Source organism: Telopea speciosissima, chromosome 10 (genome assembly GCF_018873765.1).
Source record: "Telopea speciosissima isolate NSW1024214 ecotype Mountain lineage chromosome 10, Tspe_v1, whole genome shotgun sequence".
In the NCBI taxonomy this organism is placed as follows: domain Eukaryota; kingdom Viridiplantae; phylum Streptophyta; class Magnoliopsida; order Proteales; family Proteaceae; genus Telopea; species Telopea speciosissima.
The window spans coordinates 4,179,018-4,314,574 of NC_057925.1; the positions used below are offsets into that span (position 1 = coordinate 4,179,018).

Consider the following 135,557-nt stretch of genomic DNA (forward strand, 5'->3'; position numbering starts at 1 on the left):
TATAAAAACCATTGGGGGCTCTACGGTCTTACAACCTTTAAATAGAAACTAAAAGTGTACTTACGGTAGGAAAGAAAATTAGAGTAAGCATTGGAAACACTCTTTCACTAAAGCTGGGATTAGTATCCCACAAAAATAAAACTCTATCTTAGCTAACAAGATATATAGGTGTCTCACATGATGAAAACTCTATCCAAAATCAGGAATAGGAGTTCTATTCATACACGACTCTATCCAATCCTTAACAACTAAAGAAATAACTATTACTTGGTAATGTAAAAACTCAAACTAAACTAATAAATTAAATCTCATATGCATACCTACTACCCATAATTTAGGCCCATTAAGGTGGCCCATTATAATGCAAACCCATTGGTCCAAAGGCCCAATGTGTACAGAACCCAATCCAAGACTTATTTCCACAAAAATAAGCCCACTTTTGATTTATCTGCATCAACGTGGGGAGGCATCACTTAGTAATGGTATTCACAGAAGATCCTTTTATATTTTTTTATTCAGGACTCGTAAACCACGAGAGAGCTCATTTATAAATAGTATCTAATTGTGGCTTTTAGAAGGTTGAGCAGTTCTGGGTTTCTAAATTCCATTTGCGACTCATAGTAGAAGTCGATGTCTGTCTGGGATCTATCGTGCAGAACTTTGTAACCTATATGAAGGCAAGGGAATGGTTAAGCTATGTAGATGAATTGTTATTTATTAAATCGAATTTGAGTTATTGCTCTTCCTCGATGCTCTTGTGGATCATACCTGAGTGGCTGAGTGGCTGAGTTCCAGAGCTAGTTGATGCTTTCACTAAAGGCTAGGTAAGTTGTCAGCTACTTATCCCTCTTCCCTTCTTGTTTCTTTCCCTTTATTCTAACCGTACCCTATCCATTCCCATCTCTCATCCCCCCCCCCTCCCCAATGCACTTATTTTTCCACATATCACAGAACCCATCAGCCCTGTAGATCAACTTCTACTTTCACAAAACCCTCGACACCTTCATAAAATCCCAAGACCATTTCGCCGTAAACCCAAAATTTCCCTTTACCTTTTATCATTTTCTAAACATAAAACAATGCAATTTCTCTTCCTCCCTAACCACAACAGATTGCAAACATAGGGTTCTCTTCTACGTTATGCGGACACTTCAAATATGTGCCATGTCTGACACTTTGTGTAAGGCAATGAAAATGCAGGATATGGAATGTTTTCCACACCCAAGTTGAATCTTTGGCATGTGAGGGTAATAGCTCTTTTTTTTTTTTTTTTTTTGAGAGGTTAAAAATCTGCTCAATTTTCTTATTATGGGCTTAACTAGTTATGGCAACTCCATTCCCATATCTAATGGAATGGATAAATCTTAAAAATCCATCAGAGGTTTTCATGTCTTGGCCATGGATTCTTTGCGGTGCCAACGGATTGTTCTTGTGGAGTGTGGTTCCATCTTTTTGGTGTTGTTACAAGAACCTGTTATAGCAATTTTACTAGCCAGATTAAGTGCTGATTAAGGTAGTTTATAGTCCCACTTGATTTAGCAAGAAACTCAGCAATCTTATTTGGTACACATTTGAAAATAAGTTAGTTGGAGTAGTCAACTAAACTGCTGATATGCTTTCATAATTTTCTGCAGCTTGGCAAAATAATCCACCTTCCATTGTGAAGGTTCCCATATTCTTTAGCAATGGAAGTCCCATCCTTAGCTACTATTACGTATGTCTGCTGTGCCAAACCCACATGAATGAATTGTTGGTGCAGTTAAGATTGTCCAATTGGGGCTCAAAAGACTTTATTTTGGCTCATGGTTGGCTTTTATGGACCTTGGGATTCTTATTTTTGGGTTTATTGATGTAATGGGCCTAATTTATAAGTTTGTAAAGTGGGGATAATGTTAGTACACAGGATTAGTAGTAAAATTGAGTGTTTGAGTTAGATTAGGATACTTAATAGCTAGATAGAATTCTATTTTGAGTTTATTTACTTCATTGAGTGTATTAGAATGATTAGGAGTCCTTTCATGAATTTTAGACGGTCTATATAATACATCTCCCATCAATTAGAGATGATTTGAGTAAAGAATATGGGTTTTTTCTAAGAGTTTTGGTGCTGTTGAGCAATGCATACGGGATTGGTATCCCAAACCTGATTTCTTCTCTTCTCTTTTGTCCTCTTCTTCGTCTCTCTTCTTCCTCCCAAGAAGATTGATCTCATCTCTCTTCCCTCCCCTTCCATCAATCTGATTCATAGTTGTCAAGGCGTCCAGGCGGTTTTGTTGGGGCCTAGGCAACCTCCGCCTTATTGCAAGGCTCCTTGCACTGATTTTTTTGGTATCGAACCCGGTATTGGCCCTTATTTATGCCAAATATCATTTACTTAAGATATTATTCATAAATAAGCAAATACCCCCTATTTGAATCCAATAAAAATAGTTAAAAAATCAAATTTCAAAAGGATAAAAAGTCAACCCTCCAGTTCAAGAACAAAAACTGAATTTTCAACGATAGGTAAAATTTTCAACTTTTGTAATGCTAAGGTTTTTCTAAAATCTAAAAATTCTATAAATCTAAATATGGTAAAACATTGCTAAAAACCAGAAAGTGCGGTAAAATATTCATTTGTTTTATTATCTAAAAATATTTTCATTCAGAGCGATTTTGACAGCATTTGCGCATACCAAATAAGGTTTGACCGGAACATAATTTCTTCAATGTAAATCATATTTAAGCAATTTTGGATTTGTTGGAAAGCTGGTTTTGTGCTCTACCTAATACTAAAAGTCTCATTTAAAAATAAGATCATCTGACTAGTCAAACTTCTTAGAGAACAAGAACATTTCTCTAAATCAAGAACAATTTAATTACTTATAGATAAGATCATACTTTCTAAGAACAGTATAAACCAAATGTGAGACCAGTATAAACCAAATGTATGTTTGATTGTTTCAAACTTCCAATAGCTTGCTTCTTCAGTTTTGTTGCCTTCTAGTTCTATGTTGATTTTTGATGACTTGATGTGGCTTAATATTGATTTTTGATGACTTGATGTGACTTAATCTAGCTTAATGTTGAATTTTTATGTCTTGAGGAGGCTTAATGTTGATTTTTGATGATATAAGGTATTTGTTGTAGCATACAAAAATATTGTAGCATACTAAATAATGTTAGAAAAGGGGGAAATAAAAAATAACACTTGGGGGCGCATTGTCGCCTAAGTGCTTAGACACCCCTCCAGCGCCTTGGGTCGCTTTGCCACCTTGACAAATATGATCTGATTTCTTCCTTAACAATGCAGTTGCTTCCTTTATGTCAGATCTGATCACAGATTTGATTATTGGACCTGCTTGTATCTGAGATCCCTACTCTGGATTTTCAGATTGCATCAATTGTCCTCCTGCCATATAAAGTATAAACATCACTATGAGATCCAAATATATGACTTGTAGATTCATTTGAATCAGGTATACAAATTGCATCATCATGAATCTTAATGTGAACTTCAGCATTTCATTAATACCTAATTGGGGAACTGGGAAGATTGCATTATGTGATTTGCCTAAATAATCTGTGCAGGTTGCAGCTCTCGGTGCTATTAGCAACATTGTGGTTGATTTTACAAGCCGTAAGTCAATTTTCATACAGTGTGGAGGTGTGAAAGAGCTTGTTAGGCTATCCAGATCAATGGATTTTGCCCTGAGGTTAAATTCTGTCTGGGCTTTGAGGAACTTGATGTTTCTCGCGGATAAAACTCGCAGAGAAGACATTCTTCTGGAGCTGACATCATCCACATTGGCGAGCCTTGTCTGCGGTAATATGATGCTCCTTTTTAGCCAATTCAAGATCCAATTACAATTTGATATTGATGTATTTCTGAACATATGCAACTGTCTGATTGCATTTATATTGCAGATCCAGAGCCTCTTATCCAGGAGCAATCTCTTGCACTTGTACGCAATCTTGCTGATGGGTGTATCAACTGCATTGAGCATGTGTTAGCAGACAATGGTATCATTATAAATGCTGTTGGTAGGCAGTTGTGGTGTTCTTTGAAATCAGAAGTTTGCATACAGGTGAAGACTTGGTATTTTCTTTTTAAATTGGGGGGGGAGAGGGGGGCGGTTTGGAGATGGTTACTATCAAGTTAATTAAAGTTATTCATATTTAAGTTTCCAAACACCTAATCAGATGAAAAGAGGGGACACCACTTTCATCCATAGGGGTCAGTTTTTGTTTCAGAGTTCTGACAGATTCTTCCATCTTTCTCATTAGGGGATGTACATGCTTGGCAACGTTGCAACTGGTAACGAGTTCCATAAAGAAACGGTTATGCATCAGCTCCTTCCACCTGAAGCCAGTGAATGCTCCCAATCTTTTGTAATGAAGTTTTTGCAGAATAATGACAGTAGGCTACGCACTGCTGCTGTTTGGTGTGTTGTAAATCTTACTTATCCGGATAGTCCTGGTGCATCTGATCGTATCGAGAGACTACAAAATGCAGGCATAATTTCTCAAATAAAGAAAATGGTTAATGATCCCTGCCTGGATGCAAAGGTCTCCATCATATTTTTTGTGTTAAAACACGTTCACTTTTCTATTTGGTTTCTCCAATGCTCTAATCATTGTGATATATGCTTATTATTTGTGTCCGCAGTTTCGAGTAAGAACAGTTCTTGAACAGTGTGTGAATTCTCAGAGCAGCTCAGCTTAATCTCTGTATAATCATTGTTCCCAAAAGGTTAAGAAGTGAGATCAGCTTTGGTAGGTACTGGGGGCTGTTGGCCTGATTTGTATCAGTGTATTGAGTCCACCAAGCCTTTTGGAGGCTTACAGAGAAAAAGGTATGTTTAACCTTAACAGATACAAGTTTATGATGTTCCTGAAGGATTCAATCCCCGCATTCATGCTTGCAGGACTTGGATGTTTTTCAGTTTCTAGTTTAAGCAATGGAGGAACTTGCTTGTCTGTCTCACGGGTTCTTGCCATTTAGGTTATCCGATTAAGATCTATGTATCTTTGATCTCACTAAATTGGATATTTTTGTTGCTACCTGTTGTTGTACTGAGTAACACTGTTGTAAATGTATAATATGATCTTTCATTTCAAAAGCAATCTTTCCTCTGGTAAGAAAAGGAGGATCACTAAGAAAGGCAAAGGGAGTCTTCGGAGCTTCTCAAAGAGGGGAACACCGTCAATCCTTCTATAGATGGTGATTAGACTTGTTAAGATCTCTTCTATGCTGAGAATAATCTGTTAATCCCTGCATTGATGTGTTCTATTGTAATCAATGTTTATATAGCATGAACATCAGATCAAATCCAACCATAAAAGTTTAAGTTGATGGTCACAGTTGATCTTCCTCATTGTTAGGCTCTCAGATTAGTCCTTCCATGATGCTTACTTTTTCCTGTATTAGGAGATTTTGTTCTTAACCTTACACTTGGTTAGGTTAATTGCAAATTATACAAACCGAATTGAACCTTACACATGATTGGTTTGGTTCCGAATTGTGGATTCATGAACTAAACAACCAATGGCCCTGAATCCCCAATTTCATTCATCCCAGAAGATGGATTGGATGTGTATCTCACAGCTTCTTCTAGATACAATGGTTGTAGTTCAACAACAATCACAGCAGTCAATAGGTGTTTTTGGTTTTTCGTTTGTGCATGGAAAGCAGTTGAAATGTACTTGACTGCCGCCAATTAGTAGCCTGTGCATTTGCAGTTTAGATCCTCTATGGCCGGGCAGCCGAGCAGCCATTGTGCGGCCTCACAACATAAAAGCTACCAGAACAATCCTGGAACCCCCCCCCCCCCCTCTCAAAAGAAACAAAAGCCAAAAACAAAAGATAGGCTTTAATGCTAGCAGTTATGGTTCATAAATGTTTTCATAATTTTACATATACATTCTAAGATCAATATCATCTAAGTGTGACCTTTTAAGAGAGACGTTTTTTGGGGATGTCTTAATGGCACCTCTATAGGTGTATTTAGAACTTAACACCTTCATTTAATTGCTACTGTCTTATTTCTAAAAGCATTTAATGTAGTTTTATCAATAAGGGTAACTATGTCATTTCATATAGGAATTGCATTAAAATGACTTTCAACTTTTTATAAATCCCTTTTTACCCCTACATTAAATAACTTTTGAAAATAAAATAAGGGGCAAAAAAGTAAGATTATAGATATAATAAGAGGACACCCAATCACCTTGATGAGGGTAACCAGTTGCCATTTCACTAATGAACATGTTTGAAGGAAACAAAATCAAAGCAGGTCTGGATAGTATGGATATCCTTCACTACAATGATATCTCAAGAGGTGGTAGACATGATGTGTCATTAAGGCAACTAATAAGTACTTGGCAGTCAGAGACTCAGAGTGCATAACAGCCCGACAAAATCCTGCATGAAGAGCTGTAAGAATGCTCATCCGCAATCGCCAAAGCCTAACCAACCATTGCTGAAGATGGAAACAGGTGATAGTGGCAATCAAGGGAGCAGCTTTTGCATATCATCAAGGATGAGGCACCTCAGTCCCATGGACTTAGGCCGAGAAGACAATGCAGCATCAGTGACAAATTCAGAAATGCACAAAGTTGAAACTAATTTGCAAACACATTTGAAATAAATTAGTATATATTTATTGACTCTTTTATTATTGATTAGAAAAAATCATAAAAATTTGGAGGACAAGACCCAATTAGCTCTCATGCAGAACACTTCAACAACCTAAGGATTCGTGATCTATCTACATAACTAAACATAAAAATTGCAAGTATAGATCAGGTTAAAGAGTAAGGATAAAACCAACCTCAGGACCACCATATTTCCTAGAAAACTAAGATAAAAATCCACTTCATGAAATATAAAAAGAAGCATAAATTACACATCACCTCCTGCTTTTTAAACAAAACTCAGATCACCCCTTGGTTTTTGAAAAAACTCACATCATCCCCTGGTTTAGACCCCAATATGAAAAATTAGTCTCTACCGCTAGTTTTATGCTGTTAAGTGATGATGTCAGCCAGTTAAATAAATTTAAATCCCTAAACTACCCTTGCCTAGTGTAGAGTTACTTTTTTGCCTTGATCTAAAAACCCCAAAACGATGTGAAGTCTTACTTTTTTTTTTTTAAAATTAAAACAAAGAATCAGAGAGGGAATATTCCCTCCCTCTCCTTCCCCAAATTGCTAAACAGAATGGAGTTAGGGTTTCAATTTGTGTATTGGTTACTTTCAGATCGTCTTTGATGAAAAGTGCTGCTCCACTCATTACTCCAATATCTGAGAAAACAAATTAAGAAAGAATATTAAGTACAAATTAACAAGAAACAATTAGCAACTTGCCTAATAGAACTGAAAACTTACCATAACCCAATAGGACTGAAGTCATGGAAGCTAAGGTAGCACAACTGAGAGCATATTTGTTTCTAGGGATTTTTTCCAGCGATTGAAACACCTCCGGTGGTCCATAAGCTACATTATTAGAAGCTTTGGGCTCTATCATTTTTTCTTCTCAGAGAAAGACAGAGAAGGAGAGAAGTTGTCAAAGAGCTACTCGCGAAGGTGTCGTCAATGGTGTTTGTGAAATTGGAAGAAGAATTGGAGGGTGAGGAGATGTAACCGAATTGGTGGAGGTATCGCTTGAGGAAGAATTGGAGAGTGAGGAGATGTAACCTTGGCGGTAATGGTGGTGGTGGTGGTGGTGGTGATTTAGGGTATAATTGGAAATATCAAAATTGATATCCTAAATGTAATTTACAAGCTTTGGATATCTAAAGTGCATTTTCTATAAACATTGGGTACCTCAATTGTCATTATTTATCTTATTTTAGTTGAGGTTAAAATTATCTTTTCACTTTTTGGTTTGACTTGAGATAACATTGTTACTGTAAAAGGGGACGGATGAGTTTTTAAAAAAATCAGGGGGTGATCTTAGTTTCGTTTGAAAACCAGGATATAAACATCAGAAAAATTACAAACAAAAATGAAGTCGGTTGATCATTGTAATATAGAGCTAGTTGTTTTCTTTCGAACTTTCAACATTTTTTTTTATGGGTGTGTCCGTTTGTAATCAAGAAGATTACAAACAGAATTTTTTATTGGACCTTTTTATCCATGGTAAAATGAACACGCCTTCCCTTGAGGCTGGAGACGAGTTAAATTCCATTAAGATGAAGTGTCTATTGATGTCATTTCACAGTCTGGTGAAACCGATATCGATAGATATTTGATAGGGATGTGTGGTTAACAATTTGTCACAGACGATATTGATTTTTAAAACCCTGACTGTCAATTGACACAGAATTTTGCCCCTCTCTTCCTGGAGTTGTTGTTTATTGGACTGAATTTTTAATTTTTATAGACTAAAATCGATGATATTTTGGGGCATTAACCTATTTTGATTTCCACAATCTAATTTGGTAATCATAGTCAAATAAGATACATGTTCCTTAGTCCTTTAATTTAACGCATTTCTCCTCCCTAATCACCTCTTGTGTATCCACCACAGCATATTGGACATCGAGTTAAACCACTGTTTTCCCCCCCATAATTTCCTGTTCTTTTGCTGCTGCTGCTGTTGTCTGTTGTAGATAAACAACTGTCTTCACCTCTACTGTGTATCCACCAAAGCAAATTAGACAGAGAGTAACCATCATCAAACCGTTTCAAGCTTCTTATCGTCTCTAAAGCTCCATACTTGTCATACATCCCTTCCAATGCATACACACAACCCTTCCACTTTTCTGTAACCAAGGCAGGCAAAGTCCAGTTTACTGGCTCTTTCACAAACCCAACATCAGAAAACAAAACCTCAGTGATGGGCAGTAATGGTTACACATGAATTCCAAACCTACACTCCCTCCAATTAGGTGGAGCAAACCAGAGTTTACTGTCCCTCTTGTTAGCCCTCAACACACCCACGACTCTGTTCTTCCTACTGAACTCAGCTTCCTACATGTTTTCCCCTTCCCTTACATGCCACCACGTCTGTGCAGATTGAATCTCCGTTGCTACAAGTGTTGAGCCAATGCCCACCAGTTGAGTGTTTCCATAACTCAATCCCATCAATGCCGCTGAATAGTAAGCATTAACTGCCTCGCTTGTGCTCATCTGATTCCTTCCGTCTGCAAATTCAGTTAGTCCTCCAACCCAAGAATGCAGCTTCCAGAGATCGAATTTCCTCAAACGCGTGAATCGGGAGTTTGGCAGCTTGCCCAGGGTCATAAAATCAGCCATTAGTGAATAAGCCTGAGGTCTATACTTCCTACCCCAAGCAGGGTCAATCTTTGCAAGCACAGCAATGGCGTAAAGAAAGTAGCCCAGAAGATAATGGTGATTATTGTATACACCAAACCCATACTCTGCTGCAGAATCCAATGATCCTTGTTTAGTTATAATTCCTCGCCATTTGGGATCATACACAAACCCATTGCCAATAAAATTCCCACCTAACTATGGCTCAATTGAGTTAATTAAAAACTTGCGTATCATTGGAATCACAAGGGGAAAGGATACCTCTGCAATCAATGCCAATCTAGCTGCTCTTGCAATTGCCCTTCCATGGTAGTAAGACGAATTAGACGTTATGGGAGACAATCTCAGACCATCAACATCTTTGCAGAGGGCAGAAATAATTTCTAGAAAGGACTCCTCATTGATCCCATTAACTGAATGCCAAGTTACTGAAACTGGGTGAGTTTTCAAGACCCACGAGTCTCCCACAACACCAACAAGCTCACCATCCATGCTTTTGTACTTGAATTCCTCCAAAACAGAAACATGCCCATCATCAACAGACAAGAGCTTTAGATGGAGAGGATGGGCAAGCATGAGCAAGTCTCCACATCCCTTCTTGCTCCATTTGTACTCCAAACAGAAGGGCTCAGTGAACACAGCATCTCCTGATGTCGGATAAGAACCACTGAACCTATCAAGGATCATTTCATTTTGTTTATTAAAATTAGGGAGGATGGCAAACCTGATTATTCCCCAGAATTTATCAGAAGTGAGGAGGGATGTGCTGCTGTGAGTCAAATTGATAGGCGACGAAGTGTAGCAGAGCCATGTTGATTGTTGTTGAGATGAATGGTGTGCTTTGTGAGGGAACTGTTGGGTGTTAGGGAGAGAACAACATGGATAGTTGAGATAAAAAGAGGGGTTGCGTCGTTGATGCTGCAAATCAGAAATGGGCTTCCACGGACAAGGAAGAATCGAAGGTCATCAAGGTCTAAGGTGACACTAAGATCACTAAAAGAGGAGACGATGTGTTTGTTATGAGCATGGCCGGCGGTGTTCTGTGCTGCTGATATGATGAGATCTTGATTGAAAACTTGATATGTGAAATCCGAACCGACGAAGCGAGATGGGTAGCAGAGGGAGAGGGCAGAGGAAGAAGATTTGATGAGATAAGGGTATATATATTCAGACTGATCGCCATTGTTGAGAACGAAGTTCTGGAAGAATGAATTGGTGGGAAGAGGGGATGAAAGGAGGTTTGGAGAGAAGACAGGAGATGGGTCAGGAAGAACAGTCGATTCGGTCCGAGGGAAGAGGAAAGGAAAAGAGAACTTCTGGGGAGATGGTGTCATTGTTGATGTTGTGGGTTCAGGGGAAGAGAAAGAATGGAATTTTAAAGTGCCTTCCACGTTTTCAAGTGGTTTGATGACTGTTCGTTTCTTCTTCCGATGATAGTACCTTTTCCAAAACGAATGGTTTGAATTCAAAGTATTACGAATAAAATCCATGTTATGAGTCCTACGATCACTCCACCTCTTTATAAATACAAATAAATGTAGTGGATTCACAACCAAATCTCTATTCTCTCACAAAGGTTTTGAAAAACAGAATCGAGAAATGGCATCGGAAAGAGAGACATCCATGCCTGAATCCTGATCAACTCATTCTGACCGTTACGGCGGAGGAGTGGCCTAAGATTAAACACATTCAATACATCAGAGGTTAGTCATCTACTCTATGCCTCTATGTTGCTCTCTCTTTCTTCAAAATTAAGTTTCATTTTCAATAATTTAAGTTTGTTATTCCTTTGATTTTTTTCTTCTTAAAAACTCCAATTAATATTTAACCGAGCTAAACACCTAAACAAACCAAACGGTACAATAGAAATTTTTAAAATCATACTCAAAATGCCTTAGAAGCCTCTATTTAATTATACCCAAAACTTTGCGTTACCTTGGGACTGTGCTTCAAATACTCCAATCTTCCATTCAATCCACGGATTCCAAACTTCCATGCGAGGAATCAGTCTTATTAGGTATTTCCTTGTTTAGGCCACAAACTGCCTAAATTTAAAAAACACTGTTTGACATTGTCTGGCGATGGCACTGATATATATAATGAAAATGTGCATAAACATCACCCAAATCTCATATGAGAACAGACAATGGATTAATTGGTACCCTTCAATTTGAAGATATTTAGTAGTCTGAATTCTTTTCCTAGCTGCCACCTAGGGAAAAAAATATGTATGATTACTTTAAAACATAGACCATAAGATTATTCTAAAACTCATTTATTTTCGGATTTTCATCCTCTCAAGTGCATTGCTCAGTGCACCACACTTAAGAATTCAATTGTAAAAACATGGGTAATGACGTCTTTTTATCTTCTTAAGTGTTGGGTGGATAATTGGATTCTTAAGTGTGATGCACTAATTTCCTTAACCTTAGGGATCATTTTACTTTGAGGTCATGAAATTTTAGCCAAAACCCATATCAACCCAAAAACTTGAAAGCCGAAACTCCAAGGAAAATTGTTCTAGTTTTTCAAAACATTCTTAAATTGCTTTGCAATCTCTTTCTTCTTTTCAAATAAAACATGTTGATTTGCTAGCTGAGAATCTGTGTCAAATGGAAAGGGTTTCTCCATCTCCACAAGCAAGGAATGGCTTCAACTCTGGCAATGTTCGGCAAGATTCTTGCCCCCATTGTACTCTAAAGCAATACAAAATAAGTCACTACTATTCTCTTGTTTGAGATATGCTTTTCTTTCTTTTTTTGGCATACCGGACCCATTGAGAGAATGGCTCGTAAAGAAGACTCTTAGGTTCATTAACTTCAATCGGATTTAAATCCTCTCCAACTCCCCAATGGTACAATGTATTGCAGATCAAGGTAGAGAGGTCAACACCTGGCAGACATGACATCTGTTGCCCAATTTTTTTTCCTTTCTTTTTGAACCTCGTCACCATTAGATGTCGCTTGTCAAATGTCTACCGCTTTATCCCGAACTGCACCGCACTGCACTTTTAGGGAATTGGAGAGGATTTAAATCCGGGTGGAGTTAACATGTAATGAATTTTTATTTTATTTTTTGGTACTCCATGAAAAATGTCCTTCATGTTAGTTTCAAAAAAAGAGAAATTAAAACGGAGCAAGATGCTTTCTTCGATTCTTTCCTTCCTGCAAAGGAAATCATTGATTTTGCTTTTGTAGATTGGAGTAGGGCCAATATTAGTCTGAGAATGCTTTTCTTGCATTCACATGGATCTACATGCATACACGGGAAGTAAAGTAAAGTAGCAGAACCACATTGATTAAGTTGAGCGTTGGGTCCCAAATCCCACTGTTTGGTTTCTAAACCTCATCTCTTCTGAGTCCCATTCTCATGCTAGAGTGGAAACATCCTTCTTGCTAGAGTTGAAACATCCTTCCCAAAACAGAGAGAGCGAAAAATGGCCGAAGCAAAAATAGTTGAAGCGATTGTTGTGAATGGTGTGGGTGAGATACTGAAGAAGCTGATCCCCATGGCAACCGAGGAGATTGGCCTTTTATGGAATGTCAAGGAAGAGCTGAAAAAGCTGGTACGCACTGTCACTGCTATCCAAGCATTACTAATTGATGCTGAAAAACAACAAGAAAAAAAGGAGACCGTGAGACTATTCCTGACAAGGCTTAGAGATGTTGCTTATGCTGCTGAAGACGTTTTGGATGAATTCGGTTATCAAACCACAAGGCTCCGGGTGAGCAACAAGGTGAGCAAATGCTTCTTCCACTCCTCAATTTCAGTTGTTTTTAAATTAAAGATGGCTCATAAGATCAAGAATATCAACAACGAGTTTGATGAAATTAAAAGACACATGGATTCATTCAATTTTGTGAGCTTCTCTATACCCACAAATCCTCAAAATAGAAAGACCACTCCCATAGAGACATTCTCTTATGTGGACGAGTCCGAAGTTGTTGGAAGGGATGTTGACAAGTCAGAGATAGTAAACATGTTAACTGGCTCTGTAGACAATCAAGCTATTCTTTCAGTCCTTCCCATAGTTGGAATGGGAGGACTTGGAAAAACCACACTTGCAAAATATGTCTACAATGATGGTCTTGTAGCCAAGTATTTTGATAAACGAATATGGGTCCATGTCTCTAAAGATTTTGATGCCAAGAAAATTTTGACACAGATCACAGAATCTGTTACCAATAGAGCATGTCCCTTTTCGTCTATTGATGTGATACTGCGGAATCTTAAAGATGAGTTGCTTGAGAAACGGCTTTTACTTGTATTGGATGATGTATGGAATGAAGATAGTGAGCAATGGGATATGCTTCTGTCTTCATTAAAAATTGGTGCAAGAGGTAGCAAAATCATTGTTACTACTCGGGTTGTTGAAGTTGCATCAATGATAGGCACACTTGCTACATACCGCCTTAAAAACTTATCAGAAGATAATTGTTGGTCCATTCTCATGAATAAAGCTTTTGGAAATGGAGGGGCTGGAGCGACTCCAACTATGGTGGCAATAGGAAAGGAAATTGTGAAAAAGTGTGGAGGTGTGCCATTAGCCGCAAAAACACTAGGAGGCTTGATGCATATCAAGAAAGATGAACAAGAGTGGTTATCAATAAAGAATAGTGAGATTTGGGCTTTACCTATGGATAACGATGGGATCCTTGCTGCACTAAAACTGAGCTATGATCACTTGCCATCACCTTTGAAACAATGTTTCGTATATTGTTCAATATTTCCAAAGGGTGCTTATATCTTCAAGGATGATTTAATCCGACAATGGATGGCATTGGGATTTCTTCAACTGTCCATAGGAGATAGGCCAATGGAAGATATTGGAAATGATAACGTCAACTATTTGTTGTGGAATTCATTCTTCCAAGACGCTGAGAAAAATCGTTTTGGTGAGATAGTGAAGTTCAAGATGCATGATCTTGTTTTTGATCTGGCACATTCTCTTTCAAGGTTTGACAATATAATTGCTGGGGTTGAAGAGTTAAAATACAACTCTGATGTTCTTTATTTGAGATTGAATATGGATGGTGACATAAAAATGATTCAAGAAGGCTTATGTACAGTGAGAAAGTTGCGGTCGTTGCATTTGAAATGCATGGGAACCGGAACTTCCATTAGCAGCAATGTCCTTGATATTCTGTTCAAAAAATCCAGGCATTTACGTGTTCTTGATTTATCTAATTGTGGAATTAAAGAGTTACCATCCTCCATTAAGAAGTTGAAACACTTAAGGTATCTTAACCTTGGGGGCAATCCAATTGAAGCATTACCAGCATCTATCACCAGTCTTTACCACTTGCAGACATTGGACCTTGTCTATTGTCCTCTAAAAGAGCTTCCCGAAGATATGAGGAAACTAGCAAACTTAAGGCAACTTATTGTTTATCAAAAAGATGGATGTTTGAGTCAAATGCCAATTAAAATGGGGAGATTAATTTGCCTTAATAATTTAGAGACATTTGTTGTGGGCCACAAAAGGGGGCAGCATATCAAAGAGTTGCAACACCTGGACCTTCAAGGAGTTTTAAATATCTACAATCTTGAGAACGTGAGAAGCAGAGGGGAAGCAGAGGAGGCCAATTTAATGGGAAAAGGAAAGCTTGTTGTGTTGCATATGTATTGGGGAAGTCGTGTTTGGGGTGGTGATAGTAATTCTTCTATGTTGGAAAATGACAATAGAAAACCTGTTGTTGACGAAGATGATGTACTAGAAGGTCTTCGACCTCATTCGAATCTGAAACAACTTTCAATCGGAAACTTTGGAGGTGAAAATTTACCTCAATGGCTGATGAGTGGGTGTGAGTCATTTCTCCCTAATTTGGTGAGACTCTTTCTAAAAAACTGCGAGAGATTGAAACATGTCCCTCCACTTGGACAGCTACCGTCTCTTAAGGTTCTTCATCTGAAGGGAGTGAAAAGGATGAAGAGTCTTGGAAGTGAGTTCTATCATGGGGATGTTAGCAATAATAGTCAAGCTTCCCTAACTACAACAGCGTTCGCTTCATTGGAAGTGCTTACCTTCGAACAGTTGCCCAGCCTAGAAGAATGGAGGGAACCAGCACAAAGCTCATTATTAGATTGCCCTTCCTTCCCCCGCCTTGAGCAGATATTTTTACAAGATTGCCCCAAGTTGGTGACCATGCCCAGTCAGTTTCCTTCTCTTAAACTACTCCAAATCAGAAGAAGTAATGGCATCTTGCTAAGTTTAGTTGTGGAGGTTCCCTCTCTTAGGGAACTAGAAATAATTGAAGTGCCAAAGCTTAAGTTTTTGCCCAACGGATTACTGCACAACAACATCGAAGTATTGCATATTGAGAAATGCCCCAACCTTGAAGCAATTATTACGCCAAGTGAGGATGAGGGTGTGCAATACCTCCCACCATCTCTTGAAAAATTGGTGGTAAGTGGTTGCCCTTCTCTAACATCTTTGCCAGATCTACGAGGTCTGCACTCTGTTCAGAAATTGTATTTTCTATACAATGAAAAGTTCGCTCGATTACCAGAGGGTCTACACACCCTCAGCACCCTTGAATTGTTGAGTATTGGTGGGTTTTCATCAGAGCTGGAGTCTTTTCCTGACTTGGAGCCTCTCCAACACTTGCAATCCCTTCGACACTTACGTATAACTGGCTGGTCTAAGCTTACGTCTCTTCCTGAGCAACTTCAAAGTCTCACCCAATTAGAAACGTTGGGAATACATGTGTTTCATAGTCTACCAGCTCTGCCGGAGTGGCTAGGGAACCTTTCTTCGCTTCGATCGTTGCTTCTTAAAAAGTGCAATAATCTGATGTATCTTCCAAAAGAGGAAGGATTACGATGCTTCACCTCACTAGAGTGGTTGATTATTTCAAGTTGCCCCTTTCTCAAAGAAAGATGCACCAAGGGAAGAGGCGAGGAGTGGCCTAAGATTAAACACATTCAATACATCGAAATCGATGGCCAATATGTGTAACTAGTGCTCAGTCTTTCTTCAAAAGTCAGGTTAGTCATCTACTGTATGTTTCTTATCTATCTCTGAAGCATATATTATTTATTTTTAACTCTTCTCTTTTATTGTTAGGTAAAGTGTTCAAAGATGGTGGTCAAGCTTCGGAATACTTATGAGGATTTAGTTTCACTTGTTCAATCAAGGTTCAATTCTGGTATCTCTCTCATTTATTTCTTGAATTATTTTTTCGTCATTTTATTCCTTCAATGATCATTAGGGGGATTGTTTAGTTTAGGTTTATTTCAATGACTTGGTCGGATTTTCAACAATTTATCATGCTAGTTGACTTGTCTCTTCTCACCTCAAAATTAAAGCACAGATAGTAGACAAAACATAGTCAAAATGTGTCCAAAACTCTCTAGCTCTGATATATTTCTGAGAATCTTCACATTGTCTTGGGAGTGCACTTAAAATACTCCAATCTTCCATTCAATGCACAGAGTCCAATATTCCACTGGAGGAATCAGTCTTATTAGGTATTTCCTTGTTTAGGCCACAAACTGCCCAGATTTAAAGAACACTTTTGTCATTGTCTGGTGATGGCCCTGATATATAGTGAAAACGTGCATAAACATCAACCAAATCTCATATGAGAACAAACAGTGGATTAATAGGTGTCCAGAAGTGTTACTGTGGCAAAGGCACAGATGGCATCTACTAGCGAGGAAGTACCTTCGATTTGAAGATGCTTAGCAGTCTGAATTCTTTTCCCAGCTGCCACCTAGGGGAAAATATATCTATGATTACTTCATGGCAACCACTCTATGGAAAAATGCTATATATTTCTTTTAAATTCTGTATACGTAATGCATTAGATAACACAAGTGGAAGCAATTTCTGCCTAAGCATGGATGGGAGAACCATCAAATAATGGTCTGTACTCCCACTTACTTGGTGGCATCCATCATATGGGGCACTCTTTATTTTCCTCTGTTCTTCTCCCTTTCCCCAATTCTTCCCCAGTATAGGAAATGAAGCACTCTTGATGGTATCATTATATTTTACTTATTCTCTGATAGAAGTTTTAAGGAGATGAAAGGGATGACCGTAGGGGCTTATGAATATGATATTTTGGATGCTACAGAACTGAAGAAAATGGGCAATACTGAGTAGCTTTTTTTTTTTTTTTGGGTGGTATGTGAAAGCTTTTGTGAATGACATTTTGCTGTTTATAGTGATGATATCGACTGGAATATTAGATCTTTGAGATCAGATTTCGTATGAGATCTTTTTCGCTTTTTAGCATTCATTTCATCTAGATATATGAGCTTGATGTGTCCTCTGGTTGTGAAGTTTGCTTTCAATGGTTGTAATGATTTTGTGTGGTTGAATACCTATTGGATATGGGAGAAGGTCAATCTCTGTACATTGTTTGTCTTTCAATGGTTGGTATATGGTCTTTGCATGTCTTGATCAATAAGAACTGTTTCAAATGCCTTTGCTTCAAGTATTTCAAATTTCCAAAAGAGGAGATTCTGATTTTCAACAAGAACTCTAATCTTACTTAAAAGATACTTTTGAAAGAAGCTCAATCATCTAGCAATTTATTTAAAATGAGTAAATTATTTTCAGGTGCCGGTACGTCCTCCAACTGCCCTAAGTAATAAAAAATCTCTAACAGACAGGAAGCAAGTATGCATTCAGACCCACATCTAGGGAATTTCTTCATGAATTAGAACACATCAAACAGTTAATCTCCTATGTTGGATGCTTTTGTTTCTCTTGTAACCACGAAAACCCTGACACACCAATAAAGTGCCTGCATGAAAGATAAACGGTTTGACAAGAACTGACTTCTTTGCATGTATTGTTATACCGCACCCGGATCATAATTAATTTTTATTTTCCCGTGGCGTGTGGTTATCAGCGCCACGTCTTTGAGTGAGCTGTTCTCCTTGGTGGTCAAACCGATTACAAATTATTGACCATGTCACGGGCTTACCATTGACACCCCATGGCAAAGGAAATAGTAAGTTCTAGCCCTTAATTTTATTTATTTACCCTTTTCCTTGATGCCCTCGAAGTGCGGGTCAAGATTTAGACCGCCCGGGCTATTTTAGTTGAGTTGGGAATATTCTATTTGTGGGTCCCCCTTATTTAAGGGAGCGTGTGATGGGCTTATAATCCCATGGTGGATGGACCCATCCCCCAGTGGGTTCTTTTCTATTTGAAACCTATGGCGAGGAGGCCCATTTAGTTAAGAGGCCCGATCGACTTGAGGGCCCATTTGACTCTATTTGACCCAAAGATGGGTTAACCCATTCTGTACCCTAAATAAGACCATGGGTCAACCCATTAAGCCCTCTTGACCCATTTAACTTAAACTACCCATTTGGCCTAATGACCCATTTATCTTGGATCCACCCATTTAACTATTTGACCCATTTAACTTAAAGGACCCGAAGCCCATTTTCTATAAATAAGGCAAAGGGGGAGAAGGATTCATTTTCATTTCTTCTCCCATCTAGCCTAAATCGTGGAAGAAGAGAGAAAGAGGAGAGAAAGGAGAAAGAAGAAAGAAGAAAGAAGAGGAAAGAAGAAAGAAAGAAGGAGAAAAGGAGGAAGAAGGGTGGAGAATCTTGGTTGGAGGTTTGAAGATCGCTTCTTGGAGCCTCAACATGGAGCCTTCTACCTTGGGGTGGGTAAGCCATTCAATCCCATCTCTTTTCTTCTATTTTGGGTTTTGGGGTTTGGGAAATGGGAGAAATTCGACCTAGGGTTCTCTTGGAACTAAGGAATCGATGGAACCTCTAAACCTAGATTATGGTGGAGTTATTTCACTCCATTACAAGCCCTAAGCCTAAGTAATCTCTTTCCATTTAAGAAATTTAAGGTTTCTACCATATTATGTCCTAATTTAGGTTCTCTTTGTTTTCTCTTAAATCCATGGGATTACATGGACCTAATGAGGTCTTAGAACCCTAATGGACCAGGAGGAAGCTTTCTTGAAGCCTCCCTACCTTTAAACCCCTTGGAAAATGAATCCAGTGAGAAACCCTTCAATTTTCGGTTCTGCGGTATGTGGTTTTACGCTCGGATTGATTTTAAAACCACACGCAACCGACCTTGACTAAAACTATCCTAAGCCCCTGGTTAGCTAGGATTTACATGTGGTTTTGACACTGCAAGAAACCACCACGAAATTACCTCCCTGAAAAGGCCCCTGTGAAGCTCGGATTTACACTCAGATTGATTTTAAAACCACATCCGCATCCGACCTTGACTAAAACCTGTCCCTGGCCCCTGGTTTCTAGGATTTACGCTCGGATTCAGTTTTCGAAACCACACCGCATCCGACCTTAACTAAAACCGTCCCGGGCCCGGGTCTCTAGGATTTACATCCGGTTGCAGAATTTGGGCGTGAAACCACACCCGCAACCACTTCACTGAAACCTTATACTTAAATGATTAATGGGAGACCTTTTGGGGATCCGTCCCTTTACTTAATTAACCCTATTTTCACTCTTTATTTAGGTTTAAAGTTTTCATCTTGTGACGTGTTACTTGATTTCGGCGACAACTCATAACATCGGGCATAACACATATTGTGAGTGGGTTTGGTTGTTTGGGCTTGATATTATTATTGCATTGTATATTATGTCATCATTATAAATTATTAAGCATCTTGCGCATATTGCATACTTTTATATATGAATGTTATGATGTTAATTAGAGATGCTTTACTTTGATGGGTCTCGTGCGGTGGGTGCGGTGCAAGCTCCGGATAATATATATATTTATGAAGAAATTATGTTGAATGTCATGTTGCAATTGTATGCGCGTGCCGTCTTGTGCGTAAGGCACTAAACCGAGATGAAAAGTTGATGCGCCCGGATTACCTCTCGGGACGATAGGACTGTGGTAGCGTGGCTAGGATTTTACACCCTTATGCTCGACCCTTACCAACAGGGGTTTAGGTGTTGGGTAATCGATGCGCCGGATTACGTGGAGGTGGGAGAGGCAGGTCGTGGTAGTATTGGTTATCGGGTCCGCGGTGAGTGGTCTTGGAGGCTTCGATCGGCGTAGGTCCCAGGGTGAAATTGAGGTTTCATTGTGGCGATAAGTTAAGTGACCCACAGTGTCTCCCGAGTTATCGCGATGGCATATGCCATTGACTTAGTTGTGATGTTAGGTGAAAAATTTACTTAACATGTCATGCATCATTGGACTATGTGAATTGTGTGTTTGTGCATCCCCATCCCCTCATTGGCTCGGTGGAGGCTAACCCCCTCGTGTGCAATTTTTAGATTATGATGCGGAGTACGGAGGGCGGAAGGCGTGTTAGAGGAACATAGCGGGTGTCCTTGTGACAATTGTGCCTACGGGCCGTGAGAATTCAGGGACTTGTTCCCCTTTTGTTTATTTTAGGGCGTAGGCCCGTGTATAAACATTCTAGTTATACCCTTGTTGATCATTATTAGATGGTAATGAAAAATGGATTAACTACGGTATTTATCATCTAGGCTTTGATCATCTTGTAACTATTAATTTTATACGCTTCCTGAAAACTAGTGATCATTTGGAATGTAATATTTCCTTTCGCGCTCACGATATTATATTGTTTTAATATTAGTTATGGTGTGCGTTGGGACCTTGTGTCGATGATCTGGCAGTTTAGTAGGATGTGACGTCGCCCTAGTACCCCTATAATGTATTTTATCCCCTTGTTGGGATGGGGCGTGACAGTGGTATCGAGCCGTGATGCTCTGCTGAGCCACGATCTCGCGGACTCTTGATTTACTCTCCACATTAGGTTCTAAACTAAAAATCTTGAGAACATAAATGATTGTGTGCGGACATAGGAGAAGGCGATTGTGGTGAAACAAGAACTTAGAAGATAATAGGTAACATGGAACTTAGGACTTGAACCATAGGCGTAAAGTTCTAACTATATAATTGCTTGGTTGAGCCTTAAGTAGGTCATAAATGGGTAACTATATGTTATAATTCATAAACAATAATGAATCAATCATAACCAAGCACAATTATCAACAATGATTTAAATAAGAGAGAATTAAGCAAATACATAGAGATACATATAAGATTAATTACAAATATTCAATTATTCCAAATCTTCTTGGGAGGATCATATCCTTCCCATTTCAACATTCAGTGATTTCATCTATTCCAACAAAGACATGATTCTATCCGCTCAATCAAAAGATACTTATCTAAACACCATGATTGTTCAGATTCTCTGCTTGGCGAATCTGTGTCTTTCTCAACTCGAAATGCAAGATCTCATCTGTTCCGACTCAAAACATTTGATTCTGTTCATCTCGATTAAATATACAAGTCTACCATTTCTAAAAGTTCCCGAGTTGTTCATCCTAAGAAAGAACTATAAGAAGCGATCCGGGATAACTTTAATTGTTGAGAGAAAATTGATTAGACATTGCACCGCCGCCACCATCGCGACGAAAGCAGCCGATGTCATCTACCCCTCTCTCGATACCTCTACAGGCGCCAAGTCGATTGGAGAGTGCTTCGTGACCTCATCGAAGCCATCCACCGCTCGCGAGTTCAGCCTTTGATGGCCATCGAGAATGTCGATACCTCCACTGCAGTTAAGGTATAGGGATTCCTTAAGTGAACAATAGGTCCTTGCTCCTCGATGGACACGTTGATAACGCCCGGCCAAGCTTTGCAATGAAGGCTATAGGAACCCCCTTGACACATGAAACAACCCGATAATTACGTATGCCGGGTTCTCGGTGTCGATTTGTATAGAATGGTAAATGAGTTGTAGGTAGTATGGTTCGGGAAGGTTGAGAATGTTGGTCCACCCTGATGCCTCGAATCTCGCCCCACCATGGAAGCTTTGAGATCATCCAACACTACATCCCGCCCTTCCACTATATTTTTTAAAGCGGAAGTAGTCGGGTAAAGCTCGGGTCCTCTATCTTTTGAAACCATAGTGGATCTAGGACGGTTGGTGCAACTTGTTCAACGCATTACGCTTTGTGTTCTTGGAGCCATTGATTGTTTTAACTGCAGCTAAAAGCAAGATTGATAGCAAATTTGTACCTTGAATGCTAAGGCCTAAGTAGATGATCAATGTAAGGTTGTGAAGTTCAAAACCTAGTCCTTGATTTTCCTTCCAAAGCAAATTAAATTTCAGCAGGATTCTTAGGCTAGAAATTTTTGATTTTATCCAATTGTGATCTAAGAAGTTAGGGAAAAGGAAAGGCATGGCCATTATGTGAATGACATGATAAATAATGAAGATTCATGAAGATTCATGGTCATATTATACTGGGACATGATATTTTATACAAAGTAGTAAGTTCAAACAAGAAGTAGACTTGTTCGATCATGGAGCTGCCTTGAGCTTGAAAAAAATTTCAGATTTTGTGATTGGAAGTTTGAATCTTGAGAAATAAGTAAAGTTGGCTTGTGACAACTCAAAGGATGTAAACTAAGCCCTATCTAGTAAGACCGATTCATACGTGCAAAAGAGAAGAGGAAAATTCGAGTAGGTTTTGGTTTTTCCAAAATCAACCTAAATCCTTGAGTTAGATGCCAAGATTGTATGCAAGCCCTTGTATAGGTTGCTTATGATGAGAAAATGGTTAAGATTAGGTTGTGAGTAACCTACCAAGCAAAAGGAAACAAAACCCCAAGTTTTATAAACCTGAAATCGATTTTGGGGTTTCTCCTTGAGAGAAATCAATGGGAGAGAGAGAGATCTTACCCGAATGCGATTGGATGTTGTTGAGGAGTAATTTGGAGCACTAAAATCCACCGAGGAGGAAGTGAGAGCAAGAACGATCGCGGCTTTTGGTTCTTCAAATGTATTAGAGTTGTGTTTTGAAGGAGGGAAATAAACCTCTAAGTCGTGGGTTTTAAAATTTTAATTTTTGGGCGTGCGGTTTCATCCGTGGATTGATTTTGTGAAACCGGCGAGAATCCGTGAATTTCTAATAACAAAATTGGTTACGTGAAGCTCGGATTTTGTGGTTGCAACTTCATGAAACCACACCTAAAACCGCCCGTACCGAAAGGATTTTCTTGCCTATCTTGATGAACCAACCTATGTTAGGCTTTTATTACCTCTATTTGATGTTTCCTCGCCCCTCTTGTGGCATATCTTACCCCGGTAACTTAAGCTTTATGCTTGACAAATAAAAGTATAGAAGTGAAATGTATACAAGATGTGGAAATGGTATTGTGACAAGAGCATATAAGGGAAATGAGACATGATAACCATAGGAAGATGTTTGGAGTGAAGAGAAATGAATAAGATCAATGCACATGTGAAATCCGTGTGAAATCCCTAGTGCGTGGACGTGAATAATGAGATCAATGTGAACAACATATACTTTTGGCTACTTTACATCCCAACGAATATGAAACAAGCAAGTTATTGGATGAAAATACCTCAACAAGAGACAAGAATTATTTATTTGAAGAAAAGAGGAAAGATTCTAAGGATTTTTATTAACGATCATGTATACAAGAGAATATGCTTGAAGATAAGACAATGTGATAATTTTCTATGAGATTTTATGGCATGTAAAAGAATTAGATTTGAACTTGGAGAGTTTTCCCAAAATATTGTGAATTGATGATTTACTATAACCAAAACCGGCATAATCCAAGTAAAATTCAACTAGACATGACAGCATAGTGATAATCTCTAAAATGCTTTAAAGACTTGAAAGTTTATAAAAGATGCATAATCAAACAAGGATCCAACAACTTAGTGCCATCGATCAAATAGGACTTGATTTACACCCAAAAACCCTAGTTCAATCGGTTTGGCATGGATTTGGTGTACATGGTCATGGTATTACAAGCAAAGTCAAGACATGATCACTGACTTGAAATGATTCATCCCAAATCCAAGAAAAGAAAGTAGGAATGGGAAGAAAGCCATATCTTGAACAAGTGAGAGTTAAACCTTGAGGCTTAAGATTACAAGAAAACCGAGGAAGCTTGAACGGAAGTCCCTGAGAGCTTTTTCTCCCTGCGGTTATATTCCTTTCTTTGGAGCCAAAAGTGAGTTTTAAAACTCGCGGCTCGTTATGTTAAATTTTGCAATGAGCGAGCGAGCGAATCCACTTATCGTGAATCCGCTCTGCATAAAACTTGAAATTATCATTATAAATGCATGCGGATCAACGAGCGGATCCACACTCACGCATCCGTCCGTAAATCCGTTTGACTTAAACCCTCTCGACCATTGAGACTTTTGAGATTGGACAAACGAATGGATTCGCATTCCACATCCGCCGTTAGTCCGCTCTCCTATTTTCGCGGAGGGGCCATGAATGCGCCCCGAGTGCGGCGTCGCTCGTGAGTCCACCCGATTTCTTTTAGGATTTTTAGCTTGTTTTGGAGACCTTTGACTACACTTATATGTGATGATTATGTGCCTATACCCTAGATCGGACACCCCGTTGTGTGACCCATTTGTGGGAACCACCTAAGTCTAGTCAATACCTTGAATTGAAAGAGGTTAGGACTTGTACCCGATTGGGCCACTAATAAAAAGTAGCGAGGCATTGGTAACGCTGTGACTCCTCTCTTACATAAAGGAAGAAGAGTTACCTTTGAGGATAAAGACCTTCGATCCTATGAATTTAAAGACCGAACCTTATGGATAGAGAAACCTAAACCTATACGGGTAGAGACCCTCGATGGGGTGCGTAGGAAAGGAAAGTAATAGACTGGTTTATTTCGAGTAAGCCTAGAAGGTCACGTGTATTTGGAAGTCATTCATAACACCTCAAGCTAGTGACGACTCTATTTGAACTTTGCTTGGTCCATCAAACCTTGTTTAGACTCGTAGAAAGTCCTACACGTGATTTGACTTTCCAAAAAAAAAAAAGACTTAGTGAACCGTGCACAGAACTACATTGCAGTGGATTGATTAGATGACAAATATGTCCATAGGGATTGAATGTAATTATTGAATCTATGCCTACATATTGGTGTGATAAATATATATAGATATCCCTTGAACCTTGGACTTGTGTGACTAGAGTGATTCTCCGGTACTACAAGTATGACCTTACATCGACCTTATTTGTGTAACTAGTTGGTGCCACGACCTTGGTTGACCAAACCTTAGGGTAATGAATGATGAATTTAATGACCGGATAGGTTAAATTATGGAGACTGCTTGAAGAGTTGACTTGGACAAAAGCTAGTAAAGGTTGTTGGTTCTCTAAAGAGGACCGATGTGGACTCTTTCTGTGGGATAAGCGTGTTATAGGTTTAAAGGTTGTGAAAGTTAAAGCGAAGGATGTAGCAAGACCTTCTCCAGCACGAGATATGAATGGGGTAATGGATCGCAAATCGTCCCCTCGTCTTTGGGAGTGAACAATAGGAGATTCCATGATATTCCGAATCATTCTAAAGTTGGGTTAGGTAATGAACGACCAGATGTGAAAGCCTTTAGAATGTGAACCCTATGTTGGGACATGGACGAGGTTAAATCCTGTAACCCAGTGACCGAGTAGTGAAGGCTAGAATGGTATCTTGATCCGGAAGATTTAGGGAACTCGTTCCTTGAGACTTAACTTAGTAGTTGGAACCCTGTTTTTAGGGTTATTGTGAACACCTTGTGTAGTAATGCGACCAAGGAAAAGAGAATTGTGGAACGACTTTGTGCCGCGTAAGCGCTGCCTCATCTTGACCCGACCTTTGACTTAGTTGATGTGGGTGACTTGGGATGTTGTTATCCAGCACCCTTCTCACTGAGACCCTAGCGCCTCAAATTTCGGGGACGAAATTTCTTGTAAGTGGGGAGGATGTTATACCCGCACCCCGGATCATAATTAATTTTTATTTTTCCCCGTGACGTGTGGTTATCACGCCCGCGTCTTGGTGAAGCTGTTCTCGGCTGGTGGTCAAACCCGATTAAATTATTGACCATGATACGGGCTTACCATTGCCCCTTGTGCAAAGGAAATAGTAAGTTCTAGCCCTTAATTTTATTTATTTACCCTTTTCCTCGATGCCCTCGAAGTGCGGGTAATTTAGACCTTAGGGCTATTTTAGTTGAGTTGGGAATATTCTATTTGTGGGTCCCCCTTATTTGGGAGCGTGTGATGGGCTTATAATCCCGTGGTGGATGGACCCATCCCAGTGGGTTCTTTTCTATTTGAAACCTATGGGCGGGCCCATTTAGTTAAGAGGCCCATTCAACTCGAGGGCCCATTTGACTCTATTTGACCCAAAGATGGGTTAACCCATTCCTGTACCCTAAATAAGACCATGGGTCAACCCATTAAGCCCTCTTGACCCATTTAACTTAAACTACCCATTCGCCTAATGACCCATTTATCTTGGATCCACCCATTTAACTATTTGACCCATTTAACTTAAAGGACCCAGCCCATTTTCTATAAATAAGACAAAGGGGGGAGAAGGATTCATTTTCATTTCTTCTCCCATCTAACCTAAATCGTGGAAGAGAGAAAGAGGAGAGAAAGGAGAAAGAAGAAAGAAGAAAGAAGGAAAGAAGAAAGAAGGAAGGAGAAAAGGAGGAAGAAGGGTGGAGAATCTTGGTTGGAGGTTTGAAGATCACTTGGAGCCTCAACATGGAGCCTTCTACCTTGGGGTGGGTAAGCCATTCAATCCCATCTCTTTTCTTCTATTTTGGGTTTTGGGGTTTGGGAAATGGGAGAAATTCGACAGGGTTCTCTTGGAACCTAAGGAATCGATGGAACCTCTAAACCTAGATTATGGTGGAGTTATTTCACTCCATTACAAGCCCTAAGCCTAAGTAATCTCTTTCCATTTAAGAAATTTAAGGTTTCTACCATATTATGTCCTAATTTAGGTTCTCTTTGTTTTCTCTTAAATCCGTGGGATTACATGGACCTAATGAGGTCTTAACCCTAATGGACTGGGAGGAAGCTTTCTGAAGCCTCCTACCTTTAAACCCCTTGGAAAATGAATCCTAGTGAGAAACCCTTGATTTTGGTCTGCGGTATGTGGTTTACGCTCCGGATTGATTTTCAAACCACACCGCAACCGACCTTGACTAAAACTATCCTAAGCCCCCTGGTTAGCTAGGATTTACATGTGGTTTCGGCACGCAAGAAACCACCCTGAAATTACCTCCCTGAAAAGGCCCCTGTGAAGCTCGGTTTACACTCAGTTCGATTTTACGAAACCACATCCGCATCCGACCTTGACTAAAACTTCTGGGCCCCTGGTTTCCTAGGATTTACACTCGGATTCAGTTTTAGAAACCACATCCGCATCCGACCTTGACTAAAAGCGTCCGGGCCCCGGGTCTCCTAGGATTTACATCTCGGTTGCGAAATTTGGGCATGAAACCACACCCGCAACCACTTCACTCGAAACCTTATACTTAAATGATTAATGGGAGACCTTTTGGGGATCCGTCCCTTTACTTAATTAACCCTATTTTCACTCTTTATTTAGGTTTAAAGTTTTCATCTTGTGACGTGTTACTTGATTTCAGCGACAACTCATAACATCGGGGCATAACACATATTGTGAGTGGGTTTGGTTGTTTGGGCTTGATATTATTATTGCATTGTATATTATGTCATCATTATAAATTATTAAGCATGCTTGCGCATATTGCATACTTTTATATATGAATGTTATGATGTTAATTAGAGATGCTTTACTTTGATGGGTCTCGGTGCGGTGGGTGCCGGTGCAAGCCCCGGATAATATATATATTTATGAAGAAATTATGTTGAATGTCATGTTGAATCATGCGCGCCGTGCCGTCTTGTAACCGGCGCTAAACCCGGATGAAAAGTTGATGCGCCGGATTACCTCTCGGGACGATAGGACTTGCATGTAGTCGTGGCTAGGATTTTACACCCTTATGCTACGACCCTTACCAACGGGGTTTAGGTGTTGGGTAATCGCGATACACGGATTCGTGGAGGTGGGAGAGGCCGATCATGGTAGTATTGGTTATCGAGTGCACGCACTGAGTGGTCTTGGAGGCTTCGATCGGCGTAGGTCCCGGTGACAATTGAGGTTTCATTGTGGCGATAAGTTAAGTGACCCCAGTGTCTCGAGTTGTCACGATAGCATATGCCATTGACTTAGTTGTGATGTTAGGTGAAAAATTTACTTAACATATGCATGCATCGTTGGACTATGTGAATTGTGTGTTTGTGCATCCCCATCCCCTCATTGGCTCGGTGGAGAGCTAACCCCTCGTGTACACAATTTTTAGATTATGATGCAGTGCGGAGGAGCGGAAGGCGTGTTAGAGGAACATGGCAGCGGGTGTCCTTGTGACAATTGTGCCTACGGGCCGTGAGAATTCTAGGGACTTGTTCCCCTTTTGTTTATTTTAGGGCGTAGGCCCATGTATAAACATTTCTTGTTATACCCTTGTTGATCATTATTAGATGGTAATGAAAAATGGATTAACTACAGTATTTATCATCTAGGCTTTGATCATCTTGTAACTATTAATTTTATACGCTTCCGCAAAACTAGTGATCATTTGGAATGTAATATTTCCCTTTCCGCACTCTGATATTATATTGTTTTAATATTAGTTATGACTGTGCGTTGGGACACTGTGTCAGTGATCCTGGCAGTTTAGTAGGATGACAAGCGTCGTCCTAGTCACCCCTTATAATGTATTTTATCCCTTGTTGGGATGGGGGCGTGACATGTATTGTCTATAAAGCACTTCTACAGTGAAAATCATTTGAGGCAGACTACACAAGCATATTTGATTGGATAATTCATGTAATCCAGTCATCTATCAAGGTACTACTTTTTTCCTCTGTTACGAGCCTATCGAATATGTTATTGATATTCTACATTAAGTGATCCAGTAAATGTATCTATTTTGACTGATGAACTGGGTTTGACATGTGGGAGTGCTTTCCTGTATAATTCCCTACATAATCAAGAAAACATCAATGACCTTGCCTATTGGCTCTCAATAACTTTCTTGTACAAAATACGCTCAAGGCAAGCAGCACACCAAGAAAAGCTTCATATCATGCTCTGACCTCACCCACCATCCTGTTTTGTAGAATGACACAAGTAAAAGCTCTCTTGTACTATCTTTACAAATTCATTTATTCAGTACCAAAAACTAATGAATATCAAAATTAAGATGCTCTAAATGTTTTTTCTTAGGGCCTCTATTCATCCCCCTCATGCATGAGGATTTCAAGTGGGTACAGTGGAATGGTAGGCAAAACAGATTTCCAATCAAGAGTTGAAGCTAAAAACCCTTCCCTCCTGTTTGAGCAACATCTAACTACATGTGTTGAGAAAATATATGGAATGATCTGTGACAGTTTGAAGAAAGAGATCAGTACACTCTTGTACCTATGCATATAGGTAAGCATTTGTATAAACATGAATCAATAAATGGAACAGGACTGAATCTACTTAAGACTAAATTCTCAACTGCAACTACAGGCACCAAGATCAGCAAGAGCCATATCAATAAGAGGATCCTCCAAAAAATTTCAATCAAATATAGTTGCAAACGAACAAGCACCAAGCATACACTGGCAAAGTATTGTCGGAAGCCTTGATTGCATTATAGCCACAATGTCTGAGAATTATGTAAGTAGGACTCTTCATTCATCTACTATTTTACAGATGGTTCCAAAAGGGGACTCTCTAACCACCTTGTGATTATTTTTGAGATGTGTAGGTCCCTGACATAACCATAAGGAAGACTTGAAGTTGGTTGTTCTCTTTCATAAATGTGTAGCTTTTTAACAGGTTTGTAGCTTCTCCAATTTAAGTACAAAATATCTTTTTTAAGTGATTTAGACATTCTAAAGCAACTAGAAAGAAATCAAGCATGTGACCTTTAATTTTTTTTTAAATTCATTTAAATGACACAAATTTATGGTTTCTTTCTTCAGTTTACTGCTTCTCCAAGATTGTTGTTCATTTACAACAGAGAATATATGAAAGCAGGCTTGCAAGAATTGGAGCAGTGGTGCTCTAAAGCAAAAATCCAGGTATGAGTTTGCCAGAAAAAACTATTGGATGTCAAGACAAAAATTAGGGGGTGGTGTGATACAAGATACTTAAATTTTTTTGGATGTGTCGCAGTATGCTGGATCCTCATAGGATGAACTACAGGTCATAAGGCGGACTGTTGGATTTCTGGTATGTTAATTGACCCTGGATCAATAGTTACTAACTAATTTAGAGTATAAAGATTCTTTATTTACATGCTTGATTTTTTTTTTAATTCTTTTCTTCCCTTTGGCTGGTTTCACATAAAAGCCTCACAAATCCTTGGATGAGATCACGAATAAAATCTGTCCTGTAACTTGCTATGCATTAAGTGGTCTAATAGAACTATAGAGCAGCTCGATTTACTCGCAGTTCCATTGAAAGTAATAAACATGAATACACTAAGATTAGCACCCATCTTATATTTTTCTAGGTGCTGAGCATCTAAAAATATATCTCAACGGAAAAATGTTTTGGCATATGGATTGCTAACAGTTAATGAAGCTTGAACAAGTCGGAACTGCTAGAGAATTGTTTTTTTCGTCATCTTTGGTTGTTTTACCCTTTTCTTTTTTGTTCATAGTTGTGCCATTTGTAATTGTTTATTGAGGGTTAATTATTGTAATGGAAAGAAAAAAAGATTTCTTATTTTTTTAAGGATTTGTATTGATTTTGCAATTGTAACTGAAGAACGAAAAAAATGAAGGAGAGTTTGTTGTTACTTTTCCGCCATATTTTTCTGAGGGTCCAAAGTTTCGGTGGGTTTTGGTAACGAACCAAAACCTCATGGTCATATGGAGAAAAAATCGTTTAGCAAAGCTTAGAGATTAACAGTTGTACTAGGACATTTTCCAATGCAGGCTGCTAGAGACACAAGCGCGCTTAATGAAGCTAAGGATAAGGTGAAAAAATGGGTTGAAGAGCTAACATGGCGATTAGATTTTGAAATGCATATGAAGGTACCATCTTTTTCAGTTTGTTCAACCAACTTAATGCTTTAGAGACTTGTCAGATATGAGTCTTGTAGTCTTCCTTAGGACATACTTATATGGCTTAGTAGTAATATAATTAGAGTTTGTTTGGCCTAAGTCCATGTCATCTGTACTAAATATAAGTGCTGAATCCAGTGGTTCTTAATTTATAATGATTTGGTTAAGTGTTATCAGGCTTTGTATTTTAAATTGGCCAAGATGGTGTTTGAGACTTTGAGTACAAGACACCTTAAATGACAATGGTCTCCTTCAGTTGATTTGGTAAATGATCAGGTGCAAGAAATTACAAAGCATCCCCTGTCATTAAAGAAGTTCCTGACAAATCACATTGAGTAACTGGAGGTAACAGCTCCAGCAACTGCAGCTTCTATTCTCTAGAAATCAATCTTTCTATGCTAACCAAATATGGATTCCAACTATACAGGGAAAATTAAGCGAGTTGAAAAAGATTGGTTGAAGAATTTGAAATAAAGTATGCCAAGGTCAAGAAGGTGACTGAAGCAAGGCTTGATGAAGCAGAGGAATAACATTCAAAATCTCCCAGTTTCAAGACATTATTGAGCGGTACTTAACTAGAATCCATAAATTTCTAGTCAAATTGAATCTTTTATGATACTAGTTCTTATGTTTGCCTTACTTCAGACCAGAATTGAACTAGTCTAACTTGGAATCTGAGAATCAAGTTCTATGTTAGCAATCTTTGGTTGTATCAACAAATGATGAGATCTCTGATGAAGTGAACATGTGAGATTACAACAAAGGTTGTAGATAAACTGAAATGCTATCCCATGTCCATGTTGAAAACAGGGTTTCAAAACCAGGAAAAAACTTTATTCTGATGTCAGCGTTCTTGAATCTGCTTGAAAAATCAATCACTGCAGGAAAATTTCAAGAAACATGCTAGGAGAGAAATAGTAGTGCATCATATTTTTCTTTGAACAAGTCTAAATTGGACTGAGTCATGTCAGTTCAGTAATATTTTTTCACCTAGTTTAGCTTAGTTAATGAAGCTTGGAAGTTCTAAGCTATACTCGGTAGTGATTACAATAAGGTTCCCAAGTCCCAACTTGAATCTTATGGTTCAAAGAGAACCAATGTTGCAATATTCTTATAGCTTCATTTCTATTAAGCCTAAAGGACAAGATTGCAAAGTTGGAGTCTGAAAATGAGCTTCTCCGCCATCAGGCACCGGTTGCTGTGCAGCAAATAGTTTCTACTGAACAGATGCAGCCAGAAGGTGCATTCATGGTCCAGCTGCTTTTTATGATAAGACTTACTATGCTTTATATTTAGTTCAATGGCTGACTTTATCATGTTGAAGGTTCTTGAATAATGGAAGAGCACAAGATGATAAAGGTATATGTATGTATTACATTCTTTAATACAAATGATCTTTAGCGGAAAAAAAGTACATGTATTACTATAAAAATGAATTTTCTCCAGAGAAAAAGGATTACTTACTGATGATGAAGCTTAATCAACTTGCAGTTTATTTATAATGAGTAAATTTGTTTTCAGGACCCAGTGTCTACTTCAACTACCCTAAGAAAACGAAAATCTCTTAACAGACAGGCAGCAAGTATGCATTCAGACCAACATGTAGGGAATCTTTACATGAATTGGAACACATCAACCAGTGCTGTATTGTCTATAAAGCACTTCTACAACAGAGATCATTTGAAGCAGACAAGACAAACATATTTGATCGGACTATTGAGGTAGTACTTTTCCCTATTATGAGCCTATCGAATATGGTATTAACATTAATTGACAAATAGAAGATATGTATTACAACATTGACACTTAATGTTTCTTGTACATACGCTCAAGGCAAGCAGCACACCAAAAAAAAAAGCTTCAGAGCATGCTTGGACCTCACCCACCACCCTGTTTGGTAGAATGGCCAAGTAAAAACACTCTAGTACTATCTTTTCAAATTCATTTTTAGACCAGAAAATAATGGATAGCAAAATTAATATGGTCTAAACTTTTTATCTCAGGGCCTTCATTCATCCCTCCTCAGGCTCAGTGGAATGGTAGGAAAACCATATTTTCAATCAATAGTTGAAGCTCAATAACCTTCCCTCCTATTTAAGCAACATCTAACCGCATGTGTTGAGAAAATATATGTGATGTTCAAGACAGTTTGAAGAAAGAGATCACTCCATTCTTGAACCTGTGCATACAAGTGAGCATTTGTATAAGCGTGAATTTATAAATGGAAAAGCACTGAATCTACCTACCAATAAATTCTCAACTGCAACTGCAGGTACCAAGATTAGAAAGAGACAGATCAATAAGAGGATACACTGGCAAAGCATTGTAGGAAGCCTGGATCACACCGTAGCTACAATGTGTGAGAATTATGTAAGTGGCACTCTTCATTCATCTACTATTTTACAGATGGTTTACAAAAGGTTATTCCTAAGCACTTTGTAATTATTTTCTGAGATGTGCAGGTCCTTGATATAATCATATAAGGAAGACATTCAGTCAAGTTTCCTCCTTTGTAAATGTGCAGCTTTTTAACAGGTTTGCCGCTTCTCCAATTTCAATGTGCAGAAGATATTTTGTACTATGGCAGGCTGTTGGGTTTTTGGTGGATTAACTTTACCCTAGATCATTAGTTACTATCTAATTTTGAGAGCACAGATTCATTATTTACAAACTTGCATTTAATTTTTCTTCCCTTTGGCAGGTTTCATATCAAAAGCTTCTCAAATCCTTGGATGAGATTACGAATGAAATCTGTCCGTTAACTTGCTATGCATTAAGTGGTCTACTAGAACTATGGAGCAGCTCGATTTACATATCAGTTCCATGGGAAATCTTAGGTCTCAATACATTGGATCTTAGGGTCAAAAACCCATCCTTAATTCCATTTAAAGAATCAATTACAACAAGGGGAAAATGATTTTAGCATTTTGTATCTTAAGTTCCCATGGATGCTGCATCTTCTACGAACCTATAATGAGTTAGCTGGAACTCACTGAAATGTGATTAGCTCTTCTTCATAAGCCTCTTGCTATGGATTGTGCAAAAACTAATGGAAATTGCAAACGAACAATTACACATCTGCACATAAAGATTTACGTGGTTCAGTGAGATTGTCTATGTCCACAGTGAGATGAGAATTGCTTCACCAACAATGGAAAGTAGGATTATAGAGTTACAGCCACTCGTCCTCGTGACTTCTGATCAGTTACAAAGAAGAAAATCTCTCGCTACAAATTTATAGCAAATCATATAAATTTATACTTCATATAAATAACCATATGACCCACAAGCCATCAAGCTTGTCGGAATCAATCCACAGACCCATGCGACGGAATACAAGACAGCCTACCCCAACACGAATGGAAATGTGACATAGTAGCTAGTGAACACAATTAGGTACAGAGAGTTACTCATTTGGTTAATATTTATGAAGCAATTGACAAAAATAATGATTAGTTATTTCCAAACTATGAGCTCCTAGATACCTGATTAACAAGATTTATCCTCTTGAAAAAATATGAGTGATACTAAAAGGTAAAATTATAAATTATTTGACACTTTAAGGGGTGTTAATAATAAAATCCCTTTAAGAAAGTTCAAATTCAATATGGCCATAGTATTAATAAAACCAAGTGTTTTTTTATCAATAATAATGCTTCTCTGGAGATTTTGTTAGATACATGGATGCATTACATTTAGGTTATGAAAGTTAGCAAACGATAATAATATGATGATAAATTTATAAAAAAAGATTATAAGCAACAAAGTATTGCAATGCTAGCATTGGTATGTCAGAGGAACAGTTGTGAATCAACTAATCTGTTTAGAATTTATAATAGTTTCTCTAGAGACAGAAAACAATTGGTTACTTGCTGACATGAATAAGCAATGGTATGTCCACTATAATAAGATATTATACTGTTATTGAGCACTAATCAGGGATATTTCAATAGTTCTTGACAAATAATAAAATTGTGATCAAGTGATCACGGATTCGAGTCTGGAACAGCCTCTCGGTGAAAGCAAGGGTAAGATTATGTACATTATGATTCTCCCCAAACTCCGCAGCTGCGGGAGCCTTGTGCACTGGGTACAGCCTTATATTTAGTTAAAGCAATGGTAATCTGCAATTTACTATAACCAGTAAAATAATAATTATCAAAAATATGAAGTCAAACCCACTAAAGCTGTAAATTTACAGAAATAATTTCAAATTATAGAAACCTATACCAAAATCTATTCACTCTTTTGTTGGATATCAAAGCAGGTCTATATTGTTTATTGTTCAATACTCCTGCAAAAAATTGCTCAAGCCAAAAGAGTTCATGCTAGGCATTCTCACATATGAAATTTTGTCTGGTCATACTTTTGATCCATTTTAAACTGCTCTACCCTTGTTTACTGTTACAAAGTGGCAATTCTCGATGAATTATCCATCCCTACAAGATATTATTTGAGGGGGGAAAAAGAACTCTGTTCGGGAGCATACCCTATGCCCCCGACCATTGTGTCAATCTCTGTCCTCCCTCTATGTAATGACATGCTTGCCCTGGCTTTAAATATACCAAATGGGAGTATACACTCTCAGACAGAAAACGCTTCCCCTTATTTGAGATTTTTTGTTTTTTTAGTATTTTGGCACACCGGTGGTCCAGTGGTCCAGTCAATGACGAGGGACCTATATACCTAATGACCCTCAATTAAGACTCTCAAATCCGTGTCGGGTCCACACCCATGGATGATGAGATGCACTTAAGGGTAGAAAAATGCATAACCAATTAGACTTAGAATGGCCCTTAAATAAGAGTTGGGTTCATGTTCACATATGAGAACGGCTCACATTCGGTCTGATGGAATCAACTTCATGTGGGTCCTACAAGCTGGATTCCATATGAACAACTGTGAGTCGTTCTCGTTAAAAAAGACTTTTTGTTTTGGGGAAAATATATGGACACCCCTTCAACTATGGCTTGTTTTCATTTATACCCCTTCATCTTCAAAATCTTCTGAGTTAGTCCTCCGAGTTACCTCATTGTTACCTAACTAATAGAAAACATAAAGTTACTAAATTACCCTCTATACCTAAATAGATTAAAACAAAAGAAAGACAAAATTACCCTAAATCCTCCAACCCTTTCAATTACCACATTTCTCAAATCTCTTGCGAACCGCTGCTATCTCCTTGAACCCCCCACCCTTTATTTCTCGAGGTGATTAATGACAGCGAGTTCCCACAGGAAATCAAGACTCGGCTCTTGTCCACCACCTTGCCCAGACTACATGTGCAGCTTTAGACACAATGAGGTGTGAAAAGACCACCTCACCCCTTGCCCGAGGACCTCTCTGTCCTCAGTACGTACCATCTTCTCACTGAACTTGTTCGTGTTCACAATGCATATTACATTTGGGGCCAAAATGATGATGAACGTGTTCACAATGCATTTTGGCTTCTTCTCACCGAGGCCAAAATGTCCGATTCCATTGACGAGTTTTTGCTACTATTGTTATGCGATGAAAGCGAAGAAACTTCCTAGAGATTGAAGGGTTTGGGGAGAGAGAGAGAGAGAGAGAGAGGGTTTACCGGAGGAGTAGCAGCGGTGAGCGGAGAGCAAGGGTGGAAGGTCGAGGAGATGGCAACCGGAGAGTGGGGGTCGAGGAGCTAGTATCGGTGAGGAGATAGCAGGGTATTTTCGTTTTCCAAACTTTAAATTTGGGCAATTTGGTCCTAAAAAAACGGTTGTATAGCAGGAGATGGATCAAGAATGGCTCTTAAGGAATCTGTCAAATCCGTGTGGGGCTTCACGGGCATATATTCGTGAACCCCACTTCTCTCCACGTCTCCGTCAGTTGACTTATAAGTTATAACATTATGTCTCAATCCTTTGTGTTTGGTTTCTTTACCTCTTCTGAGTCCCATTCTCTTGCAAGAGTTGAGGAAACCAGAGTAGGAGAGAGAGAGAGAGAGAGAAAGATGGTTGAATCAACAATTCTTGTCCATGGTGTGGGTGAGATCCTGAAGAAACTGAGCTCCATGGCAACCGATGAGATTAGCCTTTTATGGAATGTGAAGGAAGAGCTGGACAAGTTGGCACTCACTGTGACTGCTATCCAAGCATTACTACAAGATGCTGAAAAACAACAAGAAGAAAAGGAGACTGTGAGACTATTTCTGAAAAGGCTTAAAGATTTAGCATATGATGCTGAAGACGTTTTGGATGAGTTTGGTTATCAAACCACAAGGCTGCAGGTGAGCAAATTCTTATTGCATTCAATTTCATTTGCTTTTAAGTTAAAGATGGCTCACAAGATCCAGAATATAAACAAGAAGTTTGATGAAATTAAAAGAGTCATGGATTCATTCAATTTTGTGAGCTTATCTATACCCACAAATCTTCAAAATAGAAAGACCACTATGCCCATAGAGACATTCTCTTATGTGGATGAGTCCGAGGTTGTTGGAAGGGATGTTGACAAGTCAGAGATAGTAACCATGTTAACTGGCTCTGTCGATAATCAAGCTATTCTTTCAGTCCTTCCCATAGTTGGAATGGGTGGTCTTGGAAAGACCACACTTGCTAAACTTGTCTACAATGATGATCTTGTAGTCAAGTATTTTGATAAAAGAATATGGGTCCATGTCTCTAAAGATTTTGATTCCAAGCAAATATTGACAAACATCATAGAATCTGTTACCAATGGAACATGTCAATTTTCATTTACTGATGTGATACAGCGGAATCTTAAAGATCAGTTGAGTGAGAAGCGGTTTTTACTTGTACTGGATGATGTATGGAATGAAGATACAGAGCAATGGGATATGCTTATGTCTTCATTAAAAATTGGTGCAAGAGGTAGCAAAATCATTGCTACCACTCGTATTGTTGAAGTTGCATCAATGATAGGCACACTTGCTACATACCACCTTGAAAACTTATCAGAAGGTAGTTGTTGGTCTATTCTCAAGAATAAAGCTTTTGGGAATGGAGGGGCTGAAGAGACTCCAAATATGGTGACAATAGGGAAAGAAATTGTGAAAAAGTGTCGAGGTGTGCCATTAGCGGCAAAAACACTAGGAGGCTTGATGCATATCAAGAAAGATGAACAAGAGTGGTTATCAATAAAGAATAGTGGGATTTGGGCTTTACCTATGGATAAAGATGGAATCCTTCCTGCACTAAAATTGAGCTATGATCACTTGCCATCACCTTTGAAACAATGTTTCTTATATTGTTCGATATTTCCAAAGGGTGTTCATATCTTCAAATATTATTTAATCCGACAATGGATGGCATTAGGGTTCCTCCAACCATCCATAGGAGGTAGGCCATTAATGGAAGATATTGGAAAGGATTACGTCAACTATTTGTTGTGCAATTCATTCTTCCAAGACGCCGAGAATGATGATTTAGGTGAAATAGAGACGTTCAAGATGCATGATGTTGTTTTTGATTTGGCACATTCTCTTTCAAGGTTTGACAATGTACATGTTGGGGTTGAAGAGTTGAAATACAACTCTAATGTTCTTCATTTGAGATTGTTGGGTATGGATGGTGACATAAAAAAGATTCAAGAAGGCTTATGTACGGCAAGAAAGTTGCGGTCGTTGCATTTGGAATGCATGGGAACTACTGGAACTTCCATTTGCAGCAATGTCCTTGATATTCTGTTCAGAAAATTCAAGCATTTACGTGTTCTAGATTTATCTAATTGTGGAATTAAAGAGTTACCATCCTCCATTAAGAAGTTGAAACACTTAAGGTACCTAGACCTTAGTTTCAATCCAATTGAAGCATTACCTGCATCTATCACCAGCCTTTACAATTTGCTGACACTAAATCTTAAAGTTTGTCCTCTAAAAGAGCTTCCTCAAGATATGAGAAAACTGGTGAACTTGAGGCACCTTTTGAATTTTAGAAATGATGGATGTTCGAGTCAAATGCCAATCGAGATGGGAAGATTAACCTGCCTTAATGAATTATCGACATTTGTTGTGGGCCAAAAAAGGGGGAAGCGTATCAAAGAGTTGCAACGCCTGGACCTTGGAGGAATTTTAAATATCTACAGTCTTGAGAACGTGAGAAGTAGAGGTGAAGCAGTGGAGGCAAATTTAATGGGAAAAGAAAAGCTTGTTGCGTTGTATTTATCATGGGGAAGTCGTCGTGTTAATTGGGGTGGTGATCATGATAGTAGTAGTTCTTCTTCTATGTTAATGGGAAATGAGAATAAAAAAACTACCATTGTTGATGAAGATGATCATGTACTGGAAGGTCTTCGACCTCATTCGAATCTGAAAGAATTGGCAATCGCAAACTTTGGAGGTGAAAATTTACCTGGATGGATGATAAGTACTGGGTGTGACTCATTTCTCCCTAACTTGGTGAGACTCTTTCTAGAAAACTGCGAGAGATTGGAGCGTATCCCCCCACTTGGACGGCTACCATCTCTTAAGCTTCTTCATCTAAAAGGAGTGAAAAGGATGAAGAGTCTTGGCAGTGAGTTCTATCAATTATTAGTTTATTCCCTTACTACTACTACTACTACAACAACAGCATTATTCCCTTCATTGGAAGAGCTTTCCCTCGAACAGTTGCCCAGCTTAGAAGAATGGAGGGAACCACTAGCACAACAAGGCTCATTATTATTATCATTCCATTCCTTTCCTCGTCTTGAGAGGATATTTGTACATGATTGCCCCAAGTTGGTGACCATGCCCAGTCGGTTTCCTTCTCTTAAACTACTCCAAATCATAAGAAGTAATGGCATCTTGCTAAGTTTAGTCGTGGAGGTTCCCTCTCTTAGCAGACTAGAAATAGTTGAAGTGCCAGAGCTTAAGTTTTTGCCCAACGGATTACTACTGCACAACAATATCCAAGAATTGCATATTGAGAAATGCCCCAACCTTGAAGCAATTATTAGGAGGCCAAGGCCAAGTGAGGAGGAAGAACTAGAAGAGGGTGTGCAAGTGCAGGTAATCCTCCCATCATCATCACTTGAACTATTGCAGGTAAATGATTGCCCTTCTCTGACGTCATTGCCAGATCTACGAGGTCTGCAGCACTCTATTCGGAAATTTTATTTTCTAAGAAATGAAAAAATCACTCGATTACCAGAGGGTCTACACACCCTCTGCACCATTGAAGTGTTGAGCATTGGTGGGTTTTCATCGGATCTGGAGTCTTTTCCCGACTTGGAGCCTCTCCAATACTTGCCCTCCCTTCGATGGTTACATATTTTTGGCTGGTCTAAGCTTACGTCTCTTCCTGAGCAACTTCAGAGTTTAACACAATTACAAGCATTGGGAATACATGTGTTTCATAGTCTCACAGCTCTGCCAGAGTGGCTTGGCAACCTTTCTTCGCTTCGAATGTTGGGTCTTGGAGAGTGTATTATTCTAAAATATCTTCCAAAAGAGGAGGAAGGACTGCGATGCTTCACCGCACTTGAGTGGTTGACTATTGAAACTTGTCCCCTTCTCAAAGAAAGATGCACCAGGGGAAGTGGCGAGGAGTGGCATAAGATTAAACACATTCAAAACATTGAAATCGATGGCCAATTAAATGTGTAGTTTCGCATTTATTAATTACTGAATGGTGCTGGATGGAGGGCCCTGGAAGCAGGGTTGGAGGGTGAATTACAGGGGCGATGAGTGGGATACAGAGAAGCTGAAGGTTTTGTGGTTCCGCATTCGCATAATGATCCAGGTTGGAAGCTCACTGTCGACGAGTACTATGATCGGCAGAGCCGGCATATATTGGATACAATTGTAGAGACTCTGTCCAAGGTGAATAATTTGTTTCCTTCTTACCTTCCCGATTTCATTGTCTTAGGGGGAAAAAGAGAGAGGAAAAGATATGGTATTTAAAAAAATATATATTTGCTATTCAAATGAAGTAGTCCTGGATTTCTGGGTACATGGAATTAAATTAATTTGGGATTTATTGTGATTGTATGATTGTCGTGGTTTTCTTAATCCCTCAGCTGTTGGTAGCCTCATTTTTTCCCCTTTTATCCTATGAGCAGGTGTATTTATTACTCTCCTTACTATTCAGTCGATACTCGCAAATATCGGCAGAGCTTGGTCATTTCAAACTGTTAGCATGCACAGGTATTGTTATAACCGATTCTTAGGATGGAATTGCCGTTCAATTCATGTAACCTTAAATTATGGTCTTCTCTTTCTTTGTGCAATTTCATCTCTTGAAGAGTTTCATGTTAAAAACGGACCCTAATTTACTCCTATTATGAGTAAAAGAAATAAAGAGTTCCTATTCTATTCGAATTTGGTGGAGTTGAAGGGTTTCGTTTAGGGTAACATGAATGTTATCCCCTTTCCACAAAAAAACAAACATGAATGTTATCCCCTCCCCCTGGTTTTATTTTCTTTAAATTTATCTGTTTATAAATTCGTTGGTATAACCAGTGTTCATGATGTGATTTATGTTTGTTTAGCTTTGTTATATGATAAACTTCTTTGGTTCAGGAACCCTTTCCCATTATTATTCTCTCCCTTCATCGTTCTCTATTCTTCGGGAACCCTTCTCCGGAAGTCGGATTTACTCATTGTAGCCTGTGTCCAAGATGTATTCATCGTGCAAGTTCCGCTGCTCAATAAGTCCCAGAGTCCGATTCCATCATCATAGCCTGTCCGTAGGACGCCTCGTACCCGAAAGGTTTTCTACTTGCTTATGTTTCATTGATTGAGAAGAAACAGAGGGAACCCAATGGTCATAGCCTGTCCATAGGATGCCTCATACCCAATGGGATTTCTCCTTGTTTTTGAATAACGAAATGCTTTGTTGCAATACAAGACTAATGGCTCTATAGCAATGGGCCAGATGAAACCCAATGTTCAAGGCTCATGCACAAAGTGTTTCTTTTTAAATTTCTCGTTTCTAATGAGCTATTGAATTTCAGTTGTTTTTAACATTTTGTCAGGCTTCCTAATATGATTGTGAAGGTTTTGTGCTTTATGCTGAATCATTTAGATCTACCACAAGAACCAATTTACTTACGGTTGAGTCTCTTCCTCTTCTTTGTGCTTTTAAAGGTCAGATTCTCACCCCTCTCCCCCTCTCTTTTCCTCTGATGTATTAGAGAGTTAGTTTAACTTGGATCTGTTGTGTATATCTCCTTCATCCCCATACATTATAACTATGAGGGAGAGATATGAATACAAGTATACAACAAATAAATGACCAGATATCTGTTGTGTGCATCTCCTTCTTTAGTTGTGCTTGTGCTCCCATCATCCTTCACAATCTTCAATTTTGGATCTCAGAAGGTTGAAGAACTGTTAAGCAACATCACAAATCCTGCTCATTTGTTTGTTATATGATTCTCCGAGGTGTTCTTAATACTAGAAATTTATTTTGTATGCAGATTTGCAGTTAATGACATTGATTTTGGTTTGCAGGAAATTATTCCTCTGTGTCGTCGTTGTTCTAGGGCACACATTCTTGGGTTTGTAACAGAGTATTACACCAGCAATGCATACGTGTTTTGAGTTGTATGCATTTCGATCTCTCTTCTTCTATTTTTAAGTAGTTTCTGTTATAACACTAATGTCTAATCATGTTTTTGCAGCCCCGTTCAAGATGTGAAAGATTCCTGCAGAACTGGAGCTGGTACAAATGTCATCTTTGGGCTTGCTTTGGGACACAAGTCTGTCATTATTCCCATTTTTGCCATTGCAATCTGTATATATGTAGGTTTCAGTTTTGCTGCCATGTATGATATTGCAGTGGCTGCTCTAGGAATGCTGGGCACCACTGCTATTGGATTGGCCATTGATGCTTATGGACCCATCAGTGACAACACTAGAGGCATTGCTGAGATGGCCGGCATGAGTGACAGGATCTGAAAGAGACCTGATGCCCTTGATGCTGCGAGGAACATCGCTGCTGCTATTGGAAGGTAGTATAATTTCTGCCTTTATCCATACCACTCTGTCTGCTGTTATTTAATTGTAGCCTTCCTTTTGGTGTTATTGTTTAATTGTAATTTGTTATTGGTGTTCCATTTTCAATGTTTTCTTAGGGCTTTGCTATTTGGTTAGCTTCCCTGGTGTCCCTCATACCCTTTGGTTTCTTTGTGAGTCGTGCATCTATTACAACCGTAGGTGTGCTCTCTCCAAAGGTCTTCATTGAGTTGATGGTTGGAGCAATACTCCCGTACTGGTTCTCAGCCATGACCATGAAGAGTGTGGGACTAGGAAGTGCAGCCTTGAAGATGGTTGTGGAGGTGCGCAGACAGTCCAACACCATCCCAGGTTTGATGGAAGTCCTTGCCAAGCCTGATTACGCAACTTGTGTGAAGATTTCCACAGATGCCTCCATCAAGGAAATGATCCATCAGGTGCCTTGGTCATGTTGACACACCTCACTGTTGGCACGATATTCAGTCTGGAGTCTCTGTCAGGTTTCTTGGCTGGTTCTCTTGTGTCCGGTATGCAGGTAATCATTGAAGCACTTGTTTTTGGTTCTGTCTTTGCTTTTCGTTTGATACCACTTGCTGATCTGTTATGGTGTTTCCTCTATTTTTTTCTTTTTTTGAATTAGATTGCAATATCTGCATCTAAAACTTGAGTTCATGTTACCACATGGATATTTCCTTTTCTTTCACCCAAAAATGAATTTGGAAGAAAATATGTTTTGATTTATGATCCAGAAAAATCATGTTTATTTTGTACAGGTATGTTTTAGAGATTCTTAAACGTAGAGCTATGAAAGTATATGCAATTCTTGATTTAGCACATATACTTTAGTAGGCCTTGTTGAATAAACTGCCAGGATGTCAGTTGCTATTTCCTTATGGGAAAAGTGAATACAAGATGACATATTGATCTATAATTAATGTAAACATTTAGAATCAGTAATTTGAATTAAATCATTGGACCTTGGACGATCCATATTTATCAGCTGAAGATGTACGGTAAACTCACATGTCTGATCACACTAATCTCTTACTCCCGTTAACTACTAATAATTAACCTTTGCACTGAGCTACATTATCCACCACTGTAAATTTGATTGTATGACAATCTACAGAGATAAATTGTTGGGGTTTCCTTTTTCAATTCTTGATATTAAATTGAGGTCAGTGAGCACCATATGGTGTGTTGATTGTTTAGGGTTTGATTTGACATGTTTTGTTCTCCTTGGATTGCTCATATTTTTTAGAGAGATTTTCAAGCTAGAAACCTATGTCTCTCCATCTCTCATTTTTCTTTCTTTTTTTTTTTTGAATTTTTTTCCTAGGTGTTTCCATGATTTAGAAATTTAGTAACTGATGAGTGAAAAAAACCAAAGGGACAGCTTAGAATACCCTAAGGATCTTTCCAAATGAAGGGACTTATTAGAAACAAAATTTGAAAATAAAAATCCCTAAGATCTCCTTTTTTACCAATGCTTAGCCGTGATGCTTCCACCCCTATTTGTAACAATATTGAATTACTTTTTCTAGGTTCAATTGCATGCTTGATGAGCACATTTATGTGTGAAATCTTAGGGTCATAGAGCATGCATTTTTATACTTGGAACGGAGCTACTCGAGGTTTTTGTTTGTGTTTTCAGGTTTTAGGTGAATTCTTGTGAAAATGGAGCAAATGATGCTAAGGAAACGTTTTTAAGCTGTTTAGTGGTGTTTGGCAGTAGCCGGAAGTGCCCAGGAGTCTAGAAAATCAAGTTTGGATTGAGCACTGAAAGAATCACGCCAATAAGTCAAATTTGAATGTGATTACAGTGGGCCCCTTAGCATAATTTGGAGGTGTTAATAGTATGGATGCGTAGCCCATTGAGTCAGCTTCGCAACTGTTCAAACGGCACCTGATTTTGAGTTTAAACGAAGAAGTTATGGCCATTTCCGTAACGACGCACGAAAATGGCCTGCCACTGTTTTCAATTTTTATGATAGGGGTTTGTTTGTAATTATCGAAAATCGGCCAGGGATAAAGTAAAGCAAAAGTTCGAATTCGAGGGGCTTTAGTGCAATTATTAGAAGTTATCTTTCCTGTTAGCCGAAAGATTCCATTTGGAAGGCTCTAGAACAGTCCAACTTCAACTTGAGATATCTTGGGCTCCCGAACTCCAAATTGGACAAAATTTGGGTCTATTTTGGGTGATTTTTCGTAAGGAATACAACAGTGAGGCCTATATAAGCATCCCATGCTCCACGTTTTTTGAAGGACAGATTTGACATTTCATTAATTGTGAGTGGAATCCTAATCATCCTCATCACACTCTCTCTCCTCTCCAACTTTCCAAGGGCACTTTTGGAATTTTACTATGGATAGATTTCTTTTGAAAAATATTCTCTCATCCATGGAAGGTTGGAAAGTCAAAGATGCTTTGATCTCATTGCTTGGAGAAGACACCTACAAAGAAAAGGAAGCACAAGTTTAGAATTAGAAAGTTACTTTTTGAAAAATAGAAGGTTTATGTAGCTAGGATTTTATTTTTTTTGGGTGAATAAAAATTTCATTACCAAAAGAGAGGAGAAAGAAAATTACAGAGGGCCCCAAAGGGGGGAAGCCAACCAGCCTAAACAGAAGCCGGAGAAACCAAGGAAACATTAGAGAGACCCTAGGAAAGAACAATGGTCCTGTTCCTCGGGGAGTCTATACAAGAAGAGGGGGGGATAGAAGATAACTTTGCTTTAATTTCAAAGGAAATGGAATCCCAAATCTTCTGGTAAGGCCGAGAGTTGGAGATCCATTTTCTCAAATTGCGCTCCATCCAAATATGGTTGAGAGTAGCACAGAACGCCAGCTTCCCAACCAAGTCACAGGCAGAGGAGCCCGCAAAAGTCATATCAATCCAAATCCATTCTCTAGAGAAGGGAACGATACATCTACGAGAAGGCCAGCATTTGAGGAGGACACCCTTCCAAATGGCAGTAGCAGTAGGGCACTCAAAGAAAAGGTGGTTCAAGTCTTCATCATTGTTCCAACAGAGGCAGCAAGCACGAGAGACTAAGATCCGCGGCCACGAAGAAAGGCTTCGAGTGGGGAGGCGATTGTTGAAGACTCTTCAGTGTGAACATAGTACTATATCTCGCGATATATCGGTATCTCGGGCCTACGAGATATCCGAAATATCCGAGATATCTGAATATTCGAAATATTGCATTTTTTCCGCAATATTTGGGGGTCCATCTCGGGGGTATTTCGCCATATTTAGGCCTCGAAACTTCATTGGACAGCCTTATTTAAGCTTAATAAACACATTTAAACCATAAAATAAAAATGTGAATTCAAATTGGTGTTTTGGGCTTGCACTGATTGACATACGGTCGCCGACCTTAATGTATAAATAGTTAAATACACATAGATTAATGAAATCACAACTTAAGTTACAAATTACAAGCGCTAAACGCTAATAGTAGTTCTTTGTGCCTCCTGGATCAATCCCACTCATGCTCGCCGAGTCGACGCCCACGCTTCTCGTTTCAATGACATATGGGACCACGGTATAGAATCGGAGAAGAAACGAGCGTAGTCATCCACAAGCTGCCACGTAAATGGAATCATCAATCGGCCCGTAGGTAACCTATCCTAGGATATAAACTAGGGTTACCAATCGATCCAAACCGTGAAGAAGATGATCCACCGTGATACGATGTTGGCGCCCGCGCAAAGAGGCGATGGCATTGGCCGTGACGTGACGGTGAGGTTGGTAGCTAGGTCCGCTAGTGGTATGCAAAGATGTTATCTACAAAAGATGATCCAAGATGTCCCTGGATCGGGACCGTAGTCATACCCTACCCCACTAAATCGCCTATGATGATGATCCATATCCATATCCACCGTAGGTTGCGATGCACTATAACCGATGCCAATGGAGCGGCATTGCGGCGGCCAAAAGATGGGGCACGCCAATGTCCGCCGTCCTCCCTCCCTATCACCCATACTCAAACCACCAACGAGCTAGATAGGTTATCAATGTCCATGCGATCAAAGTCAGAATCGTTTGTTTTCTCTCAGCCTCAAGTCAGTAGTGCACATACACCACGCCGGATATAACGTTGAGACCCCAATCTGCGCCTCTTGAGTGGATGAGTAAGGTACTCCGCCTCCCTCACAACCGGATGCGTAACATGTTTGGGCAAGGACTTTAATTGCTATTCTTCTTAAGTTTTCAGCCGATTCCCCATACAACACCCACCATTCAATGCATTACAAGTTTACAACAAAAAAGACATGTGTCAAATGTTGTTTCAACTTTCAACTTTCAAATTTCAATACATATGTAATTTAAAACTTAAAAGAATTACCAAAGATCACCACGTGTCTGCGCTCAGATCGCAGCCTCTGGCCCAAAACTTCCCAACGCATCCCTAAATACCTTGATCTATACCCACGTGGAAAATTAGTAAGTACTTCTTCACTACTTATTTGAAAGCATCAATAAGTTGAGTTTCCAAATGAACTCACTTCATTGTTGCAAATTGCTTCAAGCGCACCATCCGGCTCCAACTTCTTCACTACTTGTTTCCAAGATCAATAAGTCGAGTTTCCAACCCAAGCCTATTGTTATATGATACTTAGGGTTCAAGTAGTATGCTTGAAATATGACATATAGAATAGAGGTATTGTCAAATGCATAGGTAATTAGTAAATAATAATACTATGAATTAGTAAACATAAAACAAATTTACTCACCAAACCTTATGCGTGGATGCATAAGTCGATTCTCCCAACGAGCATTTATGATATCTAAGAAGTGTTTGCTCACGAGGACCCACACTATGTATACACTATCTTTCATCAAGTCTATTAAAGATATAGGACCTGGCATGGTGGGCCCTTCGAGCGGAGTCAAGAACATGTAGAACTTGAATTCTGGCTCTAAAACTTTCACCACTTGCTTAGTTTGGTCCGTAAGTCCTCGAGATGACATCGTTGTCCTGGCTTCCTCCCATTTGCGCTGGAACCCTTCCATGAAAACCACTCCATAAGCAAACATGCTTCTCACTTCACCTTCTTTGTCTCAATGCTTTTGAGGGCAATGTAGTTGGCGGCAAATCTTGTGATGCCAGCCTAACCAAGTCACTCCCCACATTTTTCCCTCAATAGATTGAGCATAGGAGTGGTCAGATACAAAGTTGGCGACTTGCCTGCACTTTCAACCACGCCTTCACCAACTTTAACTTTCCCATATCTTTTAGCATTAAGTCAATGCAATGGGCTGCACAAGGAGTCCGAAGAGCCGGTACTTATTATTGTTCATCATCTTCACCGGCCACTTGGTTACTTCCATCATTCTGCTACAACCGACAACATTCTCAATACCCACATCTTTTCCACTACTTCCTTTAACAATCAGAATATATTTTGCATCCTTTATCTCTTGGATGCATCCACGCATTGAGAACACCGTCCTCCCATCACAATAAACCATGAAATTGATGATGGACTTTCTCAGAGCCCTAGTCCATCCATCCGCCATTATAGTCACCTCATATGTCTCCCTACATATTCCTCATCTCACTAATGTACTCATCAATCTCACTCTTTTGTTGAGGTAGATAAACATTCATTACCTCATAGGGGGGGGCCCTCAATCCTCGGGCCAGCCTACGCAATGGTATCTATCATGGTATCATAATGGGGCCTTGTGGGTGTTCGGCCGATGGTATGGTATAGCATCCACTTAGCTATTGATTCTTTAACCAATCCCTTCATCCCCTTCCATGCTCCTTCGATTCTCGGGTCGATCGCTTCCTTTCTTCTTATGCAATTTAGGATCGATGTTGATGGTGGCACTGCATCTTGGTAGAGGTGTTGGGGTTGCCCTCACACTTTGGATCTTTTAAAAGGATTCAAAGTTTTAGGACCCTCCAGAATGCGCCACTCCTCCACTACCCCTACTCTTTGTCTCTCGCGATCATCTTGAAAACTTCCTCTACTCCTCGAAACAGTCCGCCTAAAATCCCTAGCCTCCTCTGCCAGATGTCATGTGCATCGCAATGTCATCATCGGAGGAGGAGGAGGAGTCATCATCATCATGTATCGCCTTCCTCCTCCCATCGAACTCCTCACCGTATCCTCAAGTTGTTCTCTTATCCTTTCGCTTGTCACCTTCCTCTTCTTTCTTCCCCTCAAACTATCACCAATCTCCCCGGCTACTTCAAGAGGGGACCATATGACAACCTACAACATCTTTAGATCCTCCCAGATGATGTTGTTTAAGTCTCACCTGACCCACCTCCCATAAATTGCATGTGATAATAATTACATATAGATTTTCTCTTATCCCCATCAATGGGAGTACCATGTAACCATGCAATGTCCCCCTATCTTGGCTGGTTGGTCTCTCTTGTTCCCTCTGTTCTCTTTGTTCCGTTCGCCCCCTTTGTTGACTACTTTCCCCACCTTTTGCTTCCCGACGTTGTTATCACGATCCGCCATAATGATACTTGTTTCTTTGCAATGTAAGTAACACAAATAATTAAAAAACTTAATGTAGATGCACTTCAATTGACACTTTTAGATTACTAATACACTTGTATAGTTATTTAATATTTTTCCCCTAACCCTTATATTTTTCACAAAATTAAAACCAATTTTTATATATAATGTTAATATAAGTATTGACCTAACACAACAAAACTATGAATTAGTAAACATAATATACATGTAATGCATCTCAAAACATATAGAAATAACTTTCATATTTTTTCATTATTTTTAAACTTAAAACTCATATTTTTCCTTATTTATTTCTTTTTTAATTTTTTATATTTTTCTTAATTTTCGAAAATTAAAAGAATTATTTAAGAGCAGAAAAATAAATCCGACATCTGTGAAGCCGTAGATCGCCATTGGTGTCTAACATATATTTAATTCATTACCATCTAAGTCATATTACCCCTAATTATTTCCTATTTTAGTTGTAGGAAAATGAATTTTTAAAACCAGAAAAAAATAAAAAAATACATATGGGAAAAAATTTCGACCGTGAGGTTGTAGATCGGCCTCCGTGTCTAACATATATTAATATCATCAACATCCAACAACATTTGTAAAGTTTTTTTAAAAAATAGTTTTAGAGAAATATAATTTACCTTAAATAATGAAAATAGGCTTAGATGATGAGCTTAGATGACCCTCCGACGCCTTCCCGCGACAAGGAGCTTCAATGAGGCTTGGAAGGGAGGAAGAAGAGAGAAATTTCATTTCAGCAGCTCTCGGTCGAAATATCGACCAAGAGTGCGAAATATGAAATTTATAAGGATTTTGAATGTGACACTATTGTCACTTTACAATATCTCGCGATATATCGTGATATCTCGCGATATATCGTGAGTTCCACGATATATCGTCGAAATATCTCGATATATCGACGAGTTATTGTACTTTTTTATTTCGACATTGTTTCGTATCTCGGTCATGTCGAGATTCACGAAATATCGCGATATATCGCCGATATTTCGCGAGATTTTATACCATGGCTGTGAAGCAGTGCCTAGGAATGTGATGCTTGAACCAAAGGAGCCTACGCCAAGGAACCAAAGGGCCTTTTAGACGAACAAAATTCCAAGCAGCCTTGGAAGAGAAGGAGCAGGAGTTGTTCGAAGACCAAGTAACACAGTCACCTCTAGAAGCAGCCCTTCTAGTGACAGAGAGGAGCTCATTCCAGATAGCAATGAGGGAAGGGCCAGTTGGGGGGGGGAGCCCAACCATTGTGACCTAGAATGTCAGCAACCAAAGAAAGCCTATGTAAGCCGGAGGAGTATATGGTTCTAGGGGTAATCTGGTGCAGAAGAATTCCCCTAGGATGCCAGTTGTCAAGCCATAGGTAAGTAGAACGACCATCACCAATGTTGGAGCGAATGACTTGAAGGACCAAGGGACGGCTAGCAAGAATCTTCCTCCAGACCCAAGAGGCATCAGATAAAGAGGAGGCAATCCAAATGGAGTCATTGCGGAGAAGACCCAAATAAATCCAATCCACCCAAATGCTCTTTTTTTTCAAGGCAATCTTCCAGAGAAGCTTGATGATACCAGCTGAGTTGACATCTTTGATTCTCCTAATGCCTAACCCTCTTTCCTTCTTGGGAAGGCAAACAGCAGCCCAACTTAAAGGATGAAGAAACCTCGAGGTGTTAGTGCCCTTCCAGAGGAAGGAAGCCATAAGAGCTTCAAGAGCCTTGATAGTAGCTTGGGGAAGCCCATAAATACCCGACCGGTAGATATAAGAAGCTTCCTGAACTGATCTAATGAGAACCAACCTGCCAGCATAAGAAAGAAGCTTGCTTTTCCAGAGCTGAAGTCTCTTCACGATCAGATCCAACATGGAAGTGCAGTGATGAGCAAACAATCTAGCCGGGATCAAGGGAATTCCCTGTATTTGACAAGCGGTGGCCTTCAAGGAACCCTGAAGCGGCAAGGAAGGCAGTTTTGTCTAAATCGAAACTCCTGCAAAGAAGATGAGGGACTTGGAGGGGTTGATGCGAAGGCCCGAGAGCTCTTTGAATTGCTGGAGACAAAGGAAGATAGCTTCTAAAGAGGCAATTGAAGCCTTGGAGAATATCATCAAATCATCAGCAAATGCCAAGTGAGTGAGCTTGAGGGCTTTACACTTGGGCATAGGAGAGATGAGCTGCTGGTTAGTGCAAAGCTGGATTTGTCTGGAGAGGACTTCCATGGCAATAGTGAACAAGTAAGGGGCTAGAGGGCAGCCTTGTCGAATCCCCACTGAGGCTCCAAAGTACCCAGCCGGACTGCCATTGACCAATACTGAGAACTTTAGGGAAGAGATGCAAGAGCTGATCCAGTGCACAAAGGGTAAAGGAAACCCCATCTGAGTCATCACTTAAGCAATGTAATCCCACCTAATAGAATCAAAAGCTTTGTGGATGTCAATCTTCAGAAGCAGTGAGGGGAAGTGATTCTTCCTATCAAAGCCCCGGACAATATCATTGCACAAAAGGATATTATCAGAGATGTTCCTGCCTGGAATGAAAGCAGTTTGGTTATCACTAACTAAAGGGGTCTACAACACTCTTGAGCCTTCGAGCAAGGATTTTAGCAATGAACTTGTACAACAGATTGCAGAGGGCAATGGGCCTAAAATCATTCATAGCAATGGCTCAGTTGGCTCCTTCCTTTTTAGGGATGAGACAGAGGAAGGTGTGGTTGATCCCATTGACTTGATTGGGATTGAGGAAGAAACTCTCAATGGCAGCAATAAGATCAGCTTTGATGATGTCCCAAGCAGCTAAAAAGAATCCCATACTAAAGCCGTCCGGGCCCAGAGCTCCATTGACTTTGAGAGAGTGACTTCTTTGGGGATAGCACTTAAGGAATCCAGAAATTCAGGAGCAATAAACTTGTTGAGAAGATGGCTAGGGACTGGAACATGATCTTTTTGGGGCCCAGTGAAAATTCCTTTGAAGTGCTGAACAGCCAAGTCCTTAATATCCTTCACTGTGTTAGCAATAGAGCCATCCTGCCGAGAGAGCTGAACAATTGAGTTAGCATTGACTCTAGCTTGCACAGATCGATGGAAATAAGCTGAATTAGAATCCCCCAACTCCAACCACTTGATTCTAGATTTTTGCTTGAGAAAGCTTTCTTCCCTAGCTAGCAAGGAGGAGAGCTGATTTGAGACCTCTTTTTCATCAACAACAAGGGAGTCATTGAGCAAATCAGACTGCAGCCTAGCTTGAATGAAGGCAAGCCTTTCTTTACACTCTTGAACTTGAAGGGTAATATTGCCAAATATGTTGAGGTTCTAGTCCTTGAGAGCAGCCTTGACATTTTTGAGCCTCTTGGAGAAGGCAATGAGAGGAGTGGCTTGGCAAAAACAGGCTTTTACCAAGCCTCAAGCACAACTGTAAGAAAGGTTGTATGAGAGGACCACATGTTAAAGAATTTAAAGGGTTTGGGGCCAAAAGAAGTGAAAGGTTGGATTGCAAGGGAAATGGGGGAGTGATCTGAGATATCAGGATTTTCAAAAGAGGCATGAGAAGAAGGGAAGGAGGTGAGCCACTCTTCATTGACAAGAACTCTGTCTAATTTGCAGGCAATGCGACTATTCCGGGCCCTCTTGTTGCTCCAGGTAAAGGGGAAACCAGTCCACTTGAGGTCATTAGCAGCTATGTCTTCAATGCAATCATTAAAATCATTCATTGCTTCAAAGTCACAATGATCACCCCCCTGCTTTTCATGACTATACCTGATAATATTAAAGTCTCCTCCTAACCCCCAAGGCTGAGACCCAATCTTGCTAGCAAGGGATCTGAGATCAGCCCAGAGAGGAGTCCTTTGAGCAGGACAATTATCAGCATAAACCACCGAGAAGAAAAAAGAGAAATGACCCAAAGAGTCCGAGAATTTAGTGTGAAGGAATTGAGAGGAAGAAGCAGAGAGAGAGATGGAAATTCTGGAGGGGTCCCACAAGAGCCAGATACGACCATTGATGTGGTGAGAGTAGTTGGAAAGAAGAGACCAACCAGGGGCAATCGGGGCTAGAATTTTGGAGGAGTTGGGCTCTTTAATATGAGTTTCCAGGAGGCAACAAAAACTAGAGCGAGAGGTTCTAATTAGAGAGCGAACGGCAGCCTGCTTCACGGGAGAGTTTAGCCCGCGGGTGTTCCAGATGGTGCAGTAAATCATTGGGGTAGAGGCTGGAGAGGCAACAAAGGCTCTAGGAGCCTGGTTAGCACAAGTCGCGACCTGGTTTCACTATGGTGGCGCCGGCGATAAGAGCTGATAGAAGGAGTAGCAGGAGTGTGAGACGGAGGGAGAAGCTGACGAGGAATTTGCAAGGCAGGGGAATTAAGAGTGGCGGGTGAAGAAGCTGATGGGTTCGATGGGTATGGGCCGGGTCCCAACAGAGAGTTAAGGCCCGACCGAGGGGAAGTGGAAGCTAAAATGTTGCAACCCGACCCAGAGGAGTTAGTGGGTAAAGAATCATTTGGTGGACGGTTAAGAGAACCCGGCCCAGGAGGAAAAGAAGGCAAGGTAAGGCCCAAGTGGGTACCCGAAGGGCGGAGGTCAAAAGGAAGGGGGCCCACAAAAGACACGTCAGCAGTGGTTGGTGTCGCTTCGTTCGATAAAGCAGGAGAAAGCAGAGGGGCTTCGTCATTCGCAGGCAGAGGCGAAACGCAAAAGCCATGGATCAAGGGTGCAGCAGGGTGTCTCAGAGACGCAGCCGACGACTTCGAAGCAAGAGCAACAGAGTTTCCTAGGCCAAAGCCAAGAATGGAAGTCTCGACAGAAGGATCAACTGCCATCCGCGATCTGCTCCGAGGTAGAACCTCATATTGGGGCTTTTCGGGGTACGAGAGATGCTCAGGGTCTTCAGACGATGCCAAAAGGCTAAATTGATTCTGACCATCTGACCAGGGCTGCTGCAACGACTGAGACTGGTCCTCTTAGTTTCTATTTTTCTCTTTTTTCTTGGGATTCAAGTAATGTAAAGAAGGAAGGAGAAGTGAATAATCTCTTCTCTTAGGGAATATTTCTCCTACCTCTTCTCTCTTCCCTCTTCTCCTCTTCCCCCTATAAATACCCCTTGCCCTTTGGGTTATGACTAGTTAATTTTAAGTTAGTTCTAGTTCAGTTTTTAAGTTAGTTTTAGTTTTGTTTTAATTCAGTTTTTAGTTCAATTAATTAGTAAAATTTCTTCTTCTCTTCTTTTAGTTTTTGACTTTCTAAGTTCTAGTTTGATTTCATGCTTTCAATTCCATGGTTGTAATGTTTTTTATTCATGCTTTAATTTTATGTCTTCAATATGGTTGTAATAATTCTAGTTTAGTTTCAAGCTTTCTAGTCTAAGTTCCTAAGTTGATGACAAGACTTGGAGATTTAGAAGAGGAAGCCATGCAAGGTTTGTTCAAGTATTCAAGCTCTTCAACTACAGGTTTTTACTCTCTAAACTCTTAAACTCATTCTCCCTCTCTTCTATCTCATTCTCTCTTCTTCTATCTTATTCTCCTTCTTCTTTTGTTTTTTTTTTATGTGGTTGTGATGTGGCTGCAATCTATCCCTTCCAATCCGCGTTAGTTTGATAGGTTATATGGATATGTGTTAGGACGTCAATTAAATTCATGCCAATTTAATTCGTTAGATGCTCGTTAATTTTTGTTAGTTTAATTAGTTTAATTTAACACTTTAAAATAGGGTGGCGTATATCTCCTTGAGTCCGACCCGTAGCTACGATTGATCTGTACACTTGCGGTTATTATTTTGTGCAAACGAGTTTTTGGCGCCATTGCTGGGGAGATTATTGTCCACCTTATTTTTCTGATTTTTAAGTAATTCGAAGTGCTTTATTTTATTTTACTTTTTCTTCTAAAAAAAAAAAAATCAGTTTTTGAAAACCTCATCTTTGTTTCTCTTCTGTTTCAAAGACTGTGCGCCCAATCTAAAGTCCTTATGCTCAAACCCGACCTCTTTTGGTGTCCCTCATAGGATTAAGTTACCTATGACGCTGCATCATGACTTGGTTGGGTGGAATGGCATATGACTTATCTTTGGAGGTGACCAACTTTGATAACAGGAAAGCGACATAGTGAGTGCCTTGGAAATAGAAACGTATAGTAGTCCTCCACTCTACATTAGAATCCAATTGGAGTCGCCCGTAGGTGGCTCTTGAAGACTATACGGGTTCCCTTGCTGTCAACCTATATGGCAACCTTACAGCTTTGGACCCATTGTTTCGATTTTTTAGGGCGATGCACCAACTGTCTATTTATTCCCTCATGTTTTTAGTGAATTTTTTCTAGTCCTTTATTTTTCTTTAATTTTTCTAAGGGAGACCTCAATTTGGGATAGGTGGTTAGTTAGGAATAATAGGAGATACACTTCCACCTGACTTTGGGGGAAAGGTGGAACCATGCTAAGGCACATATGACTTTGGGGGAAAGGTTTAAACAGGCTAGGGCGGCCAAAAGTAGTGAGTTAGAGAATCACTTTGCACCACCCCAGTCCAATTTTGTTCCCCATCCCAACTATGGGCTTTCAGGAAATTTTGATTGGTCACATCCCCAGACTATCCATGTTAAAGAAGGATGTCCTAATCTTTATGGGGGGTAGCTATGGTGATAAGAATGTGAGTCCTGTATTTCAGTACAATTCTTTTGGCACTTACAATTAGAGGTGGAGTGATCATCCCAATTTCTCGTGGGATCAATGGAATAACCAAGCTGGACCGCCCAATTTCCAATCCCATGGTCAGTTTGGTCCTCCACTGCCCAACCCTCCATTGAATCTCAATGGGCCACCTCTCCTTGAACCATATCACCAACCCTCTGAGTTTCAGAAAATGGGTCAGGAGGCCAGACTGAGTGAGCTTGAGAAACACATAGCCCTTCTCACGACAAGCCATAATAACATGGAGAAACAACTCTCTCAACTGATCACCATGGTGCAGGAGGAAACGGGTAAATTACCTAGTCAGCCTGAACCTAATCCATGTTATAAGATTCCAGTTCAGAATGAACCGCCCCATCCCCAATTTAATGATATTAAAAGTCCACCACCCCAGTTTGAAGTTAATGAGAGTCAATCCCAACAAGATGATTTATTTGTTGAGATTGAGCCTCCTGAATATGTTAGTGAAGCAGAGTTTGATGAGCTACCTAGGGACGTCCAACTTTTGCCTGAAATTTCTGATCTTAGTGAGCCTAGTGTTTCCACTGATTTAGAATCAGATTTTTATGATAGCATAGAAACCCTGGAAATTCGATCTCCCTCTCTCTCTTTGGAAAACCCAGATAATTGTCATTTTGAGGATTCAGTTGTCCCACATATTGATTTGTCCAAACCTCCTAGGTTTGATGATTTTATTGAGGAGGACAATGTTAGTCATGGTGCTTTTGAAGCAAATTATCGTGATCCTTATTTGGCAAACTAAGTTCTGCAAAGAGCGGATAGTTTTATTGCTAGGATTGATTTGAGTAAACCTCCCATTTTTTGTGATTATGTTGATGAGGTTACTGATATTTATGATCCTTTTGATGTTTACTGCGATCCGTTTTTGGTTGGTTTTTCTAAACATGACGTGTTCTACATTGCAAACGGGAGAGAAGGGGAAGATTTATGACATGAGTTTTAATGCCTTCATTTTCCACTGTCCCATGAGGATAGATTTTTCTATTGGATATTTCTCAGTTGTGCTTAACTTCTATATTATTTCTTGCTTTACTAAAATTCATGGTCCGAGTGTTTTCTGGTTCTGCAGCTCGTTCTACATTTGCCGGCCATGGATTGAGATTTCTTTTGATGCCCCAAGTACTTGTTGTAGAGCTCATGACTCTTCATGATCCTCTTTTTTATTATATCTGGTAAGCCCCTTCATCTCCTCCCTTGTCCTTCTTTATTTTCTGCATGCATTGAGGACATTGCATGACTTAAGTGTGGGAGGTGTGTGAGCTTGCTTATTTGGTAAATTTTGATTGTAGCGGTAGTTTGGTGTTATGCATACGTTTCTTTGATTGCGAAGCGAAAGAGAGAGGGAATTAGGTGCCCTAGCATGCGAAATAATAAAAAAATCCCTTTTCAAGGACGGTAATGGGTTTGTATCCGGTGAGAGGGACTGAATTGAAAAATATGAGCGTTATTTCATTTGATGGCTAGATTCCTCTGTGTTTTATGGCCCGTTTGATCTTTTGGCTAGTAGTTGAGACCAATTTGTTTGTGGCAAGGCAAGGCATGAAAGTGGAAAAAAAAAAAAAAAGAAGAAGATAGTGGAATTCCTTGGGACTAGACAAGGCACTGTTGCCTCAGGAAGCAGGGTGACTTGTTCAAAATTCCTTGGAAGGAAACTCAAAAAAAAAACTCTTGCATCAATGTCTCAAAGTCTTTATAGATATATGCAAAAAGCGAAGCAACCAAGTATTTAGGTGTCTGGTGTATGCTCCACCATGTCATTCAGAGAACAGTAGTGGAGCAGAAATAGAGTTTACTGTTGTGAAAGAAAAGCTTTTGCCTTAATGCCTGAAAAGAAAGTGTGGTAAAAAATACTCAAAGCTTAAGTCTTTGGTTTCATCGATGCTATGAGTGGTTTACCTGAAGGTGAGTAGTGTTCAGAAAATATGAGGAAATCCCTTAATCTTGATGCATGTTTGTTACTTGAATTGATGTGGGGTGATAAAATTCAAGTGTGGGGGAACCTTTGGCTCCTTGATCTTTAGTTGAGCATTTTTTGGGATTATGTGCACTGTCCTACTTATGCCATGATTAAAATTTGCAGCATTCATTTACAATTGAACTTTGGGTGTATATTCACTGCGAACACCCACGAGACACAACTCGTCCACTAGGGGTAACCTAGGGGTTCAAAGGCTTGTTGCACATGCTAAGTGCAACCGTGATTCCTACGAAAGTGAGTTAGGATTTTTTGCATTCTAGGTTAGTTTTTCTTTTTGCTTACTTGAGGACAAGTAACATTCTAATGTGGGGGAATCTGATGAGTATATTTATGTGTGAAATCTTAGGGCCATAGAGCATGCATTTTTATACTTGGAACAGAGCTACTCAAGGTTTTTGTTTGTGTTTTCAGGTTTTAGGTGAATTCTTGTGAAAATGGAGCAAATGATGCTAATGAAACATTTTTAAGCTGTTTAGTGGTGTTTGGCAGTAGCCGGAAGTGCCCAGGAGTCGAGAAAATCAAGTTTGGATTGAGCACTGAAAGAATTACGCCAATAAGTCAAATTTGAATGTGATTACAGTGGGCCCCTTAGCATAATTTTGAGGTGTTAATAGTATGGATGCGTGCGTAGCCCATCGAGTCAGCTTCGCAACGGTTCAAACGGCACCTGATTTCGAGTTGAAACGAAGAAGTTACGGCCATTTCCGTAACGACGCGCGAAAATGGCATGCCACTGTTTTCAATTTTTATGATAGGGGTTTGTTTGTAATTATCAAAAATCGATCAGGGACAAAGTAAAGTGGAAGTTCGGATTCGAGGGGCTTTAGCACAATTATCATAAGTTATCTTTCCTGTTAACCGAAAGATTCCATTTGGAAGGCTCTGGAGCAGTCCAACTTCAACTTGAGATATCTTGGGCTTCCGAACTCCAAATTGGACGAAATTTGGGTCTATTTTGGGTGATTTTTCGTAAGGAATACAACAGTGAGACCTATATAAGCATCCCATGCTCCACGTTTTTTGAAGGACAGATTTGACATTTCATTAATTGTGAGTAGAATCCTAGTCATCCTCATCACACACTCTCTCCTCCAACTTTCCAAGGGCACTTTTGGAATTTTACTATGAATAAATTTCTTTGGAAAAATATTCTCTCATCCATGGAAGGTTGAAAAGTCAAAGATGTCTTGATCTCATTGCTTGGAGAAGACACCTACAAAGAAAAGGAAGCACAAGTTTAGAATTAGAAAGTTACTTTTTGAAAAATAGAAGGTTTATGTAGCTAGGATTTTTATCTCCCTTAGTTTCTATTTTTCTCTTTTTTCTTGGGATTCAAGTAATGTAAAGAAGGAAGGTATATTCTCTTCTCTTAGGGAATATTTCTCCTGCCTCTTCTCTCTTCCCTCTTCTCCTCTTCCCCTTATAAATACCCCTTGCCCTTTGGGTTGTAACTAGTTAATTTTAAGTTAGTTCTAGTTCAGTTTTTAAGTTAGTTATAGTTTAGTTTTAATTCAGTTTTTAGTTCAATTAATTAGTGAAATTTCTTCTTCTCTTCTAGTTTTTGGCTTTCTAAGTTCTAGTTTGATTTCATGCTTTCAATTCCATGGTTGTAATGCTTTTGATTCATGCTTTAATTTTATGTCTTCAATATGGTTGTAATAATTCTAGTTTAGTTTCAGGCTTTCTAGTCTAAGTTCCTAAGTTGATGACAAGACCTGGAGATTTAGAAGAGGAAGCCATGCAAGGTTTGTTCCAGTCTTCAAGCTCTTCAACTATAGGTTTTTACTCTCTAAACTCTTAAACTCTTAAACTCATTCTCCCTCTCTTCTATCTCATTCTCTCTTCTTCTATCTCATTATCCTTCTTCTTCTTTTGTTTTTTTTTTATGTGGTTGTGGTGTGTGGCTGCAATCTATCCCTTCCAATCCGCGTTAGTTTGATAGGTTAGATGGATATGTGTTAGGACGCCAATTTAATTTATGCCAATTTAATTCGTTAGATGCTTGTGAGTTAGGATGCGTTAATTTTTGTTAGTTTAATTTAACACTTTAATTTGGTTCACTTTGCATTACTTTAAAGTGAGGAAAATAGGGTGGCGTATATCTCCTTGAGTTCGACCCGTAGCTACGATTGATCCGTACGCTTGCGGTTATTATTTTGTGCAAACAATGCTCATGTCGAAAACAAATTCTTCTATCTTTTCCTCCATAGTTGCATTTAAACATTTAGTCTCTTACATATACTCTCTCCATCATCTAACAAATGACCGCATCCTTAATTCGGTGAATGTTTATGTTGATTCTGTTTAAGCATTTAACAATAAGTGAAGTTTCTATGATTTCTTTGTTAGATTTGTGTGAGATCAAATGTGACTTTATGTGATGTTTGCATTTTTTAAGAATGTTAAATGATTTAATGCACTTCGACTTTTCCTTTCATAGGCTGGGGAAAAAAATCCAAGTATCATATGGCAGAGGAAGCGACTGCAATGATAGAGAGATGAAGAGTTGTGGCCTCAGATTAATGAATTAGTTCGTGGGTATGTGAACTATCATAAGAACCCAACTCCTTTTTTTTAAAGACTTTAGATATTGTTTTATGGCATAAAGATCCTCCATTCATTTTGTAATCACTCCTTTATTTAATAATTCAGTAAGCCATTCAAGTAATTTGTATCATAGTTCAATATATAACTTATGTTGAAACCTATACAGTACCTAGCTTCTATCAAAAAAATTTCACTGGTATAAGGTGAGCAATATAGCATCCTAGAGTATGCTCTGATGCACACTATAAGGGAAATCATCACTGAATGCCCAACTCAACCATACTCTATAGCATTCTAGAGTATCCTCTGATCACAGGCCTTGTATTAGATTGTTCTTGAAGTATTTACGGTGGCCATTTTTTCTTTTTAATCTCCACTTTAACATGAGTTGAAGTCTGACTATACCAAAACTGTGGGGATTTTAGTTGGAGGAGATGTCAACAACATACATGACCTGTGATCTTGAACATTTAAATTGCCACATGGATTTAAAAGCCATGCACAATGGAGAGAACCCTTTTCTTGAACATTTTGGATCAGATAACAACTTTTTCTCATGTGGTTGCTGGTTTCTAAGTTTGATATTGTAACAATTGTGTAAGATGATATCTGAACATTGAAAAAAAGAGAGGAGAGTTTTGGTTTTGAAACCATGCTATGCTGTGAGATGCAGTGGGGAGGATGAGATGCCTATACCTGTGAGTGGGTGAGAGACCCGGGAGAGAGTGGAATGCTCAATCCAATCCTATCCTATCTTTTCTATCTTCTATTTTCTTCTTTTTTCCGCCAATATCATTGCGTATTCTGTTCTGAAGTTTAAGAAAGGCCATTCAATGGCTTGATTCTACGGTTGGGAAGCTTTGTCTGGTTGCTATTTGAAGGCTGCTGCTATTGCCAATTGAGAACCCTGGTGGTCTAATCATCTGCAGACCATACTGTGTTGATCCAGCTGTAGAGTTGGGTTCCTAGTTGAGTAGTTGGGGACTTGGTTCTACATTACACAATTGGCTTGGGAAAGATAAAACCTTTAGGGTTAGCCAATGCATTACTTGATGTGGATTGGAACAAAGTAGAGCCATTGAAGAATGCAGGTCACTAGGAGCAATCTAATTTGTACAACATTGGCAAAAAAGACTCAAATACCTATAGCACTCTAGAATTTTTTTTGGGGGGGGGGGGTGTTCTGTTGAATAAGGTCCAGGAGACAGGGTATTGGATGCAAGTAAGCCAAGGCATTTTTGAGATTGTCATCCATACTTTCCCTAAATGATACGTTTTTTTCTAATATAGGTTGTGCTTGATGATCTTGCAAGGGTTAGTACTTGCGTCTGATTTGCATTTAGTTAACTTCGTCACACCAAATACTGTTGATGTTAAACCACACTGGAAACTGTATTATTACAGGTTCATGGAATTCTCTCCTCTTGACCAGGTAAATTTGCTTCACATGTTGAGATGAATTTGTTGGTGATAAGAAATCAATTGTCTGTAACTAGCTTTTTGTACCCAAGCTGCAGTGTGTATGGTCCTGACTGCACTTCTTTCCTACGCATTAGATTGATTAGTTGATCACAATTTGTTTACACTTGTAAGAGTTATTAATCTAGTCATACCATTCTATTTTAATGATTATTATTATTTGCAGTTTCTTTAGCAGTCTCTCTCTTCCGTCTTTTCTTCCACTTTTTCTTTTGTGGTTGCTGTTTCTGCTGGGTCTCATGTTTCTGAATATGTACCTGAAACCCATATCATCTGTAACTATAAATTCTTTGGAGCTTACAGTGTCGTCAACTTTGCTGGGTTCTTCTGGCGGACGATCCCTGCTGTTGTTGCAAGAATAACCAGTGATTCCTGAACCCAAACTTCCCATCTCCTCTTCTCTGTTACAGTTAATTGAGCATACAATTTCAGATTTGGGTTTTTCCTCCTCTGCGTTTTTGAGTCCTGGGTTGGTTTCCGTTGAATTCAACTGGTCTGAAATAGGTGAAAGTTTCAAGGATTCCAGTTTTTTTGTCAGGAATTTCAGCTTCTTTTCGGCTCTGTTATTTGATTCTATATCTGCTTTTAGTGTCTTTCCAGCTCTGTTAACTGTAGATAGACCAACAATCATGTAAGGAAGTGGGACCCAAAACAGGGGAGGGGGGGGGTGAAGAAATGAAGAAGCACCTTTCACTCTGCCTGGTGCAAAGAATAAGTAATCAAGAGAGAGAGAGAAATGCGTTCATTAGTGGAGTGTCTTGATGGGAGTGTGAAAGAAGTGGAAAAGTGGTAGATGGGAGCTTGAAGTAAGAATATCATTCAAGTTAAGTTTCCAAATCCATCCATGATTTTTATTTTTATTTTTATTTTTTTTGCTTCTATAGAAATTTGTTGTTCTTTTTCTTGTTGTTAATAGGTCCAATTTTGTTACTACCATTTGTTTTTTTGTTATAGGTTAATTGGATCTTGCATTTTAAGCAACATTGTCATTACATCTATTCGTTTTGGAAATTTAATCATTCCTGATCTAATCAATCCAATTTTAATATATGCAGGACACTATAATAGAAAACTGAGCAAAGCAGGATGGATGTTTGGAGTTTTGATTAACCGACTTTTTGTTTTGGTTGAACTTGACAATATTATGACAAACAATTGATTGTATAGAACCAAAAGCCCGAGGGCTTCTAAAAGGCTTATCTTTTGTTATTTCTCATGGATACTCGGATTTACTGATTTTCAAGGTCGAATTCTGTTTACTCCTTTTTTCCCGTTTTCGGACGCTCGTTTAGCCAAATAATTTTTATTTTTCTTTTCTTAGTTCACATGTAATGTCTAACACATTTTTCTCTAGCCTCCAAAATAGTTTCATCGCTCATCAATCATTCTACGTTTAAATTATTCTTTAACCATCATGACCATAAACATCACTACAACATCCAACGAAAGCGAAATTCAATTCCTCATGCATATATGACATTATTTAAGATACAATTTTAAATTCTCCAATCAAAATTGGTAAAACGTGATAAATGATAATAGTGCTTACCAATTTTAAGTTTTGTTTGATCTAGATAGATTATAATTCTCAAAAGAGAATGGGTTCTCTGAACATGAGGTGTGGGTAATAACTACATACATGGATTTTTTAATTCATTTTTTTTAGATAAAAAATTATTAAAAAAAATCAAATGGAAGTTGGTATTTCTTACACTTTATGTTCAGAGAGACTTTTTCCTTCTCAAAATTTTCAATTTAGACTTGTTTAACTTGTGAGACTGGCCATACATGATTTTTAAGAAATTAGGACATTTCTTTAGAATTTATAAAGTTATGTCATGGCTCATGTTGTAAATTTTGTTACCTTAGATGGATCACATAAGGCTTATGTATTTGTGTGCCCTATATCAATACATTGTTTTTACAACCATATAATATGGGTGGCTTAATTCAAAATTGTAATTTCACATATACCATAGCTAATTAAATATGTCTTAGAAAGATCAAAGATGCAATGAATGCTTTTGGTGGAGTTACTAGCAATGGAATTCACATTTCTTTCTCTTTCCTTCCTCCAAAGGCAATTATATTGATATTGCTTTTGTATATTATAGTAGGCCCATTATAAAGTGCTACACCCTTTCTTTACTTTTACGAAGTGGGAATTTTCAATCTGCCAACCATATGCCTCAAACAAAGGTATATTATCTGAGATATGCTTTTGTTGATTTTTGGTACCCCATCCCCATTCAGGGGAAACTCTTATAGAAGACTCTGAAGCCCGCATGGGATCCACACGTATAGATGATTAAGATTGCATCCACAGGAAGTAAAGAATCATACAAAATAAACAAAAGAGAGCTGGATATTAACATAAAACCAACCACCTATAGCCTGAACCTGATGAGAGCGTCACTCAGATCTACAACAATAAAATAGCTGCCAGGTACTTACTTGGAGCTCTTAGAGAAGAGGAAGTGAAGTGAAACAAATGCCTTCTCTAAGAGGTCAATATATAAAGCCCCTAGCTTCCTTTATCAATTAAGCACAAAGCCTCCTGGTTCCAGGAGGAATATTGTAAGTAGAAAAAAAAAAAAATTATAATAGCATCAACAGTAACACTCTGTTTTAGGGGGGGGGGGGGGGGAGATAGCATTACAATTTATGTGTTTATCTGGATCTGAGATCCAGAGTCTCTAAACTGACCAAGATTTTTGGTACTACTCCAATGAAATGTCCTTCATGTTAGCCAAAAAGCTTTTCAAAAAAAAAAAAAAAATCTTTCTTTGGTGCATTCACAATTCCACATATCTTTCTTCTCTTTCATTTCTCCAAAAGCAGCTATGGTTTTCCTACTTTTTGGCACACCGGCCCCATAGAGAGAGAGAGAGAGAGAGAGAGAGAGAAATGGGTCTAAAAGAGGATTCTCAAGTTCGTGTGATTAGATGCATTCACATTTCACAGGAAGAAAAAAACATGCATTACCACATAAACTAAAAAGACCACATGGAAATAAAGAGTAAAGTAGCAGAGCCATATTGACTAAGTTGAATTTATATCCCAATTCCCAAATCCCAAATCCTTGTGTTTGCTTTCTAATTAAACCTCTTCGATCTCTTCTGAGTCCCATTCTCTTGCAAGAGTTGAGCATCTAGCTTATTCCCCGATCAGAGAGAGAGAGAGAGATGGCTGAAGCAAAAATAGTTGCAGGAATTGTTGTCAGTGGTGTGGGTGAGATCCTGAAGAAGCTGATCTTCATGGCAACCGAGGAGATTGACCTTGTGTGGAATGTCAAGGAAGAGCTGGATAAGTTAATACGCACTGTGAATGCCATCAATGCATTACTACTGGATGCTGAAAAACAACAAGAAGAAAAGGAGACAGTGAGACTATTCCTGAGAAGGCTTAAAGATGTAGCTTATGCTGCTGAAGATGTTTTAGATGAATTCGGTTACGAAACCACAAGACTGAAGGTGACAAACAGCAAGGTGAGCAACTTCTTCTTGCACTCAATTTCAGTTCCTTTTAAGTCAAAGATGGCTAAAAAGATGAAGAAGATAAACAAGGATTTTGATGAAATTAAAAGTTACATGGATTCATTCAATTTTGCAAGCTCATCTATACCCACAAATCTTCAAAATAGAAAGACCACCACTGTAGAGACATTCTCTTTTGTAGATGAGTCTGAGGTGGTAGGAAGGGATGTTGACAAGTCAGAGATAGTAAACATGTTAACTAGCTCTGACAATCAAGATATTATTCTTTCAATCCTTCCCATAGTTGGAATGGGAGGACTTGGAAAGACCACACTTGCTAAACTTGTCTACAATGATGGTCTTGTAGTCAAGTATTTTGATAAAAGAATTTGGGTCCATGTCTCTAAAGATTTTGATTCCAAGAAAATATTGACAAACATCATAGAATCTGTTACCAATGGACCATGTCAGTTTTCATTTACTGATGTGATACAGCGGAATCTTAAAGATGAGTTGAGTGGGAAGCGGTTTTTACTTGTACTGGATGATTTATGGAATGAAGATAGTGAGCAATGGGATATGCTTAAAACTTCATTAAAAATTGGTGCGAGAGGTAGCAAAATTATTGCTACTACTCGCATTGTTGAAGTTGCATCAATGATAGGCACACTTGCTACATACCACCTTAAAAACTTGTCAGAAGATAATTGTTGGTCCATTCTCAAGAATAAAGCTTTTGGAAATGGAGGGGCTGAAGAGACTCCAACTATGGTGGCAATAGGAAAGGAAATTGTGAAAAAGTGTGGAGGTGTACCATTAGCCGCAAAAACACTAGGAGGCTTGATGCATATCAAGAAAGATGAACAAGAGTGGTTATTAATACAGAATAGTGAGATTTGGGCTTTACCTATGGATAAAGATGGAATCCTTCCTGCACTAAAATTGAGCTATGATCACTTGCCATTACCTTTGAAACAATGTTTCTTATATTGTTCGATATTTCCAAAGGGTACTTATATCTTAAAAAATGAACTAATCCGACAATGGATGGCATTGGGGTTCCTTCAACAATCCATAGGAGCAGGTAGGCCAATTGAAGATATTGGAAATGATTATGTCAACTATTTGTTGTGCAATTCATTCTTCCTAGACGTTGTGGAAGCTACTACTGGTGAGATAAAGAAGTTCAAGATGCATGATCTTGTTTCTGACTTGGCACATTCTTTTACAAGGTTTGACAATGTAATCGTTGGGGTTGAAGAATTAAAAAACAACTCTGACGTTCTTCATTTGAGATTCTTGTATATGGATGGTGATATAAAAAAGATTCAAGAAGCTGGCTTGTGTAACGTGAGAAAGTTGCGGTCATTGCATTTGGAATGCATGGGAACTACTGGAACTTCCATTTGCCGCAATGTTCTTGATATTCTGTTCAAAAAATTCAAGCAGTTACGTGTTCTATATTTAGGTGATTGTGGAATTAAAGGGCTACCATCTTCCATTAAGAAGCTGAAACACTTAAGGTACCTTAACCTCAGTTACAATCCAATTGAAGCATTACCTGCATCTGTCACCAACCTTTACAATTTGCAGACATTGGACCTTTATTATTGTCCTCTAAAAGAACTTCCTCAAGATATGAGAAAACTGGTAAACTTGAGGGAACTTGAATTTTATAGAGAAGATGGATGTTTGAGTCAAATGCCAATTGAGATGGGAAGATTAATCTGCCTTAATGAATTATCGACATTTGTTGTGGGCCACAAAAGGGGGCAGCGTATCAAAGAGTTGCAACGCTTGGAACTTCGAGGAATTTTAAATATCTACAATCTTGAGAATGTGAGAAGCAGAGGGGAAGCAGAGGAGGCAAATTTAATGGGAAAAGTAAAGCTTGATACATTGCATATAACTTGGGGAAGTCATATTAATTGGGGCAGTGATAGCAGTAGTTCTTCTATGTTAATGGGAAATGTTGAAGAAGATGATGATGTACTGGAAGGTCTTCGACCTCATTCGAATCTGAAGGAACTGTCAATCAACAACTTTAGAGGTGAAAATTTACCTGGATGGATGATGATGAGTACTACTGGGTGTGAGTCATCTCTCCGTAATTTGGTTCATCTCTTTCTAAGAAACTGCGAGAGATTGAAGCGTGTCCCTCCTCTTGGAGGGCTACCATCTCTTAAGGCTCTTCATCTAAAGGGAGTGAAAAGTATAAAGAGTCTTGGCAGTGAGTTCTATGATGGTGGGGATGATGGCCGTAGCAACAATAATAATAGTCAATATTCAGCATTATTCCCTTCATTGGAAGAGCTTTCCCTCGGACAGTTGCCCAACTTAGAAGAATGGAGGGAACCAACAGCAGCACAAGTTGGTTCCTTCCCTCGCCTTGAGCAGTTATTTGTAACAGATTGCCCCAAGTTGGTGACCATACCCAGTCGGTTTCCTTCTCTTAAACTACTCCAAATCAAAAGAAGTAATGGCATCTTGCTAAGGTTAGTCATGGAGGTTCCCTCTCTCACCAAACTAAATATAATTGAAGTGCCAGAGCTTAAGTTTTTGCCCAACGGATTACTGCACAACAATATCCAAAAATTAAATATTGATAAATGCCCCAACCTTGAAGCAATTATTGTCCAAGTCCTCCCATTCCCATCATCATCATCATCTCTTGAAATACTGCAAGTAAGGGATTGCCCTTCTCTGACTTCATTGCCAGAGGGTCTACACACCCTCCGCACCATTGAATGGTTGAGTATTGGTGGGTTTTCATCAGAGCTGGAGTCTTTTCCCGACTTGGAACCTCTCCAACACTTGCCCTTTCTTCGATACTTAGAAATTTATGGCTGGTCTAAGCTTACGTCTCTTCCTGAGCAAATTCAGAGTCTCACCCAAATAGAAAAGTTGGAAATAAATGTGTTTCATAGTCTGACAGCTCTGCCGGAGTGGCTCGGGAACCTTTCTTCTGCGCTTCGATCGTTGGTTCTTAATGAGTGCAATAATCTGATGTATCTTCCAAAAGAGGAGGAAGGACTGCGATGCTTCACCACACTTGAAAGGTTGATTATAAAAAGTTGCCCACTTCTCAAAGAAAGATGCACCAGGGGAAGAGGTGAGGAGTGGCCTAAGATTAAACACATTCAATACATCGAAATCGATGGCAGACATGTGTAGTAGTAGTAATTAATGGTGCTCGATCATCAGAGAGAGCAGGTTAGTCATCTACTACTCTTCTTAATTCTATGTCTCTAATATTTATCTCATCTGAATCATCATCATCATATATCATTCACATTATTCGCTAATTATACTCTTTTCTTCTATTATTTATTTATGTTTAACTCTTCTCTTCAGAGTATCAAATAATGGTCTGCACCTCCACCTACTTGATGACATCCATCATTTTTTTTTCTCCTATGTTCTTCCTTCTTCTCTCAATCCTTTTCCAATATAGGAAATGAAGCCCTTTCATGTTATCCTTGCATTTTACTTGTTTTCAGATATAAGTTTTAAGGGGATGAAAGGGGTGACAGTATGGGCTTATGAGTATGTATGTCATTTTGCATGCTAATAATAAATAGTTGTGTTGGCAGGCAGACGATATAATTGACAAAAGCTACTAAGGTGATCTCCATCATAGAACTGAAGAAAATGGGCAACACTGAGAAGCTTTTTTTGGGCATGTGATGGCTTTTGTGGAGGACATTTTGATGTTTATAGTGATGATATCAACTGGAAAATTGAATCTTTGATTTTTTAGATTAGGCTTCTTATGAGATCTTTTTCACTTTTTAGCATTCATTTCATTTCTAGATATATGAGCTTGATGAGTCCTCTATTTGTGAAGTTTGCTTCAAATGGTGTAATGGTTTTGTGTTGTTGAATACCTTCCTGGTTTGGATAAGGGAAAAGGTCAATATTTGTACAATTTTTGGTTTTAAATACATAGTAATGTCTCAACCAACCACCCCCCCCCCCAAAAAAAAAAAACACAAAACTATGTTATTGTATGGTCTTTGCTTGTATTGAACTCTTAGCTCAAGCATTAACAAGAACTGTTTCAAGTGTCTTTGCTTCACATTTTTCAAATATTATAAAAGAGTGGAGCTTCTGATTTTCAGCAAGAAATCAAAGCTTACATAAGTATATTATCTGTCTGCTTGAGAGGAATTATGATAGTTATTTTAGTATCTGCCCTAGTAAGTCTTGGTAGACAGAATGTAGGACAAGTTTTTAATGCGACATACATTTTCATTGCTTGCTTAATAATCAAAGAATTGTAGATGCTATTTTTGTATTTCCTGTCATCACCAACTACTAACTTTGAGATAATTCTTGGATACACACTACATCTTTGGATGATGCACTTATAAAGCTTCCTTAAATCTCTAATTGCTTAATCTATTGAAGAGGGGGAAATTTGGAGAAGTGTGACTATAGAATTGTAAACTTGGAGAGAGATTAACTGTTTCCACTATTATATACCATATGTATAGCATAATATTTTTACCTCACTGACCGTTAGTATTAATTGTGATTGAAAATAAATGGTAAAAACAGAGTATGACATTAACCACATGAATATACTTTTTGTGCATCTTATTCTCAGCCCTCAAAGTCCTTGCAATTTAAAACAAGCTCAAATTTGGTTGTAAGATTGTTTATGGTCTCCTGATAAGTAAGAGGCATTTTCCCTATGATGTGAATCTTATATTTCTTGAGGCGATCATAGAATAGTGATCATGTTGGCATGAAATCTGGGCAGGTGAACAAAAGCCCAATCCAGAGCTGAGCAGAACATAATGAGACGGGAAGTAAATTTCGAGAATGTTGTCACTTTGAATTCAAGTCAGCCTCGTCGATGAAGATATCTACATTGTCGAAGCTTAAGTTGCAGAGGAATCAGCCAACGCCGGGCAATCAGGGTTGGATTGGGATCAGGGTCAGCCAATTCCAATTCCAATTCCAATTCAAATCTGGGACTAAACCCCTATTCCTCTGGTCAACTGGTCATTGGTGTTTGTCCCAAATTAATGACATCGTTTTCAATCTATTTTAATGGCATGCTTCCAAAATAGTTTGAAAATCTGTTTTTACCCTTTAAATTAATTATTTTTATGAATAAAACAAAGGGCCGAAAAAAGAAAGGTTCACATGCCAAATGGAATAGAAAGGTGTCATTGGCACACATTCACATTATATAGATTAAAGAATGACTATTAAAGAAGACTTTCAACTTCATGTGGGGTCCACACGCATGAATTAAGGGATCCAAATCCTCTACTGTCGAGCTGCCCGACAGGACCATGCTGCCCAGACACGATGCTGCACGCAATGACTGCCTTACCCCCACTCGGGCAAGACATTTGGGCAGGGATAAGGCAGTCATTGCGCACAGCACCGTGTCTGGGCAGTACGGTCCTGCCCGGCAGCTCGGCAATTACTCAAGCCCAGCTCCCCCACTTCCCGAATTCAGATCGTCTTCGGCCTGCTGCCCGTAGCAGCCATAGCAACTCCCTAATGAGGCACAGTGCAATGCCCGCCTTACCCCTGCTCAGGCAAGGCGCTTAGGCAGGGGTAAGGCGATCATTGCACCACGCCTCATTAGGGCGCTGCTATGGCTACTACGGGCAGGCAGGCCGTAGACGATCCTTATCCCCACTTCCCTCGATCTCTCCTCGATCTCTCCGCTTGTTGACTCAGTCAAGCACTAGGCAGCAACTCACAAAACCTTTTGTAATTTGGTTTCTAATTAAACCTCTCTTCTTCTGAGTCCCATTCTCTTGCAAGAGTTGAGCATCCAGCTTATTCCCCAACCAGAGAGAGAGAGAGAGATGGCTGAAGCAAAAATAGCTGTAGGAATTGTTGTCAGTGGTGTGGGTGAGATCCTGAAGCAGGTGATCTCCATGGCAACCTAGGAGATTGGGCTTGTGTGGAATGTCAAGGAAGAGCTGAACAAGTTAAAACGCACTATGGATGCCATCGATGCATTACTACAGGATGCTGAAAAACAACAAGAAGAAAAGAAGACTGTGAGACTATTCCTGAGAAGGCTTAGAGATGTAGCTTATGCTGCTGAAGACGTTTTGGATGAATTCGGTTACCAAACCTCAAGACTGAAGGCCAAAAACAGCAAGGTTAGCAACTTCTTCTTCAACTGGATTTCAGTTGGTTTTAAGTTAAAGATGGCTCACAAGATCCAGAATATAAACAAGGAGTTTGATGAAATTAAAAGTTACATGGATTCATTCAATTTTGCAAGCGCATCTATTTCTATACCCACAAATAGAAAGACCACCATGCCCATAGAGACATTCTCTTTTGTAGATGAGTCTGAGGTTGTAAGAAGGGATGTTGACAAGTCAGAGATAGTGAGCATGTTAACTAGCTCTGACAATCAAGATATTATTCTTTCGGTCCTTCCCATAGTTGGAATGGGAGGGCTTGGAAAGACCACACTTGCTAAACTTGTCTATAATGATGGTGATGCAGTCAAGTATTTTGATAAAAGAATTTGGGTTCATGTCTCTAGAGATTTTGATGCCAAGAAAATTTTGAAAGAGATCAATGAATCTGTTACCGATAGAACATGTCAGTTTTCATCTACTGATGTCATGCACAGGAATCTTAAAGATGAGTTGAGTGAGAAGCGGTTTTTACTTGTATTGGATGATGTATGGAATGATGACAGTGAGCAATGGGATATGTTTAAGACTTCATTAAAAATTGGTGCGACCGGTAGCAAAATCATTGCTACTACTCGGATTGTTGAAGTTGCATCAATGATAGGCACGCTTGCTACATACCACCTTAAAAACTTGTTAGAAGATAATTGTTGGTCAATTCTCAAGAGTAAAGCTTTTGGAAATGGAGGGGCTGAAGAAACTCCAAATATGGTGGCAATAGGGAAAGAAATTGTGAACAAGTGTGGAGGTGTGCCATTAGCGGCAAAAACACTAGGAGGCTTGATGCATATCAAGAAAGATGAACAAGAGTGGTTATCAATAAAGAATAGTGAGATTTGGGCTTTACAACCTATGGATAAAGATGGAATCCTTCCTGCACTAAAACTGAGCTATGATCACTTGCCATCACCTCTGAAACAATGTTTCTTATATTGTTCGATATTTCCTAAGGGTGATTATATCTTCAAATATGACCTAATCCGACAATGGATGGCATTAGGGTTCCTCCAACCATCCGTAGGAGGTAGGCCATTAATGGAAGATATTGGAAATGATTACGTCAACTATTTGTTGTGCAATTCATTCTTCCAAAACGCTGAAAAAAATCAGATTGGTGAGATAGTGAAGTTCAAGATGCATGATCTTGTTTTTGATCTGGCACATTCTCTTTCAAGGTTTGACAATGTACTTGTTGGGGTTCAAGAGTTAAAATACAACTCTGATATTCTTCATTTGAGATTATTGTATATGGATGGTGACATAAAAAAGATTCAAGAAGGCTTATGGAAGGCGAGAAAGTTGCGATCGTTGTATTTGCATTGCATGGGAACCAGAACTTCAATTTGCAGCAATGTCCTGGATATTCTATTCAAAAAATTCAAGCATTTACGTGTTCTAGGTTTACCTAATTGTGGAATTAAAGAGTTACCATTCTCCATTAAGAAGTTGAAACACTTAAGGTACCTTAACCTCAGTGGCAATCCAATTGAAGCATTACCTGCCTTTGTCACCAGCCTTTACCAGTTGCAGACATTGGACCTTGATTATTGTCCTCTAAAAGAGCTTCCTCAAGATATGAGAAAACTGGTAAACTTGAGGCAACTTTTTGTTTATAGAGAAGGTGGATGTTTGAGTCAAATGCCAATTGAGATGGGAAGATTAATCTGCCTTAATAATTTAGAGACATTTGTTGTGGGCCAAAAAAGGGGCCAGCGTATCAAAGAGTTGCAACACCTAGACCTTCAAGAAATTTTAATTATCTACAATCTTGAGAATGTGAGAAGTAGAGGGGAAGCAGAGAGGGCAAATTTAATGGGAAAAGAAAAGCTTGTTGGTTTGTGTTTATCATGGGGTGGTGATAGTAGTAGTTCTATGTTAATGGGAAATGATCAGAATAATAAAACCGTTGTTGAAGAAGATGATCATGTACTGGAAGGTCTTCGACCTCATTCGAATCTGAAAGAACTGTCAATCGAAAACTTTGGAGGTGAAAATTTACCTCAATGGATGATGAGTACTGGGTGTGAGTTATTTCTCCCCAATTTGGTGAGACTCTTTCTAAAAAACTGCAAGAGATTGGAGTGTGTCCCCCCACTTGGACGGCTACCATCTCTTACGGTTCTTCATCTAAAATGAGTGAAAAGGATGAAGAGTCTTGGAAGTGAATTTTGTTATAGTGGGGATGGCCGTAGCAATACTACAACAACATTGTTCCCTTCATTGGAAGAGCTTTCCCTCGGACGGTTGCCCAACTTAGAAGAATGGAGGGAACCAGCACAAGAAGGCTCATTATTAATATCATTAATCCCTTCCTTCCCTCGTCTTGAGTGGATATTTTTACAAGATTGCCCCATGTTGGTAACCATTCCCAGTCGGTTTCCTTCTCTTAAACTACTCCAAATCATCAGAAGTAATGGCATCTTACTAAGTTTAGTCGTGGACGTTCCCTCTCTTAGCAGACTAGAAATAGTTGAAGTGCCAGAGCTTAAGTTTTTGCCAAACGGATTACTGCACAACAATATCGAAGAATTACATATTAAGAGATGCCCCAACCGTGAAGCAATTGTTATGCTGCCAAGCGAGGAGGAGGGTGTGCAAGTTCTCCCATCATCTCTTGAACTACTGGCGATAATTGATTGCCCTTCTTTGACGTCATTGCCAGATCTACGAGGTCTGCAGCACTCTATTCCGAAATTCTATTTTCGATGCAATGAAAAAATCACTCGATTACCAGAGGGTCTACACACCCTCTGCAAACTTGAATGGTTGAGTATTGGTGGGTTTTCATCGGAGCTGGAGTCTTTTCCCAACTTGGAGCCTCTCCAATACTTGCCCTCCCTTCGACACTAACATATTTATGGCTGGTCTAAGCTTACGTCTCTTCCTGAGCAACTTCTAAATCTCACCCAATTACAAACGTTGGCAATAAATGTGTTTCATAGTCTGGCAGCTCTGCCAGAGTGGCTCGGTAACCTTTCTTCGCTTATAACATTGGTTCTTCACGATTGCAATAATCTGATGTATCTTCCAAAAGAGGAGGAAGGACTGCAATGCCGCTTCACCGTACTAGAGTGGTTGATTATTAGAAATTGCCCAGTTCTCAAAGAAAGATGCACCAAGGGAAGAGGCGAGGAATGGCCTAAAATTAAACACATTCAAAACATCAAAATCGATGGCCAATATGTGTAGTAGTAATAGTAATTAATGGTGCTCGATCATCATCATCAGTCTTTCTTCAAAATTAAATAAGTCAAAGAGAGCAGGTTAGTCATCTACTACTCTTCTTAATTCTATGTCTCTAATATTTATCTCATCTGAATCATCATCATCATATATCATTCACATTATTCGCTAATTCATACTCTTTTTCTTCTTTTTTTTATTTTTAACTCGATCTTCTCTTTAGTGACAGGTAAAATGTTCGAAGATGCTTGGTGGATCAGGCAGGCTTCTTCAATGTACTTTTGTTGATTAATAGTTTCCCAGCTTGCCCAAGTATGGTTCCATTCTGATATTATTCTATTTTACATGTTCTCAAACAGAAATTTTAAGGGGATGAAAGGGGTGACAGTTGGGGTTTATGAGTATGACATTTTGGATGCTAATAGATAGTTATGTTTGGCAGGCAAGGGACATAATTATCAAACTGAGGTGATCTCCATCATAGAATTGCAGAAAATGGGCAGTACTGAGATTTTTTTTTTTTTTTTTTGGGTGGTATGTGAAAGCTTTTGTGAAGGACATTTTGATGTTTAGAGTGATGATATCGACTCCAATATTAGATCTTTGATTTTCAAGATCAGGCTTATGAGTTTTTTTTTGTCGCTTTTAAGCATTCATTTCATCAAGATATATGAGCATGATGAGTCCTCTGGTTGTGAAGTTTGTTTTCAATGGATGTAATGGTTTTGTATGGTTGAATACCTTCCTGGTTTGAATATAGGAGAAGATCAATCTCTGTACATTGTTTGTCTTGCAATGGTTGTTATATGGTCTTTGCGTGTCTTAAATTTTTTTTTTGTATTCAGAATGAGTAGGATCTTGAGCTCTTAGTTTACTTAAGTATCAACAAGAACTGTTTCAAATGCCTTTGCTTCAAGTATTTCAAATTTCCAAAAGAGGAGATTCTGATTCTCAACAAGAATTCTAAGGTTACTTATAGGATACTTTTGAAAGAAGAAGCTCAATCATCTTGCAATTTATTTACAATTAGTAAATTATTTTTCAGGAGCCGGTATGTCCTCCAACTACTTTAAGTAAACAAAAATCTCTAACAGACAGGTAGCAAGTATGCATTCAGACCCACATTTAGGGAATCATTTCATGAATTAGAACACATCAAACAGTTAATCTCATATGTTGGATGCTTTTGTTTTTCTTGTAACCATGAAAACCATGACACACCAATAAAGTGCCTCATGGAAGATAAACGGTGTGACAAGAACAGACCTGCTGCTGCATGTATTGTCTATAAAACACTTCTACGGTGGAAATCATTTGAAGCAGACAAGACAAGCATATTTGATCGGATAATTCATGCAATCCGGTCATCTATCAAGGTAGTACTTTCCCCTGTTACGAGCCTATCGAACATGTTATTGATATTCTGCATTAAGTGATCAAGTAGAAGTATCTATTTTTGACTGATGAACTAGGTTTGACATGTAGAAGTGGTTTTTTCTGTATAACTCCCTACAGAATCAAGAAAACATCAATGATCTTGCCTATTGGCTCTCAATAACATCGACACTTTTGTTTCTTGTACAAAATACGCTCAAGGCAATTAGCACACCAAGAAAAGCTTCAGAGCATGCTCTGACCTCACCCATCACCATGTTTTATAGAATGACACAAGTAAAAGCTTTGTAGTACTATCTTTACAAATTCATTTCTTCAGTACCAGAAAATAATGAATATCAAAATTAAGATGTTCTAAATTGTTCATCTTAGGGCCTCTATTCATCCCCCTCAGGCATGGGGATTTTAAGTGGATACAGTGGAATGGTAGGCAAATCAGATTTCCAATCAAGAGTTAAACCTAAATGCCCTGCCCTGCCCTGCCCTGCCCTGCCCTCCTATTTAAGCAACATCTAACTGCATGTATTGAGAAAACATATATAATAAAATATTGAATTGCAAACTAGGAGAGAGATTTAACTATTTCCACTATTATATGCCACATATATAGTAAAATATTTTTACCTCAGTGAGCATTAGTATTAATTGTGATTGAAAATAAATGGTAAAAACAGAGTATGACATTAACCACATGAATTTACTTTTCGCGTATCTTATTCTCAGCCCTCAAAAGTCCTTGCAATCTAAAACAAGCTCAAATTTGGTTGTAAGATTGTTTACCGTCTCCTGATATGTAAGAGGCATTTTCCATATGATGTGAATCTTATATCTCTTGAGATTACCACAGAATAGTGATCATGTTGCCATGAAATCTGGGCAGTTGAACAAAAGCCTAATCCAGAGCTGAGCAGAACATAATGAGACAGGGGAAGGAAATTTCTTCAAAACAGAAATGATCTTCAGGGCTAGACCAGTAACATTGTAAAAAACCAGCTTCATCAAGTATAAACAAAAATATCTTCATTGAATTTATGCAAATAAATATTTTATTAGAGATAAATTCAACATCAACAAATTACTTCATAAGAATGGAAAGATCTAAAACCATTGTTATACATCCTCCATTATGATCTAATTCGTTTTTCCAGGAACTTCATGAAGTCACTTTGACAATCAATAATAAACACTAATTAATACAGGAATTTGTTTTCAAAAACAAAAAACTGAAACACAAAGAGAAAATGGCCAGGTTTCGCCTTCATTGTACATTGGGCTTTCTCTTCTTCTGTACAGTAAGTAAGAGGCCAGAGTTGAATGAGACTCAGGAATTGTCGGTCCATGGAATCTGGGTACTCTTATAAATTACTCAGAAAGTCATGATCAGAAGAGTTTATTCTTCTCAATCCGTGTGGGGTTCACAAGCATTCATGAAGAAGAATGGCTCTTAGAGAAGACTATCAAATCAAATCCCTGTGGGATGGGGTTTTTCACACATTCATTAAAGGGTGGAGAGAAAATGTTGCATAACCATGAAGGCAAAAATTGTCACTCAATCACACTACCCTGCTGGCGGTCTTGTTTTTGTCAGCAAATACAATAATTCAGACAAAAGAGTTTATTGTTAGTGGGGCTGCCCCTGCCCCTGGGACTCACCTAACATCTGTAAATTCTTAAAAGGTAGTTAAGAAGTTTGTCATTCATTTAAAAAATAAAAAAAAATTAAAACAAAACAAAAAGTTTTAAAGAGGGACACTCTAAGACAAAATGTTCACTAAAGCCAGCTTCCTTTATTCATTAAGCACAAAGCCTGGTTCAAGGAGGAATACTTCTGCCTGTGTGGTTTGAGAACAACCCAAATGCGCCCCCCTTCTTCCCAACTACGATTCCAATGAAGAAATCAATCTCTAGAAGTCTCCTTGATGGTCATTGGTGTTTGTCCCAAATTAATGACATCGTTTTCATTTTTCAATCTATTTTAATGGTATGCTTCCAAAATAGTTTGAAAATCTATTTTTACCCTTCAAATTAATTATTTTTATGAATGAAACAAAGGGCAAAAAAAACGAAAGGTTTAAATGCCAAAAGGAATGGAAGAGGTGTCATTGGCACACATTCACATTATATAGATTAAAGAATGACTATTAAAGAAGTCTTTCAACTTCATGTGGGATCCACACGCATGAATTAAGGCCTTGCCAGTTAAACTTTCCTCAAGCCCTACTCACAAAACCTTTGGTAATTTGGTTTCTAATTAAACCTCTCTTCTTCGGAGTCCTATTCTCTTGCAAATTAAGAGTTGAGCATCCAGCTTATTCCCCAACCAGAGAGAGAGAGAGAGAGATGGCTGAAGCAAAAATAGTTGCAGGAATTGTTGTCAGTGGTGTGGGTGAGATCCTGAAGAAGCTTATCTCCATGGCAACCGAGGAGATTGGGCTTGTGTGGAATGTCAAGGAAGAGCTGGACAAGTTAATACGCACTGTGACTGCCATCGATGCATTACTAAGGGATGCTGAAAAACAACAAGAAGAAAAGGAGACAGTGAGACTATTCCTGAGAAGGCTTAAAGATGTAGCTTATGCTGCTGAAGACGTTTTGGATGAATTCGGTTATCAAACAACAAAACTGCAGGTGAGCAATAAGGTTATCAACTTCTTCTTCAACTCGATTTCAGTTGGTTTTAAGTTAAAGATGGCTCACAAGATCCAGAATATAAACAAGGAGTTTGATGAAATTAAAAGTTACATGGATTCATTCAATTTTGCAAGCGCATCTTCTATACCCACAAATCTTCAAGATAGAAAGACCACTCCCATAGGGACATTCTCTTTTGTAAATGAGTCCGAGGTTGTAGGAAGGGATGATGAAAAGTCAGAGATAGTAGCCATGTTAACTAGCTCTGACTGTGAAGATATTCTTTCAGTCCTTCCCATAGTTGGAATGGGAGGGCTTGGAAAGACCACACTTGCGAAACTTGTCTACAATGATGGTCTTGTAGTCAAGTATTTTGATAAAAGAATTTGGGTTCATGTCTCTAGAGATTTTGATGCCAAGAAAATTTTGACAGAGATCACTGAATCTGTTACCAATAGAACATGTCAGTTTTCATCTACTGATGTCATGCACAGGAATCTTAAAGATGAGTTGAGTGAGAAGCGGTTTTTACTTGTATTGGATGATATATGGAATGATGATAGTGAGCAATGGGATATGCTTATGTCTTCATTCAAAATTGGTGCGAGAGGTAGCAAAATCATTTGTACCACTCGTATCATTGAAGTTGCATCAATGATAGGCACACTTGCTCCACACCACCTTAAAAGGTTATCAATAGCTAAATGTTGGTCCATTCTCAAGAATAAAGCTTTTGGGAATGGAGGAGCTGAAGAGACTCCAAATATGGTGGCAATAGGGAAAGAAATTGTCAAAAAGTGTGGAGGTGTACCATTAGCCGCAAAAACACTAGGAGGCTTGATGCATATCAAGAAAGATGAACAAGAGTGGTTGTCAATAAAGGATAATGAGATTTGGGCTTTACCTATGGATAAAGATGGAATCCTTCCTGCACTAAAATTGAGCTATGATCACTTGTCATCACCTTTGAAACAATGTTTCTTATATTGTTCAATATTTCCAAAGGGTGATTATATCGTCAAAAATGAACTAATCCAACAATGGATGGCATTAGGGTTCCTCCAACCATCCATAGGAGATGGGTCAATGGAAGATATTGGAAATAATTACATCAACTATTTGTTGTGCAATTCATTTTTCCAAAACGCCGAGAACGATGATTTTGGTGAGATAATGAAGTTCAAGATGCATGATCTTGTTTTTGATCTGGCACATTCTCTGTCAAGGTTTGACAATGTAACTGTTGGGATTGAAGAATTAAAAAACAACTCTGATGTTCTTCATTTGAGGTTATTGTATATGGATGGTGATATAAAAAAGATTCAAGAAGGCTTATGTACGGCAAGAAAGTTGCGGTCGTTGCATTTGGAATGCAAGAGAACCGGAACTTCCATTTGTAGCAATGTCCTTGATATTTTGTTCAAAAAATTCAAACATTTGCGTGTTCTACGTTTACGTAATTGTGGGATTGAAGAGTTACCATCCTCCATTAAGAAGTTGAAACACTTAAGGTACCTCACCCTCAGTGGCAATCCAATTGAAGCATTACCTGCATCTATCACCAGCCTTTACAATTTGCTGACACTATATCTTATAGGCTGTCGTCTAAAAGAGCTTCCTCAAGATATGAGAAAACTGGTAAACTTGAGGCAACTTATCTTTTATAAAGAAGATGGGTGTTTGAGTCAAATGCCAATTGAGATGGGAAGATTAATCTGCCTTAATGAATTAGGGACATTTGTTGTGGGCCACAAAAGGGGGCAGCGTATCAAAGAGTTGCAACACCTAGACCTTCAAAGAATTTTAAATATCTACAATCTTGAGAATGTAAGAAGCAGAGGGGAAGCAGAGGAGGCAAATTTAATGGGAAAAGTAAAGCTTGATGCGTTGATTATATGTTGGGGAAGTCGTGTTAATTGTGGAGGTGATAGTAGTAGTTCTATGTTAATGGGAACTGACAATAAAAAAATGGTTGTTGATGAAGATGATGTATTGGAAGGTCTTCGACCTCATTCGAATCTGAAGGAACTGTCAATCGAAAACTTTGGAGGTGAAAATTTACCTCGATGGATGATGAGTACTGAGTCATTTCTCCCTAATTTGGTGAAACTCTTTCTAGAAAACTGTGAGAGATTGGAGCGTGTCCCCCCACTTGGACAGCTACCGTCTCTTAAGCTTCTTCATCTAAAGGGAGTGAAAAGGATGAAGAGTCTTGGCAGTGAGTTCTATCATGGTGGGGATGGCCGTAGCAATAATAATAATCAATTATTAGCTTTTTCCCTTACTACTACTACAACAGCATTTTTCCCTTCATTGGAAGTGCTTTCCCTCGAACAGTTGCCCAGCTTAGAAGAATGGAGGGAACCAGCACAACAACAAGGCTCATTATTATTATCATTCCCCTTCCCTCGTCTTGAGAAGATATTTTTACAAGATTGCCCCAAGTTGGTGACTATGCCCAGTCGGTTTCCTTCTCTTAAACTACTCCACATCAAAAGAAGTAATGGCATCTTGCCAAGGTTAGTCGTGGAGGTTCCCTCTCTTAGCAAACTAGATATAATTGAAGTGCCAGAGCTTAAGTTTTTGCCAAACGGATTACTGCACAACAATATTGAAGAATTACATATTCAGAAATGCCCCAACCTTGAAGCAATTATTACGCGAAGTGAGGATGGGGGTGTGCAAGTAGTCCTTCCATCATCTCTTGAAATACTTAAGGTAAGTGATTGCCCTTCTCTGACGTCATTGCCAGATCTACGAGGTCTGCAGCACTCTCTTCGGAAATTTTATTTTTTCTACAATGAAAATATCACTCGATTACCAGAGGGTCTTCACACCCTCCGCACCATTGAAGTGTTGAGTATTGGTGGGTTTTCATCGGAGCTGGAGTCTTTTCCCGACTTGGAGCCTCTCCAACTCTTGCCCTCCCTTCGAGTCTTGCATATTCTTGGCTGGTCTAAGCTTACGTCTCTTCCTGAGCAACTTCAGAGTCTCACCCAATTAGAAACGTTGGGAATACATGTGTTTCATAGTCTGACGGCTCTGCCGGAGTGGCTCGGGAACCTTTCTTCGCTTCGAGCATTGGTTCTTGAAAAGTGCAATAATCTGTTGTATCTTCCAAAAGAGGAGGATGGACTGCAATGCCGCTTCACCGCACTAGAGTGGTTGATTATTGAAAGTTGCCCACTTCTCAAAGAAAGATGCACCAGGGGAAGAGGGGAGGAGTGGCCTAAGATTAAACACATTAAAAACATCGAAATCGATGGCGAACATCTGTGGTAGTAATTGATGGTACTCGATCATCATCAGTCTTTCTTCAAAATTAATAAGTCAGCTAGAGCAGGTTAGTCATGTACTCTTCTTTTCTATATGTCTCTAATGTTTATCTCATCTGAATCATCATATATTATTCACTATCGTTAATTCATACCCCTTTTTCTCACCTCTTCTCTTTTGTTGCCAGGTAAAAAAAAAATGTTCAAATATAGGAAATGAAGCCCTCTTCATGGTATCATTATATTTTACTTGTTTTCAGATATAAGTTTTAAGGGAATGAAAGGGATGACAGTATGTGCTTATGAGTATGTCATTTTGCATGCTAATAGATAGTTGTGTTGGCAGGCAAAGGATATAATTGACAAAAGCAACTGAGGTGATCTCCATCATAGAACTGAAGAAAATGGGCAATACTGATAAGGTTTTTTTTTTTTTTTTGGGCATGTGAAGGCTTTAATTTGTAGAGGACATTTTGATGTTTATAGTGATGATATCAGCTGAAAGATTAGATCTTTGATTTTTTAGATTAGGCTTCTTATGAGATTTTTTTTTGCTGTTTAACATTCATTTCATTTTTTAGATATATAAGCTTGATGAATCCTCTGATTGTGAAATTTGCTTCAAATGTTGTAATGGTTTTGTGTTGTTGAATACCTTCCTGGTTTTGATAAGGGAAAAGGTCAATATTTGAACAGTGTTTGGTTTTCAATAGACAGTAATGCCTCCCCCCCCCCCCCCAAACACAAAACTATGTTATTGTATGGTCTTTGCTTGTCTTGAACTCTTAGCTTAAGCATTAACAAGAACTGTTTCAAATATCTTTGCTTCACGTTTTTCAAATTTTTAAAAGAGTGGAGCTTCTGATTTTCAGCAAGAAATCTAAGCTTACGCACTTAAGTATTATCTATTTGCTTGAGAGGGATTATGACACTTATTTTAATATCTGCCCTAGTTATGTCTTCTCTTCCAATTACCATAACCACACACCTCTGAAAGCTGTATAGATAATCACAACCAAGAAATTAGCTGACTAAGAAGGCATGATTATGCCAAAAGTTTTCAAGTTGAAAGATGAATTTTTCTTAGTTTCTATGCTTTTGGCTATGTACACCTCATGAGTGAGCTCGCAATCCTCTATGCCCAAATCAAACCCAACCAGTCCATAATGAGCCATTAAATTTCCGTACATCCTATAGAGGCATTAACAGAGTAGATAGAACAAAAGTGCCACTCAAAACACCATCATTGGAGCTGGTGAATTAGAAGGACCAATCTGTTTCTATTCTTGATGATCAATCTATACTACGACTTCTAGGTGTTAAAACTTTTGACCAATCTCAGTAAGTCTTTCTAGACAGAATGTAGGACAAGTTTTGGTCCCAAGAACCAAAGAATGCCAAATACATTTTCATCGCTTGCTTAATAATCAAAGAATTGTAGATGCTATTTCTGTATTTCCAGTCATCACAAACTACTAACTTTGAGATGATTCTTGAATATACACTACATCTTTGGATGATGCACTTATAAAGCTTGCTTAAATCTCTAATTGCTTAATCTATTGATGAGGGGAAATTTTGGAGAAGGATGACTATTGAATTGCAAACTTGGAGAGAGATTAACTGTTTCCACTATTATATACCATATATAGCATAATATTTTTACGTCACTGACCATTAGTATTAATTGTGATTGAAAATAAATGGTAAAAACAGAGTATGGCATCAAACACATGAATATACTTTTCGTGTATCTTATTCTCAGCCCTCAAAGTCCTTGCAATTTAAAGCAAGCTAAAATTTGATCGTAAAATTGTTTATCGTCTCCTGATATGTAAGAGGCCTTTTCCATATGATGTGAATCTTATATCTCTTGAGATGACCACAGAATAGTGATCATGTTGCCATGAAATCTGGCCAGGTGAACAAAAGCCCAATCCAGAGCTGAGCAGAACATAATGAAACAGGGGAAGGAAATTTCTTCAAAACAGAAATCGGCCAGAGCGGGCAATTAGGGTTGGATTGGGATCAGGCTCAGCCAATTCCAATTCAATTCTGGGACTAAACCCCTATTGGAGTCTTTTCCCGACTTGGAGCCTCTCCAACACTTTCCTTCCCTTCGAGTCTTACAGATTACTTGCTAGTCTAAGCTTACGTCTCTTCCTGAGCAACTTCAAAGTCTCACTCAATTAGAAACTTGGGAATATATGCGTTTCATAGTCTGACAGCTCTTCCGGAGTGGCTCGGGAACCTTTCTTCACTTCGAGCATTGGTTCTTATAGACTGCAATAATCTGATGTATCTTCCAAAAGAAGAGGAAGAACTGCGATGCTTCACCGCACTAGAGTGGTTGATTATTAAAGTTGCCCACTTCTCGAAGAAAGATGCACCATGGGAAGAGCGGAGGAGTGGCCTAAGATTAAACACATTCAACACATAAAAATCGATGGCCAATATTTTTGTGAAATTAAATGATGGTCCTCATCAGTCTTTCTTCAAAATTAAGTCAGATTGAGGTTAGTCATCTACTGTTTTTCTAAATTTCTAATATTTATCTCATCTAAATCATCATCATCATATATCATTGACAATCGCTAATTCAATTTACACCCTTTCTCTCTTTTATTTACTTTTAGCTCTTCGATCTCTTTTATTTCCAGGTAAAAAAATGTTCGAATATGCCTGAGAGGATATATTTTTGAGAATCTTCACGTTGTCTTGGGACTATGCTTCAAATACTCCAATCTTCCATTAAATCCAGAGTCCAAACTTGAAAGTGAGGAATCATTCTTATTAGGTATTTCCTTTCTTGTTTAGGCCATAAACTGCCCAGATTTAAAGAACACGGTTGACATTGTCTGGCAATGGCCGTGATATATAGTGAAAATATACATAAACAAGTCCAAACAATTTCTGGCAAGGAAGTACCCTATGATTTGGAGATATTTAGCAGTTGGAATTCTTTTCCTAGCTGCCACCTAGGGGATAAAAAATATGTAAAATTACTTCATGGCAACCTTTCCATGGAATAAATGTCATACTTTTCTTTAAATTCTGTATATGTAATGCATAATGCATTAGAAACAAACAAGTACAAACAAATATTTCTAGCTAAACATGGATAGGAACAATCAAATAATGGTCTACCCCGACTTACTTGGTGGCATCCGTCATATGGGGTACCTCTTGTTTTTTCTTCTCTGTTCGTCCCTTTTCCCCCAACCCTTCCCCAATATCAGAAATGAAGCACTCTTGATGGTATCATTGTCTTTTACTTGTTCTCATATAGAAGTTTTAAGGGAATAAAAGGGATGACAGTAGGGGCTTATGAGTATTATATGTCATTGTGGATGCTAATAGATTGTTGTGTTTGGTAGGTTGAGGACAAAATTGACAAAAGCAACTGAGGTGATCTCCATCATAAAACTGAAGAAAATGGGCAGTACGGAGAAGCTTTTTTTTTTTTGGGGGGGGGGGGGGGAGCGGTGGTATGTGAAGGCTTTTGTGAAGGACGTTTTGTTGGATGCTTTTGTTTCCTCTTGTAACCAGGAAAACCATGACACACTAATACAGTGCCTCATGGAAGATAAATGGTTTGACAAGAACAGACCTGCTGCTGCATATATTGTCTATAGAGCACTCCTACAGTGGAGGTCCTTTGAAGCAGACAAGGCAAGCATATTTGATCGGATAATTCATGCAATCCAGTCATCTATCAAGGTAGTACTTTCCCTTGTTACGAGTCTATCGAATATGTTATTGATATTCTGCATTAAGTGATCAAGTAGAAGTATCTATTTTTGACTGATGAACTGGGTTTGACATGTGGGGGAGTGGTTTCTTGTATAACTCCCTACAGAATCAAGAAAACATCAATGATCATGCCTATTGGCTCTCAACAACATCGACACTTTTGTTTCTTGACCTCACCCACTACCTTGTTTTGTAGAATGACACAAGTAAAAGCTCTCTAGTACATGTCTGTTCAAATTCATTTCTTCAGTACCAGAAAATTATGAATAGCAAAATTAAGATGCTCTAAATATTTTTTTATCTCAGGGCCTTCGTTCATCTCCCTGAGGCATGGGGTTTTTTAAGTGGATACAGTGAAGCTAAATACCCTGCCCTCCTATTTGAGCAACATCTAGCTGTATGTGTTGAGAAAATATATAGGATTATCCATGACAGTTTGAAAAATGAGATCAGTCCATTCTTGAACCTGTGCATTTAGTCAAGAATTTGTTTAAACAGGAATCAATAAATGGAACAGGAGTACAGGACTGAATCTACCTAAGACTAAATTCTCAACAGCAACTACAGGCACCAAGATCAGCAAGAGCCAGATCAATAAGAGGATCCTCCAAAAATTCTGAATCAAATATAGTTGCAAAACAACAAGCATCAAGCATACACTGGCAAAACACAGTCGGAAGCCTTGATTGCACGTTAGCCACAATGTGTGAGAATTATGCAAGTAGGACTCTTTATTCATCTACTATTTTATAGATGGATCCAAAAGGGGACATTCTAACCACTTTGTAATTATATTTTAGATGTGTAGATCCTCCATGTGCAGCTTTTTAACAGGTTTGGAGCTTCTCTAATTTATGTACAAAATATCTTTTTAAAGTGATTTAGACATTCAAAAGCAACTAGAAAGAGCTCAAGCATGTGACCTTTAATTTTTTTGTGGATTAACAATGACACATATTTATAGTTTCTTTCTTTAGTTTATTGCTTCTAGAGTGTTGTTCATTTACAACGGAGAATATATGAAAGCAGGCTTATAAGAATTGGAGCAATGGTGCTCCAAAGCAACAGTCCAGGTATGAGTCCGCCAGAAAAAAACTATTGGATGTCAGGACCAAAATTAGGGGGTGGTGTGTTACAAAAGACTTAAGTTTTTTGGATGTGTTCCAATTTTTTGGATCCTCATAGGATGAACTACAACACATAAGGCAGGTTGTTGGGTTCCTTGTATGTTAATTTAACCATCCCTAGATCAAGAGTTACTAATTAATTTTGAGAGTAAAGATTCTTTATTTACTTGTGTGCCTTTTTTTTATTTCTTTTCTTCCCTTTGGCTGGTTTCACATAAAAAGCCACACAAATCCTTGGATGAGATCACAAATGAAATCTGTCATGTAACTTGCTATGCATTAAGTGGCCTAATAGAACTATAGAGCAACTCGCTTTACATAGCAGTTCCATTGAAAGTAATGAACATGAAAACACTAAGATTAGCACCCATCATATATATTTACAGGTGCGGAGCATCCATAAATATATCGCATTGGAAAAATATTTTGGGATCTGGATTGCTAATGGTTAATAAAGCTTGAACAATTCGGAACTGCTGGAGAACTGTTTGCTATAAGTCTAGTAGAGTACAATGTAGGCTGCTAGAGACACAGGCTCGCTTAAAGAAGCTAAGGATAAGATAGAAAAATGGGTTGAAGAGCTAACATGGCGACTAGATTTTGAAATGCATATGAGGGTACCATCTTTTTCACTTTGTTCAGCCAATTTAATGTTTAGAGACTTGACAGGTATGATATGATAGGGGTCTTCGTCTTCCTAGGGACACTTATATGGCTTAGTAGTAATATAATCAGAGTTTGTTTGGCTTGAGTCTGTTAACTGTACTAAATATGAATGCTGAATCCAGTGGTTATCAATTCAAAATGCCTGAGAAACCTCTATTTAATTGTGCCCAATACTCTCTGTAGCTCCGATATATTTCTAAGAATCTTCACGTTGTCTTGGGACTGTGCTTCAAATACTCCAATCCACGGAGTTTATTAAACTTCCACATAAGGAATCATTCTTCTTAGGTATTTCCTTGTTTAGGCCACAAACTGCCCAAATTTAAAAAACACTTTTGACATAGTCTGGCGATGGCCCTGATATGTAATGAAAATGTGTATAAACATCAACCAAATCTCATATGAGAACAGACAGTGGATTAATTGGTACCTAGAAATTTTAATGTGGCAATGGCACTGATGGCATCCACCACCAAGGAAGTATCCTTCGATTTTGAAGATATTTAGCAGTCTGAATTCTTTTCCTAGCTGCCACATAGGGCAAAAAAAATATGTATGATTACTTCATGGCAACCATTCTATGGAGAACATGTCATATATTTCTATAAATTCTGCATAAGTAATGAACTACATGAAACAAATGCAAACAATTTCTGGGTAAAAATGATGGAAACCATCAAATAATGGTCTGAACCCCTACTTACTTGGTGGAATCCATCATATGGAGCACCTCTTCTTTTCTTCTTTGTCTTCCCTTGTCCCAGGAAATGGTGCACTCTTGATGGCATCATTGTGTTTTACTTGTTCTCAGATAGAATTTTTAATGGGATGAAAGAGGTGAAAGTAGGAGCTTATGAGAATGTTATTTTGGATGCTAATAGATAGTTGGGTTTGGCAGGTAGGGGACAGAATTGACAAAAGCAACTCAGGTGATCTCCATCATAGAACTGAAGAAAATGGGCAGTACGGAGAAGCTTTGTTTTTTTATTTTTTTTTTGGGTTTGATGTTTATAGTAATATTAGATCTTTGATTTTTTTAGATCAGGCTTCTTATGAGAATTTTTTTTCCGCTTTTTAGCATTCATTTCATCTAGATATATGAGCATGATGAGTCCTCTGGTTGTGAAGTTTGCTTTCAATGGTTGTAATGATTTTGTGTGGTTGAATACCTTCCTGGTTTGGATATGGGAGAAGGTCAATCTCTGTACAGAATTTGTGTTCAATGGTTGTTATATGGTCTTTGTTGTTAGGGTTAGGGTTTTAAGCACAAGGTTGCTTAAAGCATTACACCCTGAGTATCTAGTTTGGAATACCCAGACTGCTGCCTCCAGTTAATATATATAGGGAAACTAGGGTTTAGGTCAGATGGGTTAATTACTAGATTGCCCCTCACAGCCTGGGCATTAATACAAGTAAGATTATATTAGAACATATAAAAGGATATTACATAAATACCCTTACATTTGTGTGGCATGAGCTCTTAGTTTACTTGAAGTATCATCTGTTTGCTTGAGAGGAACAATGACACTTATATTAATATCTACCCTAGGTAGTTGTATCTTCTTTTGTAGTTACCATAACTGCATACCTCTAAAATCTGTATAGGAAACCAAGAAATTAGCTGATTAAGAAGGCATGAGAAATTCACCAAAAAAAAAAACGAAGGCATGAGAATGCCAAAAAGTTTTGAAAGGTGAATCATCCTTCTTAGTTTCTATGCTTTTAGTTACATACGCTTCACCATGTGCGAAGTTGCAATTCTCTATTCCAAAATCAAACCCAATCAGTCCATAACAATCCATTGCCAATTAAAAGATTATAAGAAAATCCCTATGCCACTGCCTTGCCATCGTGTTTTGTCTGCAAACACAATATTCAAACCAAGAAATGTAAGCATTGGGGGAGGGGGGTGTTGGCCCAAGATTTAAAAATCTAGAATTGGATCCCCTGGTCCATTCCGATTCGGATTGGGTCGGTGAGAAATCCATCAGGATTGGCTAAAATATGTCCTAACTTTAGTTTTTGGAAGAACATCGGCCGAGATGGAACAGTGGAAATTGGAATTAGTCATGACCAATTTCGATTCGAATAATCGGATTCAATCGATTCAATCCCCATTTGTTTTTTAAAAACTATGTTTGGTCCTGCCCACGTAGCATGACCCACTTAACATCTGTAAATACAAAGAATGGAAGGGTACTCTATCGTGATTTCTGACTGACTAAACTTCCACATATCTAATGTTAAAGTTTTAGGCTGCGTGTGGTAACGGTTTGAACAAAGAACGTTCGTTCTTAATTAAAATGTTCTTTTGTGTTTCTGGTCTGGAATGTCGTTCTGAGACCGAAAATGACCGTTTGATAACGGTCTCAAGAATGCCGTTCAGAACGAAAATGATGTTTGGTAAAACATGTTCTTCCCTATTTGATGTTAATTACAATAATGTCATTTCTTTGTCAATTATACCAAAAAATAACTTGTAAAATCCTTTTCTCTTACCAACCTTAGCATAAAATTAGAATATCGCATCAACATAACCAAAATAAATATAAAAAGATGTCAAATTTCAAAGATGCCATTAAAATTGGGTTCTTGTATGGATTAGTAGCATAACTGACTATGTTATGAACAATTGAATAAAGTGGGCCTTGGTAGACTCGAACCACCATCCTCTTGGAACATGCTCATGTTCCAAGTGCTCTACCAATTTGAGCTAAAAACCCATCAAGTTGTCAATGAATTAACACAACAGATTAAACCAAATTATATTCTCCATTCTTTTTTTGAATTAATTTGCAATGAATGGATTTTAGTGGCCCAAGAAACACCAAAAGAAATCACTCAACGAAGCTGTGGAAAGGGAAAACGTTTTTACCCCCCATCAAGTTGATTAGAGAACCAGCAGATAAGTCAATGGCAAAGAACCCCCTCTCTTTCATTGATATCTCACATAATTCAGCTATATAGTCGGCCAAATCGGTGGCAAGTTCCTCCACATTTTCATGAACTCTCAACTCCCCTCCCTCCTTGGGACCCCAGACATTGCCATTGTTCTTCGAGAGTCTATGAATCAAAAGCTGATCCTACAGTGTGGAAAACAAAAATATTTATCTAACAAAAAATTAGTTAAGAAACAACAAAAGTTATAAATGTCCTAAACTTATTACAACAGAAATTAAAAGGTCCTACTTGAAGTAATAGTGGTCGTGAAACAGCAGGAGTTGTGCCCTCTGGAATTACAAGTGAAACAAAAACACCTCCCCCCAAGCATGGTACTCTACATCTGAAACTATTACTATTGAAGCTTATCAAGCATAGATCAATTGTTCACTCCCTGTGCATATTTACACCATTAGGTGTAATCCATCGTTAGTAAATTACATTATTCAACATAATCTGTAACTGCTAGTAGAAGTCCAAGATGACCAATGTTTGTCAGGTTTGTGTTGAAACAATTCCTTTATTACATCTCTTTGGTTTGCAAGTTATCACACATGCAGTGCGTGAGCAGTATATTTATGGTTTAATTGAACTGTCAAGCAATTTTGTTACATCAAAGTAAGGTCGATGCTGCAATTTTAAGGTGTGAAATGGCCTCTTGAAGACCTGTTCATATTTGTAATGAAGCCGTGCAAATGAATAGGCAGGCATTTATGGGAAGAGAATATATCTAGAACTTGCCGAAGCAGCTCATTATGGGAAGAGAGTATATTTGTGGTTTAATTGAACTGAGTCTCAACTTGATAAAATATCCAATATATACTTATAAGAGGACAGAAAACAAATACAAACTCACATACATACAAACAATTTATGGAACCAAACTACCCTTTTAAGTGTACTTTCAACTTACAAAAACTGCAGAAGGGAAGGAAGGATATGGGTTGGCAGTTGGGTCTCAGGAGAAAAGATCTAACAAGGTCTATCCAGGTATGGAAGAATGAAGTGAGAGAGATTGACAGACTAGCTTATTTTCTTTTCTAGGTAAATCTCCGGTGTAAGGGATTGAGTTAGTTACTTCCAAACTAAAAATACCAAAGTTTATAGGAATTTTAGTTTTGAAACAAAGAAACAAAGAAACAAAGAAAGTGGTTCTCTCCTTCACCCCTGCAATAAGGATCAACAATGGCTTTGAATGGGCTGAAAAAGAAAGGAAGAAAGAAACAAGTTACATGGATGGATGAATCAAATTTATTGGATTTACTCATTGTGCCTGTGTTCTTGTGGTTCTAGTGAAATAGAGCAATCAAAGTTCATGAATCAGTTGAAATAAACAGATGGATCCTTTCATTAAATCTAAAATTCTAAAAAGAGAACAAAACAAGTCATTTGCTGTGAACAGTGAACCCTTAAATAATCCATAAATTCTGATCTTCATAGTGAAGGTTCGGGATCATGTTTATACAAATTTCACAAGACCTCGCCCTTAAAGGCTCCGTTTGATTGCAAGGATCCACAAAAATTGAACTACCAGCAGGAGACTTGGTCCAATTCCCAGCAGGAAGAAAATATACAGTTACGGCTGCTTCAAAATAAAATAATAAAAAAAAAAGACAGATTTTAGTCATTTATTAGAGAGACTATGAAGAGAAAGCATACATACAAGCAATTTATGGAACCAAACTACCCATATACATTCAGATCTTCTTCACCCATCCCCTGTTTCAATATTGTTGAGGATTACACACTGGTGCCCGTTTTGAGTTTTAGATCTGAGATATAATATTAACATGAGACAAAACGGGAAACAAAGGGAGTGTTGATCCATACCTTTTCGGTTGAAGGGTGCTGATTAAAGGGATGCTGATCTAAGATATAATATTAACCTAATTTTTTGTCATGTAGCTACACTGATTGCATAAGGGATTAATAATTAATATTTGAATTTGATTAGGGGTTTGTGAACCCTAGGATGGTGTTGTGAATTTGTGATCCCTCCCCCTCCCCAAACTATCATGTTCACTCTCTAATACCCATAGTTAAAGTCTCATGGGGCATGTTAGATGGGTAGACCAAAAAATATTTGTGCTCACATCATGGGTAGAAATAAGTGGGTGAGTCTTGGCACAACGGTTAAGTTACACTATTACAACCATCAAGTTGTAGATTCGAAACATGGAAATAACCTCTCCGCAAAACAAGGACAAGGCTATTTACATCAAATCACCATAGATGAAAAGATTCTCTCTTCAACTACTAAGAAAACAACTAATATATTATGAAGAAAAGAAACCCAAATCAAGTCCATACTAAGGTTTTAGTAAGTGGTATTGGTATCGGTATCGGTCTCTGTCGATACCGATCCTGATCGATCGTACCAGTTTGGATTCATCCTATTTTCTTCAAAACAAAAAAAAACTCTATTCTTTTATATTTTTATCCCTACCATACTGATCCATCGATATGGGATCGATCAGAAATTGGTATTGGTTTCCACCAATACTGATACAAATCGGCCAATCCGATATCGATTTATCAAACTGGACCTCCTAATCTTTCATTGGATTTCAATTTTGTAATATTTTATTTTCCCATTTCTGCCAAATGTACAACTTGGATTGAGCTAAAATTTATAGACAGATGCAATAGTAGATGGTGGAGTCTCAGTGCATGATCAATTATAAAATGCCATTTGGCAACTGCGAATGGCGTCATGTGATTTTTTAATGCTAAATAACGGATTTGACCCGCCCCGTTTTCATCGGATCCGATCCGTCTCAGATCAGCTAGGAGATAAGCGGGACCCATTTTACAAGAGATCATGTGGTGCGGGCTCTGCCAAATTAAATGCTAATCAACTCCACCGGCCACTATCCTTCGTGTCTCGTGACTCTCGTCCCCAGATTGCATGCGATTGATGACGTGTCAAAAGAAGAAGCTCAACCACGTCATCTCATCCAAATTAATAGATAACCCTCGAAATGTACGCCACGTGTACCATGTAGTCTGACAGGTGGCCTGTATATTAAACACGTATCACTATGACTTTGAACAACAGCATATAACCTCGCCGCTTCAAAACCCATTCTTAGAACTTAGAAGTCCTTTCCTCCTCTCCAAACTCACTCCATTTCTCCCGCCAAAAAGTGAAAGGGAAAAAGAGAAAAACTAGGAAAGAAAAAAACAGAGAAGAAATTTCCCGAGAAAGTGAAGCTAAAGGCAACTATGGTTTCCACAGAAGAACCCATTCTCTCTCGACTGGACCGGCTTGATACCATGGTAATGGCACCACCGATCACTTTCCCTTCTGCTTCAGCTCTAACGTGCGCCTTCAGGGCGCACGGTCTTATCTTGTCCCAGGAGGAGCTACTTCTCTTCTCTATCTAAGAAGTATTAACTGTGACATGGAATGACTCTTCTGCCCTTTTCTGGTTTTTTTTTTTTTTTCCAGTTGAGGCACTTGGAGGGAATCAAAATGTGCAACATCAGATCTTCATCAGCAAAGAGTTCATACGCCTCGACGACGTCGAGTGGGGCCCTGACGAGCGAAGGAGGAATCTCGTCTGCTGATTTCTCTCCTAAGAGCCTGGAGAAGCATTGCCGTCCGATCAACGTCGTCGTGATGGAGACGGAGGTTAAGGGTAGTCTCATTGAACGCCTCGTCCATGTGGAGAACCGTTTGTTACAGGTAACCCAGAACCCTAGTTTACTGTTTACCTACATAAGTAACATAACCAAAGCTAGCCCAGTTGGTAAGGTCTTTTGTTCCTAAACGGTTTGATCATGAGGGGTGTAAATCAGTCGGTTTGGGCCGGTTTTGGTTCGTTTTAAATTGGTTTTGATGTGGGAATGGTAAACCCGAAACCGGATTGGTTTCGGGGTTACATTGGTTTGTTATCGGGTCGCTTTTGGTTTTGGTACGGTTTGGATTCATTCTACCATATATATTTATTATATAAAATTAGAAAAACATATATGGGAGAATGTTCTTGGCCCCCTGTATAGGGGGCATGGTGGTCATTGCACCCATCCCTACCTGCCTGGAGCAGGTTGCGCTGCGGCATAGAGAAGAACGCCCGTATATACATATATGCTTTTTAGTGGGTTTCAGGTCGTTTGGTTTCGGTTTCGGTCTGAGTTTTGAGTCGGTTTTTGGTTCAATTTTAGAGTCGTAATCTCCAAACTCGAAACCAGCCCAATAAGACTTCGGATCGTTCGAAGCAGACTATTTTGGTTTGGTTTGGACCGGTTTACACGGTTCAGTCCCAACTTTGACACCCCTAGATCATGTCAACTGGGTCGAACCCAACTGTTTTGGACTAATTGGCTAGTATTTAAACTATAGGTCCTTTATGGTCCCTTATCAATATCAACTTGGGGAAATTCTTAGGCCACTCAAATTAATGGCTGCTAATGATGATGTGCAACAGTTGTGTTTGCAGATGGAGGAAGAAATAGTGGCAGAGAAAAAGAGAGTCGAAGTGGAGGAGAGTAGAAGTCCCAACCACAAGAAGAAGAGGAAAGGATTGAAGCAGCTTGTTAAGTCATGTGTGGGAGGACAACCCAAAATGAAAGACAGCAAAACCGATGACTGAATAAGCTCTGATACACCATTTCTTAGCTTGGGTTTTAGCTTTTTGTTTCTTTTGTAGATGGGCTATTGTACTTAATTTGTAAAGGACAAAAGAATGGTGTAGATAATAATTTTAGATGTTCCAGTTAGCCCTAATCACAAAACTCTAGATTTTGGTTTTGGTGGTGTTGGGTGTAATAAGGAAATTTATATGTAAGGTAAGTCTCCAAATTTATGTAATAAGTTATATTGTGGGTATATTTATGTTGTGTGAAATTGTCTTCTTATTCTTTTTATGATGGATTAGGAGGCCTAATCCTATACTTGAGGTTGGTTTCAATCTTTGCAATAACACTGCAATTAAGGATGTAAACGGATCGAATTCGGTCAGATAGTGGCATTGTCATATTTGTATCCGATTATATTCGGATGGATTCAAATAATATTCTATTAGTTTTCGAACGGATTCAGATAATATACTATCCGTTGACATCTTTACCGTTTTGTTGATGAGAATTAGGGTTGAGACTTGACAGGTCAGCAACTATCCTTTCTTCTACTCTTCTTAGTCTTTAATTTTCTTACGTTTAAATCAGTATTACTGTAGGACCCGTCTTCAAATTCATATTCAATACGTGTAAGTAGGGATCAATCAAAGTAAATAGTTTCACAACCCACAAGGAACTTACTTGCAGGTTTGTATTGTAGGAAATTAAAACAAAACAGAAGAAAGGATATGTTAGGCCTCTCACCTAACCGTGGAGAATGAACCTCATCAACTCAAGCCTTGGCATCTTACCAAGGTTCCCTGACTATATCCCACAATAGAGTAATTCTGAATCCCACATGCTCTCTCTCTCTCTCTCTCTCTCTCACACAGAACTCAGAAGCTCAAGGTTAAATTGTTTCTCCAATCGCTGGTGTAGTGGTAGTATAATTCCCTACTCTTATTTATAACTTCAATAAAATAAGCAAAAATAAGTTACCCATGCATAGAAAGAGAAATCTTTTACAACCCAAGTCGTCTTCAAAAAGTAAAAATTATTATTAAACTTTACAAAACATAATCTAAATCCTAATTCTGTGTAGGACTCAAATCCCTCATATTTAGAGGGTGGGTCTTGGTGCAACGGTAAAGGCTGTTTAATTGTGACCAAGTGGTCAAGGGTTCGAGTCTGGAAACAGCCTCTCTGCGAAAGCAGGGGTAAGGCTGCGTACATTATGACCCTCCCCAGATCTCGTAGGGGCGGGAGCCTTGTGCACTCCCCAAAAATACTAAGCCTGGATTGCTGCTTGATTTCTGGTTCTTCTAAACTACATCATATCTTAGCTCACCTATTCAAGAGACCCCAAATTTAGAAGTCATTGTAGCAAATGAAGGTCCATCCAAAGTTCCAAATGTCGCTAAGAAAAGTTCTTCCTTAGTGGCTTAACAACACATAACAACACATCTGAAACTTGCAAAATTTATGAATATTGATGATAGATGCGCTTTCTGTAGAGAGGAAAGTGAATGTGACGGTATCTATCTTGCAATTTTTCCAAGCATATTTAGATTGCAGGAACATTATGGCTCCATACATATTTTTTGAGGGCTGATTCTTTGCTTCATTTTTGCATACTTTCTTGTCCAACCAATTCAGTACAACAAAATAAAAATAAAAAAAATGCACTCTTCTTTGTGGTTTATGTTACTAGTGGTCATTCACTTATTAGCAATGATCGCAGTTTAGATCCTCAGCAGCATTTATTATCATTAACAATCATCAATTTGTTTCAACTATTATGGATTATGGATATGCAAGAAACCCACAAGATGCAGAGATCAGGGGACTACAACAAGAGATTGATGGAACAGTGCAGGTAGGAAGCAAGCACATAGAGATTTGGACAGATTCACAAGGAATGGTCGAATGGCTATTAGTGCAACGGTTTTAAGATTCACATATTGCATTAAAACCATTCTGGTTCCATGTTCAGATGGAGTTTTCAGCCATTTCTTTATCAGCAGTCCTTTCATCACGAACTGCATCAAGTCCATGCCTCTATGCTTAAGCTAGTTCATCATTGTTTCAGCAAGACACCAACTCACAAAATTTAAATAACCATGTTGACAAGCTCAACTAAGATTTTCAAGTGGAATAATTGCCTCAGTAGGAGATTTCTGCTTGCAAGATACAGAAATTGATGGGAATGAGCTTCCTGAGAAAATACAGTATCCGCAGTTTATGACAATGTCGTTCACAGCACAATGAACAAATATTTATAGTACCAGCTGCAAGTGTTTTCCTATGGATTTAGGTTAGATCAGGTTGCTTTCATTAGGGCGTACCCAGTGCACAAGGCTCTCCCGCCACTGCGGGGTCTGGGGAGGGTCATAATGTACGCAGCCTTACTTACCCCTGCTTTCGTAGAGAGGTTGAAGATGCATATAATTCCAACCTAAAAGTTCCAACTATCAACTTTACCATACTAATCTTGTGGTCAGTTCTTGTCTCAATCAAACATTCCTATGAGCCATGGTGTATGAACTGCGTCATTGGCAATATTTACTACAAGAAAAGCAATCCCCTGTTTAAAAACCGGAAAAATAGACACCAAGATCTGTTCCCACCATAGTGTGTGAATTCCAAACTGAATTGCTATCAATATGTATATACACATGCAAGAGTACAGATTACAACATTTCTTTTGGTTGTGGAAAAAAAAATTTAAATGCATGGAAGCCTTTAGGGACCTAACTGGTCGAACATAGAGAAAGGATATGTTGATACATTAAAAACAACCAATCAAGAACAGTTCATCAAAGCCATGATCAAGGGTTAACCCATCAGCCAATCTTTTCTGTGTTTGAGTCGTCAGATGGCCATATAACAGTTTCGATGAGTCGCTCACGCATCAACTCCAAATTCTGATCAGAAATTTCTTGATATATTGCAGCATGATCACATTTCTGTATCATCATCAACAGCCATGAAAATTGGAACACATTATTTTCAAGCTCAATATCAAAGCAGAGCTCTTGAGGCAAACAGCATGGTTTTGTGCATACCTTGACCCATTTACCATAAAGGTGAAGCCGAGTTACCATCACTCTTTCAGCAAGATCTTGCTTCTCCTGACAATAATAGGTATTTGAAGTGAACATTCTAAACCATTAAAACATAGAGTCGCTATAATGCATTTTGCTGATTTCTACCTTCCCAAGGGTACGAATGAAACGCTTTCCATCTCCTGGTTGATTTGTTGCTACAAAACTGTAGAGAAGAGAAGAGAATAGAATTAAAAGAAAATAGAAAATAACACAAAGATCACATGATTGGTACCACATATGCAAGCCAAGGTTGAAATAATGTGAATGATGATGTTCATTGAAGCATATTAACCATCTAATTGTTGAACAAGGAAAATCACAGTTAAAGAAATGAGTGCAATGCAACTATTAAACTCTTTTAATTGTTACATCTTTAACAATCTTAGTGCTTATAGGACACAAGTCAAGTCCCCAGGGCTCCGAAAATGTTATAAGCATGGCAAAAATAGAAAGAGGACGAGATAATCAGAAAGCAAAATTAGAGCTTAATGCCTTGCCACAGAGGATGGCTGGTGAAAATTATAATCAATCCACTTACTCATAAAACCACCGGTAATCTGTCGGATTCATCTCGTAAAGCTGGGTAAGAACAGTCCTTACAGCTTTGAATGTAAAATAGTTGAGTATTTGCTGCAAGTGAAGAGATCTTGGATCAGGAAAAAGTAGTGTGGAAGATTATAATACCTTACTCTGTTCTGAAAATAAAATAAATAGGTTCCACTTAGTGAGCTGTCATGCAACTAAGCACTCAGAAAACTACCAAACTTGTAGTAACATTAGGAAAAATGATTGGCAGGGAATTATTTCAAGCATACTCTCATATGATGAGAGAAGTTTCAGTATGCAGAATAAAGAAATGTTACTTGGCACATAAAACAGAAGCTAAAATGAATGAAAACCTCTCTCAAGACCAGATAGGAATTAAGGCAAGATTAGTAATTTGTTTACAGCATCACCCAGATGGTCTGGATGCGCGCGGTTTCATTGCGTTTACAAGATAGACATGTATCTGAATCACATTAAACATCTTAAGCATGGTACATCACTTGAATTAGAATGTCTGGGGGGTCTAATATTTCCTGAAACATTTGGTATTCTATACATCTTCAAGTAAATATAGTGCAAGACTAGGTTTGCATTTTTCCAAATCAATGATCAATTGTTATTTTGCACAACCTCTTAATGTGAAGGAAAATATACTCTGCAAAGGGCACTAGAATGACATAAACTAATACATATTCCACAAAGGATGCTTCAAAATTAAGTTATTCAAACATTAGGGCATGCAGCCCAGAAATTTCACATTAAAAAGAAAGATCACCATAAGCTTCAAAACCTGAAATTAATCAACAAAATTTTAAATAAAAATGATTTTGGCTAGATCAATTCTCTCACCGTTTTAACATCCTCAAAGCTATCTTCATATTGTCCTGCAAGTTCATCAACGATAACAAGACTCCGGCCCTTGTTCTGTTTCCTTGAATGCTGGCCATTCACAAATCCTGAAAGTACTTTCGCTGAGAGACGCCACTCATGCCAAGCATCCACAAATGAGCTGCTTAGTTCCAACGCTCCATTCCTTTTCAATTGTTTCCTAACCATTAAATTTCTAGACAACCCAAGATCACTTGTACTCTTAAAATTCATACTAGATAATGAAAGAGCATCCAAACAGAGACATGGGCAGGTATGCGAGTCGACAACTGCCGAACCCACAATGGACACAGCTCCCACCATCCTTTCAACCACTGAACCCAACAAGTTTCTTCAAGAGAGAGAGAGAGAGAGAGAGAGAGAAACTGATCTATCTTCTTCAATACTTCAATTCAGATCGAAATAAGAGATACCCACCAAGGAAATTTGCAAAACCAGTAGTGGGTATCTGCTAGAATAACGGTTACAATCAAAGATTCATGGAATAAAGATGGAAAGAATAAGAGACTGTGCCCTTGACTGGAATCCTCTACAGGAAAAGGTTTATTAGGGTTAGAAATAAGAAGAAAAGAGCAAAGGGTTTTGAGGAATGAGGATCTCTCAACCCTCACCAGTGACCAGACGCTTTTTTTGAGGTCCAAATCTCTCCTGTGGAAACCTTCAGAATTTACAGGTTAAATAGAAATCTAATTACTCAGCTCCAAAAGAGGCTTCAAAGGTTGTGGTGGCGTGCTACGCACCTGGCCACCCCACCTGTCCTGGGCGGTTTTTCCAGTTTGGTGTCTTTTTCCACGTGTCAGAACTTTATTGGCTGCAACAGTCGTGTAAGAGATTCTAACAGTCATGAACCTTTTTGTTAGGTACGTGGGAAAAGATTCAGTTCAGAATTCCGACTTCGAAGACGGCAAGCAATGTCTCGGGTATTAGTTTTCATACCATTGTTACGGTATGCAAAATGAAGGCACAAAGGACTAATAAATCACAGCGTTCAATCCGTCGGTTCGCTCTGGTCTGTTTGGATCGGTTTCGATTTAATATTGGACCTAACTGAAGTTTGGTTCAATCCAATTTGGATCCAGGTTTTGTCAGTTTACTCTTTATCCCCTCCCTGCCCGACCAAGTTCCCTCAATCCCCCTAACAAGGGGGGTACAATGACTACCCTACCCTTGTCCAAACACTCTGTCCGAGTGGTGTCCACCTCCCTTCGTAGAGGAACTAGGGAACTTGTCGGGCAAGAAATTGGAGGAGATGATTTTCCCTTAGTGAGTTACTATTTATTGCTTTCAAAACATGTTTTTTCCTTAATGGTTTTCTATCTGGCTCGTTTTGGTTTCAATTCGCTCTTCAATGTTGATCGATTTGACTTTTTGACCAATCTCTAAAACCCTAAATCCGATTTGATCCAATTTTATTTGATTGGTTCCAATCGATCCAACCGGTTAGATTTTGACAAACCTAAATAGGGGACAAAGAACTAAAAACACTAGCGATGGTTACAATTTGATGGACCGGATATGAATTTCATTAGAGACCAAGTATCTAATAGACCTTAAGAGAGATCTACTAGACTAGTTTTTTTTTTTTTTTTAATTTATTTTTAAAAATCTACGTTTGAGTTATCGATTGTATCAATAAAAAAAAACGTTTGAGTTATCGATCTCGAAGGGAAACATTTGAACACTACACATAACACATGTGCGTTAAGCTCCGACAAGCTACGTATGAGTTGTCGATCTCGAAGGGAAACAAAAGACATGGAAAGCACATGGTAAGGAATTAATGAAAATTTTTCCAAAATGGTAATGGCTGCTGATTTTGAATTTGTGGTTTAGGTATTGAGGGTTGGCACATTTGGCATAATTAATTAGTCAAATAATCTGGTCCGTGTCTTCATAAACGGTTTCAAAACACAGTATCGTATAGATCGGTGCCAATATTGTGTTTTGATTGATATGAGATTTGGAATAGACTAATAGTAGGTATCAAGGGTGAAACTGTTCAAATACTTTTAAAACAAAATCATCTGATTCAGTCTAATACTATCGATACAACAATAATCATAATCTTATTCCAACTAAATGGGATCGATTACATGGTCCAATAGTATGATATCTTTATTTAAATCCATTATCTTCAATGACCAACTTGTAAAGTTAGTCTGGTCTACTAGTCCACATGGATGGGGAACTCGTACGACTGAGAATCCAATAGATTTGGTACTCATAACTCCAATAATCATGGGGAAAGAAATTATGTTTAGAAGTGCTACCGTAGAAGCATGGCCTACACTAGCGCTCTCATGTGTTTATCTCTCTTCTCCCCCTTTAAAATTACATCCATGCCCATTGTTTGGGGGAGGAGAGAGATACACATAAGGAGCATTGGCATAAACCATGCTCTCGGAAGAGTTCAGCCTTGTTTAGAAGGCCCGGAAAGTGAGAGAAGAAAGATGGACATGGAAAGTGGACCTACTGGAAACTCTATTCAGCCCAATGGAAAGGGTAGCGATTCTCAACATTCAAGTCCCTCTTCCCAACTAAGATCAGCGAGTGACACAAGAATAGAAAGTTCTCAGTGAAGACGGCTTACCACCTCTAAAGTAATCTTAGAGACACAAGAATGAATGAAGCTCCATCCTCCTCAAATGTGAGTAAGTGGGCTGGTACCCCCTTCCTTAGTATTGAAATTGATCTGGAACCACTACACCTACTCCAAAAATCGATCATTCTTCTGGAGTGCGTGTGCAAATGGTGGCAACCGGTGAGGGATGTGCTCATCGAAATTTTTTGATCGATCCACAATGCTTGCGCTGTGGCGAGATGGTTGAGATTGTGGAGCACGTTTTGATTCAATGCCCATTTGCCAAAATTGTTTGATTCAGTTGTCCTAAGCGTTTCAATTTCGGGCCGAGATCGGGAACCAACCCACCCAATAGCTTATTGGTCAGGTTTTGGATCAATTGATAAGTTATTGGTCCAGTTCCTGATATACCAATTAAATTATTGGTCTCCCAACAGTTCCAAAACCGATGAAATCGGAACAAATTCACATCCTAACCCTATATATTATATAATTCTTAAGATTTAAAGTCATAAGAGCTAGGTCAAACCCGTTTTTTAGTCTTTCATTTTGACTGGTACCACTTGTGTCATATCTAGGGGTGTTAACCAGTCGGGTTCGGTCGGGCCTAGCTGGGCCTCACCAATTTTACAGACTGCACCGTGTCTGACCATTTAGGCATTTGGGCTTGCCTTGGACGGGTATGGTACAGTTTCATTTCGGTCGGTTGGTATTCGGTCTTTAATCAGGGCAACCTTATTCGGGCTAAACGTGCCTAAACCGGGTCCAAAACGGGCTAATGAGCCATTTAACTCTAAACGGTCTCTAAACAGTGTGGGCTTACTAATTGACATGCAACCAAAATTTTAAGTTCAAACCATCACATCGTTGGGCAGTCACGGTACACCTCAAGTCAAAGTCAAATAAAGCTTATCCCAACTAAAACAGCAGCACAACACCAAATAGAAGCACATCTAACCAATAAACGTCAAAGACCAACAAAGAAACAAACAAAAAAAAAAGAAGGAAATTTGAAGGGAAGGGGAGGGAAAGTTTATAAGTTAAAGGGTCAGGCTATAACCGGACGGTCTAGGTTGGGCCTGGAATCAGTTGGTCCGGTCGAGCGCCCGACAGGCTAGGACCCCACACCGGGACCGCCTGATTACTAAAATGGCCGAGCTCAGTCGGGCCCGGCGGGCCAGGCCTAGAATTGACACCCCTAGTCATATCATATATTATTTTACCTTGACTGTTAATTTAAAGGTCCATTTGGTAATGCTAACTTAATTAAGACCATACCTTAAAATAATCCTAACTTATGAGGGTGATGGCATTCCTAATGATTAATTGAATATAAAATAAGAGGTAATATGGATTAGTTTCATGATTTGAGAAAGAAAAAAAAACGATAGTGGGTTGCATATCTCATTTGAATGAAATTAATATTTTATTATAATATATTGATTATATGTAGCATGTGTTAGAGATTTTTTTATTTTTTTTTGGACTTCTTGGAACTGTTTAGGAACCGGAACCAACCCACCCATTAGTTAATGGTCCTGGATCTCAGGTTCGAAATCGATTAGCTTATTGATCTGATTATGGTCATGACCCCTTAGGCGGGAACGGTTAAGCAACTAGACCAATTGACACCCCTAGGTTGTCCACTTTGATTGAAAATCCAAGAAGATGGCTACCACAACTCTCTCTCGGATTGGATTAAAAGCTGGAATGGTTTATCTGGTCTGGATAAAAAGGAAAAATGATGGCTATTGGCTTCTATAATTTCGTGGATTGGTCATTGTGGAAAACTAGAAACAATTTGGTTTTTGGGAGGCATGACTTGTCACCGCAAGATGTTATCCACTCAGCTTTGAAGGCCCAAACAGATTTTCTCCAAGCTCAACACCACCCTCCACATAAAGCCCAGGTCCAAGATCCCAACCCCCCCCCCCCACCCCCCTCCCCTTTGCTAGGAAATCTTGGGAAATGCCCAGTCCCACTGTTCTTGGAATTTAACTGTGACGCTTCAAAATTCCTAGATGGTCCATCCCTTGGAATGGGTATCTGTTTTAGGGACCATAAAGGCATTCCGGTGTTTGCGAAATCTGGCATTTCCCAGTAGGATATTTATTAGTGAGGGTGAGGCCTTAGCAACTTGAAGCAGTGGCACTGGGCTTGGATTATCTCGAGGTGGAATCAGATAGTAAAGAGAACATTGGTTTCATCAAGGAGTCGAAAAGAATAGCCCCCCTCTCTTGACAGCTAGTGATTTCAGATATCCTTCACATTTCAACATACTTTTTGCCTTCTAAATTTTCTTATATTACTAGGGAATTGAATTTAGTTGTTGATTCCTTAGCCCGAAATGCCCTGTCTATGAGATGTGTGACAGTTTGACCGATTTCCAATCCCTGGTTGAATGAGCTACGTAATCCAACAACCAGGTGTTTTACACCCGAGTCTCAATAGATTTCACATTACCCCCGCCCCCTGCCCCTCCTCCCAAAAAAACTTTTTAAAAAAACCGTGCTCCTGGACAAAGAATCACTTCCTATAATTCATGCATTATTTCTCCTCCATAATATGAGGAACTTGGTTCCTTATTAACACCCATAGTAAAAATTTATTCCCACACACCCGTTATTATTTTTGCCTAGTGGGTAGTTGGTTGGATAGACAAACAGAGTTGTGTACAAATTCACTAAATGTCATCTATCATATGTCGATGTATATTCATATATGTCCATGCATGCTTATGATACTTCAACTACACTATGGCCTCTTTATAAATGCATCTCACATGTATGCCTATTTATCTCTCATAATCCTAAATTTTTAAAATTTACATTTGGACATGTGGCAAACTGCAATAGGACTGAAACTTAACTTGTAATAAGAGATCTAGGGGTCTACCCATCCACAAATTTTTCTAATCTGCGACCTTATAGTTGTTAGCGATTAAAATGAACACTTGTGGGAAAAAGTTCCAAGCACAAGTGTGTAGGAGGAACCATATATTTCACTCAAAATGGGACCTAATCAGGCTGGATCAATCGGTCTAGACTAGTGGCCCATAAAAATAGGATCCCAAGCTTTAATACCTTTGTGACAAGTGCTCCGACCCAAATTTATGAAGGATGAGACATTGCTTACACTTGAACCAAAAGGTGGATGGCTAGGCTCTGATCCTTTTTTGTGAGACATGTCACATTTTGGCACTAGGAGTAAAGACTGGTCTTGTGAGTTGGTCTGGTTGTGTAGATAGTGTTGATTAAGTGTGTCAATCAAACACAATTTAATAGCTAAATATTATAATTTGTATGATATTATTTGGGTTGTTGATTATTCTAAGAATTTTATCTTAAATTGTTCACAACTATGGATAGAATGGTTTTTTTTTTTGTATGGTTGTCACATTATGTAGTGTCGGAAAGTGTGAATCCAAACATAAGTATGAGTATACATATTTGCGCATATTGACCTGGATCACGTGAGAATATTTGAATAAATTATCGTCCATTGTATAAAGAACATGATTCTTAATAAATGCTTGCAATTGGGCCCCACACCTGAGAGGTCTTTATTATTGCATTTAGGTAATATACGTGTTTTGGTATACTAATGGTTGATACCGACATGCTATATTTCTATGAGCTGGATTCATGGAATTTTCATGTGAACAAAATAGATGCTCGATAAGAAATCCACTTCCTGTTGTATATGAGAATATCAAGTGATAAATTATCTGTTCAAGTTTGAACTAAATTCTAGATCCGGTGGTATGATTTGTAAATTACTTACAAAAAGATTTGAAATATCATTATTCATTAATAATTATATATTAAGGGTTTTAAAAACTACTTTTATATTTGATCAGTTAATTGTATTCTTTGTATACAAGTTTTGACAGACCATGATGGTGACAACAATAAGTTCTATGCTCATAGGTCAGTTATGTAAAGTCTAAGTGGAGGGTCTTAATTATAAGATCTAACCACTACCAGGGTGCTTTTTTCTGGTACAATTATGCAAATCTTTCCTTGACCTCCTGGGAGGCATGCACTCCAATTGGCAAGTCATCAACCAACCAACCAAGCGATTGTTTGCATGGGAATTAACTAATAGTGCTAATTGCCAAAGGTGTACCTTTTGAAAGTAGCTAGATTTGTTGCTACTATCAACGATGGTTTTCTTTGGCTTTGCTATCAATACCTTGGGCTCTTCGGGAAGTTCTTCTAATGGTAAAAAGTTCAGGCCTTTGTGGTTAGAATTGTTCATACTGAATCAAAAGGTTTAATGCAACATCTAGAGGATTTCTTCCTAAAAAGGTACAAGTATGATTAGTAATTGATGATCTTAGCTCTAAGAGGACTATGTTCAATTGCGCACAGTTAAAGTTCACCCTCAACAACAAATTATCATGCCCATTGCTGTTGGTTTATTAAATACATTTTTTGTTTTTCTTTAAATATTCAATCTAAAAACTTAAGCTATTAAGTGGAGAGTCCCAAATGATGTTTGGGAATGCTTGTACGGTTATTTTTTTTCTTACATCTCAATGCATTTTCTTTTATTTTCATAAAAATTGATTACTTTGCCATGTTGCTTAATAGGTTTGTGCTTCCTTTTTTGGTAATATTTGTTTTGTGGTAAATGTTGGAGCATGATCGACACTTCTTCCGCTCACAAAAGGGTTTTTTTTTTGTTGGGAGAGGGATAGGCACATTGCCTGTGCACAGTAAACTAGCGGGCAACACCAATGGGGACGTGGGGTGGGGGTATCATGCAAGATGGTTGAGGGGTCATTTCAATGGGGGAAGAGAGAGAGACACAATGGACGCTAGCTTATGATACACTGGCGGAGTGCCCAGCCTTTTTCGTGTTTGTTTTTTTTTTTAAATGAAACACAATGAATAAAGTTGTTATAAGAGTAAGCATTAGATTTTGTGTAGAAAGATATTTGTTTCTAAACTAATGATACTATTTATATTTGTTAAGGGGGTTGGGGGGGGGGGGGAGTAGCTCTTTTTTCTTCTCCTCTCTTCTCTCCATTCCGCATCTGTTGACTAGGCACTAAAGCGCTCCTTGATTAATGTGCTCCCTTATAGCATTAGCTCCGAGATCTCTCTCTTTTAATTAGGATGACTGACACTATAACTAGGAAATTTGTATATGGACAAGAGTTCTCTGAACCAACATCATCCCCACGCTCATAAATATTGAGTTATTTATTTATTTTCTCAAGGGGAGAGAAAATAATAAAAAAAGTCTCTAGGTGTAGAATACATTGTTGGATGAGAGAGACTTTTCCCTTCAAATATTAAAGAAATTTAAAGTGGGAATAGAAGGTAAGGGAAAAGGATGTACTTATAGTCAATATGTAGTAGTACATGCCAACAGAGACTCTTTACCTTCTCTCGGATCATGTGGGTCCTCTATTTATGAATCGCAGGGCATTCTCTGTTGTGCATCCATTAACTTGCCTTCTGAAATGATAATGCATGTGAGTGGCATATAGATCCCTCCAAACCAAATATTTTTTTGAGGGGAGGGGGTTGTTAACAAAAAGTAAAGCATAAATTTTTTAGGAGGAGCGCTCCTCTGTGGGGGAGTGCAAGGGCCATGTTTGCACGACAGTCAATGAGAGCACCCATGCTGACATTTGGAAGACTAGATTTCCACATTTCATGGGAGATGGGGTGGTCATTTTGTCCCCATTATATCTGGGTGTGACACTATAGCCTACGCCCCCACAAAACATTTTTTTTAAAATTTCTTTAAGTCATAAGGTCAGGCAAGGCACATTAGCACCTCTATGAAATGACCTTGATGTCCTCCTTATACGATACCGTTACCTCGCACCTCATTGATGCGCCCCCTATTCTCTTGCAGAGTTGTTATCTATAATCATGCAAAAGAAGAGAAATGCATCAAAACATACGCGACGCCCTCCTATGCTAAACCCTACATTACATTTTTTTTTGGTTTGGGTAGAAACCCTACATTACATTTACAGTTGGAGTATATATATGACAAAACTAGTTTCACCGTAAACAGTCCGCCAATTTCTATTTTTGTCCGGATCAGCTATTTATAATCGGTCTATTCTCTTCATCGATTCAGGGAGAGCGAGACAGAGAGAGAGAGAGAGACCAAGAGCGAGGGCCAAAACTCAAAAGGGGGATCGGGGACCGTTGAGGGAAAATGTTCTACAGAGGGTAAGAGGGTTTTGAAGTTTTATGGTTTCTATTTTCTTTCTGATTCAGAGTTCGGTGCTTCCTTCTCTTTGTTCCAATCTGTTTATTTGTTTTTTCTATGCGTCAGGCAACATGTCAAACAGTCGTACTATGATGGGCTTTGTTCGTTCTGCTTTGGGATTTATTTATTTTTATGTTACCACCTCTTTCACTAAAAAAATTCAAAGTTTCTTTTGGTTTTCCCTATATCTACTATATGGGTTCTCATTATTTGATTCTCTAGATATGAAATTTTTGGTCTCTTCTAGGTCTAACTGTGATTTACAATTCAAAACCCTGTTTCCTGTTTTCCTGGGTTATCAAAATTTCTGTTTGAATATGTCTGAAACAAAAAAGAGGGGTCTCTAGGAGGATAAGTTTTGATATTTCGAATGAAATTTCTTAATGGGTGGGAGTCTGCAATTAGAGTATTGACGGGTGGGTTCTGGTTTCTTTTGCTTTTGTGGGTATTCGGGGACTGAAGGAAATACGTGGATGGTGGCGATGGGCGGGAAATGGGTCCAAAACGGCAGCGGATACTTGATCAGCCTCAATCATTTTATGGGGCTTCTGGGAGTTCGAGTTTTATGTATAACGCTTCTCCGTATGCTTACATTGGTCAGCCTCCACCGTTCCCAGTTGTTCGACTCCGAGGGCTACCCTTTGATTGCACAGAAGCTGATGTGACTGAGTTCTTCAACGGTCTAGACCTTGTTGATGTTCTATTCGTCCACAAAAATGGCAGGTTCAGTGGGGAAGCCTTTGTTGTTTTGGGTTTCCCTGTTCAAGTTGATTTTGCAATTCAGAGGAACAGACAGAACATGGGTAGGAGATACATTGAAGTTTTCAGGAGTAAGAGACAAGAATATTACAAGGCCATAGCAAATGAAGTTTCAGATGCTCGTGGTGGTTCACCCCGTCGGAGTGCTCGGGCAAGATCACTTGATGATGGGAACGAGTCGGCCCAACATACTGGAGTCTTGCGATTGAGAGGATTGCCATTTTCAGCTGGGAAAGATGATATTATGGATTTCTTTAAAGATTTCATGCTTTCAGAGGATTCTATTCATATCACACTCAATATGGATGGGAGGCCCACAGGTGAAGCATTTGTTGAATTCGCGAGTCCAGATGATTCAAAAGCTGCGATGGCGAAAGATAGGATGACCCTCGGGAGTCGTTATATAGAGCTGTTCCCTTCATCACAAGAGGACTTAGATGAAGCAGTTTCAAGGGGACGGTGATGAATTCCTGTAGCAGCTGTGTAGATTTTACAATTTCTGAATTTTTAACAGTGTTTTTTTTATAATTATTTTTACTCTGCTAGTTTTATTTAGTTAGAACTAAATCACTAATAAGCCTCTCATCAGTAGTTGTCATTGTTGAATTTTTAACATTTAAAAGCAGGACGAAAGAAACTTCTCTCTGCAGGAAAGCGTAGATTATATTTTTGTAGTTTCGTTCATTTATGGTTTACATTTTTATTCCCCTTAGCTCTTATGCATATCTTCACATATGCCATGCTTGTTGAGACTATTTCTTAATATTGGCTACTTCCTACTAAAGTTTTCGTTGTTTCTGTACATCTGATGTTTGAGTACACTGAGATGAATTGAATAATAGATTATTTTGTATTTGATTTATTCTGGGAATATTAGTTGCTTTTCTTTTGTGCATCATTTGCTGCCTCAAGGAAAGATTTTCTAGATTGAGAGTGTTGCTTTTTGTTTGTAATGCTTCAAATAAGTATTTATTTCACACAGGGAGGTAGATAATTGCGTTTAGATTCTAAATTCTAATTCAAATTTCTCCTTAGTAGTTGTTCTTTAAGATCCTGTGCTAAATCTGATACCATGCCTACCCATGATAAACTTTTACCCTTGTGATTGTCTGGAATGTTCTGGCCCTTTTCATTATGTGCAAATCAAAAGAGTATTTATGGTACTATAGGCAATTAAGGAAGGTAATGTAAGACTGGAATACCAGTCCCAAAAAACCCACAAAAATCTAAACAGGAACAGAACCAGAATTAGAAACTTAGGGTTTATAATCAAACCAGCCAAGTGATGGTCACCCACTTGGATCGAGTGTAGAGAACAGTAGGGACAAGCTTGTCTCCAAAGTTGGTTCAATTATGATGGTCTGATATAGAGATATCAAAGGATTAACAAAATAGAAGGTTTGAAGAAACCTTCGAAAACAATGCTGTTTTGGACTTCCAGCAGCAACCGGGTGTAAGGCTTGGTGAATGAAGTCTGGTCTGCAACTCTGGGTCAATTCTGATGGTTAAAATTGGAGATTGAAGGTTGAGAATGAAAATAGAAAGTATGGGAATTATGGAAGTTTCAGGCAGTGGGATGGGGTGGAAGTGTCAATCGAGTGGAGGCAATGGAAGGGGAAATCTGAGTTTCAAAATCCAGCAGGGTTGGTGTTGATTTGAAGATGTTTTGGAATTAGAAGGTTGCAGTCAGAAGAGTTGCAGAGGTGTAGCAGCAGCTTCAATTGATGGTCTTCTCAGCAGCACAACCACACTGAGGTAGCAGATGACTCCAGCCTTGAGAGGGGATCTCCAGCAATGGCAGTAGCAGCCTGGGACAACAGCAGCAGCACTAGAATGACCTTCTGAGCAGAGGGATGTTCACAGCAGCCTTGGTTTGATGGAGCTTCTTAGCACCTGTGTTGATCTAAGGAGAAGCAACAGCGACAGTTGCAGCCACAGATCGGTGGTGGCAGCACTAAAGGAGCTTGAGCAGGGTAATGAATGGAGGAGAAGAGAAGATAGAAGAAGGAGGTAAAGGGAATGGCTCTCTCAGCCTGGGTCTCTCTCCCACAGCTATCTCAGCTGTTGCAGGAAAGGAGGAACTCCCATACTTGATGGCAAATTTGGCCAGACGATTCTTTTCTCAAATTGTGTTCCTTCATTAAAATGTGATGCCTATTAATAGCTTAGGCAAGCGTACAATAGAATAGTACAAGCGTTGAGGAGTATGTGGTGGGGGTTTGACTTTTAATGGAACTAAGAGGTATCAGTGGTGCAGTTTCGGAATCGATCACCCTCATATCAGTGCTGGTTTAGCGCATAGCAGACTACATACAATGGATGACATCGTACAGGTAGTTTATCAAGCAGAGGAGAGTTTGAAGAAGCTTTACAATTAGAGGAGCTTCCTAGACACCTTCTCTAAGGCTGATAGTGCAAGTAAGCACACAGCCAAACCACACTTATGCTCCACCTTGTGGTTGTGGTTTTGACAGACCTACTTCGTAGCCAAGGGCTGTGATACAATTCTCCACTTGCAAGGGGTATAGACATTTTTCCTGCTCGGTGTCCTAATTGTCTGGTTTCCTTTGTTGATAAGGATGCTCCCATGGCCACTCTTGTTAATAGCAATGGAATCACGGGATAGTTTATCTAGAGGCAAAGTGTGAGCCTAGTGAAGGTAGTGGTAGTGATGGTAATGGCGAACAACAACCTTGTTACGTTCTTCGTCCTCTTTTGGCTACACATAAAATCTTTGAAGAGGATGATTGGAGTCGGAACAACATCTTCTAGACTAGGCTAAAATGCAATGACAGGTTGTTTACTATGGTGATTGATAATGCTTGTTGTACCAACATTGTTTCTGACGTAATTGTCAAGGCGTCGCATGGGCATCTAGGGCCTTGCCAGCCCTGGTGGCCTTATGTGTAGGCCTCCTCCAACGCCTTGAGTTGTCTAGATGACATTCACAAGCTTAGGTTGAAGATATAGCCGTATCCCAACCCTTACGAGGTTGCTTAGGTGAACGACAACAATCTCAAAATCCATGGTAGGTGTTTGTTCACAGTTTCCATTGGTGGGGTTGATAGATACGGTACAATGTGATGTTCTATCTCTTAAGGTTTGTCACATTCTTCTTGAGTGACCGTGGCTGTTTGACAAAGGGTGCAACATTGTGGGTATGAAAATACATAATTTATTTCAAGCACAGTGGCTTATAGATGATGCTTCTTCCTGCTAAAAACCTCCCGAAAATTGAGCTCAAGCGGACAGCAAGGTCTCTTTCTCCTCTAGTGAGTTGAAATTGGACAGCATCCTTGGTCCTAATTTGAACTTGATGGGGTCGATTTCATTTCAAAAGGGGAGAATGATGCAGTCAAGGTTCGAAAACTCGGGTCTCGGTGCCAACTCAGACCCTTGAAAAACCGAGTCGAGTCGAGATCTCGGCGAGATCTCGCCGAGTTGTTGCATTTTTTTTTTCTCGACTCGAAGCCTCATCTCGGTGGGTTTTAGACCTAGTTTGGGTCTGAAACTTGGTATTCAGCCTATTTTAGGCCATTTAAACACAATGGCACTATCAGATTTTGCAAAAACTAAGTCCAAATAGGAGTTTCAGTTAGTAGGAAAGGAGATGACACTTACTTATGCTAGAAACCGGTGACGAACAGATAAATACACTTATTTATGCCTAATATCATTTAAGTAAATGATATTGCATTTACTTAAGATATTATTCATAAATAAGCAAATACCCCCCTATTTGAATCCAATAAAAATAGTTAAAAAATCAAATTCCAAAAGAAAAAAAAGTCAACCCCCCAGTTCAAGAACAAAAACTGAATTTTCGGCGGTAGGTGCAATTTTCAAACTTTCTAACGCAACCGGATTTTGACAGCATTCGTGCACACCGAATTAAGTTTGACCGGTACATAACTCTTTCAATATAAATCAGATTTTAGCAATTTTGGACTTGTTGGAAAGCTTTGTTTTGAAAGCTTTCCAACAAGTCCAAGATTGCTAAAATCTGATTTATATTGAAAGAGTTATGTACCGGTCAAACTTAATTAAGTGTGCGCGAATGCTGTCAAAATCGCTCTGAATGGAAATAATTCTTTGGACATCAAAACAAATGAATATTTTACCGCACTTTTGGTTTTTAGCAATGTTTTACCATAATAAGAATTATGGAATTTTTAGATTTGAGAAAAACCCCAGCATTAGGAAGTTGAAAATTGCACCTACCACCGAAAATCCAATTTTTGTTCTTGAACTGGGGGGTTGACTTTTTTTCCTTTTGGAATTTGATTTTTTAACTATTTTTATTGGATTCAAATGGGGGGGTATTTTCTTATTTATGAATAATATCTTAAGTAAATGAAAGCTTCATTTACTTAAATGATATTAGGCATAAATAAGTGTCTGTCTTGGTCCCTGGCATAGATAGGTGTCTGTATACCAAGAATTTCCAGCAAGATCTCGAGATCTGGCATTCATGTAAAGGACCTAGATGGGCATTTTCCTATGTCAAACCGAGAAACTCGGATATCTCGCCGAGAAAATGCACTTTTAGAATGCGTATGTGATCTCGACTCGAGATTTTGAAAAACCGAGAAACTCGGCGAGATCTCGCGAGTTCTCGAACCTTGGATGCAGTTGCATGTGCGAGGCTGGACCGGCGTGACCCGATTTGGAAACCCAGACCGAGACGAACCATAGCAAAACCAGGCTTCTAATAAGGGTTGATAGGGAGTTTATTTGTTTCTCGGGGTTATTCTTCAATTTGCATTTTATCATAATTATATACTAAGGAAGATAGATTGGTAGGAAAGTAGCTCTTGGTTTGAGTTGTTTTAGTTATGAAGTATGCGTAGGATTCTTTTTCTCTTTTTATATTATGATTGTAAACCTAGTTATGTGGTTCTTTTGAAGCTGTCCTACAAGTTCTAGTTAAAGATTCAATTTTTATTCAAGTTTCTCAATCAATCAAGCTGCTGCCAAGAGAATTCTGCAACAACAGCGAGTTTGATTCATCCCAACTCTAACCATTCTTCTTCTAATCCTCTAACCACCAAACCCTAACATCTCCTCCATCACTGAACAACATTCCCGCAACCTAAATTCTGCCCAGACCAAACCAGCCAGCAAAATCCCTCCTTTTTTAGATCAAACTCTCCACCCGTTGCCCTATAGCACTTGATCCAAACCCTAGCCCCAAATTCCCATCCTAAACCCTAGATCCCCCTCTTTTCCAAAACTTGAAACCCTAACCCTAACTTGCTGCCCATTCAAGTTTGCACACTTCCGTCCATCAAAGCATCTCAGGACCTTCATTGATAGGTTCCCCTACATTGACTTGACATAACTCATACATCAAACGCTAACCCTAACAAAACTCTAACCTTAATTTCACCAAAAACCCTATTTTGACCTAGCCGATTCACCTGTTCATAACAGATCCTGGTTTACTGGCTCCTAGTTGGTCTCCTACCAATCTAGGAGACTAGGACTACATTACCTAGCAGTTACACAGAGATTGGATTGAGAATTTGATTTGGGTTAAGTTGGTTGTTTTGAGAGCATGAGACCCAGGTTCTACTGATATTCCTTCCTACCTCCCAGGTTGTGTTTTGTTCTTTTGATCCTTCATTTTCCAGGTCTGATTTCTTCCAATAAACCTCTATTAACTCTGTTATCTTTTTCTTCTTCTTTCCTGTATGGGTTACTTCAAATTATTTACTGTTTCTCTGTTCTTAACATGGTTTGGGAACCAATAGGAATCGATAGAACTCACTGGCAGCTGCAAGCCTGACTGACCTGAAACTTTGGGGCTTGAATTAACACTAGGGGCGACCAAATCCTAGAATCTTGGCCCCTATTACTACTCCTGTCCGAATCGAATGCATAACCGGACCTGGTTTCTAAACTACTGTCCAGATCTGTTTCAGTGAGATATTCTCAACATATTACCTGATTACTAGGTCCGTATTGGCTGTTTTCAAAGAGGCCTAGGGGTTAGGAACTCGGTCCTAAAGTTTCATTGGATTTGGAAGCTTGAGTAGAGAGTTCGATCAAATTTTCTCAACTCAGTTCTTCCACGATTAGTTTCTGTTCCTGTTGTAAGGTTGAAGATGACATATTCACCTATTTACACTTAAGGACAACTCCTTGTAAAATCATCAAAAACCCTATGTTTCTGAATTTATTCTATTTCTTCCCTAACACTGATTTTAATTCCAAGAAACCCCATCCCTTCTATTTTTATTTACAGTTTAATCCTTTCACCTGTTACCTTACTCAAGGGCCTAAACTGTTCCAGAAATTACAAAATTGCCACTCATTCTTCTACTTGAGAATTTCATTACTTTAATGTGCCCAACTACCCATAGTGACCCAAAGCAGTGTTTTGTGAGCCGGGGTTGCATTATGTTTTTTTTTTGGGGATGAATAAAAGCCCATTTTTTTGCATTATGTTACCAAGTGGTTGGATGGGAAGTAACTGACAATAAAGTTGACTCTTACGAAATGTGCTAACATAGATGGAAGAAATGGATTGATGTAAGACAGTAAGAGCATTCTCCAAGGTGGCTCTCTATATGCCTCCAAAGAAGCAAGCACTGGCCTGTTGAGACGTGTGGGTTCTATCTTGTCAAGAAGAGTAAAAGCTTATCAATCTAAGTGCTGTTATTAGCTATCAAAATCCCTTCCTATATATTGCTTTACTTTGTCATGCAGGAGCACTTCCTTTGACTAGGCTGAACCCGTTTGAGAACCCAGATCGAGAACTGTGTCCAAATTTGGGTCTTTGGTCTAGTAGGACATTAGTAGTTTATAACTATGCTTGTATGTAATCCAATTCGTTGGGCAGATTGAAAGAATGAATAGTTGAGTTTTGTGAAAGCCTTCGTGGCTTGGTTGTGTGAGCTCTGTCTCCCTCCTTATCTCTTATTTATTCTTCTTCTTCTTCCTCTCCCTTCTCCCCCATGAGATTCTCCTCCCTTGGTGTCAATCGATTGCTGCCCTCAAGTGTATCTCTGTTTTCCCATCCGTTTCTTCTATTTGCATTTCTTTCGTATTTCCCTTTTGCTGAAATTTTATACAGCTATTTCTGTGTCTCTGTTGGATCTACTGCTTGGCTGAGACTAAGAGTGACGAAACCCTCATACCAGGTTGCTTGAACCTGAGATTTCAGGCGAAGGTTGTCACCCAATAGGCGACCCAAACCTTGGCGTATCACTTCCAGAGTCTTTTCATCCTGTGAAGATCAAATCAAACTTTTCAGATCTGGTTCTTATTTACCGCCAAGTGTCGTTGCAGGTTCTGTGACTTCTCTCTTCATGAGCTATTAGGGCTGGTCGGCGCTGTATTTAGAGAGAGGTCTCTGTGACGATTAGAACTCAAGAGGCTCGCTTCTAATGGGTCTCTCATGAGGGAGCTTTACCGCAGAACCAATTTCCCCTTTGCCGCTGTTCCTTTTTTTTTTTTTTTTTGAACCAAAGATAAATTAAAACATAATAGAAATATTAGATGTCATACAGGTAGATGAACGTTGTTCTATCCTAGCATAGTTTGCTAGATTATGAGCTGGCTGTATCAGATGTCTAGCTTGCTTAATAATATTTACAGACCAAAATGAATCCATAAAGGTTTTGATATCTAACAAAAGATGAAAGAGTTCCCATGGCCAAGGATACTGCTCTTGGCTTGTTGTCCAATTCTTGAGCTCCTCAGAGTCCGTCCAAATAATCAGCTTCCTGCAGTCCAATAGAAGTGCTTTTTCGAGTCCTTCTTTGAGTCCCCTGAGCTTCGTTTCCTGTGCTGTTCCTGCATTTCCATAATCCATTGCATATAATTCATGGTTGTAGATAAGTACATATCCCCATCCTTCCTGTTTCGAACTCTTATTATAACTTCCGTCTGTAATCAAAATCATGTTATCTTGGGTATTGAGATCCAAATAGAACTTCATGGGATTAGGAGTCAACTGAGGGATTGAACTTAAGTTCTGGGAATCCTGAATTGGGTCTTCCAATGCGCAAAATAGATTGCTTTCTGCAACCCATCGTATGATATTCCTGATAATACTAGTAGGCTAAGCTTTCTGATTTTCAAACACAACTGTGTTTCTGTTTTGCCAGATAAAATACATGGTAATGCTAGCAATGCAAAGTACTCGATCTCCTTTGCCACTGTTCTGTTTTCCAGAGTTAGGAGAGGACCTCTCCAACACCCCCCCTTCGTATCATATTCTTTCTTTTAACATTTTTCCCTTAGTTTCCAATAATACCCTCCCCTTAGTCCTATAATCCCTCATGTCCTTATCTTATCCTTGGTTCCAAGTATACCCTTTCCCCTATCATACGAATTATTCCTATTGTTAGCTCGACTTCTATTAATTATGAAATTGCCATCAGCTTTGGATTAATTGAGTTCTGGAGTAAGCCCATAATCGGACCCAATCGGGTTTTTGACCGGGGTTCCACAGCACTTTGACTTGTGAATATCCTATGTGCATTGAAAATCAGCTAACCACCTTCTCATTGTGTATAAATTTGTTGTGGGAAAGTGGTGGCATTTGTAGGTATTGATTGATCAAGATTGGACTTTTCCAAAGTGATATGATTGGGATATCTTGTGGTGTTGCATGTTGGTGCCTCAATTTTTTGGCAAAGGAGCACAGTTCTGTGGATATTTATGCTAGTTGTGGTTTGGTGGGTTGCTGTCCTTCGCTTGTTTTGGGGATTATTCATGGGCTCGGTTATGGAAGATGGATTTTAGATGTTATTTTTATGGCTTGATCCTCCTTGCATTCTTACCACCCCTCCCAAAAAAAATGTCATCCAGCTCAACTTCAATGTTGTCTTCTTGGAAAACTTGGTTATGTGCTTTTTTGGAGACTTTAGGTTGTGAATTTTCTTACATGTCTCAATCAGTCAGGGTGACTATTAGGGTGGAGACCAGGACACTTTTTGGTGACCTGATGCAGGTGCACTGCCTTGGATCGATCCCAACCTATTTGGGTATCTACGTGAAGATGAACCGGGTCCATGGGTTTTTAGGTTCAGTAGGATATTTAGAAATTATTTTATTTGGGAAATATATGTAATCTTTTATTTGGGTAGCAATTTGAGTTTTATTTAGTCTCTATTTTTATTAGTCCAGGTTTTAGGAAGTAATTAGGAAGTTGAATTTAATTCTGTTTTAGACTTCAATTAGGACACTTAATTTCTTTTTATAAATATGCTTGTAACCTAATTTGTTGGGCAGATTTGAATGAATGAAAATTTTGGGTTTTGTTACCAGATTGGTACGAATCAGGTTGTGCGACCTCTTCTCCCTATTTCTCTCTCCCTCCCCTGATATTTCCTTTCTTCTTTCCTTCTTATTACTGTTATTTCATGTTACTGTTTCCCTATGTTCCAGACGGTGGTAACAGTTCCTTTTTCTTGGCTTTGATCTCCCTTGTCTCTCTACTTTTCTCCTTCATACTTCAGGATTAATATCACCACCTTAGGGCGATCCTAACCCTAGGTGCTGGTTCCCAAAACCTCTTCCCAGGTGTGAGATTCATAGCTTTCCACTAGGCTGGTTCTAAGCCTACTGCCACTTGCAGTTGCAGGAAGCTTTCTTTGAATGCTGGATTGCTGTTTCGTTGGGCTTTCACTTGGGCTTCATAGGGCTGGGGTATATATAGGTTGTCCCAAAACCTCAGCTCCATCGGAGTACTGTTGATTGAGAACCATCCTTCGTAAGGTTCTAGTTTTTCGCCTCTCTAGTATGTCTCAAGGTTGAAGGTAACCCATTACCCATGATAGTACTTCTATTAATTGTCATATTCCTTCTTTTCTTGAAACTGCCCCTCCTTTCTCCATTAATTCTGTTTTGTGCCATGTCCTTTATTTGCTTACAAGATTGTCCCTAGACAATAAATAATAAGTCCTCTCAAGTCCCATTGCTTTTTAGTTACCAATATCCCTTTGAAATTTCTGGTATATTACCAGATTGCCACTAGTTATTAAATTTGAGCCTTCTATTATTCGGGTGGGCCCATAAGTGATCCAATTTGGATTTTGGAACCCCGGATCTGCATCATGACCATTCAGTTCACTTTGAAATATGGAGATAGGATGGCATAGGGTGATTCTAGAAACACTCAATTTTGGGCTATCCTTGAGACTAGAGTCTTTAATGGAGTTGTAAGAACAATGCATTTAAGGATCAGCTGGGTTGATTTGGAACTGGCCAAGGTTGATCTGAGTTAACTTAAGCTAGGATTGACCTGCCCAAGCTTACTTTTGGTGGTATTGAAAGAGGTTTGGATTAGCCAATGCAGAATTATCGAGATTGGGACCAGTCAGGAGCAATTACATCCCAGTCCCATATCCTGTGATCATTGGTGAGAACCCTTCATACTCTTTGAAGATGAATTACCCACTCCCATCTCACCCCCACCCCCACCCCCACCCCACCCAAAAATAAAAAATGTTGGGGGTGGAACATAGAATGTCCCAATATTACACTAGTTACTTTCAACCATTGGTCCTCCCCCTCTGGGTTGTTAGGCCGTTATGTCATTGTCAGCACTCATTCAAACCCATCTATGATATTTTTATTTTTGATACTGTGCCTGAGAGTTCTTTTTTTTTTTTGGGGGGGGGGGGTTGCTAACAATGGTGGCCCAGAGGACGATTGGGCACCCATTCCGCCTGCCAGACTGGTGCGGTAGGGGGACTCGAACACGTGACCACCCTAAGACCTTGCTGTGAGAAGTAAGGGTGCAAACCACCAGAGCAAGCTATCTGAGAGTTCATCCACTCATTCAACCTTGGTTTGTCCTTCAACTCTATTGTTGCCATTTTTTCCCTTAAAAAACAAGAAAAGATGTGTATCCACCATGACCATCAAGAATGGTAATTACTTCCCCTTGCCAATTTGTTACCATACAAATGCTCCTAGCCCACTTACCAGCACACCTTTTGTCCACCTTTCCTAACTGTAGAGTGAATGTATGCAGTTTTGGATTTTTTTTTATGGTCTCCATATATTGCTTCATACATTCCATGTTAGCAACTGTGACCTCCCCATTCCTTGTGCATCTTCAAGGTCTTGGTTCTGTGTTTCCTAGGTAGAACCCCTTGGTGGCTTGGGATGATGGAATGGCATCATCTTCACTGTGAGCATTGGAAACCCAGACTCAGTCAAAATTGAGAAGCTCCTTGGAAGGGGATTCCCGTAGTGTAGAGCTGTTCCCTTTGAAGGTAAGTTTGAAAGTAACACGTGCCAAAAGGTGTGATTATGTCACTGCAGAGGGAGATGCAGCAAATGTGACAAGGTGGATAATATTTCAGACATGGGGCGTTGGAGATTTTCCGATATGATTGGTTCTATCCATAGTTGTTGAGGCGTCTCCTAAGCGGCACCTAGGCAGCAAAGTGTTTTTTGAATCCCTAGGCCACCCATCGCCAAGCTGTTCAAGGGGCGCCGAGATGGAAGGAAACAGGGAAAAAGTGTACCGCCGAAGGAGGAAAGGGAGTGTGGAAATGAGGGAGGGGGGGAGGGAGGAAAAGGGGATAAATAGGGAAGAAGAAGGAAGAGGAAGCTGTAGAGCTGCCTCCTGCCACTGCCATCAACGCTGCCACAGCAGCAGCAGAGGAAGAGGGAGAAGATGAGGTGGAGGAGGTGGAGAAAGAAGATGAAGAAGGAAGAGTGGAGGCAGAGGAGATGGAAGAAGAAGAAGAGGAGGAGGCAGAGGGGGTTATAGGAAGAAGAAGAAGGGAGATTGAGAATAAGAAGGAAACGGAGGCGGAGCTACACCCTGGTCGATGTCAGAGCCTTATTGCTGGAGCCAGGGGCCTCTCGTCCCTACCCGCAAATCTTGGCAGTAATAGTATTGTCTCTTCTAAAAACATATAAGGGATACCCCTAAATAAAGCACCCGCCTAAACCCCGACTAAGCAACGCCTAGGTGTCCAAGCAGGTTCCCAGCACCTAGAGTCGCCTAGCCAAAATGAAACTATGGTTCTATAATACATGTTGGTTTCTGCATGAGATGCTGTTTCCAGTGGATGCTTAGGAGAACTAATGAGTTCTTGGATGATTTAGTCAAACAGGGAGGTAGTTAGGTCTTGGGACAGTTTTGCTTTGGTGATGAAAGCCCAGCAACTGTTGTCATTTCTTTTAGTTATTCAAATCATGGCTGCTAATTGTCTGTTTTTCGGTTACTAATTATGTCCCCTTTCTTAAATAAAAGTGGTACTTAAAAGTGGAAAAAGAAGTTAATATCACTTTAGTGGAAACGATTGAAGCAGTGTAGCAACATAATCCTGTCCCACTGGTCCCAGGGATGTGATACACTCATAAATTTAAATTTAGTTTGGTGTACATGGGAGTTGGATCAGCATGAGAGGTATTAAAGGACCATGGAAAGTGGATGCTGCTGCCTGTAACACACTTTCAGATCTGCCCAGGGCTGAAGTACCATATTAAAGGACCATGGCTCATGGCCGACTAATATATGCGGCACCATAAGTCCATAACCATTTGTAATGTTGTCATTGTGCCTCATCAATATCAGCATTCTGGAGAGGAGAAATAGAAACAATAGAAGGCTTTGCTACGAACGATTGGATGGCTGAATTGAAAAAATAATTGTTCTTATGTCTGAAGAAGTGGGTGTGAACCATACATTTTGGGGTATGGAGACGGTGACCCAAAAAACATGTGATACGCTTCATACTCAAATTGTAAGTACACTATCTGCAGCCAGGCCATCAGGTCAATCAGACACAAGGGAAAAAGACACATTCAAGGAAAGATAGGTTTGAATGCAAGCCAAGAGGGGAAACAAAAGGGGAATTTGAATTCTCTATTCCTCCCTCCCCCCACAGCACCCCTCAAAAAATTCTTAATTAGATCAGAGCAGCAGTAACCAATCAAGACCAGGTTGACAACAAATTAACAGAATGCAGAGAGTCAACCGCAATTTTACCACTCAAATTTCAATCCCTCAGTTGCTAAGGATTCTAGACATACCTCATGGTCAGATGATAAAGCGTCAGACATCAGTAGCTTTGACTTATCTCAAGCAGTCTATGGGGATGTGATGGAGGAGGCTGACTCAACAGTGTTTTCATTTGCTTATGAGAGGGAGGGTGGCAACCACTTGAACTGCTATGTGACATTTTTATGAGGGGATAAATGAATGCTGAGAAAAACCTGTATCGTCAACAAACTTTATTCAACCATCTGATTTTAGCTGTTTTTGGGAAATCGAAGGGGAGTGAAATCAGGGGTGAAATTCTTAGGGGGCTGAATGTCCCACATGTATCATAGACAAGGGCTCTGAGAAAGTGGCTAAACAGTAGAGAGTACCTTAGGACGTGAAATTCATAGAGTGAGAGTGGGGATCACCCTACAAACGACAATTATTCACAAATACGTATGAGACTTAACCCTGCTTAAGAAGTACTTTCTTGATGAAGGAAACCTGCAAGCATTTGGGAGTGGTGAAGAACCTGCAGAATCAGGTGAATAATTTTTGGTAAAAAGTCACTTTGTGTCAAAGATGATGGCAGATAAACTGTATCTGCAAAGTGGCTGGAGAAAAAAGAGAGGGAGAGAATTTTTTTTTGGCAATTGTTTTATCGGAAACCAGGCATACGATAAGAAACTGTGTTGTGTGCTTGGAGATTTTCTCAAAGCCTGATCACCAGTCACCGCTATCACTGAGTCAAGCACACAAGCAGTACACCAAAAATATACTCTTAAATGAAGGTATTTGTGCTTGGATGCAGCTGAAGGGTTTTTCCTTCAACTTGGGTGATCTTACGGTCTTATCATTGTTCATTTGGAGAAGGTAGGAAGTGGACATGAAATGATAGATAAAGAATGGATATGGGATGGTGGTTGATAGATTTCTTAATCTGATGGTGAAAATTGGTGTAGATGGATGTATGATGTACTAAAATGTCCGAGAGATGTGTTGTCATGCTGCTAACTTGATGTCCTAAATAATTGTGGTTCCCATTAAACAAAGTCTTAAATACTTTTTTTTGGGGGGGGGGGGGGTTGAATTGCATTTTCCCTTCACACACGTTAAAACTTTTTCAGATTCCATTTCTTTTATATCTGTTCGACAACATTTGTTCATTTATCTGCCTGCTTTGCTAACGGAAGATTTCAAATTATGAGGCATACCCCTCTCCAGCACTTCATGTAAACCAATGAGAATGCCAGAAATGGAACATGCCCAAGTTGTACCCTTCGCTGTTTTCAGGTAGCATAGCCTGCCTGTCCGTTCATGGTTGAAATACTGAGTATGGTAAGCATGTTTTACATTTGCTGCAAATCAAGACTGCAGTGCAATGTTCGGGTGAAATTGGGTTCTTATCTAGACACCTGAGGATGGGAGGACCTGTTAAGTTATGTCTAACTGGGCCCCTTATGGTAGTAAGTTTATTTTTTAATTTCTGTTGATGAGAGTTCCTGAATGCCCTCATTGCAAAGGAGGTTCCACATTATTTGCTTAAGATGTTTGAACAACAATGAACTTGGTGTCTTTTTTGTATTGTTCTACCGAACGCAAAGGAATAATGGAATATATCAGAGGGAAGAGGATCAGGAACTGATTGTTGATGAAACTTGAAATTGTGAAATGATTTCCATTTGGTAAGATAACGTGTGTGTTCAAATCAAACTTATTTTTGTTGGTGAAAACCCTTATGGGTACTCAGTGTTGGTGCATTTTTTTGTATTTTTATTCTTTTGATTACCAATGCAATTTTATTGAGTATAGAAAATACCAGAGGAAAGAGCATCAGTAACTGATCGTACATGAAAGTGTAATAGTAGTTGTCTTTGGGATCAAATGCTTGGGGATGAAAAAGGATATTTTCTTTCTTGGGTATGGTTACTCTCATATGTTAAAACCAAACCTCTCTGTTGGTAAACTCCTTATGGACACCTGGTGCATTTTTTGTATTTTTATTGTTCTGAAGACGACACAATTTTGTTGAGAACAGAATTACCGGTAGGATGAGGATTAGGGACTGATTGTTTATGAAACTGAAATAGCTTTAGGCTTTGAGGTCAAATGCTTAGGAATGAAAATTGATCTTTTCTCTTTGGTAAGATACTTTTATATTTTAGAATCAAACTTACTTTGAAATAGCTTTAGGTTTTAGGTTCAAATGCTTAGGAATGAAAATTGTTCCTCTCTCTTTGATAAGATACTTTTCTCATTTTATGTGTTATCAAACTTATTTTAACTGTGTGAGACATGCTGCAAGTTACTCTACATGTTCTCTTGTTTGACTCTGCCAAGAGTGACTTGATTGTTCATGTGTGATTTTTGTAGTCACACACTCAGTCTTTTTTGTTGGATTATGCAATTAAATGGATTTGGCTACTTTCACCATGTCTAAGATGAGATGCCTTATGTAGAGTAAGATTCCAATGCTTTACTTCAATGGATAGTCTTCCGATGACTGGTGCCACAAGGGATTTTCTGGATCTCTTAGTCACTAAAACCTATTGTGTTCCTTGGATGGAGGTGTTATTTTTGTAGAATGAATTCAAAATAAGATGGCTGTAGAAGAGAATGATTAAGAAAATCCACTTCATATGTTTTGTCCATCTAGTCTAGTTCTTCATTGTAATATTTACCTGGTCAAACTTTGATTTGAATTCCTAACAACCATTTGTTGCTGGGAAATTATTTAAAACAGTTCTAGGTATGGTGGTATCAAGTTTTGAATGGTCAGGTTTTGATTCAGATCGATACTATCCACACCAAGTGTTTGATGTAAATGCTTACCTGAGCTCAATCTTCCAATGTAATGGTCGATAACAAATCCCAATGTTCTTACTGATTCATTGGCATTCTAGTATCAGGTTCTTGATCCTTCAATGTTTCACTCTCCAATTTGGCAAGATTGTGCTCGCATGGACAATGTATCTGATCCCATTTAGTTGGGATAAGGTTGAGTTGAATTGAGTTTTGTTGTGCTCTCTTAGACCATGCTTAAATGTCCATTACTTTATATGTGCTAGAACCAAGGATTAACATTGGTCGTAAAGTGTGCTGATCAGTTAAACGAAAACAGTGTTTTAGACAAACGCAGTAGTCAATTGCTTGCTAGCATAATTATTGTGTACTCATTCTCTTGTTCTATGCATTGGTGTTTTGTGTTTGATACCATTCACAATTTCTTTGGCTAATTGGAAGGAGGGGTAAGGCTGTGTACATTTGACCTTCCCTAGACCCTATTAAATGCAGGAGCCTTGTGCACTGGGTACGGCCTTTTTACTTATTATCTTGTTCTATGCATTGGTGTTTTGTGTTTGATACCATTCACAATTTCTTTGACTAATTGGAAGGAGGGGGAATTCAACCAAATATTTCTTTATCTAGATAAGAACCAGGAGCTGTCTGCATTTCAACTGTGTTATGCAGGGATGGAGGAACAATGGAACTTGTGCTGCTGCCAATGTGTCTATTCCTAGCTCTATCTGCTAAAGCATGGGCCATGCCAATTACTGGACACTGGGTGTAGCGTGGCATGTTCCTATGCTCAGACACAGCCTAGTGCGAAAATACCGGCACACCCCTCTGAAAAGGCGGAAAGGTCCAAGGTGCGCTGGTCTTTTCGTGCTGGTCTATGTCTGGGTGCAGGTACACATTGAGACAAAGCACCAATTATCGTTCTTTCTCCCAATCTTTTTTTTATTTGAACAATCAAAACCGAGTTTAAAAACTTAGTAGAACAGTAGATATCATGTAAAATACTGAAAAATTCCCATGGCCAAGGATAATACGCCTGATAGATAGTTTTACATTGGTCTATTCAGGTCTTTGGTGCTTTTGCATACTTTTAAGAGTTATCTCCACTTAATGCTTTAGGCCCGGTTTGTTTGTCGAAAAAAAAATTATGGTGGGAAAATTTTATATTTTTCTATTAAATTTCAAAAGAAATAGTTGTTTAGATACTGGGGTGGGAGAATTGAAGGGACAGGAACATTTAATCTGAGAGGGGGGTTGGGGTGGGGGGTTGTCTGCTTAGGTGGTATCCTATTTCTCCCACCCCAAAGTCCCTTCATTTTGATGGAAATTTGAGGGGAAAAAAGGAAATTGATTTAAGGGGGTTGGTTATTCTCTCACTCCATTAGAGATGGATCTCATCCTTTTAACTATTCCATCCCTTTTTTTCTTGCAAACAAATAGGACCTTAAGATTTTGGATTTAGCCCTCCATCATGGTATCGAAAGCTTGATTTTTTTTAACATAAAAAAATGTGTATTGTCTTTTTATCATCATCACTAAGTTTGTTCAGGTGTAAAGTCAATTATGGGTTACCAAAAAAAAAAAAAAGTCAATTATGATGAAATTAAACATGAATGTTAAGATATTAGGAGTTATAGTCTCACATCAGTTTGTTTGTTTAGGTTCTTAGTGTCTCATAAATTCAAAAAAATTTCTCCACTTTTTTTTTTTGTGTTTTGGATTATATTATTCAAAACATTCTCAGAATCAAATGAATGGTAAAATCAGAGAAAAACGTTGCAATATTTTGATCATGCCTGGTCAAGTGTGGTGCCTTGGATTCCTCTGCTCTAAAATAAGATTTGGATTCCATGATAATGAAATGACTCCACTCAAAAATTAACCTGTGTGATCCAAACGCGTGCCTGTCAGCTGTCCGTCCTTGTTCTTCAATGCTGTCTTCTTGCACTGGTTCTGTTAAAAGTGTTGTGGATTTGGAAAAATCAAATAAGTCATCATTGATTGCAATGATCATATACGAATGATTACCCAACATATATACCTAGCTGCCTAGGTTATGGTTTAATTAAGGGGTGAGGCACTCAAATCATTACTGAGGCATAGCATCCCTTTGTTATGCAAAAAGCATATCTTACTGGATTGCATTCATGCATTGCGCCGTCTAATACTGTATCCGGTTGTACTGTAGGCATGGCGACAATGCTTAGAGGCTCTAGAGTCTTGGCATATAGCCGCATTGGAGCACCCGGGAATTTCGGCCTTTACATGAGGGTAAGGCAGTCATTTCTAAATGTCTCAAGGTGGATTATATATTTAGGTGTGGTCACAATGCCTAGTACATTGCCTTCACTTTATTGTTTAGGAGAAGAAAAATCTCTTAACGAACAAAACTAGTTTTGCCATGTAGAAGAGTGGTGTGGCAAATTTGATTGTTGTATATTTAAAAATTTATTTATATATGTCATGTGTTAAATTTCTGCCTCATGAAATTATTTATTCTTCTTTTTTTTTTATGATGTTCCATCCTCCCATATATGTCTATGTACTTCCACTATTGTCTTATGCATTTTTTTGGTAAGTCTAGATTTATTATCAATTCCTTGTTTTGTCCCACTTGGCAAACTTGCATTAGATGAAATTTGCATGCAAACAAGGATAACAAGGTCTATCTGTTCACAAAATTTTATCCTTATATGTTTATATTGATATATCTAGATGACAATTAAGGAGAATCTTTTTTCAGGATCTGAGTAAGAAAAACAAGAAAACAAATATAATTTTTAATTATCAAAAGGTAAAAGCATTCCCATGATGAAAATTGCACTTTGGCGTGGTGGTAAAACCTTTCCCCTTGTCAAACTATATGAATCAAATTATGGGAAAATTTATCTTTTCAAGTGAGAATCCAATCGTCCACCCAACACTTAAAAAGATAAAAAGATGACACTGTCCATGTTTTTACGGTTTAGAGGACGAATCCAAATTATGGATGGTGTTCGTACCAAGAAAAAAATGATGTCATCTACTTTATTTAACCTTATATGTAAGATGTGAAAGGACCCCCAATTTCTCAAGATGCCAGTATTCATATTCCATCCCACATCCTTTCACATTCTTTGCCATGGATCTACATTCTCACTCCATATTAAATGTCCTTCATGTATACAAATCGTCCCTATGATGTCTATTATTGATGGAAAATTACATTTTGTCATCGTGAGAAACCTCTCTCCATATAATATTTATGGTGTAATTCATGGTTGAAAAGTCAATTTTTTCCAAAGAATTTGTAGATGATGATGAGCAAGTGAGCAAGTGTCCAATTCACGATGTGGAATACCGATTAAGAAAGCAAATGTGGAGAATCTAGTGAATTCTTTGTTCGTATTCTTGATGACCGTTTTTAAGATTGTACTTTATTTTATTTCTATAGAAGTTTAATATATTCCCCCCACCCCCACATTAGGGCTCTTGCAGACTTACAAAAAAGTTAAAAAAAAAAAAGATAAAAAAAAAGATTTTCTTATTAACATCTTGATGGGTAAAATAATTTGTAAGAGAAAAGTTATCTGTGAGGGAAAGTCCAAGCAAAGTGGGGCGAAATGATCGCTCTATCCCTTACAAAAGGTAAAAATATGCAATTCAGGAGAATCGATCCCAAGCATGCACTCAACTGGCATGGCAGATTGAAATGAAAAAGTCACCTTCATTGAATAAAAGCTTGTCTCCTTAGACATCCACAGATACATGGATACAGATTGGAATGATCGAAAACTTCTGTTTTTTTTGGGGGGGTGGGGTTTGAAATAGGTAGTCTAGTTGACTGAACAGTTAAAGCTTTATTGGGTTTAAGATGATGGTAGTCTTTATCATCCATGCGTGGGGATGTGTCACATTTTGACATGAAATATCGGTTTTTACAAGCTAGCTGGTTTCCATTTTCTAATGGGGCCTGATTTTAGCCCTACCCTACTCAAATTTCTATGGTAACCCTTCTAGTTTATACACATTTCTCAAGAGTTTCTAACAACCCCACGAGTCCTTACCTTCATTTTTTTGTTTTTTCTGATTCTTACTTTGAATTTTATATCTACTTGCCTTTCCTTTTTGTTTTTTATTTTAAAAAAAAAAAAAGAAAAATACTTCTCATCTTATTTTATTAAGTAACAAAAAGGTTTGATTATGTAGAAAAGATATTTTAATCTTCAATTATGAACTTATTTATTATGACTACTTTCTCATGAGAAAGTAGCCTAATGTTCTTCCACCATCCCTTATTACTATATGGGGGTTTGTAAGTGCTATCCTTGTGTTTTTAAATCATAGTTAATAAAAAAATATTATTATTATCTTTTGAAATTTAGAATTTGAGTTGAATAAGAGACTTTAGCTGTTTTAGAGGAGTTTGTCTTGATAATTGGTAATTGATTTATGGAGTTTGTTTTATGTTTAGTTAAATTAGTGGAGTAAACCACTTGTATATAATGCCTACTACGTGAATTAGAAAGATAAGTCAATCTATTATTCAAATCTTGATTTTCTACATGAAACAAAATTTGAAACTCAATTCAGATGATGGTCCACTCCTCTATGATCCAGCTATTTATTTATAGAAGATCCATCACTGGATACTGTTCTTTTTTTTTGGCATCGGTCTCATCTCATGGAAATCTAAAAAGCAACAAAAATATCCCACTCCTCAGCTGAACTCACATGACTCTTCTATCTTCTATCTGATCTACAGGTTCCACATCGTACAATTACTTTGTACTACGATAATCAAGCCGTCTTCCACATTGCTTCTAATCCCATATTCCATGAAAGGACAAAGCACATAGAGAACGAATGTCATCTCATTTGTAAAAAGATACAAGCTGGCATCATCAAAACTGCTACATCCGATTTCATCTTCAAATTATCGACGTATTCACCAAACCTTTATGTCGAGACCACTTCCATACACTTATCCATAAGCTGGTTCATGCATTGCACTGTCCACCATGAGGGGGAGTATTGCTTATTGTCTTATCTTTGAATTTTGAATTATCTTTCAAATTTTTTTATTTTGAGTTGAATAGAATCCATTAGCTGTTTTAGAGGAGTTTTTTTTTTTTTTTGGTCCTTTAATAAGGGTAGCTGATTTATAGGAGTTTGTTTTCTTTTTAGCTAGATTAGTGGAGCAAACCACTTCTATATAATGTCTTGTACGTGATGACTCCATCTATTATCCAAATTTTGATTTTCTACCTGGTTGTTGGTGTTATGCATCTTGTGACATTATCATTCCTTCTTGATATATTGAAGAAGTCATTGAAAGCATATAATTTCAGAAGTTACATTAGCGAAAAACATGGTACTAGACTTTAATACTCGGAACGAGCAACAATACTTTGTTTCTTACTTATGCCAAGAGACAAGAGAGTCGCCAAAAAAGAAGTAATAATTCGTTGTAAGACATCGATGAGTAACATCAACTGTCTACTTAGTACCATAATAGGTCCTCAACTCAATAGATGAGCTAGAGGAGTGTACCCTTGACATAACGAAGAATCCAAAGAACAACAACAAAATGAGTAGATCGAGGAGTAGACATAAACTAACTGACAAGAGAGACAACATAAGCAATGTCAATACTGACCGACGAGGTTCAAGTGATTGGTTTGGCTAACATAAGCTATTGGATTGTGCTCTTCTCTTCAATAATCAAATCAGGTTCTCTCTTATGTAGACTGAACTGATGTTGTAACAATCTTATCACATTGTGGTAAACTATTCTTAAAATTTTCCTTCCTTTTTATTTTATGTGTTCCCAGATGCACAAGATCCCACTTTGAAGCGTTCAAATAGGACAGTGAGCGAGTCAAGTTACTAATTGGGGGGAGGGGTTAAGAAGCCTTTGCAAAATGAGTCATTGCTATTCAATAATTAAATCACATAAAATGATAATACAAATCAATTTGATTTAAACATTTATCTTAGGTGTAATAGACATATATATATATATATGGAAAAAGAACTCTGTCCAGGAGTGGGCCTATGTCAGCACTCCCATGAGTCTATCTCTCTCCTCCCCATATGAAAAGACAGCTCTGCCCCTTGTTTTAATGAGGAGAGAGCTGATAGACACATGGGAGTGTTGGCGTAGGCCACACTCCCAGACAGAAAATTGCTTCTCTCTCTCTCTCTATATATATATATATATCGAACAGGTGGCACGGTCGTGCTGACCACATCTACTATCATGGGCACCCGGGCAGTGAAGAGCCCTTTCTATCTTTCTTTGTTTTAGTTGGATGTAGCTTTTGAAAATTTAAAGAGAAATAATGGTACACTTGAAATTTTGATGAAAAGTGAGACAATATTTTTGTCTTTGAAATTTTTATCCTATCTTTGGTACAGTAGACGCAAAAGTCCATTTGCAATGGTACAAATCTCTCAGGTATGAGGAAGGTAAACCTTTGGATGAAAGATTTACATATATCTCCCCCTGCCTCCCGCCCTTGGATGTAACTATTGATGAGCTTGAGATAAATTTTCCTGCTTTACCTACTCTACATTTTCCTGTGTTGATATGTGTAGGACACGACTTTAGGAGCCTAGGACCATCAGGGTGGGCCTCTTGCATTTTGATAAAGGGCAAATTTATTTTTATTCTAACAGGGACCTTATATTCGACTCATTTTTTGGAACCATAACTTTTTAGAATACTCGTAGGCTTAAATCATGCTACGAAACTTGGGTTGAAGATGAAAGAAGTTTGGTGCTCTCATAAGAACCTGCCCGGTCTTCTTCCATCTCCATCCCAATCCCCGTGGCCTTTGGAAATCATAAGTCTCTTTTTGTACGTGGCAGACATTTCTAAAGAAGTGCCCTTTTCTCTTTGTCATAATCTCTACTTAACTAAACTGTTGCGTTTTTGGGCCAACAGGGCTTTTAACACCAAGTCGAATTTTGTGTATAACCTTAATGTAAATTTGCCCTATAAGTAATATATACTTTTTACTTTCTCACCCAAAAAAAAAAAAAATCTCTGAGGTATGGGACCGAAATAACAATCAAAGAGAACTACATTCTTAAACACTTAATGGTATTCCATACAAGACTCCCAAGATACTCTAATTCGATACACATACAATATAAATATATAATGTGATAATCCTATGAACAAAATACTCTATTCTATTTTTAGTTGCAAGCAACCACTTCAAGGTAGAACCTTAGATCACACATAAAATGATAATGCAAATCAATTTTATTTTAACATTCTATAACAGGTTTAATAGACATACATTTATCCAACAGGTGGCATGATCATGCTGACCACATCTACTATCATGGGCACCCTAGGCAGTGAAGAGTCCTTTCTATCTCCCTTTGTTGTTAGTTGGATGTACCTTTTGAAATTTTAAAGAGAAATAATGGTACACTTGAAAATTTGATGAAAAGTGAGACAACATCAAATTTTATGAAATTTAAAGAGAAATAATGGTACCTTTTGTCTTATGAAATTTTATCCTATCCGAGAGAAAATGCAAATAGATAACATACAAATGAAAATTTGATGAAGAGTTTTCTGTTCGGGAGCGTAGACTCTGTGTTAGCATGGGGTCAATGAGAGTTTACATGGAGGCATTAATAGGGGCGTAATTTTCATCTTTCATGAAGGCAAGGTGGTCATTTCACCACATCTTATTTCTGGACACAAGAGCCACGGGAAATTATCTCCTCCAATTCGCTGCCCAACCGAGTCCTCCAATGCCTGTAATACAGGCACTGGAAGAACTGCCCAGGCAAGGAACTGGGGGAATAAAAATCCCTGGATAGAGTTCTTTTTCCCTTCTCTTTATTTCACTTTCCTTGTCTTAAACGTAGTCCACTTCTTCTTTGCACTGTCGGTTCACTTGCATGAACAATTTCCTATAACCAGAACAATATATTGTGATTCCCTTTACATCATTGGACCAGATGTTTAGACCGTTCGAATCAGTAACCTTTTTTCCCTGAACGATTCCACCCCGTTCCACTTTCAAAATTATTGGCATCAATGAATATGAGCTTTAAATTTCACTTAAGATAAGAAATACAAAGAAAAAAATGAATAAATCAAAAGTAATGATTAATATAGACAAAGTAGCTGTGAGCCTGTGAATAAAACAAAAACAATGATAAAAATAATAACATAAATTATGTTTTTTTTTTTTTTCTTTTCTATTAATTTCTTGACAACCAAACAGATTCCTAATCTAAATAACAAACAGTACGACAGTGTTTGGTGGTACAACCGTAGGAGTGGTCCTCAAATTTTCAAATATTTTTGCCATCTTTAGTTGCCCTAAACTTTTTATCTGCTCCACGAAAAGCTACTGTTTGCATGGACAACCGCATGTGCAACCCATTTTCCTATTAAATTATGGAAAAATTATTACTTTCCCATGAAATGCCCTTTTGTCCGTTGTGAGTCTGACAGAAAACTCAGGCCCAGTTCCGCGACTTTTGACCACGTGAGTCAGAGAGTTAATTGAGAAAGCCAGAGAGGCAGAGAGAGGCGTTTAATTCAGTGGCAGTTCCGTAATTCTTATAAAAATAAAGGGCATTACAGTACCATGTGCTCCCTTAGACATTCTGAAGTTCTCAGAGAATCTCTGCCTAACCCGTCTTTTATTCTCGACTCTCATCAAAAGGAAATTCCGTTATACAGAGAGCTCTAATGGTGTCTCAAAGTCTTCTGCCTCACTGTAATCTCTTTACTTTCCGGTGACATTGCCGGAAAACTGAAGTCTACCCATTTCCTGTAACATAGCCCTTAAAGCCTACCTTCTACTTTTGACTTTTCTTTCTTCACCTCTCAATCTGGGACGCCCAACCACTAAAAATGTTTTCTTCAACATGGCTCTTCGATTTAGGTTCTTGTTTCCTGGCAAAATTTGCTGCTACGTTTCCCCCAGTGCAGATATTTTTTTGACATTTGGGTTTCATTTCAAGACAAAATCTTGCTTTCTGTGGGTTACCTACTCCCAAGCCTCAGCTGGGGTTCTAAATCTTTCTCTTTCAAGCTAGTTTCAGTTCACAAGTTATTAATATCAGAATTGAGAGCTAGATTTTCAATTTTCTAATGTGATTTTTTCTCTTCGTAGTGGGTTTGAATTTTCTTTGGTCAGAAATAATTCTTCTTTGGATCATTTATCTCTTGAAAGTGATCTTTGTTGGCGAAATACGGATACAGTTGGCCTAATTGGGTCCCAGTTTATCTAAAAATCCTCTTATTTTTCACAATTCAATATCTTATACCTTTTTTTTTCCGACTCCAAAATTTTCTCAATTTTCTTCCTTTGTAGGTAGTTGGAAGTTCATCTCATCTGAGCCCAAATTTTCATTTTGTTAGGTATTGATATTTCTTTGTTTATCTCCTACTCGTCAAATCCTGAAACTGAATGGTCGTGTTTTCTTCTTATGGGCCCATCGAATATTTTCTAAGAGAGACCCTGGCGGTCTTCCCTTCTCCAGCCAAAGCTTGAGCTTCTGGAACTCTAGATTTTGACTCTCTTTCTTGAGTATTTTTTGTATTAACTAATGCAGGTGTTCCATCTGGAGTTGAATTGTTTATCTTTTAACTCCTCTCCAAAGCCCCAAAGCCGGATTTGGGTCCTCGAAACTTTCCTCTATATCTTTGCCTTGCCCAGTTGATCTCCTAACATTGGCTACCATTATCTGCATCTCTGAGGGAGAGAGATGCTTGAACGACAGAAAATTGTCTTTAATTTGCCTCTACCTCTCTGTTTTGCTCTTGGGTTTCTGTTTTTCTCGGTTGTTTCTTCAGACATCCCTCTTGGTTCTAAGATCTCTGTTGCTGTAAACGACTACTGGGTCTCCTCAAATGGAGATTTCGCATTTGGGTTCTTCAACAGCTCTGATCAGCCTAACCAGTACAGTGCAGGGATCCTTTTCAATTCAGACTCTATTCCTGTGAGCAAACGAACCTTCGTTTGGGTAGTAGCAGGGGCTGATGGTGCCGTTGGCTGCAATTCCTATCTTGAGCTCACCCAAGCTGGAGATCTGGTTCTGTTTGATTCGTCGATGGGAGTCACTGTCTGGACCAGCAACACAAGCCATTTCTCTGTTGCTTCAGCTGCTCTGCTTGACAATGGGAACCTTATCCTTCAGAACAGAGAC

General features: G+C 38.8%; 8 protein-coding genes and 1 pseudogene across 12 annotated transcripts in view; 7 read left to right on the top strand and 2 right to left on the bottom strand.

The window, feature by feature from the left end:
• The window catches only part of LOC122642940 (armadillo repeat-containing protein 8-like), a 14,106-nt gene extending 8,790 nt beyond the window's left edge, over positions 1-5,316 (top strand). Inside the window, exons 5-8 of the mRNA XM_043836554.1 lie at positions 3,571-3,805; positions 3,907-4,067; positions 4,267-4,548; positions 4,649-5,316. Of these exons, the coding sequence (XP_043692489.1) occupies positions 3,571-3,805; positions 3,907-4,067; positions 4,267-4,548; positions 4,649-4,705 (735 nt within the window). The 3' untranslated portion in view covers positions 4,706-5,316. The remainder of the gene's footprint in view (positions 1-3,570; positions 3,806-3,906; positions 4,068-4,266; positions 4,549-4,648) is intronic.
• A 3,168-nt stretch (positions 5,317-8,484) lies between these two features.
• On the bottom strand, positions 8,485-10,748 carry LOC122642278 (annotated as a pseudogene).
• Positions 10,749-12,694: 1,946 nt separating this feature from the next.
• LOC122642279 (putative disease resistance protein RGA1) lies at positions 12,695-43,054 on the top strand. The gene is made up of 5 exons (XM_043835720.1): positions 12,695-13,028; positions 37,473-40,577; positions 40,896-40,975; positions 42,608-42,666; positions 42,778-43,054. The coding sequence occupies exons 1-5, from the start codon at positions 12,695-12,697 to the stop codon at positions 43,052-43,054; spliced, it is 3,855 nt and encodes a 1,284-aa protein (XP_043691655.1).
• Positions 43,055-65,436: 22,382 nt separating this feature from the next.
• LOC122642280 (putative disease resistance protein RGA1) lies at positions 65,437-68,968 on the top strand. The gene has a single exon (XM_043835721.1). It carries the CDS (start codon positions 65,504-65,506, stop codon positions 68,966-68,968), a length of 3,465 nt encoding a protein of 1,154 aa, XP_043691656.1. The 5' UTR covers positions 65,437-65,503.
• A 2,585-nt stretch (positions 68,969-71,553) lies between these two features.
• On the top strand, positions 71,554-82,470 carry LOC122642282 (putative disease resistance protein RGA3). Its single transcript, XM_043835722.1, has 2 exons — positions 71,554-71,596; positions 78,870-82,470. The coding sequence occupies exon 2, from the start codon at positions 78,898-78,900 to the stop codon at positions 82,468-82,470; it is 3,573 nt and encodes a 1,190-aa protein (XP_043691657.1). The 5' UTR covers positions 71,554-71,596; positions 78,870-78,897.
• Positions 82,471-94,383: 11,913 nt separating this feature from the next.
• Positions 94,384-95,599, top strand: LOC122642943. 2 transcript variants are annotated; one of them, XM_043836559.1, is made up of 2 exons: positions 94,384-94,637; positions 95,392-95,599. In XM_043836559.1, the coding sequence occupies exons 1-2, from the start codon at positions 94,425-94,427 to the stop codon at positions 95,542-95,544; spliced, it is 366 nt and encodes a 121-aa protein (XP_043692494.1). In that variant the 5' UTR covers positions 94,384-94,424; the 3' UTR covers positions 95,545-95,599. The 2 variants fall into 2 exon arrangements, with proteins under 2 accessions (XP_043692494.1, XP_043692493.1); XM_043836558.1 differs by having other exon boundaries at positions 94,393-94,637; positions 95,380-95,591.
• A 2,546-nt stretch (positions 95,600-98,145) lies between these two features.
• LOC122642941 (chaperonin-like RbcX protein 2, chloroplastic) lies at positions 98,146-100,695 on the bottom strand. 3 transcript variants are annotated; one of them, XM_043836556.1, is made up of 6 exons: positions 100,424-100,691; positions 100,012-100,370; positions 99,155-99,246; positions 98,722-98,779; positions 98,575-98,640; positions 98,146-98,475 (listed from the first exon to the last, which is right to left on the bottom strand). In XM_043836556.1, exons 2-6 carry the CDS (start codon positions 100,351-100,353, stop codon positions 98,353-98,355), a joined length of 681 nt encoding a protein of 226 aa, XP_043692491.1. In that variant the 5' UTR covers positions 100,354-100,370; positions 100,424-100,691; the 3' UTR covers positions 98,146-98,352. The 3 variants fall into 3 exon arrangements, with proteins under 3 accessions (XP_043692491.1, XP_043692492.1, XP_043692490.1); XM_043836557.1 differs by having other exon boundaries at positions 98,146-98,481; positions 98,581-98,640; positions 100,012-100,695; XM_043836555.1 differs by having other exon boundaries at positions 100,012-100,691.
• Positions 100,696-108,724: 8,029 nt separating this feature from the next.
• On the top strand, positions 108,725-110,314 carry LOC122643899 (heterogeneous nuclear ribonucleoprotein F-like). 2 transcript variants are annotated; one of them, XM_043837471.1, is made up of 2 exons: positions 108,725-108,831; positions 109,334-110,314. In XM_043837471.1, the coding sequence occupies exons 1-2, from the start codon at positions 108,818-108,820 to the stop codon at positions 110,091-110,093; spliced, it is 774 nt and encodes a 257-aa protein (XP_043693406.1). In that variant the 5' UTR covers positions 108,725-108,817; the 3' UTR covers positions 110,094-110,314. The 2 variants fall into 2 exon arrangements, with proteins under 2 accessions (XP_043693406.1, XP_043693407.1); XM_043837472.1 differs by lacking the exon at positions 108,725-108,831 and having other exon boundaries at positions 109,411-109,480; positions 109,558-110,314.
• Positions 110,315-135,015: 24,701 nt separating this feature from the next.
• The window catches only part of LOC122644129 (G-type lectin S-receptor-like serine/threonine-protein kinase SD3-1), a 2,571-nt gene continuing 2,029 nt past the window's right edge, over positions 135,016-135,557 (top strand). The window contains exon 1 of the mRNA XM_043837738.1: positions 135,016-135,557. This exon is cut by the window's right edge and continues 1,982 nt beyond it. Within this exon, the coding sequence (XP_043693673.1) occupies positions 135,117-135,557 (441 nt within the window). The 5' untranslated portion in view covers positions 135,016-135,116.

What these genes read in the sequence shown, in the direction of transcription:
- LOC122642279 (XM_043835720.1), top strand. Translation starts at nt 12,695, where the DNA reads ATGGCCGAAGCAAAAATAGTTGAAGCGATTGTTGTGAATGGTGTGGGT. An exon ending in AATGTTGGGTCTTGGAGAGT is followed by an intron (nt 40,578 to 40,895) that starts GTATTATTCTAA and finishes ATAATGATCCAG; the next exon opens with GTTGGAAGCTCACTGTCGAC. An exon ending in TTGTAGAGACTCTGTCCAAG is followed by an intron (nt 40,976 to 42,607) that starts GTGAATAATTTG and finishes TTTGGTTTGCAG; the next exon opens with GAAATTATTCCTCTGTGTCG.
- LOC122642280 (XM_043835721.1), top strand. Translation starts at nt 65,504, where the DNA reads ATGGCTGAAGCAAAAATAGTTGCAGGAATTGTTGTCAGTGGTGTGGGT.
- LOC122642282 (XM_043835722.1), top strand. Translation starts at nt 78,898, where the DNA reads ATGGCTGAAGCAAAAATAGTTGCAGGAATTGTTGTCAGTGGTGTGGGT.
- LOC122642941 (XM_043836557.1), bottom strand. Translation starts at nt 100,353, where the DNA reads ATGGTGGGAGCTGTGTCCATTGTGGGTTCGGCAGTTGTCGACTCGCAT. An exon ending in TCATTCGTACCCTTGGGAAG is followed by an intron (nt 98,641 to 98,721) that starts GTAGAAATCAGC and finishes TATTATTGTCAG; the next exon opens with GAGAAGCAAGATCTTGCTGA. An exon ending in TTCACCTTTATGGTAAATGG is followed by an intron (nt 98,482 to 98,580) that starts GTCAAGGTATGC and finishes CTGTTGATGATG; the next exon opens with ATACAGAAATGTGATCATGC.
- LOC122642943 (XM_043836558.1), top strand. Translation starts at nt 94,425, where the DNA reads ATGTGCAACATCAGATCTTCATCAGCAAAGAGTTCATACGCCTCGACG. An exon ending in TGGAGAACCGTTTGTTACAG is followed by an intron (nt 94,638 to 95,379) that starts GTAACCCAGAAC and finishes GATGTGCAACAG; the next exon opens with TTGTGTTTGCAGATGGAGGA.